The following is a 144,179-nucleotide window of genomic DNA, read 5'->3' on the forward strand; positions in this document are numbered from 1 at the left end:
GGATGTGCCTAAACTTCCTTCAGTTAATCAAAGACAAAACTGAAGTCATTGCGATTGGAAACAAAGATGAAGTTCTCAAAGTGAACACGTACCTTCACTCTAGGGGTCAAACAACTAAAAATCAAGTCAGGAATCTTGGTGCGATTTTAGAGTCAGACCTGAGTTTCAGTAGCCATGTAAAGACAATAACTAAATCAGCATATTATCATCTCAAAAATATTGCAAGAATTAGATGCTTTGTCTCCAGTCAAGACTTAGAGAAACTTGTTCATGCTTTCATCACCAGCAGGGTGGATTATTGTAATGGACTCTTCCCTGGTCTTCCCAAAAAGACCATAAGACAGCTGCAGCTCATACAGAATGCTGCTTCCAGGATTCTGAGCAGAACCAGAAAACATGAACACATCACACCAGTCCTCAGGTCCTTGCACTGGCTTCCAGTTACATTTAGAATTGATTTTAAAGTACTGTTACTTGCTTATAGATCACTCAATGGCCTAGGACCTCAATACATTGCAGATATACTCATAGAATATAAACCTAACAGGTCACTCAGATCATCAGGATCAAGTCACTTAGAAATACCAAGGGTTCACTCAAAGCAAGGAGAGTCTGCTTTTAGCTGTTATGCCATCCGCTGCTGGAACCAGCTTCCAGAAGAGATCGTGTGTGCTCCAACAGTAGCCACATTCAAATCTTTTTATCTATGCATTTGCAGATTGAGCACTGTGTTATGTCCAAACTGTTTGCATTTTATTTTATATGTATTATCTTTTTATTCTTTGAATCACTTTTCCTGTTTTTATTTCATTTTTAATGTATTTTATATCTTTTATGTATCATCTTGTTATTTCTGAATTTGTGATTAGGTTAAAATTTGGTAAATTTGGATAAGGGGACAAACCATGGGGAAATTTGAGCTGTGGTGGATGGTTAAGATATCTCTGGATTACAGTCAGGACACTTTCCAGAGGGGAAATTTCCAAAGGGGAAATTTGAACTGTGTTGCATAGATAAGATATCTCCGGAAGGGGGATTAGGGCTGTGTGACGCAGTTTAAGGTGTCTTGGCAAAAGGGGAGATTGAAACTTTGTTTATCAGTTTGAAGTGCCTTCACAGGTTGCTAGACAGCAGTCCTGTCATGTGAGGTTTAGATCCACTCTGACGGACAACAACAACAACAACAAAAAAAAATCTCCCTAAGACTTCCTAGCTCTACTATAAAAATAGCAAAATTATCTGTTTTTACTGTTATTTCTATTCCTTATGTTTTATTTTTATTATTCTTCTTTATGTAAAGCACTTTGAATTACCATTGTGTATGAAATGTGCTATACAAATAAAATTACCTTGCCTTGCCTTGCATCCACAATAAGCAGGAAATAGTAAAGGGTTCCTTAGAGTTAAAGCTGACCATGACATTGCCTGAATTATTCATAATAATAACAATAATAATAAAAACCTGACACAACCTTGACACAACTGAGGGCACAACTTTTTTTTTTTATGGAAAATATAATTCAAGATTTACTTTTTATATGGATTGATATCTTACAGATCTCTGTCTTTCAACTGAAATGTACATTTTTAAACACTTTATTTCTGCAGTTTTACATTGTGAACTCATGTTGAGGACAGGTTAAATTATATGTATTTTGCACATATAGAACATGTATATAAAACAATACTAAAGAAATTAATTAAAAAATGTAAGCAATGAATGCCCTGAGTATACAGATTTCCTTTAGATATAACTTTGTATTTTATTTTGATGAAACAGGGCTTTTGTTTGTAGGACATGTTTTGTCCCTTATCTCAAGAATCAGTAAGGGACTGGTGATCCAGCGGTCGATGAAACTCACACTATCTCCTTCTCAGCACCAAGCTGGGTAAAAGTTACTGCACATCTTTTATTGATCCTCTAACTGCTACTGGGCAAATTTGTGATTGTGAACTTGACAGAAAGTGTCTTGGAGAAAAAAGACTTTTTAATCAGGTCTCTTTGGATCAAGCAAGATCTAATCAGACTTTATTATGTTGCATCGCACTGCTTGGGTAAAACTTACTTTTTTTTTATTTTTTTATTTTTTTTTATTCCTGTCACTTTTTTCAGTGGGTTTCGTGATCTTGTCTTGGGTCTCAAAACCCTGCCTGGGTGAATTTAATGATTACAGTGCAATGGGATTGTGGTACAGCAGGTTGAGATGTAACTATGACATGACACGGCAGTTTTAAGGATAACCCACACTTAAGGATGAATTAAATATATTTTAAACAACACACACAATAGTGAGTATCATCAACAGTTTAATGGAAATGTAATGGAAAAGTTTAACTGAAGTTGATATCTTTATCACCAGGTTTGGAGATAAGATGAGTCTAATAAGTATAGGTGTATTCACACCATGTCAGAATTACCATAATTATGAGATTTCAACTTGTAAAAAACATTGTCTCATAAGCCTCCAGTCTCATAAGTGCCTTTTTAATCAGTGTTCCTGTTGTTCCTTTAACTCCAAATGCAACAAATAATCTTCTACTTTTGGAATGTGTCTCATTACAAATGATCCTTAGTGTAATCATCAGCAGGGGTCTGCACCATTTTTTCTGACCCCCATTTGCAATGGGATTCACATCTGTGTCGACAGTCCCATATATCAGCCTGCACTCATCTATCTCTGTGGACTCTTGACTCTTATGGCCACACCCAAAATCTTAGAACTCAAATCTCAAAGATGGACTGTTACCATGGATCACTAGTAAGAACATTTTTAGTCATGAAGATTCATTAGGGCTGGACGATTATGGCCTAAAATCAAAACATTGATTAATTGAAGATTTTATCTTAATTACGATTAATTATTTTGTTTCTGTTTTTTTTTTTTTGTTTGTTTGTTTGTTTGTTTTGTTTTTTTTTTGTTTTTTTTTTGTTGTTTGTTTTTTGCCCTGATAGTTTACTGACAAGGTTTGTACTGTAAATAAGGTTGAATATTAAAGGTGGGATATTTTTTCCTATTAAAATAGTTATCTGACATAACAGCTCACTTTCAGCAGTTATTTTATCTATGGTTTGTAACATTTCTTACAGATTTCTGCTCGTTGTAAATCAGATAAAGATAAATTAGCACAGTAGCAGTATGTAATGAGAGCGATTTCATGTGTGAATTAGTCATACCGTCTCTCTATTAATTGTGAAGCTGTGGGTCGTAAATAGTTCCTTCAAAAGTAGAAAAATACATGTTATAATAAGTTTTGAGTTTCTAAGCAACTTTAGTGATAAATCACAGGACAGCGCTGACAGCTAGTTTCTGCGTTCCTCTCTGAGTGTGCAGTCTTCACATTTTGTGCAGCTATTGTTTTTATGAGTGTTTGTCAAGTCAAGTCACCTTTATTTATATAGCACTTTTTACAATGCATATTCTATCAAAGCAGCTTTACATTGATAACTGGTACATCATTTTTGCTGCACAGCAGCTCTTCAAGAATAGTGTCAATGCAGGCAGATCAAAGCACTGTTGAATAAATGTCAAGAATACTGTTGAATATCAAATGTCAAGTGTCCCCAACTAAGCAAGCCAAAGGCGACAGCGGCAAGGAACCCAAACTCCCCCAAACCTTGGGAGAAACCAGGCTTAGTCGGGGGGCCAGTTCTACTCTGGCGAACAGTGCTTTGTTACGAATCAGGTTGCTATCATAAATCTGATAGGATCACAACATTCAAAGTATTTATTTCAGTTCCATCCAGTTGAGGATTGTATTCATCACGCCGGTATGGACGGTTTGTTGAGGAACTGTGCTACTGGCTGTCGTGTTGATGATGTCTTCACAATGGATGATCTAGTCAATTCAATCTCTGCTGATACTTCTTTTTTGTGCCACAATGCAGCTGCGCGAGCACGGTAGCTCGATATAATAATACACATCCGACTGTCTAAAATCGCTTGAATGTCCAAACGGGCAAACCTTAAAACAAATACAACTGACAAAGTTAGTTAAGATGCAAGGCTCACCGCTTGCGCACCACCTCTGTGTGTTGAACCGGCGTTCACCTCCGTGTTGCTTTTATGCCACTGACTGGACGGGGCAGAGTCAGGTGGCTACACACGTGGTAGTATGTTTTTAAGGGAGAAGTATTAACAGTATTAAAAAACTGAAATAACCGACATGGGAAAACTACGGCAGTTAGAGTTTCTGAATTTCGGTTTTGATTACTTTTCGATTAATCATCCAGCCCTAGGATTCATATCTTCTAAAAGATTGATAGAAGTATTTATATTTCTTGTAGTAAAGAGCTAGAACTATTTTGTACAGAAATGTTTCTTTATTTTTAATTGAATAAAAATATATTACTGTAGTAACTTTACCTAAAATTATCTAGAAGCTGTCAGAGCTTGAGCCCTCCACAGACCCCATGCTAGAGCCTTCTCCAGCCACTGAGCCAGAGCCAGCCATAACATCTCTCTAGGAGCCAGAGCCAGTCACCATAACTATGCCAAAACTAGCATGATGCCAGGTCCATTCTGGATCACAAACCCAAACTCGACCAATCAGCTGTGAGTAAAGTGACATGCAAGTGCAAACTATGCATCTCTCGCTCCAAATTAAATCAGTTTATAGTGAAAACATTTTAGAGACAAAATTGCTCAACATTTGCTGTTAATTATTCATTATATTTATATTAAATAAATAAAAATTACGAATAATTCATGACATATTCATATCATTAGGCCTATTATGTTATATTATTAAATTAAACTTTGCTTTTAAATTAAAATAAATATAATACATGCATAATATATAAAGCTTTTAAACAGATTAAGCTTACGTGTATTCTTTGAGCTCTTTGTGAAACTGTATTAATTATTTGGCCTTCGATTTTCATGCATTGATATAGTCAGATATTTTCTTTCAGCTGCCTTCTCAAACTTTCACTGCATCAGTGTTTATTCCTGCTTTGGAAATGTGTTTAATTTCATATTTTTCATAACAATCTCTTAATCTTTGGAAGAGACATGAATTGCATGGCTCTCTCGCTAGAAGTGAATCAAACTGACGTTCTTCTTGTTCCTTGTGATTGACTGTTTTTCGCACATCGAGTTGACAGAGAAAGTTTATACCGAGCGTTGTGCAACAGTTGATCCTGATCTAACCCAGGTTGGATTTATCTGGATTTGTAAACTCCAAACCTACTCTGAAACTCAGAGTTTGTTCAACTAGCTTCATGCAACAGGTCACTGGCTGCCTGACAAAGTAGTGGCAGCTAATGAGACTGGTAGCATGTTCTGATAAAAGATAAAATAGGGGATAGTGAGGTGTTGGTTTGGCTAGAAAAAAAACAAGAAAACAAACAAACAAAAAAAAAAAAAACACACACATTTGGTAACTGGAGAAATAAAGAAGATTAAGTTCTTTATTTGTGTTTGTGCATGCGTCCTTGTGTGTGCTGAAGAGATTTATGTTGAGTTTAAGTAAACCTGTGACCTTCTGTTTTGATTATTAAACAACACCCACTTGCTGATGAGACTATTAAAGCTGGGTTTTTGGCTGAACAAGTTAATGATCATCAACCTCTCATGCTGTCACAATGAATATATACTGTACATACTGTCACAGAATAGAGAATAGCAGGGGTGCTGCTAGCAATTTTGGGCCCTATGAAAGAATATGAGGTTGGGCCCCCTACCGCACCCATTCCGCACCAAACATACAAACCAACAGCTATCCAAAATCTTTTGTCTGCAATTTAAAAATACTGACCTATTACTTTAGCTATTGCTTTTGATCACTAGGTATCAGTATTCAGTTGGAGACCTATGTCTGTAGCTAACAGATGATTTATTATGCAAATGTAATAGGAAAGTACAGCTATCAAATATTCAATAAAAGCAACATTCTTAAAACCAATTGTTTAGTCAAAAATTCAATAAGATCCATATTTTAAAGCTCTTTCTAACTTGTACTCGACCTCAAAGTAACATACAGTTCTACCAGAAAGACTCGGGGAGGTAAGATGAAGGCAGGGGCATAGCCGACCCCCGGAAGGTATGGACAGGGACTATCCTGGTGGTGGTGGGGAGGATGGAGGTGAAGGTTTTCATCAGCATCTGCAGACTCAAACATGTGTCAGAAATCTTATTGTAACAAGGTTAGTAGATATGGGAAGAAGGAGGCGGGAACCGGCGAACATTCAACGAAACTTTAATATAAAATAAACAAAGAACAAAACGAAAGTAATGCCGGCAGACCCTCGCAGGACGTCTGCCGGCCACACAAACATAATAAACCATAAAATAAAGTCCAGGCCTGGTCCTCTCTCGTCTTTCATTGTAGTCGCTCTTCCTTTTATGCCTCCGGAGCTCCTCCGTGAGAGACTCGAGGCCGGCACGCCTCGCAGGTGACGCTCATTATCACTCGCGTCACCGGCCTCGCGCCGTTCCCTCACGGCTCTCGCCCGCCCTGCTCGTCACATACCCCCAACGCCCCTCGCAGGCCGGGGGGTACCTCAGAGACTGCGCTCTACTCCCCCCCGGGGCCTGTCTCGGCGGCCGCAGCACCTGGGGGTAAGGACAGACGAGACGAGAGAAAGGAGACGGAAGCAAGGGGAGCGACAGGACGAGAGAGGGGAGAGAGGAAAAAGAAAAAAAAAAATTCTTGGTCCGGTTCCCCGACACACTGCCGCTTGGTCCTCAGCCTGCCGAGAGGCTCTTCTTCGCGGTGCCATGCGGTGGCACTGGACGCTCGGTGGACAGCCCGATCCTCGACCGCCTCCTGGCGGCCGGCGATGGCTCCTCCGACTGAGGGCAGCCGGCAGCGAGTCCCCCGTTCCCTGCTCCTCCCCTTTATGGCGGACGGCAGCAGGCTCCGGCCCACGGCGAACGGCGGCGACTCCTCCGCTCCCTCTTGGACGGCAGCCACCCCACCTCGTCCCAGGGGCACGGCCTCGAGCTCTCCGTCCCACCTTTCACAAGGCTCCAGCACCACCGCTTCGGGCAGCCTCTCGCGGTCTTCACTCCCGCGCTGCCCGAACTCCGCAGCACCGCGATCCCCCTCAGCAGCGAGGGCTCTCCGACAGCATGTCCCTCCTTCCTCCCGGGTTTCGGCACCAATGTAACGAGGTTAGTAGATATGGGAAGAAGGAGGCGGGAACCGGCGAACATTGAACGTAACTTATAATGTAAAATAAACAAAGAACAAAACGAAAGTAATGCCGGCAGACCCTCGCGGACGTCTGCCGGCCACACAAACATAACAAAACATAAAATAAAGTCCAGGCCTGGTCCTCTCTCGTCCTTCACTGATGTCGCTCCTCCTTTTATGCCTCCGGAGCTCCTCCGTGAGAGACTCGAGGCCGGCACGCCTCGCAGGTGACGCTCATTATCACTCGCGTCACCGGCCTCGCGCCGTTCCCTCACGGCTCTCGCCCGCCCTGCTCGTCACATACCCCCAACGCCCCTCGCAGGCCGGGGGGTACCTCCGAGACTGCACTTTACTCCCCCCGGGGCCTGTCTCGGCGGCCGCAGCACCTGGGGGTAAGGACAGACGAGACGAGAGAAAGGAGACGGAAGCAAGGGGAGCGACAGGACGAGAGAGGGGAGAGAGGAAAAAGAAAGAAAAAAAAATGCTGGGTCCGGCTCCCAGACACACTGCCGCTCGGTCCTCAGCCTGCCAAGAGGCTCTTCTTCGCGGTGCCATGCGGTGGCACTGGACGCTCGGTGGACGGCCCGATCCTCGACCGCCTCCTGGCGGCCGGCGATGGCTCCTCCGACTGAGGGCAGCCGGCAGCGAGTCCCCCGTCCCCTGCTCCTCCCCTTCATGGCGGACGGCAGCAGGCTCCGGCCCACGGCGAACGGCGGCGACTCCTCCGCTCCCTCTTGGACGGCAGCCACCCCACCTCGTCCCAGGAGCACGGCATCCGGGTCTCCGTCCCACCTTTCACAAGGCTCCAGCACCACCGCCTCGGGCAGCCTTTCGCGGTCTTCACTTCCGCGCTGCCCGAACTCCGCAGCACCGCGATCCCCCTCAGCAGCGAGGGCTCTCCGACAGCATGTCCCTCCTTCCTCCCGGGTTTCGGCACCAATGTAACAAGGTTAGTAGATATGGGAAGAAGGAGGCGGGAACCGGCGAACATTCAACGAAACTTTAATATAAAATAAACAAAGAACAAAACGAAAGTAATGCCGGCAGACCCTCGCAGGACGTCTGCCGGCCACACAAACATAATAAACCATAAAATAAAGTCCAGGCCTGGTCCTCTCTCGTCTTTCATTGTAGTCGCTCCTCCTTTTATGCCTCCGGAGCTCCTCCGTGAGAGACTCGAGGCCGGCACGCCTCGCAGGTGACGCTCATTATCACTCGCGTCACCGGCCTCGCGCCGTTCCCTCACGGCTCTCGCCCGCCCTGCTCGTCACACTTATATACTCCAAGAGCAAGATAATGATTGGTTAGCTATAAACTAATTGGTGACGTAACATTGAGTCTTCCTGGCATAACTTACGCTAGAGCTTTCATTTCTTGTAATTGTTTTAATTATAGCATTTGTTACAATAAGGATATAATTACAGGTAAGACCACTGATGGCTCCTCATTACCATTTTTTCTTTCTTTCTTTTTATCTATAACATTTGTTATGAAAAATAGCAGCACAGTTAGAAACTATAGCTACAACATGCCACAGTTGTAATATAAATCTTTAGTGAAAAATCTATTCCCTTAACAGGTTATCTATTATAAATTCTACAACTAGTCTAAATTTACCACAATAAATACAAAAGAATGTGATAAATTCTAGTAAATGTGGTCATCATGAGATTAAAAAGCTTGCAGGATGATATTCATCAGTCATTTAAGTGGCTGTTTTAGATCATGTTTGACTTTCTCTGTAGAGTTTTACTATATTCTCAATAGAAATTAAATGGGTTGCAGATTTTATCATCAGCATCACATAGGAACGGGCTTGTGCATCTTGACACATTTGAAAGCACGCTGGTGAACGTGCCTATGGTGATTCGCGTGCCACTCATGCAAAATTAAACAACTGGGCAGTCATATTGTGCAGACAATTGATGTGTCCAGTTCGTACAGCTTATAAAAGCTCAGAACCCGTGATGTATACAATCAGTTAATAGCCTGATTCTATGTTTCGGTGTGGGCACTCAAGAGTACCGTTAACATGAAGTGTCAGTACGCAAGAAAAAGTAAAGTATGTTACTGATTAAAATAGAGAAGTGCTGTTACTGCGTACCAGCCCACTTTGAGCACTGACTATTACTACTAATGAAACCGATCTCTGGGGGCCCCAAAAGTGTGTGGGCCCTTAGAATCGTCCTAACTAATGTTTCCCTAACCCATTTCCCCCAATAGCAAAAGAAAAACAGTGCTACCGCACTTGCAGACGGCATCCCTGACTCCAAATGGACCCTCCTGTAATGCATATTGCACTAACCAAATTAATAAGTAGTCAAAAAGAGATTTAGTCACACTTTATCTGAAGATTCTTGAAATACTATGCATTAACATTTAAATCAAACAGTACAATGCACTTATTGTGTGCATACATGTTTTTATATTGTGCTTATATTTAAAAAGTCCCTGCATGAAATTACAGCTGTAAATAATTTCTGTAATTGCATCTATAATTACACTGTTGAGCCTTACTTACAGCTTAACCCACCCTTAATACAAACAATACCATTACCTTACCTGTCCATGACCTTACATGTATCCCAACTCAATAGCAGCAAAACTGTTTTGTGATTCAACATGAACACAATTTTACCAATAAAGGGCAGGGAAAAGTAAGCATTTACTAAATAGTACACAAAAAAATAATAATAACCCAGCCTCACACTCTCACACATGGCAACATTCAGGGAGACAGACAGACGAATAAAGATAAAGGTGTCTGTGTACGTTATTTGGGTTGCCTCCCAATTTTGGAAGCAACTGCATCTATTTGCAACACTCTGGTCACCATGGAATGGAAAGAATTGAGAAACACAGGAGGCAATAAGTAATTTCACAGTCTTTGTTATGTTGCAGAGCTTGTTTGTCACAAACAATATGCTATTGCATATCACAGCAGACGTTCCTGACGTATGAGTGAGTAAGAGAATGCAAACAATAAGTAGAAAGACAGAGACTTGGCAGGGGGAGAGGAACACTTTGTGCCTTTAGTGCATCAGAATTCAAAGGAATTTAAATATATCACCTCTGTAATTCAAACTAGGTGAATGCAAAAAAAAAGTCGTTATAGCCTGTTTTTTTTTCATTGTTCTGCACCATGGACTCTTCAACAAGGATGAATTTCACCTGCTGATAGCATGCACTTTCTGCATTGATTTAGGATTCGATTAAGCAGTTATGCAAATCAGTTTGCATGTCGCAATTCCTCATTTTGCAGGTCACTTCAGAGTGCTAGTTTGCACTGGATGAAGCAGACTACTGAAATCTGACTTACTTTACTGGGACTGTACTGCATCACTTCACTGTAGTAAACTACAGTTTTGTGTTATATTGACTTAATTTGTGTGTCAAAATGAGTCGGAGTGAACACAAGCTAATTTCAAGCTACAGGCAAAACAAGTGAAAAATTTCATATTTTGGTCATATTTGAGGTTTTCACAAAAATTAGTAAATTAAGCCCTTGTCTAGCGATCCCAGTGCCCCAAATAGCAATTAAACATCTACAAGTATCTATATTTGTATGTTTTCTGAGAGGAGTAACTTTCCTTTGTCCATGAAAAATGGCGTTTTTCTGTGCTTGCTTCTAGACAAATGGCACTTTCTCTCAGCACAAGTTTGGTATGGTTGTAAACATGGGCGACATTTGACTCTCGAGTTAGGGGGGGCAAGAATTTTTTTTTTTTTTTTGCAGGTAAACATTGTAGCGTCTGGACCAATCAGCCACACAATTATTCATGGTATTTAATGAATTACCCATAAACTCACTCTCACTATCAAAGTTCTCTGAACTCATCCCCCTAAAACTGCAACCAACATCCCAAGTGTAGCTAGCACACAGGCACAACTAGGTGTCCTGTTACAGTTATATGGTACTTTTATGATCCATAAGAATGCTGTAGAGACTAGTGACTCATCCTTCCTGAGAAGGACAAATAAACTCTCTTAATCCTACGTATTCTCTATATAACCACTTGGGAAATGTATAAACATGTATCCAAGTTTCCCATCTCATGACTTTCCTTTTATAGGCTTTATTCTATGTATTAATTCTCTCTTTTGAACTATTTTGGTATTAATGTTCCATAGTTGCAAATGTATAGTTAACTGAGATCACATTGGCAGCATGCTTGGTATCTACGGACTCCAACTTTCATTTCCTATTTGGTAATTTATGTTACATGTTACTAACTCTGTGACACATTAGTATTATAAGAATCTAGAGGGTTCTTCTCTCAAACATCCAATCCAGTGTCTTATGCTAATATCTTGCTACAGAACAAAGACTCGTAAAACTTCCCTCCGAGGGGGCAACTCCTTATTGGCTCAGACACCTTAAGAGGGTGTGATGTCTCCACCCCTTATATTCATGGATCACAAGATAAAACCTCTTCTCTTCCTGCTCTTCCTCCTCTTCTTCTTTTTTTACTGATGAATGCTGATGTCAAGATGATGCTTTAAGAAGCTAGAAGCTTCTAAGGAACCCCAAGCTTGTGCCAGGCCTCGGCCTAGACCTTCCATTCACCAAAGATCCTCTGAATCCAGCCGGTTCTCTTTCGTCAAGAAAATATCAGCAAAGATTCAACAGGAGCCTCCACAAATTGCATCAGGACAGTTTTAATTCAACTTGGAGAGACATGCAAGTATCAAACTTAGTCTCATTATCGGATACATTGAGTATCCTTACCCCTTTTAAAGAAGGGCCTGTTAAAACTAAACTGATGGTTTGCTCAAGGCTGTTGATCTGCTGAATGTCCAACAATGCTGTAACTTCTTGCTTCCTGTACTCTGCTTTCTCTCTCTCTCTTGGTAAACTGTATGCATGTATGTGTGTGAATGTTAGAGTAGTTTAAGTGTTTAGTCTAGTTAATAAAGTCTTGTTCATGTCACACGTAAGGTTGTCCGTGTTTTGCGCTCATGTACGGGAGTCCCTATTCATGTCGGTCCTGACTACAGGCTTTTAGTAGAATAAGATTGTTATTTCCTATAACCTGGAAATGAACATTTCTTAGTTAATAAACAATTAACACTGTGTGTTCATTGAACAACAGGTTAATTGATTGTAATATTAATTTTATTACATTAAGTTAATTTTATTGACTGATTAAAATATTAATAATTAATTATAACTAGTTATGATTAATTATTCATATTTATTTTGAGCTAATTTGCTACAAATGGTGGAGAATGCGGGCATGAATAAACAAAGATTATGAGCTTAAACCACTGTCAATTTTAAAAGTGTGCATTTGATAATTCCAGTCAGAATATGTCAGACGATGCGCATTTTGGTCACTAATTGCTGGCTCGTTAGATGCTGATAAAGTGATGGCTTGAATTGACATCTCTACTGTAACTGAAAGAGTCTACTCTTGACACATTTTAGCATATGTTCAAATGGTATCAGTGTAAAGTTAATCTGATTTTAGCGAAGAAATCCTAATCTCAGTATTAGAGCGTAAGCCTGTGTTGACGAAGGAATCTCAGCTCAGCGGCATGTAAACTGTACCAGAATTGATTATTCTGCTTTGGTTGGAGAAATACCAATTGCAGTATTGCTTAACCTGTTTCTGATGAATGAATCTCAGTACAGTGTTATATAAATGTAGATTTGGGTAATGCTCCCCTGTTATAGTTAAGATTGATGTCATTCATCTAAACTTTGCCTGCACCTACAAGCATAGCTATCTTTTGACCAAAACTGTGTTTCACTCGCTGAAAGGAATATCAGTATTCATGCACAAGACGGACTTAACTATATATGCTTAAACAAGCTTTGACTTACAGCAAACTGTGTAATTACCCTTTAAACAAGTACAAGACGTTGTTTAAAGTAGAGAGAAGAGTTTACATGAGTAAAATTTGCAAATGCCAAAACATATTTGCATTTTACTGAATGTAATATCAAGTTTTTGAAAATCTGAAAGTATAAGCGTCACATTTTAACTCTATACGTAACTTGTTTGAAATGAGCAGACAGTCTCAATAAACTGTTTGAATTGCCCAAATGTGCATTGGTTCCCATGACAACGACTTGTCACAGGAAGTGCTAACTCATCACCCTGTGATGCCATATTGTAAACAAACCAGGCTAGGTGGCTAAGCTAACCTCACCTAGCAGCCCTGCACCTCAGGCTAAGCTAACTAATAGCTTCTACAGTTAGTGGTTAGCATCATTTACGTGAAGCCTTTAACTATAGCTTGTGTGTATGCAGTGTGAACTGATCTAAACCAATTTCCCTTAACCACATTCCTGGTTTTCTGATTTCTTTCTTTCCTTACCTTTAATTCTTCTCAGCTAATTTCACCTGCACTTAGGTGCATTTCTCCCTGAACACTGTTCAGCTAAATCTGCAGTTACTAGGGTGATTAAATCTAAATTTAATTACATGTAAAGTGTTTAACTAAAGAAGAATTCTAGGATTTATTGAGATATTTCAATAACACGTTGACTAAACTTCTGGGAGGGACACACACATGGTGTGGTCCTGAACACGCTGCAGCTGTGACCAACTATAGAGTGATTTCCAAAGCTAATCTAATTGTTAATCACTAGTGCTATTGACTATTCCCAATACCAGGTCATTCTGCTGTTTTAATCACTTCTTTAAATATTTTATTGATTTTAATTATAATAGCAGTCAGCTATTTGTTTTTACTAGTATTTCTTTCATCTATGTGATTTATTTACATTTTCCTGTTTAGTCTTGTGTGGTTTAATTTCCCAATATAACCACAAGCAACTAGACATACTCTTCTTCTTGATTTTGTTTATTTACAACAGTTGCTTCAATTTTATGAGCCAGTTACAAAGGAATCCGAATGATTGCTATGGCATAATTTTGAGCACCACTAATAAGCACAATCTAATAGGAAAGCTCTCCTCTTCCTCTCTCTTTCTCTTTTCCATTTGTTCGGAGGTCAAGCCTGTTGTGAGCCATCAGTAAGAAATACTAAGAAATAATCTGACCACAAGAACCATCTTAAGTCATTTATTAAAGCTAGCTGTATTTTATACACCTGGCTGCTCACTGTGCCTTTAGCCCTAAATTCTGTTTGATCTTGCAGTAGTCTCTTGCCCTTACTCTCACCACAAGCGTGCCTAAATGTTGCAGATGCTCAGCCTAACTGCCCAGATGGCAGACCAAAAGGACTGGCTATGTGTCGTGAGGAACACCCTCCTAACCAGTGCTGCTGAGCAATTACGGCACCAGAGCCAAAAGCAACTGGACAAAGATGGAAGAGAAGTAAAGGCAGACGACTCAAACCAGAGGTGTGATCACAATGATCTGACTGAAGTCAACTTCTTCCTGGCCCACATCCTCGCTGTTTTGAAACAGGAGGTGAACAACCTCAAACTCCAGATCACAGAGACTCACAAGGAGCTGATGCATGCTAAAAGCCACATAGACCAGCTAGAGATGGAGGCTTGGGACAGACGCAAGGACCCTGACAAAATAGAGACACAGAAGAAAAGAGAACTGAGACTCTCTTACCTGCAGCAAACAGAACCATTGCAGGAGAAACGTCTCACTTCACCGCATGGAGTCAGCAGAAGAACCTCCCCCAGCCAAGCACAGAGGTACAGAGGGGGAGGCCAAAGCCTTCTGCTTGACACCTTATCAGCCATTTTCCTGAAATCCTCTGCAGCTGCAGAAGGAGAAGGATTAATTCAGACAGACCCAGGTACCAGACCTACCACAGGGAGAAGCCAGGGATGGGAGCATCCTCTCCCTGCAGACACAGCAGGATCTCCAACAGCAGGCAGCCCAAGGACGACTGGACACGCCTGCATCGGACCTGCAGGAGCTTCTAACGCTAGTAAGATAGCTCCTTGAACAGTTCTTACCTGAGGAGTACTCAGCAGTACAAGCTTCTGACCACTCACACAACACCAGCTCAGAGACCTGAGCTTGTCTACTGTCTACATCAACCGCAATGGAACGACCACCACTCCAGGAGACACATACAACCAGAGCCCATCACAGCCTTCCAGCCTTGTGTGCCAGTGGTGTGTCTGATCTCTCTACACCTTCAACGTCGTTCGCTGTTGTCCATAGAAAGAACAACAACGATCGAAAGGGGGGGATGTAGCGTCTGGACCAATCAGCCACACAATTATTCATGGTATTTAATGAATTACCCATAAACTCACTCTCACTATCAAAGTTCTCTGAACTCATCCCCCTAAAACTGCAACCAACATCCCAAGTGTAGCTAGCACACAGGCACAACTAGGTGTCCTGTTACAGTTATATGGTACTTTTATGATCAATAAGAACGCTGTAGAGACTAGTGACTCATCCTTCCTGAGAAGGACAAATAAACTCTCTTAATCCTACGTATTCTCTATATAACCACTTGAGAAATGTATAAACATGTATCCAAGTTTCCCATCTCATGACTTTCCTTTTATAGGCTTTATTCTATGTATTAATTCTCTCTTTTGAACTATTTTGGTATTAATGTTCCATAGTTGCAAATGTATAGTTAACTGAGATCACATTGGCAGCATGCTTGGTATCTACGGACTCCAACTTTCATTTCCTATTTGGTAATTTATGTTACATGTTACTAACTCTGTGACACATTAGTATTATAAGAATCTAGAGGGTTCTTCTCTCAAACATCCAATCCAGTGTCTTATGCTAATATCTTGCTACAGAACAAAGACTCGTAAAACTTCCCTCCGAGGGGGCAACTCCTTATTGGCTCAGACACCTTAAGAGGGTGTGATGTCTCCACCCCTTATATTCATGGATCACAAGATAAAACCTCTTCTCTTCCTGCTCTTCCTCCTCTTCTTCTTTTTTTACTGATGAATGCTGATGTCAAGATGATGCTTTAAGAAGCTAGAAGCTTCTAAGGAACCCCAAGCTTGTGCCAGGCCTCGGCCTAGACCTTCCATTCACCAAAGATCCTCTGAATCCAGCCGGTTCTCTTTCGTCAAGAAAATATCAGCAAAGATTCAACAGGAGCCTCCACAAATTGCATCAGGACAGTTTTAATTCAACTTGGAGAGACATGCAAGTATCAAACTTAGTCTCATTATCGGATACATTGAGTATCCTTACCCCTTTTAAAGAAGGGCCTGTTAAAACTAAACTGATGGTTTGCTCAAGGCTGTTGATCTGCTGAATGTCCAACAATGCTGTAACTTCTTGCTTCCTGTACTCTGCTTTCTCTCTCTCTCTTGGTAAACTGTATGCATGTATGTGTGTGAATGTTAGAGTAGTTTAAGTGTTTAGTCTAGTTAATAAAGTCTTGTTCATGTCACACGTAAGGTTGTCCGTGTTTTGCGCTCATGTACGGGAGTCCCTATTCATGTCGGTCCTGACTACAGGCTTTTAGTAGAATAAGATTGTTATTTCCTATAACCTGGAAATGAACATTTCTTAGTTAATAAACAATTAACACTGTGTGTTCATTGAACAACAGGTTAATTGATTGTAATATTAATTTTATTACATTAAGTTAATTGTATTGACTGATTAAAATATTAATAATTAATTATAACTAGTTATGATTAATTATTCATATTTATTTTGAGCTAATTTGCTACAACATCTTTTTGTACCTGCATCAGCAAATTATTCGCGGAAGTTTTAAGCAAACAAGTTTAAGTTTGCTTGTTCTTTTTTTTTACATATTTATTTAATAATTCACTTAATTGTATTATCACGGGAAATGACGAGGACGATATCTGGAATCAGAGTTCATCATTTTGCGAGCAACTGATGATAAAGAAAAATGTCACGTCGCAATATTGATAATAGGTATTACGATTTTAAACCATGAAGCCGAGCCAGTTGATATCACACAAACAATGAGCAAACTTTGCGTGAGAGTTATGCGGATGAAGTCTCACTAGAGAACAGTAGCGGCTCCTTGCCATAAATATAGGTAGGGCAGATTCTGGGTGTTAACGCTAGTTTATTATAAACATTTTGCAAGCTTTATATTCTAATCGCTGAACACATCAGACACACTTTTGGCAGAATTCGAATGTCCTTGCGTTATTCAGCCTGAGGGTGGCACTCTAATGATGATTGACAGACTTTAGTACACACAACACACAAAATCTTAGAATTGTATTTATTGCTTTTGTTTTTAGAATATTGTTTTAGAATAGTTATGTAGGAATTCGAGAAATGAGCACGTTTAAATTAAAGGGTTATACGCTACTCCACATAGGACAGACATGCCAAACAGTTACTGACCTGATGCAGACACATATCTGAAGCGGACTGATATCGTCTTGGTCTGGAGCGAGGTGTACGTGAGGTGTGTTTAACGTGGAAATAAGCGGGGCAGCCAGAAATCTGCCACTATGGCTCTCTATGAGAGGGGGCTGCAATTCCATTTTTCACCACAGATTTACATAGGAAATTTGTGTGGCGCTGTAGAGCTGGGATGGGGCTTCCCCGCTTGAATACATGCCTGTCGAATCCATGCGCTACAATTTAATATATCCAGCTCACTTTACGACTTAAAGTAGTCTAGAAAATCTGAAAATTATTTGTTGCAGAATGCTGAACACATTTATAATGTATTATTAATTCAGTGTACATAGGGGTAGGCCTATATTTTAGGATTAATATTTTGGTAAGGCTCTGCCCCACCTGCCCATACAGAGCCGCGGCTGGTACAGAAACTGAAAGTAAAAACCATAGACTGTGGTAAAAACGTCTCGGGTTACGAGTGTAACCCCTGTTCCCTGAGTAAGGGAACGTGACGCTACGTCGAATGACGTGATGGGAACCCTCTGTATTTTGTGTTCGTGAAGCACCTCTGTATCCAACTAATGAAGAGACGTGACGTCAGAGGCGGGTGACGTCACGGATCAGGAAGCTATAAAGCACACCTGAACACAAAGCACACCAGCTTCTGTAAAATGTCTGAAGCAAGCGCACCAGGTATGCAGGAGATACGGCCACGTGACGTAGCGTCTCGTTCCCTTACTCAGGGAACAGGGGTTACACTCGTAACCCGAGACGTTCCCTTTCGTGGGAACTATCGACGCTACGTCGAATGACGTGATGGGAACGCAATCCCAACTACGCCGTGTCTCCGAGTGCCTGGCTGCTATCTTGTAGGACCCTGGCCCCCGGAGTGATATTAAGATTAAGATTATAAAATCTGATGAAGGTGTGCTGGGATGACCATCCAGCCGCACCACAAATGTCGTCCATGGAGACTCCAGATAAGAGAGCTCTGGACGCGGCCATACCTCTCGTGGAATGAGCGCGCACCACTAAGGGACACGGACATCCCACTGTCTCATATGCAAGTGAGATGGCCTCGACCACCCACTTGCTTATCCACTTTCTTTCCTGATCCGAACTCGTAAAAGGAGGCGGGCAGAAAGCCTCGAGTACAATGGGACCTGGGACCCTCGTCGGAACCTTCGGAACATAGCCCGGCCTGGTATGCAGAAAGGCTTTCACCATACCAGGCGCAAACTCAAGACAAGATGGAGCGACTGACAGCGCTTGTAAATCACCAATTCTCTTCAAAGAAGAGACGGCAAGAGAAAGATAGTTTTAAGTGTCAAGAACTTGTCTGACACCTCCTCTATTGGCTCGAAGGGAGCCTCAGCCAGCCCTTGGAGCACAATAGTGAGGTCCCAGGTCGGGGTCTTTGTGCGCACCACAGGTCTCAACCTGAGTGCACCACGGAGGAAGCGTACTACTAGGGGGTCTCGACCCAGCGAGGAGCCCCCTACAGGGATATGATGAGCCGAAATAGCGGCCACATATGCTTTCAGCGTGGAAGGGGTTAAACCTTCCGAAAACTTTTCCTGAAGGAACTGAAGCACGTCAAAGACAGAAGAATGGACCGGGTCCAAATTATGCTGTTCACACCACACAGAGAACAATTTCCATTTACATAAGTACAACTTCCTCGTGGAGGGAGCTCTGGAGTGAAGGATGGTCTCTACAACCTCGGTTGAGAGACCAGTTCCTATGAGCCTTGCCCCCTCAGGGGCCAGGCCCACAGTTTCCACATTTCTGGGCGGGGATAGAGAATCGTGCCGCCCGCTTGAGACAGGAGATCCTGCCTGAGAGGAAGCTCTAAGGGAGAGCCTTGAAGTTGAGACATTATGTCCGAAAAACCATATTCTGGTCGGCCAGTAAGGGGCCACCAATATTAGGTCGACCTTCTCCTGGCGAACCTTCTCCAGAACTCCCAGGAGCATTGAGACTGGGGGGAACACATACAGACGTAGCCTCGGCCACGTCTGTAGCATGGCATCCAGCCCTAGAGGTGCTGGGTGCTGAAGTGAGTACCACAGAGGGCACTGAGCTGACTCCTCTGTGGCAAATAGATCGACTTGAGCTCGACCGAAAGTTTTCCATATCAACTCCACCACCTCAGTGTGGAGTTTCCATTCCCCCGGTCTCGCGCCCTGCCTCGACAGGGCGTCCGCTCCCACATTCAACCGCCCGGGGATGTAAGCTGCTCTCAGCGAGAGGAGCTTTCCCTGGGACCAGAGGAGGATGCGACTGGCCAGCCTGAATAACAGGCGAGACCGCAAGCCCCCCTGATGGTTGATGTATGAGACCACCGCAGTGTTGTCCGTGCGGCCCAACCCATGGTGATCTCTCAGGTCTGGGAGGAAGTGTTTTAATGCAAGAAACACCGCCATCATCTCCAGCCGATTTATGTGCCAGGAGCACTGATGGTCCTCCCAGAGACCCTGAGCCGAGCGACCACTCATGATCGCCCCCCAGCCAGTGAGGGAAGCATCCGTCGTAAGCATTACGCGACGACGAGAAGTCCCCAACATGGGTTCTGGGACAGGAACCAAGGCTTTTTCCACATGACCAGAGCACGAAGGCAGCGCCGCTTGACTTTGATCATGCAAAAAAGATTTCCCCTCGGGGAAAACCCCTTGGTCCTGAGCCACCACTGTAGGGGTCTCATGTGCAGAAGGCCAAAAGTAATAACGTTGGACGCAGCTGCCATCAGACCCACCAGTCTCTGAAACTGTTTTACAGTGAGTGACTGGCCTAACTTCACCCCTTTCACGGCCCCGAGAATGGAACTCAAACGAGCAGGGGACAACTGCGCCTGCATCGTGGTGGAATCTCAGATTACACCTAAGTAGTTTGCAACCTGACTCGGGACCAGCACACTCTTTTTGGCGTTGAGCCTCAGCCCAAGCCACGGACGCAACCCTCCATCCTTCTTCGGAACAATGAAGTAGCGGCTGTAAAAGCCCGACATTTTGCTGGGAGGGGAAACCCTTTCTATAGCCCCTTTTTTGCAAAAGCGTCGTTACTTCTTGCTCCATCATCAGAGACTGCTCTGGGGTTACCACCGTAGGAAGCACCCCATTGAACTTGGGCGGTCGTGAACCAAACTGAATTCTGTAGCCCTGTTCTATCATGAGCAGCACCCACTTCGAAACATTCGGGATTTTTCCACTCTTCCAAATATTCTACTAAGGGAACCAGTCTCTCGAGACTGGTCTCTGGTGTTTTTTTGAGCACTTGGCTCGTCTATCTGACGCGGCGCACCGGCAGACAGACGAATCACGTGCTGGCCGACTCTCCTCGGAGGATCGGTGGAAACTGCTGTGCCCTGACTCACGCTTGGTGGCAGGGTTGACAGAACGGTCCCCTGAGGGCACCGAGGAGGACCCGATATCCGAACCCCCCCGGAGGGGGCTGCCCACGAGAGATCCTGCACTATGTCAGGACCTCTTCTTTGAAGCCTTCCGAGAGATAATGATGGTCCTCAGATCCATCCTAGTCCGGAGGCTTTTAAATTCCTCAGAATTTAATGTATTCAATATTTCATTTAATCCTCAAATTAAATGCAGCCAGTTCTTATATTTTTGAACAGACTGAATATATTTAGAATACAAAAAAGAATTATAGCTCGTAATAATTCGCAAGGTATTTTAGGGAAAGAGAGAAAGGGAACTCCCGTCTACTCAGATCCCTTAATATATACATACACATACACACACATGAATAATTACGGACACGTGATATATGCGCAGCCTCGGCAAACGCAAGACCCGAGCCGTATTTTCATTCTTGCAGACTTAATCTACGCGCTGCCTCGGCAACGCGAGATCCGAGCCATATATTCTTTAATGAAAACTCAATCCACGCGCTGCCTCGGCAAGCGCGAGATTCGAGCTTTGCAATAGACTTTTATTCCCTCGAGAATAAAGCCAACAGGAGTGGAGCTACAAAACTCCCGCTAGTGCATACTTTTCTTCGGGACATTTTTATGAATGAACACTGTCACTGTCAGTTGTGAGCTGACGTGCACGCTCCACTCCCAGCAAACAACACATAAATCGTGTGTATCCCAACTCGCTTTGTAGTGTAGCACAGGGGGAAAAATCAAACTGCTGTTCACGATTGATTTGTTATAAACGTGTGATTTTGAAACACGATATGTGTGTGTGACTGTGAGGTGGCGATCCTCAGATCGATATCACAATATCCACCTCCTCAGAGCTGGACATGTGAGTATCGGTGCCTCAACCCGGGGGAAGAAACCGCAGAGCGTGCTTCCACCTGGGAGACGGCGCTGAACCTGGCTGGTGAGGGCAGAGAAAAGGCGCGCCCGTCTCTAATCCCTCTGTCAGATCCATTTGTGAACCCCATGAACGGAGCCTCCGCCCTGCCTCAGCAGAAGCAGGACCCGATCCGCGGGGAACACTGCAGCAGTGTCCTGAGAGCGAGTTTTTACAGTGCACACAGACGCTCCCTCGAGAGCTGCCTGGGCTCACTCCCATTTCACTGCTGTTTCTCGCCATAATACGTGTCTTTTTTATATATAAATATATGGATTGGTGTGAGATACTCTTGTCCTCAGACGAAGAGATCTTGACTTGTTTATATGTAATAAGACAAACAACACCAAATAAGACACACAAGATACAGAGAGCGCTTGCTGAAGACAACAGAAGCTGGTGTGCTTTGTGTTCAGGTGTGCTTTATAGCTTCCTGATCCGTGACGTCACCCGCCTCTGACGTCACGTCTCTTCATTGGTTGGATACAGAGGTGCTTCACGAACACAAAATACAGAGGGTTCCCATCACGTCATTCGACGTAGCGTCGATAGTTCCCACGAAAGGGAACTGAGCTTTTGGCATCTGTCGGCGCATATCCTCTTAGAGACTATTAATTTATTTTCTTAATATTTCTCTTTTGGTCCATAGTGAGGAAAAAAATTTAAAATTTTACGAAAATAAACTCAACTGTGTGCGTGAAGGAGCGATGGAGCTGTAGCCTACCCGAGAAATTTTATATATATATATTAACCGCTCCAAATTGTAGTCGGGAAAAATTATGGGGGGGCAACTCCCCCGTCCAACCCCCCCCCCATGCCGCCCATGTTTGTAAAGCACAGCTAATTCTCGATGGCATGAGCCAGACACAATGAAATGTGATTTTCAAACACATGCTGATGTAAGCAAAACAATCTTGACTTACAGCACTGACTTACAGATCCGAGATCTTGGCGAGTATTCAAGCAAACATTATATGTTATGTCTTGTGGCAGAACGGAAAAGTCCGGATGCCACTTGTCTGCTTTCACTTTCATTGCACGAAAGGTAAAACGGAGGTATGCATATCAATTAATGAGGGAAGCGAATATAAGGGCGAAGCTCACACACCGGAAAGGGAGAGATGTCACAACTGAACACAGTTGAGAGTGGTGGAAGAAAAGTCGAGTGCGTTACCGTGTGGAGTGTGGCTCGTGTTCCTGTCGGCAGTGGCGGAGGATTTTTTCATAGGGGTGGCCAGGCAGGGGAGGTTTACCGAAGAAAACCTGCTCCCGCCCAGGTTAGGTTCACAGAGTAAGTTACCATGGTAACTGACTCAAAACCCAGAGTTTCCCTCATTTCAAGGTTAACATACTCAGAGTTTTTTAGTGTCTGAAATCAGTTCTCCTCAATTTCACACAGGTGTGCTATAGCAGAGAAACAATGGTTATAAAAATGGTGACAAATTCCCCTTTTTTTTTATCCAACTTAAAAATATTATTTACCATAACTGAATAAACCTAAATGCATTAATGTATACCAACAAAACTAAATTAAATAAGCTAGAAATAGCTCTTTAAGGTAACAACAACATATTACCAATGTAAGTATAGCTGAAGTATCCAAATAGCTATATCTTGAGGCAACTGTAAAACTTGTGAAAAAACAAACAAACAGACAAACAAACAAAACATTTAATCATTTACTACAACACTAAATCAAAAGAAGATATTGAATTATTTAAGGACAAAAAGGCCTAAAATGTATTCATTTAATGAGGAAAACATTCTGGTCAAGCAAAAATCCTGAACCCTGCATTTTACCTTGAATAAAGCAATGACAGATGCAAACCAAAAACAGAAACACTGAGCCAGAGGAAGACTGTATGAGGGATCGGAATGGAAAAAAGCGTAAAAAACCTTGTTAACCTTCACCAGACCTCCGGCACACTGTGATAAGATGCTTCTTGACACCTTTAAAGAGACAGGATTTTTCATACCGTCATTGAGATAAAACATTTTTAAGGTAAGAGGGAAGGTTTACATATTGTTGCTATTTTGTGCAATTCATTATATGCAATTCAATAATTGTTTCATTGAAACATTTGTTTTGGCTAAAGTGTGGGGTTCTCAATTGATGGAAGCCTGTCTGATTCATCTTTATTCTCTGGGGGATTCAGTGGAGGCCACAGCGTTGACTCATCAGACCTTGCCTGCAGCAGTATCTCTCAGTGACTCTTGTGTTACCAGGGTTTATATTTCAAAGATTTCTATGTTGCATGCAGTTTTCTGTGGGTAAGATGCCTAATGTGATTTGAAGCATACAGTTGCCAAAAGAATATACACAATACCAAATCTACTCTATTCGTTAATGTTTTTGCCCACATTTTAGAATTATAAACTCTGATATAACCCTTTACAATGGGAATATGACAATAGGTTTCATTTGTTGACATTAACTATGTTAACATGAACTATATTAACAATTAACAATCCTTCTGCATAATGTAATAATCTTAGTTATGTTAATCTCAACATTTACATGCACTGTAAACTTACATGAACATTTTTATTTACTAACATTAACAAAGATTAATAAGTGCTGAAAAAAAATATATTGCTCATTGTTAGTTAATGTAAGTTAAGACATTCACTATGTTAACAAATGATACCTTATTGTAAGTGTTACCAAAACACAAATGGAAGTAGGGGAATTGTGCATGAGATGCTAAACAGTATTGAGTTCTGATGTATGCTGCACAATTGATGGCTTCTTTTCCTTCAATATCTGGTCCCACTTAACATCTAAATAGACGAATAATTTGTCCTTCCCCCTAGGATTTAATGTGATGGATTAATTCTTGCAGAAAGTGAGAGAGTGACATTTTAAATACAAGGTATAGTTTATTTCTATGTGGACTTAGCATTTAAATACACCATACATTTTTTTTTTTTTTTTTTTTCCTGGGTCAAACAGCTTAAAATGTTACTGTAGTTATGAGTGACAGCAAAACTTCCTTGAGCAAGCCAAATGCCTTGTTAACTTAGGGTTTAGCTTGTCAGGGATCAGTGTTTCTGACAGACCCTGCCTCCTCTCAGACAAATTATCAATCAAGAAGGTCCACTAGAAGGTCAACTGTGTCAGGATCAATTAGAGTGCACCTTCATGACTTCATAGCCCCATCAAAGAAACAAAAATAAAATAGGACATGGCATGCAAAAACTTTGCTGGTGTGGTTTAAATCTAAACTTAAACTATTATTGAACTTATTTGCATAATTACATTGAGAATATTTAGCATTTCAGTAAGTTTGTAATGCTGTGGGGTCACATTTCACCCCAAAAAACTGAATGAATGAAAGAATGAATTGCAATTCTTACTATATTTATAATGATGATATCTAGATTCTCATTACTCTAATGGAAGACAAAAATAAAAATCATATTAAAATCAATTTTATATCGTTAAAAGCACCACAGATTTCCACAGTTTTCCAATTTCTATAACGGTTCCAAAAGGGGATTTTCACACTGATGCCATAGAAGAATGATTTTTTGGTTCTCAAAAGAACCTTACATTTAACAGTTCTTAAAAGAACCTTTTTTTTTTTTTTTTTTTCTTTTTTTTCCCTCATTTTCTCAGTATTCCTTGGACTATTTTAATAATCCAAGGAATCTTTATTTTATTTTATTTTATTTTATTTTATTTTATTTTATTTTATTTTATTTTATTTTATTTTATTTTATTTTATTTGTTTATTTATTTTTTTGCTTAATAGAACCAATGCAGTGCATGCAATGTAAATATTCCATGGATGCTTCATGGCATGACAATAATCAACCTTTATTTGCAAGAGTGTACATTCAATCTTATTTATAGGATTATTTTTGATTACATTTCATGTATCTCTTTTTGCTATGCATAACCTCTAAAATAATAAGCAATTACATGCATTAACAAGCATAGATAAATTGCAAATATGGAAATTGGGCTGCTAGTGATTTAAGCAGAGGTGTGTTTAAAGCCCTGAATGAAAGTTGAATGATTTTTTATACACAATTTCAGAATATCTTAAAGATTATAGAGCCCATACTGAGAAAGGGAAAGAAGAAACTATGTGGTTGTGCAAAAAGGTTGCTGTAATGCAATTTACAGTTGTGTGTTCATGAATCATGTTAACTTGAAATTTTGCTTTTCCACTAGCTTTACCATCACATTCCAAACATCAAATAATTTGTATTTTGAATGTAGCTATCTGCCCTTGGAGATAAAGAAATCTGCTGTGCAGACAGACAAAGAAAAACAAAAAAAAGAAAGGGAAAAAGAAAAGAAAAAGGGGACATATGGATAGGAAAGGCAGTTAGTGTAGCACACAAGCAATTTCATACCCTTATGAATGTGTGTTTTTCATTTGTATCAATCCACAGTCTTGTCAGTGTCTGATGAACACACAAGTGAGGTGAGGTGTGTAAAAAATCAGGAGCGTATCTGGAAAGCACAAAATATATATTGTCTTTTTTTACCAATATAATTACAATTCTTAAAGTCTGCATGAAATTGAAGTTGGGATCATCTGTTCTTCCCTATTGTTCTGAGTAAAACTGCTCCTGGAACAAGAAAAAATGTAGGACGGGATTTAATTTTGTTCAACAGGAACTGATTGGATGGTGGTCACCATGAGGAGATGGTGAAGGAGGCTGGCGAAGAGAAACTTTTGCAAACTCGTCCTAGGTTTTTGGCCCAATCAAAACCAAACCAGCGCAGCAAGATTCTCTGGAGTCTGATTGTCATTGATTATTAAATAAAAAGCTGAAATTTTGATTCACAGGCTGTAAGGGCCACCAAAACTAAGTTGCACATGTATGTAAGAGTTGCTTGAGAAAGAAAGTGGTGACTGGCCACTTGGTGGTACTATAACATGGAAATATATGTAAAAAAAAAAAAAAATTGCTGTAACTATGCAACCCTAAGTCTGATTAAAGGAATAGTTCACTTTCGAATGAAAATTACCCCAAGCTTTACTCACTAATTCAAATTATGGAAAAAAAAAAGGAACTCGTTGTGTCAGTTCCGTAAGTTGAATACGAAAGGACATACAGTATAAGCTTTTTGAAGAATACAGAAGGCGGTCTAGCGGAAGCTGGATATTTTATTCCATAACTTGTTAAATATGCATTTTTAGCTGTGTGGAATATGTTTATGATGGATGGATGTGGATGGAGAGACTTTCTTCAGCTCAGACTCATTTGGTAATGCATACTGCCATTATAAATCTTGGATGCGTCAGGATATTTATTAATATTTCTACGATTGTGTTTGTCAGAAACAAGAAAGTCATATACAGCTAGGATTGCTTGAGGGTGAGTAAAGCTTGGGCTAATTTTCATTTGAAAGTAAACTAATCCATTAACTTGAAAATGGTCATGCTGTGTCTTTGCCCAAAGCCTTTGAGGACATTCGCAAATCTAAAAAAAAAAAAATAATGAAATTTAAGCAGCTATCGGATAAGGTTAACAGAGGCCGTTCGGAACGAAACTCGCTGGGCCTGTTTGAATCATGGCTCTAGAGACCTGTGAAAAATTTTGAAAGAAATTGGCCGGCCGGAGTGCATTCACATTTTTCATGTGCGTAAAGATTGTATATCACTCAATTTTTCAACCACAGCCATGACATTCATACCACATGGTAGAACTCCGCATTCTGAGCAACTTTACATCAAGGACCGCCGTTGTCAATCGAATTGTTCATTAAATATTGGAGATTATTTCAAAAACCTACTGGATCACAAACTTATGTGGTTGGAACAACAGCTCTCGAGCTGTGGTTAGAAGCATAGTTTCTTGTTTTTATGACATGTGGACTTATTAAATTGTTAATCTTAAGCAAAATATGCAAATTCTTGTCACGGTTTTCAGATGCATTGTTTCCTTCTTGTCACGTGTTCTTTGTTTTGACAGTTGTGCGCGTGTTGAGTGTGTGCGAGTGTGTTTGTGGGTATGTCCAGGCCACGACAATCATCATTGGATCCAGCTGCCACTCATCACCTTCCCCACCTGATGCTCATTCAGTCACCCTTCAAATACTCACCTCATTCTCCCATTCATTGTCAGATCGTTGTTTGGTGTCCTGTGTTCGGCGTTCCAGTTCCTGTTCTCGTCTTCGTGTCTTCGTTCACCGTCTGGATTGGATTATCACCGTCACCACGCTTCATCACACCAGCACCATCCACGCAGCGATCACCTCAGTTCCTGTTATCTGCCACGCCTGCCTGTCTCTGACCTTTTATGTCTATCTCCTTCTGTATTATAATAAACGGAGTTAACTTGCACTTGCTTCCTGTGATTCATCATGACAGTTCTATCAGTAAAGCTGAAATCACCCTTCAGCTACACCAAATCAGAAATATGTTCCTGTAACTCCTGTTTTACCACATTTCATTCAGCATTGTTGGTTTAAAGGCATAACATTATTAAAATAAAGCACTTTTAAACTAAAACCAGTAAATGTGTGTGAAGCACCTCCTTCTCCTTTCACTTTGAGACTCCCGAGCTTGTTTATTGAGATGTTTACAGAAATATCTCTATAGATATTGACATATTCTCTGTGAGTGTCATCCACACAAATTGACAATACTTACACAAGCAAGTCGTGTTTATAGGTTGATAAACAAAGCAAAATCGATATCTTGCCAAGTACCCCCTTGGGTACACCTACCCCTGCTTGAGAATCATTGCACTATAACTCTAATTTCTAGAAATCATATTTAACTACTACTATGGTTTAAATCCTTTAATAAATGCATTTGTTGTGGACTCCATGTTGAAAGCTTTTGCAAGAATCTGAGTTCTAATAAATCATGGAAGAAGGTTTTCAGAAAAGAAAAAAAAAAAAGAAAGAAAGAAAAAGCAGGAGACAAGCAGAGAGGTTTCCCAGCTTTTGAAATCCGAATGACTTTTACATAACAGTAATTACTGAGTTCCTTTCTTTCACTTTTGTATGACACCTTTAACAGTTTTTCTTTAGAAAATGACACACCTGTGCTTTATAAGGTTAAAAGACTAGAGAACATGTTGTCTTGTTATAATAAAATTTGCATACATATAATGAATAATCATTCCTCAGATGCCCTCATTACCAGTTTTAAAATGAATAAATACTAGTCTATATAGCTATTAGCAAAGAAATTAAGTCACAGATGTTTTCTTCTTTGATAATATCTGGCCTTTCAATTTAGAGTGCTGCCCAACTCAATAAATTTAGCCAGGTAATCCATCAGTACTCTGATAATGATAGATAGCCAAGGACAAGTGTAAATGGGTCATGATTAATAACTATTAATGCAGTGAAATGACTAAACATATTTTTGCATGCTGAACATATTAAAGAGTATGCTATTAACAAACCACTAACATCAAGCAGGCTAATCATATATACAACAGCAAAAAATATATTTTTTTTTAATTCAGAGACATGACAAATATCTTATACTTTCAGCTCTAGTTCCTCTAAGAAATCACAAAAGGCTTTGATACAGATAATGTAGTAGGTTTTAAGAAAAGAAAAGGATCTTTAAATTGCCATAGCTGCTCTGTATATTCACCGGCCAACACAATGTCTAATTTTCAGCTGTGAGATTGATAACAACATAAGAATTACCGCATTAAATATTTATTTGTGACTTGTGCATAACCCCAAGCAAGTTGCACAGAGTGGATTTCCCCTTTTTAAAGGTAATTATGGCTCCATAAAAAAAATAAAAAAAAACATTATACAGGCAGTAGTACTGGTTTCCAAAATTTCCATTTCATTTCAATGGACACTGAAAATGAGCTTTGAGAAAGGTACCATTTTCATCAGTTCCCTATTGGGAAAAGGCTTCTAAAGCAAGTGAACCACATTTTGATTAATAATAGCAGTCTTTGCCTGAACAATAAGCTTTAATTATTAATTACTACATCAGCCATCAACCAACCTAATTGATTTTAGCAAGCCTGGTATGCCAAGACAAAATCACTTTGTCATTTGAACTATGTAGCCTATACTGAGGGAGGCTTGAGATTAAAATAGCACTCTGCTGGCCTCTGGCTCACCTGTCAGTGTGGTTATCTCCTGCTGTGACATCATTTAGTTTTCACTGGGACTAAAATAATAATCTGTCAAACAAAGGACATTGCTTTGCTGTAGATGGGGTAATTTCCCCATGTCTAGGTGTTTCAGCTAATCTGTAAATTGTAAGCTTTGCTGTCTAAACATGTCATCCTTTGTCAAGATAATCTACACGAATGTATTTTATACTGGCTGTGCATTCTTTAGGTGTTGTGGGTGGGTGGTTGCTACATGCAGTTTTGTCATGGATGCTAGGGCATTTTGGATGGTTGCAGTGTTGTTGCTAGGGTATTGGTTGGTTGCTAGGTTTTTTTTAAAGCAAAATTGATAGCTTAATTTAACATCTAACATTTGAATTGTTTTATTAATCTATAACTCTAAAAATATGCTAAATTAACATTGACCCTTGCTTCAGTGAATATCACTAATAAGACCTTCAACTTAGTTTTTCAGTAGTGATTTTGTGAGGTACACTGAAAAGAACATTGTAGGTTCCCTTTCGAGGGACCTCGCGCTGCGTTGCCACATCATGGGATGACGTTGCACCAATCATGATTGGACTAGTTCTACTCGTCTTCAGGAGCTCTTACGCTGAAGGGATTCCCCAAAGCGTTGCCATGCATCTTGTATCTTGTATCTTGTATCTTATCCAGCATCTTGTTCCCCTCTCAGGGAACCACGGTTACATCCGTAACCTGAGACATTCATCATGTGTCTTGAATGCTAATGCTGAGAACAGAGATGAGGAAAACATTATATTTGTATTTCTCAGCTAACAAAAAAAATATGATAATATCATCTACATCAACACTGGATATTCATGTAAGGTTATTATCAGTATTATAATGTAAGAAGTAAAAGGGTAATTTATTCTTAACTTATATGGAACTTTGACAAGCTTTTACCGAATTATCTCTGTCACACAGACTGTTCTTTAAAGTAAGTGTGATGCAAATATAAAGAATTCATCTTTGCAATCTTCTTTGCACACTGCATAATTAGGTCCAGTTTCTCTCTTATTCTTGAGAAAACCTTAAAAAGGGTGCAAAGACAATCAATATTGTATATTCACGACTGAAAGTTATTTGCATGCAATGTTTAGTCCTGAAAACTCAAATTGGTAGCAAATGTTTCAAATTAGAAAGATTAAGATTAAGAAAACAATAGTTTATTTATGGCTCTGTGCAATGTGTGAATAGGCTTATTTATTAATAAACCTAAAGAAAACAGGAATTGTGAAGGTTTGTGTCTGCTGTGGCAGATCATGTCATTCCAAACCTCTGTCCTTGACACTGTTCTTTTCCAAAAGCTGGTCACCATGGGCTGTCAAACTCCTAAAAAGAACCACAAATGTAGTCAATATGATTCATGCTTTATATTTCAAGTCATATTATAGCTTTGTTTGAGAAACAGATTGCAATTTAAGTCTTGATGTTAACCCCATTGTTCCTTGCACAAAGCTATTCTGAAGACTTAGAATCAAGATAGCAAGTCAGATAGACTTCTTTTGTTATACTTACAGTATTCTTATTTTTTGTCTGTTTTAGAGCTTGATCATTTTTGATGAGTAAACACCTATGGTGTTTGGAAAAGAACTGTGTAAACATTAGGGGTGTAACGATACACAAAATTAATGGTTCAGTACTTCTGTTTTGAAGTCAAGGTTCAGTAAGGGTTCGGTACAGCAGGGAGAGAAAACTAAACATTTTGTTTTTATTTTTGTATTAATCAGTGGTTTACTGAACAAACTGTCTCTGCCTTTAAATTCATTCATTTATAATTAAAAATGTATTTTTAAACATACATTAAATAATTAAGACCACGCGGTTGAAACACTGATTGAGCGATTGCACAAGATATGGTACGTTTCAGTAAGTTGAAGGTATGTCACTTGCAACATACCTTCAGATGTTCATTCATGTTTATTCTGTAACTAGTAGTGAAGAGGAAGAGATGATTGCGTTCACTCCCGCTTCACACTGCCCCTTGAACTGAGGCGCCACAGCATCTGTTGCGCCACATCAAAAAGCATCAAAATGGCATTTATTGTTTGAATTTCATGATAAAATCAACAGAATTTGAAAGATCACACTCTTTTTCTTATTGAAAGTAACAAAACACAGAGCTTATTGCGATTATTGGTGGTCAGTGCTGGTTAAAAGTTGTTAGGCTACAATGCATTACCCGAACTCCCCTTCTGGATTGGAGTGTGAATCGGCTGTGACTAATTGTATTTGTTGTCTAACTGCATGAACCCGTGAGGTCCGTACTGTACGGTTCGGGGTGAATTCATGTACCGTTACACCCCAGTAAACATTCTTCAAAACATCTTCAAGAAAAAATGTTTGGTAACACTTTACAATAAAAATCTATTTGTTAACATTAGTTGACATGAACTAACAATGAAAAACACTTATAAAGCATTTACTAATCTTAGTTGTTGATGTTAATTTCAACATTTACTAAAATATTATTAAAATCAAAACATTAAAAGTTGTAAGTTTATTTAATGGAACTGAGCCAACATAAGCTTTCAGCGAACAACTGCATTTTCTGAGCAATTTTGCTCATTGTTAGTTAATGTTAATGCAAGTGTTGCATCATTTTTTAAGGGATAGGAACATTTTTGACATATTAGATTCAGTCTCAGTATATTCTGAAAATGTGATCTCTAATAAATCAACCACCAAAGCACGGAAAATGATGAAATTGGTTGACTACAGTATCATTAGAGGCTTCTGGAAATATTGATTATCTTCATTCTTTTAAGTTCAGTTCTTTCAAGTTCCTTGTTCAGTATAGCTAAGTAAAACTCATGACCAGGGGACAAAGTATTAAATCATAAATGACATTTATGGAATGTCGCAGAGAGTGACTACATATTATATTAGATGTGACATGCCTCAAAAAGTCTTTACTTGAACATAATATACAGTAGGCACTGGAGAAATTAGTCCTGGAGAAGGGTTATGAACTTCTGTAGGGATGATGTCATCATCCACATAGGTAACATATACCTTTATGGGAGCCTGTATAATTCAGTAATCTATCTAAAGACAGCAAGTAAGGTCAACCCCCTAGGGTCATTGTTTATTTATTGCCAGATGCCTTACAGCATAACTGATGCTGGAAGTTCCTGTAGCTGGTAACACGCTGGCACCAACAAAACCCAGGGTCATGTATTTGATACGCCGAGAGGTTGGGGAATAAATGCCTTCCTCTGGCAATATGGCATATATGGGTACAAATGCTATGGAATTCTAGATGGAATTCATACTCACTTAATTGACTACTGCTTCTAATTGCTGCTCCAGTCAAACATGGTCTGTAACTACCCATCCAGCATCAGTTTCCCGTTCCTAAGATCAAGTTTACCTAAACATTACTAATGTGAAGGGGAAATTAACCCGAGACCAGTTGCTGTGAGCAACTTATATATTATATAAGGCTATTATATAAGGCTATTGGCTATTATAGGCTATTAATCAAATCCTTTAGCAAAAAGAATGTGAATATAAATTGTGTTTATGAGTGTTAGAAATAAAACAGTTAGAAATTTGACATGCATACTGTAATTGATTGACTTGTATGACTTGTACACTTGTATAGTTAAAAATGTTATATTCACTAGACCAGGGGTCCTCAACTCTGGAGTTTAGCTCCAACACTGTTAAAACTCACTCGCTTGCAACTTTCTAGTAAGGACCTTGATTATCTGGTTCAGGTGTGTTTGATTATGGTTGAAGCTAAACTATGCGGGAAAGTGGACCTTGAGGGCCAGAGCTGAGAACCCCTGCACTAGTCATGTGCCTTGAATTTGTAAAGAAATCACTCTTTACTGGATTGTGACATTGCTTTTTGTGACCTAATTTGATGCCATACAATGCAGGTTCAGGCACTGCTATATTAAGTGGTTCACACATCTTGCAGTCCATGTACTGTAAATGTATGTAATTGTAATGAAGAGTCTGGAGATAGCGGATCCATTTGCAGCTTTATTGTAAAAGACAGGTAAACACAAACTTGGGCAAGGCAGTACCGTAAACGGGGACAGGCAGAAGTTCAGGGCTGGCAGCGGTAAACAAGGTCGGGTCACGGGCAAGGATCGAGACAGGCAGCAAGAGTTCAGAATCGTTAGTCAGGCAAGGTTTGGGGTAGGCAGCAAGGTTCAGCAGAGTAAAACAGTCCAGATCGTAACGATAAATCAGTCCACAAATAAACGCTCAGAAATGATCACTAGTAGCAAATCAAGACTTTGCGACTAGGTGTGTGTGTGTGCGTCTTAAATAGTGTGGTGTGATATGGTGCAGGTGAGAGGTGATAAGTCCCAGGAATGCGGGCCTCTGGGAAATGGAGTCCAGATGGGTGCGAATCAGTATTCCGGTGAGGGTTCCCTCCGGTTGTCCGGAGGATGCACCGGAGGAGCTGTATTCGTGACAGAGCCCCCACCCTGAGAGCGGCTCCAGACGCGAGGAGGCTGCCGCCGGGGTCTACCACGAGGTCGTGGGGCCGGTCTCTCTGGATGCGTCTGGTGGAACTCTTCCACGAGGTTGGGGTCTAGAACATCATTTGCATTGACCCAGGATCGCTCCTCTGGACCGTACCCCTCCCAGTCTACCAGGTATTGAAGCCTCTGGCCCTGGCGCCTTGAGTCGAACAGTTCTCAGACACGATAGGCCTCCTCGCTCTCTATCAACAGCGATGAGGGTTGCGGCTCCTCAGCCTCCTCCGGATCCCCTCTCAGGCCCCCGGAGGGTTTCAGCAGCGAGACATGAAAGGTGGGAGAAAGACGGTAATTAGCGGGTAATTCTAAACAAAATGATACTGGAGTGATTTGTTTAGTAATTTGAAAGGGCCCGACATACCTGGGACTGAGTTTCTTGCATGGAAGTCTCAATCGGAGATCCCGGGTGGAGAGCCATACCCATTGTCCCACAGCATACTGAGGTGGAGGTCGTCGTCGTCGATTCGCCTGAGTCTCTTGCCTCCTGACAGTGCGTTGGAGGTGTTGATGAGCAGCATCCCACGTCTCCTTACTTCTCTGCATCCAAGTGCTGATTGCGGGTAACTCAGAGGGTTCGCCAGACCATGGAAACAAGGGCGGTTGATACCCCAGCACACACTGAAATGGAGTCAAGCCAGTGGAGGGTTTTTGTAGAGAATTCTGAGCATATTCTGCCCACATGAGGTAATGGCTCCATTCTGTTTGTTGGTGATGACAATAAGTGCGGAGGAAGCGAGTAAGTTCCTGATTCATACGTTCAGTTTGACCATTGGATTCTGGGTGGTAGCCTGACGTGAGACTGATGTCGCCACCCAGACTCGGGAGGTGAATTGGGGTCCCCTATCGGATACGATATCCTCAGGTAAGCCATAGAGTCTGAATACATAATTGCATAATGCTTCTGCCGTTTCGAAAGCTGTGAGTAGCTTAGGGAGTGGTATCAGTCGACATGCCTTGGAAAACTGATCTATTACTGTCAGGATAGTGGTGTTACCTTGAGAGGAGGGCAGATCCGTGATGAAATCTATTGCAACATGTGACCAAGGCCAGTGAGGGATGGGTAATGGTTGAAGTAATCCAGCGGGCAACTGATGATTAGTTTTGGAGACCTGGCAAGCAGTGCATTGATGGATGAATCAAATAACGTCTTGTGACATAGTTTCCCACCAGAAGCGATTCTGCAGCAGGTTGAGAGTGGGGGTGATTCCAGGATGACCAGAACTGGGCGTGTCATGTACCTGATGCAACACTTTGTCTCGGAGGTGTGCAGGTACAAAGGTGCGATTGGGTGGACAAGTATTTGGTGGGGCTACCTGTTCATTGGCTTGAGTCAATTCTTTCATAATGCCCCACTGGACTGGAGCAAGAAAGAGACTCTGGGATGATGTGTCCTTCGGTGTTCTGCTCGATGCATTCAGCTTGACGAGACAAAGCATCTGCTTTGGTATTCTTGGACCTGGGTCTGTAGGTGACTTTGAAATTGAATCGAGTGAAGAACATCGCCCATCGAGCTTGACGTCTTTTTGCTGAATGTAAGTATTCCAGGTTCTTGTGGTCGGTAAACACGGTGAATGGGTGTTGTGCTCCATCCAGCCAATGCCGCCATTCCTCGAGGGCGGCCTTCATAGCTAACAGTTCTCGGTCTCCTACGTCGTAATTCCGTTCTGCCGCTGATAACTTTCGTGAGTAAAAGGCACATGGGTACATTTTCTCGGCCTCGCCCTGGCGTTGAGAGAGAATAGCGCCAATACCAGTGCTAGACGCATCCACTTCCACGATGAATGGCCGTTCTGGGTCAGGGTGATGAAGGATGGGAGCTGAGGTGAATCGTTTTTTTAATTCTTGAAATGCCAGATGTGCCTCGGAGGACCAGTGAAGACGAGAGGATGAGCACTTTGTCATGGATGTCAGAGGTGCAGCTACACTGCTGAAGTTTCGGATGAATCGTCTGTAAAAGTTGGCGAAGCCCAGGAATCGTTGCGTTTTTTTGGGGGGGTTTGTGGTTTTGGCCATTCCAATACCGCTCTTACTTTGTTGTCATCCATAGCTACCCTATCTCTGCTGATGATGTATCCCAGGAAGGCTGTGGAGGTTTGATGAAATTCACATTTTTCAGCTTTGGCATACAGTCAGTGTTCAAGCAGTCTTTGGAGTTCCATTCGTACATGTTGCACATGTTCTTCGTAGGATGTAGAGTATATCAGTATGTCGTCTATGTAGACGACAACCCACCGATCTAGCATGTCTCGGAATACATCATTGATGTAAGACTGGAACACGGCTGGACTGTTGGACAGCCCGAACGGCATAACAAGGGTCTCGTAGTGGCCAGTGGTTGTAGAGAAAGCGGTTTTCTACTCGTCCCCTTCCCGGATGCGAATGAGGTTATATGCACATCGAAGATCCAATTTGGTGAAGTATTTGGCTTGTCTTAGTTGTTCGAGTGCTGCTGGTACCAGAGGAAGTGGGTAGCGGAATTTTACGGTGATGTCATTCAAGCCCCTGTAGTCAATGCAGGGTCGGAGACCCCCGTCCTTATTCTTGACAAAGAAGAAACCGGTGGATGCTGGTGATGTGGACGGCTGGATAAATCCTTTCACTAATTCTTCTTCAATATACTTTTGCATGGCTACAGTTTCAGGTTGAGATAGGGGGAAGATTCGACCTTTGGGAGGTGTTGTGCCCGGTATCAGGTCGATAGCACAGTCCCCGGGTCTGTGAGGAGGGAGTTCAGTAGATTTTTCTTTGCTGAAGGCCATGACCAGATCAGAGTATTCAGTGGGTATCTCTGGTTTCTCAGCAGTCTCATTACGTACCTCCACAGCTCGAAGAGGCAATGGGTGAATTTGTTGAAGACAGTGCTCGTGACAACGTTCATCCCAGTGAAGTATCTCTCCCTCCCTCCATGACACATGTGGGTTATGCGAACGGAGCTAGGGTAAACCAAGAACAATGGAACTCTGTGGAGCATGAATTATGTAGAAGCAGATGGGTTCTTGATGTAGGAAGCCGATTTGTAGTTTGACTTTGGTGGTGAGATGTGTAATTCTCCCTTCTCCAATGGGTCTCCCGTCTAGCGCCTCCTCTGTCAGGGGAAAATGACATTGAGTTAACGGAATGCTGTGTTCCTTGGCAAAAGTGTCTGACATGAAGTTCCCTGCTGCCCCAGAAACCAGAAGAGCGTGTGTGGCAATACGCTGATCATTAACCAGAATCTGAGCAGTTATATTTAAGCAGTTGGAGGAATATTTGTGGAGTGAGAGGGGACTCACCATTGTGGACCTAGTAGCGGGAGGACGGATCGGACAGTTATTCTTGATATGACCGGCTTGGCCACAGTAGAAACATAAATGGAGTTGGCGTCTCCTCTCTCTCTCATCGGGATGCGCGGGGGTGTAACCGAGTTGCATGGGTTCCGGAGTTGCGTTGCTGGTCGGGAGAGCTGGACTCGAGCGCCGAGTGCGTAGCAGATTATCAATGTGTATTGCTAGGTCAATGAAAGAGTCCAGAGAACTGCCCTCATCTCTGCAGGCCAATTCAGCTTGTAAATCCATTGTTAAGCCCCGGCGAAATAACAATTTCAGTGTATCTTCAACCCAATTAGTCTGTGCTGCCAGCATGCGGAACTGTAGTGCGTACTCAGCGGCGGTGGTTTTTCCCTGGGTCAGTGAAAGTAGTTGGTCACCTGGACTCCGACCACCTTCTGCATGTTCAAACACGTCTCTGAAGCGTTGCAAGAAAGTCGTGAAAGAGGGGAATGCTGAACCGTCGTCATGCCAAATGGCGGTAGCCCAATCCAGAGCTCTCCCCGTTAGTAGTGAACAAACAAAGGAGATTCGGCTTGTGTCGGTGGGATACATAGACGGTTGTTGGTTCACATACAAAGAGCATTGCAATAAAAATCCCTTACATTTGCTGGGGGTTCCGTCGAACCTTTCGGGGAGTGCCAGGCGAGGATTTGAAACGGCTGGTGGAGTAGGAGGTGGGACAACGGGTGTGGAGGCCTGTGCACCAGCAGACTCAGGCGGATTGAGGCGGAGACTCTGGAGGGTCTTCACCAACTCTTCGGTGAGTGAAATGAGGCGTGAGAGTTGGTGATGATGCATGGTGAGCTGGCTGGCTTGAGCAGTTAGATCCGTAGAGATCTGGGCCAAAGCTGCTGGATCGGTTGGCGGCGAAGTCTTCCGTAATGAAGAGATAGCGGATCCATTTGCAGCTTTATTGTAAAAGACAGGTAAATACAAACTTGGGCAAGGCAGTACCGTAAACGGGGACAGGCAGAAGTTCAGAGCTGGCAGCGGTAAACAAGGTCGGGTCACGGGCAAGGATCGAGACAGGCAGCAAGAGTTCAGAATCGATAGTCAGGCAAGGTTCGGGGTAGGCAGCAAGGTTCAGCAGAGTAAAACAGTCCAGATCGTAACGATAAATCAGTCCACAAATAAACACTCAGAAATGATCACTAGTAGCAAATCAAGACTTTGCTACTAGGTGTGTGTGTGTGTGTGTGTGCGTGTGTGTGTGTGCGTCTTAAATATTGTGGAGTGATATGGTGCATGTAAGAGGTGATCAGTCCCAGGAAAGCGGGCCTCTGGGAAATGGAGTCCAGATGTGTGCGAATCAGTATTCCGGCGAGGGTTCCCTCCGGTGGTCCGGAGGATGCACCGGAGGAGCTGTATTCGTGACAGTAATACATGTACAGTAACTTGATCATTTGCATAGATGGTATGTATCCAAATGGAAAGTATTGTACCCAGTTATTTTACACTCCACCTACAGTATATGAATACCTTGAGTGCACTATATACTATACTAGAGTGCCTTTCAAAAGCTTAATTCTTACATTTCTTATACTGAACAATGTACTGATCCAACTGCAGAAAGAAAAAATGATCTATAGTATGCAATTTATCAAATAACTGTATGAAATAATGTTTTGAATTGCATGGATAGGAGAAACTTATGCAACAAATTAAAGATTAACACAGTATCTGAATACAGTAACAGAGAAAGTGACACAAGGTCTTACTAAACAGGCCATTGCTTTCATGGGACATGGGAGGTCAGGGTAATTAAACTCCTGTTTAAAGAACCATATAACCACATTAGAAATGCAGGGATGAAACAGTCTGGTAATTATCATCTCTAGTGTTAAAAGAGCCATATTGCTCCAACAGTGAGCCTAGGGTCACTATAATGGAACATTTAGTGAGTGATTCATCTTTGAGGCAGGTGCGCTAATGACTTTAATTTAGCAGTAAGCAGGTATGGTGACTGCATTGAGCTAACAACTCGGGTGGATGTGACTGACCAGACTTTCCGTTGGTGTAAACTACTTATTTAGTGCAGTTTATTGCAGGATACCAGGCTCTTTTTCATAATGCACACATTTGTTGAATTCTTGCAGAAGTGTGTCCATTAGACAATGCAATTGACATGTGTTTCAGTGAAGATGGTTCTTTATATTGCATTTTCCTGGTTTCTTTAACCTCAGATTTCTGTTTTTTGTTTGTTTGTTTGTTTGTTTGTTTGTTTGTTTGTTTGTTGGTTTTTTGTCCTTGAAGCATATGCAAGGAAATGGAATTGAGAACTCCGTTAAAATGACTTACCTGATAGTGCCATAATGATCTGTTTGACATACATGGGACTGTGTAATCCTGTAATAATTACAAAAATAATATACCTTTTTTTTTTTAATTGAACTTTCTTTTACTAACTTAAACACAGTCTAAGAGAAGGGGTTCATATTATTATTGTAGCAAATTAGCTCAAAATAAATATGAATAATTAATCATAACTAGTTATAATTAATTATTAATATTTTAATCAGTCAATAAAATTAACTTAATGTAATAAAATTAATATTACAATCAATTAACCTGTTGTTCAATGAACACACAGTGTTAATTGTTTATTAACTAAGAAATGTTCATTTCCAGGTTATAGGAAATAACAATCTTATTCTACTAAAAGCCTGTAGTCAGGACCGACATGAATAGGGACTCCCGTACATGAGCGCAAAACACGGACAACCTTACGTGTGACATGAACAAGACTTTATTAACTAGACTAAACACTTAAACTACTCTAACATTCACACACATACATGCATACAGTTTACCAAGAGAGAGAAAGAGTTTTGAAAGGGAGAGAGAGAGAGAGAGAGTGATCTGATTAACCGAATTCCTATCAATGCATTTCAAGGACCAGAACGAACCATGAATCATTCATTTATGCACCAGTTCAGTTTTGGTCTGGAGGTACTTGCTTGCGTTGACTTAAAGGTGAATTTCCCTCGTCGTGCAGAGAGGGGTTTCCCAAGTCGATGATTGGTCCAGATCAGGTCCGTGTGGAACAATGAAGGAAGTCTCTTTGTCGCTGGAGTTGAAGCGGCAAAAGTCGTTGGTTGAACTTTGCGGCGAAACGTAGGACACGAGACTTTCAGCGGTAAAGGAAAATTAAGTAAAGAAAAGAAAAGTGAGTGAAGGTTGGATGGCTTGAATGAGCGGCTGGTCTGTTCTTCTTGTTACTCCATTGTTCTTGGTACTCTGGTCATGGTTTCTCTTACCAGAACTAACCAACTCCAGTTCGTTTACTAACCAACTTCTCTCCATTCACTATCTTGCAATATGATCATTTAAACTTAGTTGTTTGTCACACCTCTGAGGAGTCTTGGCCAATCAGACATTGTCCTGTTTCAAGAGGGCCTTCCTCTGCCCCCAATAAAACATAAGTGTCACATCCCGGTCTGTCTCTGCTTAAGCAGAGTGCCATTTTAACATAATTGCTATTAAATGGAATACAATACATTTTAAACAGATTTCATTCCAGTCAGAATATAGGAAAGGGAGAAAGAATCAAATTAAGTCCAAATAAGGCATACTTCCAGTCATTCAGTCAAGAGTTAATGCATTTACACGAATTATGAGTGTTCTAAAGCCTAACTGTTTACAGGTAGTACTTGTGGACACATAATGCAAAATGTATGTAGTTAAAAGATGTTTGATAAGTCCGTTAAAATTGTTGGAACAATTTTGAAGCAGATTTATTTGTTCAACAGTCTCTTTGGCTCTCCTGTGAAGTAAGGAAACAAAAGGGTCTGGATTGTCTCTCTGTCTTCTTGGGTGACCCTTTGGTATGTCGCTTCTGCTATCAGGAAGCATGTGTCGTAAAAGTAATCAGCCTGGCTTTATCTGCAGACGGTCCGGAGCCGGAACCTCAATTCTGAATTAGAATTATGTTTTGAAAGAATCATCTAAATGATTCATTTGTCTGGTTCGTCCACAGTTCTTACATTATTATTATTATTTTTATTTTTTTTATTCTCCACTCCTTCGATATGTTATTCTTTGTACTTTCTTATATGTTCTCCATGATGGTAGGGGTCAGGTTAGAAACTCCTGTTAAAGACTGCAAATCCCTATTGCATTGGATATTGTGATGTTCCCAGAGCCCCTCTTCACAGCTTCACACATTCCATCTACACTATATTGCCAAAAGTATTGGGACACACCTCCAAATGATTGAATTCAGGTGTTCCAATCACTTCCATGGCCACAGGTATATAAAATCAAGCACCTAGGCATGCAGACTGCTTCTACAAACATTTGTGAAAGAATAAGTCGCTCTCAGGAGCTCAGTGAATTCAAGCGTGGTACTGTTAGGTTGCCACCTGTGCAGTCCATTTGTGAAATTTCCTCACTACTAAATATTCCACGGTCAACTGTTAGAGGTATCATGACAAAGTGGAAGCAATTGGGAACAACAGCAACTCAGCCACGAAGTGGTTGGCCACGCAAAATCACAGAGCGGGGTCAGCATATGCTGAGGTGCACAGTGCGCAGAAGTCGCCAACTTTCTGTGGAGTCAGTAGCTACAGACCTCCAAACTTTGTGTGGCCTTCAGATTAGCTCAAGAACACTGTGTAGAGAGCTTCATAGAATGGGTTTCCATGGCTGAGCAGCTGCATCTTACATCACCAAGTGCAAACATCAGATGCAGTGGTGTAAAGCACGCCACCACTGCACTCGAGCAGTCGAGATGTGTTCTCTGAAGTGACAAATCACGCTTCTCTGTCTGGCAATCCGATAGACGAGTCTGGGTTTGGTGGTTGCCAGGAGAACGGTACTTGACTGACTGCATTGTGCCAAGTATAAATTTTGGTGGAGTGGGGATTATGGTGTGGAGTTGTTTTTCAGGGGTTGGGCTTGGCCCCTTAGTTCCAGTGAAAGGAACTCTTAATGCTTCAGATATTTTGGACAATTTCATGCTCCCAACTTTGTGGGAACAGTTTGGGGATGGCCAACTTCCTGTTCCAACATAACTGCACACCAGTGCACAAAGCAAGGTCCATAAAGACATGGATGAGCTAGTTTGGTGTGGAGGAACTTGACTGGCCTGCACAGAGTCCTGACCTCAACCCGATTAAACACCTTTGGGATAAATTAGAGAGGAGACTGTGAGCCAGGCCTTCTCGCCAACATCAGTGCTTGACCTCACAAATGAGCTTGTAGAAGAATTATCAAGAATTCCCATTAACACACTACTAAACCTTGTGGAAAGAATTCCCAGAAGAGTTGAAGCTATAATAGCTCCAAAGGGTTGGTCAACTCCATATTAAATCCTATGGATTAAGAATGGGATGCATTAAAGTTCATATGCACGTAAAGGCAGGCATCCCAAAAAAAATGGCAATATAGTGTATATTCTGCTATATAAAACTTTGACCTCTGTAGTCCATCACATAAATAATATTCTTATTTACACCTATTGCAGTACTTGATTGATTAGTGTGCATTGTAATGTTAAAAAAAAAATCATTTTTGATAAAGCTTCCACTGGGGCTAGTTGAACTTAATGCCAAATCAAATGAATACACACTGCCACAATGTATGTTGTTGTGGGTGGTGGCCAGTGCATTGCAATAAATTTGCAAAAGTATTGTGAGTGGTTCCTAGCATGTTGTTATGTGGTTGTTAGGATGTTCTGGGTCTATGGCATTGTTAGGTTACTGGTGCATTTTGTGTGGTTATGGCATGGTTGCCAACCAGCAAAAGTCAAAGGAGTCTACCCTCAAGTCTGGTTATGCTAATTCTGGTCTCTTGAAATGGCTTGTATCCATCATTCAGTTTTTTTGTTTTGTTTTGTTTTGTTTTTTTTCCAATCCAAAAATGACTCCCTAACACTTTCATTCCCCAACATGTCTGAAAGGCCTTTGATTGAAAAAGATCTGAAATTTGCAAAAAAAAAAAAAAAAGAAAAAAAAAAAAAGAAATCTATCCTCACCCTGTTATTCATTGTCAAGTAGGGTTGTCATCTTTGATTTTTGCCTTTGATACGTAACTGCATTCAAGGTTTGAGTTTTGCATTTAATTTCTCTATTAACAGCATTGTTACACTCTTAATCATTTCAGTCTGGTGATAAATGTCATTTCTTTTATCGTTATTGGCTTGAATGAACAGTAACAGCATCATTGTCATTTCAGCCATGACAATGATTAGTTTGGTCAATCTGGGAGATTAGTCTTACATTTTCACATAATGATCAAAGATTATCTCCAGTCTGAGTGACTGTACAAACACATATTTACACAGAAGGCTTTGGACCAGACTTATAAGAGCTTGAACGTTTAAAGTGGCAGATGACAAAACTGTATAACATAACATAACATAACATAACATAACATAACATAACATAATAAAAATAACAATATTAAATTAACAATATAATAAATGTTATAATTATATTGTTATATTTATTATTATATTGTTATAATTATATATCATGGGTTAGTGTGGATGCTAATATAGTTACCTTTATAGTTATCTTACCTTTAAGTCAGTAATATGGTTAGACACTTACAAACCAATATATTTATCATTACTAGCTTAACCATTATTAAGAACCCAAACAAATGTGACCTAATCTCTTATAATATTCTCAGACCATTGAAACATCATCTGGTTGGGGCGATTCTGAAGCCTTGGGTTGCTACGGTTACAGAGGAGAGTTCGGGGTAATGACTGAATTAAAGTGTTTCTCCCATCGCCTCACACTGTCAGATGAAAGGGACTCGCACTGCTTTATACAGCACTGAATATGAAAAATTCCTCTCTTAAATGCAACAATTACTAATTTTTTTCAAGAACCAAAAAGTGCCTCACGTGTAACCATTGCAGCAGCAAAAAAAAAAAAAAATAAATAAAAAAAAAAGTCAAACACACCTAATGATTTTAACTAACCCCTAACACTATTAAACATCAGCATGTCCTATGGGTATACACTGTCACTTTCCCACCAGAACACATCCCCTCAGCCAGAATGAGTGGCAAAAAAAGGCCTGCTGCATGACTGGATTTAATAGGGGAAACTGTGAAAACGTGAGTAAAACACAATAAAACAAACAATTAAACTAAAGGATGGATTCAATAGTGTTCCTGTTACAACTTACTAACGATCTAGTAATCCATGGATATTGACATGAAGCCAGGAATCGTGTTTGCAGACATGTATATGTGCCTGATTTTGACACCAGGGAAATACATAAAAGCAAATTTGCCTATGAATGCTTTATATAAATACAATATAGATAGGTCTAAATTCAGATGATCACTTATATCAATGTTATTGTAACTCTCAAGTTCAAAAGTAGATGAAGACGAAGATAAAGATAACAATGTTTAATAGAATAATCCAAATAACCATAAGCCAACATGCGAGACAGCATGCATACACGTGCAATACCGGACACTGAACTGAAAACAAGCAGGAACTTAAATACAAATATGATTAACTTAAACAATGAAAAGCTGTGATGATTGGAGTTAGTGTCCATGGTGACAGATTGTGGTGGGAAAATAGAACAAAGGAACACATGTGGCAAGTGAAAACCAAAACAAACAGAACATGACTGTGACATAGCTCCCCCTGTCTGACGACATCTGGAGGACAACCAATGGAGACAGAGCCGGTGGATCCAATGCCTCAGACCGAGGGTCGAGGGAGCTTAGCGGCATTGCTGGTGCAGGAGAACCAGGCGATGTCATGGCGATGAGTGTCGTAGGTGGAGCCAGAGTGCCCGAGGGGTGGGGTGACAACGGTGTGAGCCAGGACAGAGGCAATGTCGACGGGAAGGAGGAACCTGCTGCAGCTGAAAGGGTGGAGGGATGGAGCGCAACGGATGGCCCGTAAGTCCGTGGCAGAAGTGGTGTGATGACTGACCATGGGGGAGCCGGTTGGACGAGGGAACCCAGAAGAGCCACTAGACTAAGGGTCTCTGGTGGAGCTGAAGATGGGAGGAGCCAAGACAGAGCCGACAGGCCGAGATGGACCAAAGGGATCTGAGGCTGCAGGAGGAGATGAAGGATCCTCCTGAATAGGCACTGCTGGAAGTTGCTTGACCTGTGGCTTGATATCATTGCAGGGATTCCCCAGAGACAACACAGGGCTATAAGCATCTGGCAGCGATGGGATTGGAGAACTGGCTGAGCTCTGTGGTGGTGGCGATGAAACAAGACTTGAGAGGAAAACAGTAATCATGAGTCCACACGGTTTAGGGCAAAAACTAATTTCCAGTTCTCAAAGTTCTCTTTAGATAATACAGATGATTTAAATACAGAGTGGGATAGGGTGGGAGTTGACAAGTTCCCATAGAAGTCTATCACTTCTAGGCTATCACTAGAAGGCTCACACCCTGAGACACCAGAGAATAAATATTTATTCAAATATTTATTTGAATAATGAAACTGTCACAATTCCTGCCAGTTCCTGGACTTCAATTCCCATAATCCTCCCTGCCAGTCACATGTACACATTCCACACCAATCATCAATTGCCGCATACAGCTGAAGCACATTATCTGGACTATTTAAGACTTACTCACACACCACCTCATTGTGAAGTCTTGTTAACCTGTGTTGCAATTCTGAGCGTTACTCTATTGTCTGCCTGCCTGTCTGCCAGTTACCGATCCTGTCTGTTTACCGTTTACGATTCTCTGCCGCCTGCCTTTGGACTGTTTACTGTATCCTGACCTGTGAGTGATATCTGCCTGTCCTGACCATTGCCTGTATTCTGACCACGATTCTGCATGTCCCTTGCTGTTCCTGTTTGTCCCTGCCTGTACAACCATGCTCTTATTTAATAAAGCACTGCAAATGGATCCTTGCCTGAGTCCCGTTCCGTTACAGAAGACTTTGCCACAACAACGATCCAGCAGCTTTTAGGGTGAACATTGGTCTGGTAGAAACATTGCATTATTGTTATTAGGGCTCAAGCAGGGCTCACGATCGCTGGAGGAATATGTTGCTGAATATTTGGACATTGCATATTATTTAGACTGGCCTGACTGTATACTGATAGACTTTTTCTGTGATGCCGTTAACCAACCTCTCCAGAACAAACTAAGACAAGAGGGACCGCGTTCATCACTTAGTAGCTTTATGGATTATGCTTTGTTGTCTGTTGGCTCTCTATTTACTGTGGGTGTCGCAGAGAAATGCGACACCTCGCTGAATCACGTAATGGCCGCCGCACCAAAAGATACTCACAAGATGGCAGCCACCATTACAACAACACCAAGTAAAGTCTCCGCTGATCTTCCAGAGCCAAGTCACGTCTCAGTTGATCTTCCGGAGCCAAGTCAAGTCTCCGCTGATCTTCCAGAGCCAAGTCACATCTCCGGTGATCTTCCAGAGCCAAGTCACGTCTCCGTTGATCTTCCAGAGCCAAGTCAAGTCTCCGCTGATCTTCCAGAGCCAAGTCAAGTCTCCGCTGATCTTCCAGAGCCAAGTCAAGTCTCCGCTGATCTTCCAGAGCCAAGTCACGTCTCCGTTGATCTTCCAAAGCCAAATCAAGTCTCCGCTGATCTTCCAGAACCCCGCTACATCTCCGCTAACCTTCTAGAGTCACGTCACGTTTCTGAACCTGTCCGAGAGCGGAGAGGGTTGCTGTCCAGTGTAGACCATCCACATCTTAACTTCAGTACGAGCAGCTGGCATTCCGAAACCCCCAGCCGCTTCGCACTGAAGCCTGCCGGCCGCTTCGCACTCAAGCCCGCCGGTTGCAACGCACTCAAGTCCGCCAGTTGCAACGCACTTAATTCTGCCGGTTGCAACACACTCAAGTCCGCTGGTGTTTACGGACAAGATAGCCGCTCCACCAGGGTCTACGGACGAAATAGCCGCTCCACCAGGGTCTACGGACGAAATGGCCGCTCCGCCAGTGTCTACGGACGAGATGGCCGCTCCGCTAGTGTCTACGGATGAGATGGCCGCTCCAGTCTTCACGAGCCCGCTCCAGACTCCGCACCTCAGCTCCTTGCCCTGTCGGCGCCATCCAAGCATCTTGCCCTGCCGGCGCCACCCGAGCGCCCAGCCCTGCCGGCACCACCCAAGCTCCTTGCCCACGAACCCGCCACCGCCTCCATTGATTTCCCCAAGAACTTTTTTTGGGGGGGCCATATACCTGAGGGTGGGGAACTTGTGGGTGGCGTCCTTGCACCATCACGGCCATCAACGGCCTCTGAACTGTTATGGCCGCCTATGGACTCTGAGCTGCCACGGTCGCCAATGGTTCCTGAATCACCGTGGCTGCCCGAGCCTCCTGACCTGCCGTGGCTGCCTCGGCCACCTGACCTGTCGTGGCTGCCCAGGCCACCTGACCTGCTGTGGCTGCCCTGGCCACCTGACCTGCCGTGGCTGCCCGAGCCACCTGACCTGCCATGGCTGCCCAAGCCACCTAACCTGCCATGGCTGCCCGAGCCACCTGACCTGCCGTGGCTGCCCGACTCTGCTGACCCGCCTTGGCGTCCCAAGGCTCCCGAACTGCTATGGCTGCCCACGGCCTCTGACCTGCCGTGGCTGCCTGACACTCCTGACTCTTAGATCTTTTTGATGATGTATAGTTTGTCAACTGCACATTAACATTTAGGCTATATAATATAACAAATACAGTAGCCTATATGAAATGCCATAGAGGTAACATAATTGTTCAGACACTTTGCATCACAGAAATACATTATATTTTAAAGTATATAATAGAATAGCATTATTTTAAATTGTAATAATATTTCACAGTTTTGTTGTTTTTTCTGTATGTTTGATATACACCATGATGAGCTTGAGACATGATCACAGAGGGGTTTTTTTTTCACATAGCCTGCCTGACTGAAAGGCCTCATTATGCAGGTCATTACAGTTCATTATGCAAATCTTTTGTCTTCTCAGGTGTGAATCACAGCATTATTCATGATGATTCACACCTCCATGCATACTGTTTCTTGACAAAAAGTGTCTTACAAAATTTAAATATCTATATTGTTTTATATGAACAAGTAGGCATTGTAATTGAAGCAAAAATTCTAGTCTACAATCTCCAATACCCAGAAGTCTTGTGAACACATATAAAACATTATTGTTTTGGCATTATTCCAGTGACTTAATTTTTTTGTTTTTTTCAATAACCACGCATAAACGTTATTCCTTAAACACAAACATGTACATACATGTTCCTCACATATTATGGTAGCCTAGTTTTTGCTGAATACAGTGTAATGACACTTTTGCCATTAATGTTTATGAACAACTGAAAAATGCACAAATGTCAAGGCATGCCAAAACTTATCCTGGACCCCAAATCAGCCTCAGACTCCAGAGAGTTAAATGATGAACAATTGTTATGATTGGGGTTAGTGTCCATGGTGACAGATTGTGGCAGGAAAATAGAACAAAGGAACACATGTGGCGAGTGAAACCCAAAATAAACAGAACATAACTGTTATATCATTTAGTAAAACTGTCCTCCTCCAAAAGCACCTTATTACAACCTATATTTACATTTTAATAGATTGCGCCCTCTAGTTGACATAAAAATAATGACAGTCTGTCATCATGAAATGACATATGAGCGTTGTTACCAATCAAAATGCGTGTTCATTTAAATTCCATGTGTGGACTATTTACACGGTCCCTTTCCCACCATTTGTTCCATTTCCATTTAGCAAAACTTTTTTTTTTTTTTTTTATTAATGACTACACCTACCCCAACCCTAAACCTACCCTTAGTGATTTATAGTACATATACACTTGAAGAGTTTATTTGCAAAAACAGTTAACTCCATATTTATTAATTATCACAAATGATGTTTTTTTTATTGTGCATTCCAAGTAATATCAATCAAACTGCAGTTGGGTTGCTTTGATTAAGTAATAATAACTATAAAAAATACAGGTACATGAAAAAATGAAAGTTAATTGAAAGTATGTTTTTTTTATATATATAAAAAGTTTGTTTTTAGAAAAAGCAGATAACTCCAACAGTCGTTTTTTTGGCAAAAGCAGATAACTCCACATTTCATATTTCAGAGTTAAACAAAACCCAAGTAATTGCTTTGGAATTGCATTTAAAACACTCAACCACACATGTGCACATAAACGCACACACACTCACCCATCCACTCACTGTGCACACGTGTGCACACACACACACATAGATCTGCAAACACATACACTCACACACACGCACGCAAAAGGACAACCAAGGTTTCAGCATGTAAGTTGTGTATGAAGTACAAGAACTTACAGGAGTCGAAATTATAAATCTTCAATCACTTTTAGTCAGCTTTGACAAAACTTCCATCAGCTAGTGCATCGTTTTGAAGTGACTAGAAGGCTTGTCACCTGACCTGAATACTGTGCGCTGATTTGCTAAAACAGACTTATCGGTTATCTTGGGAAAGGGGGAAGGGAAATCCATGATGGAAAAGGATTCGTGGGCTGGAACGTCTTGGTGGGCTGGAGGTGGCTTGTGACCGGCTGGAGCGGGCTCGTGGAAGGCTGGAGCAGGCTCGCGGAGAACTGTAGCAGGCTCGCGGAGAACTGGAGCTGGCTCACAGAGAGCTGGAGCTTGCTCGCGGAGAGCTGGAGCGGGGTTTGGAGTTGGACTCCAGGACATCCCCTTATATTCAATCAATAGTCCTAGTGGCACCAGTGTGGGAGCTGATAGGAGCAAGGGCTCAGGCGTGGCAGTGGCCATCTTCTTAGGCCATCTGGGCTTCGCGGTGGCCCTCCTTTTGGGAGGTTTGGGCTTTGGGTCAGGCAGGACAAAATGGGAGACCCACTGGGGAGATACGTGGAGGAAACAAGTGGCTGGTGAAGCGACCAGGCAGCATGTGTTTCTGAGGGGACTGGACGAGGAAGATATGATTTTTCTTGAACCTCTTCAATTTCGAAATCAGAACCATTTAAAATGAGAATTAAGTATAGCATCTAGCCAGTTCACCTTGCAAGAAAGCTCAGCAAATTCCTCCATGTACCTCTCCAGCGGGCGACCGTCCTGCCTGAGATTCCAAATACAGTCCTCCGCTGTGGGTTTGTGTCTGCAGCTCTTTGGGGGAATCGGGATTAGGAAAATACCCATTCTCCTCAGGCCAACGGTGATGTCACATGCATACCCTCTCTACTGTTTATGCATCATGCAGCCCATGAATAACATTTCAAACTGTGCTGTGAAAAGATGAGCTATTTTATACGCAATCAAACTTTTCATTATAAAGAAACCAAAATATCAGAGAATTGGGGGTGAATGTCTTTGACTTGAACCAGCAAGCAACCTCCCAGAAAATCCCCTAGCAACCACTTGCACCTTTGCAACATAGCAATGCTATATGACCACCACTTAATTTTCATATCTTTTTTTGCAAATGTAAGAATTTTATTTTTTGCTAAGTGACTGCATCAAGGTTGGCTCTAATGTTGCAGGCTTAATTTTAACAATCTAAAGCATGTCAGTTTGTTTTATACAAAAAGCAATGGTCTCTGCATTGAGCTTTGGTCTTGAGCTTTCTCAGAATAAATCAATAAATGTAATCTGGAGAGCAATATAAGTGCTAATGGCTACAAACTAAAAGATAAATACACCCACAAATGGCAGAAAAAACACCCACAAATACTTTAAATGGCAGTAATTGCTTCTATCTATCTATCTATCTATCTATCTATCTATCTATCTATCTATCTATCTATCTATCTATCTATCTATCTATCTATCTATCTATCTATCTATCTATCTAAATAATGAAGAACACACTTACTCAGCAGATTACAGGAAATGAGCCAAGGAAAGGAGTTACAGTAAATATAAACAAAATATGTCTAACTTGTAAAAATAGGATGGTTTCATCAATGTTTTTCATATGAGCCTCAGCCACATATTCACTCACACTGACCTGCTGTGATATCTGTAGCCAGAATGTGTGAGAAGTCAAGAGTCTGGCAAATCTGTTTTGACGTCTTGCTCATCTCAAATCCATCTGTTTTGTTGTGTACTATGTGTGTCTGCTGGCATAATGGGTGGACCTGGAGAGCACTCTCTCTCTCTCTTTCTCTCTCTCTCTGTCACTTACACACACACACACACACACATGAGCGCATGCGCACACATGCACACAAACACATGCCTAAACAAACAACACTTTCCACAACTTCTCTAAGTAAACTTAAATGTTTGTTTTTATTCAAGGGGTTTTAGTAGACTGTGTGTACTGATGTCTTTACAAGTAGAAAATGATATGAACGGCTGTAATGTTTCTACATCAAAGGGTGAATGCAAAGCAGATTGCCAATAACAAGATAAAATGAGGGTTAAGAGAAACGTTTACATTAGCAAACAGATTTTATTTATTTATTAATTTATGGTTTTCACCCACCCTAGCTCATTTCCTCCTGCACAATTATTCAATCAAAACAAGCCCAGATGAGTGGAAACTCATCCAATATTGCAACACTGACTTGGATATAAGAACATAATTTAACATTGAAAAAGCAATCTTTTTAAAATTTGAATAGGTGGAGAATGGGAAAGATTAAGATATTTTACATTTTAATTTAAAGTGTTCTTGACATTATTTCATCATCCTAAAAAAATTAACCATCATTCAACCACCCCCCTTATGGCGTGTTAAAGCACTGGGCATGTGGCTCTGTCGCAGATGAGAGATGATCCTACTGATGGTGTCCTGCACCTCTGCCAGGCTTTATTGCCAGTTTCACGCAGACATACACCTCTTGAGTGAGCCACCATCTGGAGTCCACATAGAGACAATCCAGAATGCAATCTGTAGAGGAAAAGAGAAATAATGGAAAATAAAGAGATATTGAATAAAACTGTACGTCATGCATTAAGATCTCTCAACTGATTATGACAACAGTTGCCAAGATACTCAGTAATGCTTCATCGCTCCTTTACTCTGCATGCTCTATTTGCTAAAAAGTTGAGAAGAGAGAAAAGATTTGAATGAAAAATGTGATGTTAAATAAAATGAATGAGGAATACATTTTGACTGTCCACATGAGGAAAAGGCACTTCCACAGTAAGTGCCTTACTGAATCTGGATGACGTTATTACAAATCTCTCTCTCTCTCTCTCTCTCTCTCTCTCTCTCTCTCTCTCTCTCTCTCTCTCTCTCTCTCTCTCTCTCTCTGTGTGTGTGTGTGTGTTTGTGTGTGTTTGTACCTGATGTTCCCTGTGTTATGGGCACCAAATGTCCCCACAAGGAAATAATAGCAGTAAATTTTGACCTATGGTCAAAATTTTTGGTCCACATGAGGAAAACAGCTTATTAATCAGACTATATACTATATGTGCCATTCTACAGAATTGGTTCAAAGTCAGATTTGGAAATGTCTTGAGAAAAAAAAAAAAAAAAAAAAAAAAAAATTTCCACAGATTGTGTATGTATGCAAATTGTATAATATCCAACGAACATATTTCTAGTAATTGTACAGTTTATTTCTCATATTGTATTTTCAGTAAAAGTTTTGGAATATTTTTCCTCTCCCCAAAATTGTCACTACTGAAACACAATGATAAATTATTTAATAAGAAAGGTTATATTGACCTATTAAGATTTTGTTTACATCTACCTTGTAAATGTATTTTGAAAAAGGTTTCACAGGTAAATCCATAACAATTAAATTTTTAACAATATTTCAAGTGTAATTTATGAGATTTGTTGTATTTTGAATCCAATCTTTCTTTGTAAAAGGCATAAAGGCATTTATCATACTGATTTCAAAGTTAAGGATTCATTAGTTTGTATATACAATCAACCAAACACTATAATAACATCGTAGATGATAATTCAGTACTTTTTTTTTTTGACAAAACATATCCACATACATTTCAGTAGTGACAGTTTTGATAGCGACCACATCACATTGCAGAATTTTAGCTCACATACTAAAAAAACTTAAATAATAAAACATACTAAAATTCTAATGATTTGCATAAATGTACTAACATTTTGTTTATTTTGCCCAAATAAATGATTGTGTTCCCTTTTTTCACTACAAAACAATATCTATCTATCTATCTATTTATATGTATATATATATATATATATATATATATATATTTTTTTTTTTTTTTTTTTTTTTTTACACTACAAAACAAAACAATTGTTTTGGTTGTGACAATTTTAGATACTTTTGAGCCTAGCTCAAAGATGACAATCATGGTTAGCTAGCACAGTTCTGAACAGTTAATATATATAGTTATTGAATAACCCCAAAAAACTATGTTGTTTCGGTTGTGACTGTGACAATTTTAGATACTTTTGAGCCTATAGCTCAATGATGATAATCAGTACATGGTTACCTAGAACAATTGTTGTGCATACATAAAAACTACATTTCATGGAATAACACACACAAAAAAAGTTTGCTTAGTTGCAGAAAAAAGGTGTTTGTGACGTTCCTTAAAGTTATATTTTCAGACTTTTTAACATATTTATCTCAAAATGATGGTACCTATCTACAATGAAAGAAAGGCTATGAGAGGGAGGGACACATGAATATTTCCTGATCATGTAGAAAATGTAGAAGTGTGGTTAATTAATAGGTTAAGTCAGAAAATGATCAAAAAGTTCCAAATTAAGTACGTAAGTAAGTGTGTTAGATGGACCCTGTGCTGATACTGGTGAAATATTAGCACTCCAGAAGGCCTCTCAGTCAATCAGATTAGAAACTTACTGTTGTAACCTATAAATACTGTAGGCCTATATCCTCATTAAGAAAGAAAATTGTAATAAATAAATAAATGCTGCCATCAGCTATAGGTTGTTAATGTTAATATTTCACATATGTAAAAAGATGACACCTGTTTAGAAGGATTCCCAACAGGGAAATATTCTCAGAACAGGCTCATTCTGCCAATGTTCTTAAAGTTTTAAACAAATATGTTTTATGCCTCGTTTTACTGTGTGCAATTTCACCCTCTAGTTCTCCGCTTATTCAGTCTTGCTGTCAAATATCTGGGGTTATTATATAAGTAGTCAAATTTATGTCGGGAATCCGAATACGGCACAGCAGGTTGACGTAGAAGGCTAAAGCGCTCCCTGCGTCTCGCTCACTCCCCTCACATAAAAAGCACACGTTTGAGCCTTCTAGCAGATCCGTTCAGAGAGCAGAGCATCTCACACCTGTAGACGAAAGCTGAACAGAGGGAAGCTTTCGTTTTTACTGTCATTCACCCTTGATGGACTTTAGTTTATAACAAACGCGTGACGATCCCTGCACAAAAGCTTATATTATAGTTCTACATTTTTTTCCTGCTCTGAGATCGAGAAGTTCAAATCGTCGGACGCAACTTTCCAGCCCCTCAGTGAGCGGGCAGCGACACTGAAGCGATGGAGCCGTCTGTCATCCCCGGTGCAGACATGTCAGACCTTTACTCCATTAACCCATTTAATGTTACTTTTCCTGACGATGTTATGGGGTTCGTTCCCGACGGGAGGAACTACACCGAGCCGAACCCGGTAAAGAGCCCCGCGGGAATCATCATCGCCATTTCCATTACTGCTCTTTACTCCGTTATCTGCGTGGTGGGACTTCTGGGAAACATCCTAGTGATGTACGGGGTGGTCAGGTAAGCAAGACAAAACAAAAGATGTTTCGAATATCTATCTATCTATCTATCTATCTATCTATCTATCTATCTATCTATCTATCTATCTATCTATCTATCTATCTATCTATCTATCTATCTATCTATCTATCTATCTATCTATCTATCTATCATCTAATTTGTTTAGATTAGGCTATCATGTTTTGTCTACAAAATAAACCAACTGAACCATATGCCTCAAGGGAAAAAAAAAAAAAAAAAAAAAAAATGATAGCCTAAACTTTTTAAACCTTTTGTGACATTGACCCATTAGTGACATATGTTGCTACACTATAGATTAGTTGTCAAACATTAAAACAATTACAAAGCACAGAGATATTTATGAAACAGATAATTGCACCACAAAAAATATCACACTGTTGTTATAGTCTGCTTGCATACAATTTTAACATAAAAACCATGTATCAACCTGCCTCGACCTGACATTTAGGAAAAATTAGAACAGTTTAACCTTTCTTTTAAACCATTTATTAGTTTACTCTTGTCTGGTCATTTTGGTTTATTATGTTCACTTGTGTACATAACAGCTATTATAAAAATATACTATTACAATTAAAAAACAAACAAACAAAAAAACAAACAAAAAAAAACAATAATAAAATTACACTGCTAATAAAATAATAATAATAATAAAAAAACACTGCTAGGGAAAACAAGCAAAACATTGTAAACATGAGATAAAACCACTGTGACAGCTTGTCCCTGGTCTCTATTTTACATTGTGTGCTGATTTGGGCATATTACATTAATGTGTGAATCAGATATTCTAGGTAAATAAGCAAATGCACATTGTAAAAATAAATAATTAGAGCCATTTCCTGACATTTTTCAAAAGCACAGCGTGAAAGCACTGGATGCAGGTCATGCATTACTTTACTTATTTGGTTCATGTCTTAGACCAGGGGATTAGCAATATTAGATATTTTCCATACGCTTTTTTTGTGAACAAATTGTAATGAGTGGGGAGGACGAACTTAGCAGGTGTTGATTGGTAGTTCTGTCCCCGATTGTAATCAATATGCATTAATTGGTTGTCTGCAGCTTTCTGCTCATGGGTGATTATGCTACGGTCTTCTTATTTATGAGGTTTCAAGTCTTGAAAGAGAATATGCTCAGTGCTGTGGTACTGTTGAAGTCATCAGTAAGAGAGAGCTAGGACAGGAAATGACCTCATTTTGGGATCATCTGATGGAAATAGCATTATGGGGCACAACCACCGTGGATATCTCAAGAGACGGCTCATCTCATATTTTGTGAACCCTTTTCCATTTCATTCCAGAGTGTGCTATTTAAATGTGATAAATATCTCTCTGTGAGGTAATATATGCTCTCTGTGAGTGGAGGCGAAGAGGTGGTGCTCAAATGACATTTCTAACTGCACCCTTTTAAAATAAAATCTATCAAACATCGCTGTGGGCCATGATTCACAATTTTAATTGTTTCTCATTCCATTACATAAAGCACAGTTTTTTTTTTGTTTTTTGTTTTTTTGTGCAAGGCAGAATATCTTTTTAATGTATCAGCTTTTAGCTGACAACCACAGCGAGAGTCTTCAAGTCGCTGGGTTGTCTGGAAAATGACATTGTGTAAAAAGGAACTGCACCAGCTGTGCGTTTTCAAAATGACATTAATTGGTATTCTCCTGATACTGGTGCTTCTACACAGACAGCTTTAATCAATGTACTAATTGAGCGCTCATTTTTCTTTGCGTCAAAGTAAAGTAGAGCTTAGCTTTAACACAAGGTGCTTTCACTTTGAATAATTCCAAAATTATAATACACTGAGAAAGATATATTAGGAGTGCAATGAGAACACAAGCAACAATCATTAATTTATGTTGTTTACAAAGATTAATTCTGTAACCTACATCTAAATTGTTATGAAGATTAAAGATATTAAGAAAAAACATGTCAAGCAAGTCAAATCATTGTTTGATTTCATCAAGACAAATGAATGTGCAAACCTGAATTAAAAAATTGAGAATGCCTTTTAACAAAATTTGTAGCAAACAAAATGCACAATTGTAATTCGAATGTGAATTTAAGTAGTGAATTGAATTGTATATATATATTTGTTTTATGGTGCATAATTTGACATCTTTACCTTATTTTTTTATTATTCTCAGTTTAGGTAAGAGAGTCAAATCTGACCTAAATTATGTTCACTTTAATTTACACACAGTCAGACCAAAAAAAAAAAAAAATCTCTGGCCTGTTCTGGCTCAACATCATAAATCAGTGCCTTGGGAGGCTTTATTAAAAAAAAAAATAGAAGTCAGTTTATTGATTACAATTAGGTTAGTCAGTTTATTGATTGCAAATTATGGTGCTGGTACCGGTGACGCTCTTCAGGTGGTCACGAAGCAGCATCTGATGTTAGTGCCCTCCCCAGTTGAGGTCATCCAGACTGGGAATGTCCCCTTGTTTATGTTGCATGATGTTCTCCTCTGCATATAGTGAGCTCTTCTCCTCTTGTCTGCATCACTTTTCATCTAGAGCAACATACTTAACACATAACATTTAAAATTTCTCTAATACATGTTTTCTTCTCTACTTTGTGCATAAATAAGTCATCTGGTGATATGTAGAGCAGTCTCATCCTTATCTTTTTGACCTCAAATTTAACTCTGTACAGCAGGTTCTGCACACACGTATAACTCTGCAACGTTCTTCAGACTAACACTCACAGTACTGCTGGGTGAACACTATAATACATCATACAAATGTTATAGTTTTTTGTATTATAAATAAAATACCTATGTAACAGTTAAATCATTGCCCATATAAGGTTTTTACAGTAAATAATCAATAAAGCATTATAGAAAATATATTAATTAAATACAGTACGTCAACCATGAGTCAGAGTAATTGTATCCTTATGCATATAATATGGGGGGGGGGGGGGGGGGACAAACAAACAAACAAACAAAAACACTAATGGATCATCCAGGCACAGTATTAAGAATCAAGTGTATGTAAACTTTTGTATGGGGGTCATTTTTATAAATTCAGCTTTTGTCTTGTGGACTATATGTAAACATCTTTTATGTAATATATCTTATTCAAGACAGTACTAAATAAAACAAATATATATATAAAATGCATTTCTTAGATCTCTCTTATTTTGTTAAAATAATCAACATTTGCAGATTCTGCAAGGTGTATGTAAACTTTTGACCATGCCTATATATTTGTTTTTAGTGGGACTAGATTTTGTTTTTGTTTGTTTTTTTGTTTATTATTATTATTATTATTCCAATTCTGTAAATTCATCTTCCTCTAATTCCATTTCAACATCTTCTCACACAAGCAGTAGCTCACTGTAAAAAAAAAAAAAAAAAAAAAAAAAAGAGAGAGAGAGAGAGAGAGAGAGAGAGAGAGAGAGAGAGAGAGAGAGAGAGAGAGAGAGAGAGAGAGAGAGAGAGAGAGAGAGAGAGAGAGAGAGAGAGAGAGAGAGAGAGAGAGAGAGAGAGAGAAAGAAAGAAGAAGAAATAAACAAATAAATCATTTAGCAGAAGTGGTCACCAGCAACTTGGAGTGGTCGAAATGTGCTGAAATTGCTTCTGTAAAAATTCAATCTTCTAAGCATTATTTTATGAGCAAAGCTGAAAGCAGGAAATGATAGATTGTGGGAGTAGGAAGAGAGAAAAATAAAATGTGCTCATTTTGGAATGAACAGAAAAGAAAAATACATTGGAGTACAACCAGGTTATACCCTCATACAGTCTGTCATCAGAAGATGGTGGGCGTAAGTGCTTCAAGGCTGATAATGATGTTGGATCACACAATTGAATTGAAGCTCAAGGCACTTGTCAGTGGTCTGTCTGAGGGTCTTTTCATCACCTGTCACGAGACCTCTGCAAATGAGGAGTACTGCGTCTGATTATTGAGCTGAGGATGGACAAGCAAGCCTGTTTATAATTTTAACACCAACATTATTCTGTCCAGCAAGTGAGTTTGTCTGGTAAAAAACAGCATCATTGTTATATGTTTAAATATAAGGTGGAATGGGTGATGGAATGAGTCTGTAATTGCCTTGTGTTGTTGTTCCCCCCATATGGTGATGGACATTAACTACATCTACATCCACAGCATATTTATGCTATGGATTTTTAAAGCCAAATACCATTTTCTAAGAAGAGAAGAAACATTTACATTATTATTAGTAGTTTTTAATAATTTAACATATGTGTTTTTTTTTTTTAAGGAATAGGAATGAAAAGCCAACCTTGGCTCACTGAAAAACATGCTTGTGGTGAGGTTTATGCTCACCACAAGCAAGTGCAGTTCTGTAACATGTGAGCTTTCAAGCAAGTTTACTACATCAGAAAAGCTGTATAGAACTGGTTATGTGATTCAGACATTAAAAATTTGTTAGTTTACAAGTCATGCATTATAGTAAAGGTGTTTTGAGGTCATAATGTATTATGCAAGGAACAGCAATAAAATGAGTCTTCATTCATTTATAATATGCTCCTGTAATCAAAATGTTTATATCAGCATAGGTGCATTGGTTACACTTTACAATAAGGTTCATTAGTTAACATTAGTTAACTTCATTAATTAGCATGAACTAATAATGAACTGCACTTCTACAGCATTTATTAATCTTTGTTAATGTTAATTTCAACATTTACTAAAATTAAAACATTATTAAAATCTTGTTAGCATTAGTTTGAATTATTTCACTTTCAAATAAAATTTTCCTGATAAACTTACTCACCCCCATGTCATCTAAGATGTCCAATTCCTTCTTTCTTCAGTTGAAAAGAAATGAAGGTTTTTGATGAAAACATTCCAGGATTATTCCCCTTATAGTGGACTTACAGAATGAACGCAGCGCCAGTTAAATTTTTTTTCCGTAAGTAGAATAGGGAAGGCGTAGGACATGCAGCATAAGCTTTTTGAAGAATACGAAAGTGTGGCGGAACCAATCGGAAGGCGATCATTTGTTTATATAAAGCATATACATTTACATTTTTTCAAAAATGACCAATCGTTTCGCTAGATAAGACCCTTGTTCCTTGTCTGGTATCGTTTAAAGCTCTCTGAAGCTGCACTGAAACTGTAATTTTGACCTTCAACCGTTTGGAGGCCATTGAAGTTCACTATAACGAGAATAATCCTGGAATGTTTTCATCAAAAACCTTAATTTCTAAAAAAAAAAAAAAAAACATGGACATCTTGGATGACATGGGGTGAGTAAATTGTCAGGAAAATTTTATTTGAAAGTGAACTAGTCTTTTAATGCACCGTGAACTAACATGAACAAACAATGAACAACTGTATTTTCATCAACTATCATTAACGAAGATTAGTAAATGCAGTAACAAATGTATTGCTTATGGTTAGTTCATGTTGGTTAATACATTTACTTATGTTTAACTAATGAACCTTATTGTAAAATGTTATATTTTTGGAGATTTCCATGTAGCAGAGGAACATTTTTCAAAGGCTGTCCAAACCTGTATGCCGCTACATTTTTCAGTAGAACACAAAGTTTTTGAAGAATGTACACAATTCTCTTTACTATAATCTTACCTCCACTGAAGCACACAAATTCACTTTAAATATAGACCGATTTACTGTGCCTGGTTTCAAAAAAGAGGAGCAAGTGCATTTTTAAGAATTTGTTCCTCAAAAAAAATCAATCACTCAATCATTAAAAAAATGCACATTTGGAACAACCTGGACTGAGATGAGAAAATTAGTAAAATATATCAGAGTAATATATCTCTGTGAGAGCCAAAATATTGTACCTCTTTTAGAACAGATATTTCATTTTTGTTGGTTGGAAAGGTTGTAGAAATAATCAGAATGAGGCAAAGATAAATAATGCAAATGCAATCATGTGTTTACACGCAGTTGAGAGACAGATCATGTCTTCATTTCACGTTTTTGTGCTTGTGCGTGCTTTTGTCTGACTCACCGCAGCACTCTAGCAGCATGTTTCCCTCTCTAGCGCAGATTGTGTGAATTCCAGACCAGCCAACAGGCAGACGGTCCAAACTTAATATCCTGCTCATGACGTCAAAATCATCCACACTAGCAATGTATATTTGCCAGAAATATTGTTCTCTGTTGCTTACCATATTATTATTAAATAGAAACATTTATCCAACATATATGAATATGAAATGTTTAAATTTGTTAGTAGATTATAATGCAGCACAATCATGCTTCACTGGAGTTTCTGAACAGATTTAAAGAGATCAGCATATGGTGATGTGTCATTAACCACAAAATGGTTTTATGTGAGTCATAAGGGGTGTACGAGTTATACATCAGACTTCAAAAAACAAAAGCACTGAACACATACAGTACATGTCTCTTTAAAAAAAAATACCAGCAGATGCTGTCACTGTAGTGTCTCTTATAGTGATACACCATTGTACTAATTGTTGTTATCAATTTAAGACTTATCAAAGCTTTAAATGCTTTAAAGGGTTAGTTCACCCAAAAAGGAAATTTCTGTTATTAAGTACTCACCCACCCTCATGTCATCCCAAACCCGTATGTAACGTACCGGGAGTCATGGTAAGATCCAAATGCAAGCTTTATTAAGAATGTCGTACAGGCAGGGTCAATCAGGAGCAGACGAGAACAGCAAGGGACAGGCAGAATCGTAATCAGGAAACAGGCAATGGTCAGGACAGGCGGATATCATTCACAGAACAGTATAACAGGCAAGGGTCAGGACAGGCAGCAACGGGTCAAGAAACAGGAACAGGTAGTAACGGTAACAGACAGGCAGACAGGAATAGTAATGCTCGGAAATGACACACGGGGTAAAAACTCACTGGCTGAAGCGGGTTCTGGAGCGGACTCAATGGCTGGAACGCCCCCTACCTCCGTGAGCACCGAAGGGGCGGCCATCTTGCCCGTAGGCACTGGCAAAGCAGCCATCTTGTCCATCACGTCCAGGGCGCTTGAGTGCGTTGCAACAGGCGAGCTTGAGAGCGTTGAAACAGACTCACTTGAGAGCGTTGAAACAGACGCACTTGAGAGCGTTGAAACAGACGCACTTGAGAGCGTTGAAACAGACGCACTTGCGTGCAAAGTGTCCGACGAACTTGAGTGCGAAGCGGCCGGCTGGTTTGAGAGCGAGGCGGCCGGCGGGCTTGAGAGCGAGGCGGCCGGCGGGCTTGAGTGCGAAGCGGCCGACTGATGCTTGGGAATTCCAGCCGCTCGCGCCGACATCAGCGGTGAATCAGCCACACTGGAACGCAACCCTCTCCACTCCCAGACAGATCCAGAGATGTGACGTGATTCAGCGGCGATGTGACTTTGCTCTGGGCGATCAGTGGCGACGTGACATTGCTCTGGGTGATCAGCGAAGGCGTGACGTTGCTCTGGGCGATCTGCGAAGGCATGACGTTGCTCTGGGCGATCAGCGGCGACGTGACATTGCTCTGGGCGATCAGCGAAGGCGTGACGTTGCTCTGGGCGATCAGCGAAGGCATGACGTTGCTCTGGCCGATCAGCGGCGACGTGACATTGCTCTGGGCGATCAACGAAGGCGTGACGTTGCTCTGGGCGATCAGCGGCGACATGAACTTTTGCTGTTGTGATGATAGCCGCCATCTTGTGCGTGTAACCTGGCGGCCGGCGGGCTTGAGTGCGAAGCGGCCGACTGATGCTTGGGAATTCCAGCCGCTCGAACCGACATCAGCGGTGAATCAGCCACACTGGAACGCAACCCTCTCCACTCCCAGACAGATCCAGAGATGTGACGTGATTCAGCGGCGACGTGACTTTGCTCTGGGCGATCAGTGGCGACGTGACATTGCTCTAGGCGATCAGTGGCGACATGAACTTTTGCTGTTGTGATGATAGCCGCCATCTTGTGCGTGTAACCTGGCGCGGCGGCCATTACGGGACTCACCATGGTGTCGCATTCCTCCGCGACACCCACAGTAAACGGAGAGCAAACAGTCAACAATGCATAGTTCATAAAGCTGCTAAGTGATGAACACGGTCCCTCTCGTCTTAATTTATTCTGGAGAGGCTGGTTGACGCCATCACAAAAAAAGTCAATCAGTGCATAGTCCGGAAGATCAGAGAGGTAAGCAATGTTTAGATACTCCTGCACATATTCCTCCAACGATCGCGTGCCTTGCGAACTCCACAATAGCAATTGATTAATGTCCATACCGTAATGAGATCCTCCGGGAAAGCTGCTGGATCTTGGTGGCGGCAAAGTCTTCTGTAACGTACCAGGAGTCATGGTAAGATCCAAATGCAAGCTTTATTAAGAATGTCGTACAGGCAGGGTCAATCAGGAGCAGACGAGAACAGCAAGGGACAGGCAGAATCGTAATCAGGAAACAGGCAATGGTCAGGACAGGCGGATATCATTCACAGAACAGTATAACAGGCAAGGGTCAGGACAGGCAGCAACGGGTCAAGAACCAGGAACAGGTAGTAACGGTAGCAGACAGGCAGACAGGCAGACAGGCAGACAGGCAGACAGGCAGACAGGCAGACAGGCAGACAGGCAGGCAGACAGGCAGACAGGCAGACAGGCAGGCAGGCAGGCAGGCAGGCAGGCAGACAGGCAGACAGGCAGGCAGACAGGCAGACAGGCAGACAGACAGGCAGACAGGCAGACAGGCAGACAGGCAGACAGGCAGACAGGCAGACAGGCAGACAGGCAGACAGGCAGACAGGCAGACAGGCAGACAGGCAGACAGGCAGGAATAGTAATGCTCGGAAATGACACACGGTGTAATCAAGACTTTGCGGTGAGGTGGTGTGTGTATGAGTCCTTTATAGTCCAGGTAATGTGTGGCAGCTGGGTGTGGTGATTAGTGTGGAGTGATTGTGAAGTGAGTGCAGGTGATGAGCAATGGAGGATCATGGGAAATGTAGTCCGGAGTGAACAGGAACGGGCAATGATCGTGACACCGTAAGACCTTTGTTTGTCTTCATAACACAAATGAATATATTCTTAATGGAATTTGAGGGTATCTGATCCACACATATGCAGCAATGACATTGCACCTTTTGAGGTCCACAAAGGTACTAAAGATATTGTTACAACCGTCTACGTGACTACAGTGGTTCAAACTTAATATCATGAAGTGACAAGAATATTTTTTGTTATTTGTAGAGTTTTTTTATTTTTATGTTCAATTTGAAGAAAGGAGTTCAATAGGAGGTCACACAGCCTCAATCAGAAGTTCTGGAAGTTCTACATGAATCATAATTCATGTAATGTCTGAAGAAACTCATATGAAATCATACAGGAGAGAAGCCAGTCAGTTGAGTTTGTGGCAAAACCTTTTACAGTGCTTTTGAGGATTTCTTAAAAATACTGAGCAAAAATGTATTCCCAAAAATGGCCAAATGACTAAGGTGCTGGTTCTTCAAGTTCCCCAAAGGCATACAATAGCTTTGTATGAGGAAGAGTGAAATTTATTTTGTCAATTATCCCCTCTAAGCCTTTCCTTCATTCCTTCCATAAAAGCAATTATTGTCTTATTAAAAAAGATTATACTGTTTGATAATGCTTCTGTTGACAATTTTTGAATGTACAAACGGTGACAATTTAGTGTTATGGTGCTGATTATCAGTGCATAAGTTTGAATTGCATTATTTTCCTCACAGAGCTGTCATATGGCTTCTGAATACCTGGAATATAGTGCACAAATAGAATGGGTTACTATTATGAACATTTTATGGTACTTTTGTCACACAGATATATGTAAATAAAATGTGTGTGTGTGTGTGTGTGTGTGTGTGTGTGTGTGTGTGTGTGTGTGTGTGTGTGTGTGTGTGTGTGTGTGTGTGTGCGCTGCTCCGATATTCAGGAAAGTCCTCTATTATTCCCTGGCCAACACATTAAAAATTAAATAATTACTCTAAGTGATTATTTATTAATGACAATATTTTGCACTTTAGCCTTGGGCAAAGCGAAGAAATCATCCAAAACCAGATTGACATTTGTTATAAAAGTGATTTTTTTGTTCTGTGGTGTATGAGAAAAGTCACTGGAGTGAAGTTTCCTTGTGTTGATTTTGTTGCTCATCTACATCTTCTTGTTTGTCCCCTCTGGTGATAGACCTACTTTTAAACATAACCCCTTCAGACCCTGCACCCATTGGAATGGACATCACATGGTTTTTGGTTTAAACAAATAAGATTTTATGTTTTTATAATATGAGTACTGCCTGGACACTGACTGGTACCTGATCAACCAATCACAAAGTATGACCCATAACTTAATCTGATTGAGCTTCAGGCATGGCAGGCATGACAGGCATGGCTAACCAAATAGACTGGAGAAAAGGGAGATAATCCAATATTTTTAGAGAGAGTAATTAGTACAGAAATCTAATTACACTGTTGTAATTAGTAACTAGTAATTAATTGCTTTTTAAAAGCAACCCAACCCTATATAGGGGCCAAGCATACACTCAAATATACACTCAAAAATATTTCAGGCTAAACATAAGTTTTATGTAATTGAATCACATACAAAATTTCCATCCATTTGGATTACATAGTTTTTACATAAACAAACTAATAAACTTAAAGTGATTCATATTTGTAAGTCATATGTAAATAGGTAAGATTTATCTAATAGTAGGCTATGCCCAGGCCATATAACACTGCTTAGGCCATGTCCACACTAATACATTTTCGTTTGAAAACGTATATTTTTCTCTCCGTTTTGGCCTTCCATCCACACTGAGACGGCGTTTTAAGTCAACGAAAATGTAGCTTTTGGAAAATGCTCTCCAAAGCGGATACATTTGAAAACGGCGTCTTTGCGTCGTAGTGTGGACTGTGAAAACGGAGGCTTTTGAATACGATGACGCATTTTTAGTCATATGATGCAGTCATATGATCAATTCAGCCAAGATGCTGAACGACATTGTACAGCAGTTGTTTTGGATGCTCTCCGTTTTGAAAGCCTTGTTAAAAATGTATGTCAGTTTGTACATACTGCAGGTTGTGTTTCTTCAAAGAAGCCAGAATGTTTCCTTGCAGTTGCTGTTTAGTGGCGGAAAGTAAATAAACGCCTAGCAGAAATGACGCAGTTCAAAGCTTTACTCATGCGCAGTAGGGGGATGTAAGCGTTTTCATACGTTTCAGTGTGGATGAGCAACTTTTGGAAAACGTTTGAAAATGAAAGTGTGGACGCGGAGCGTTTTTAGACAAAAACTCAGTTTTCAAATATATCCGGATTAGTGTAGACGTAGCCTTAGTGTTCATGTGTTTGCGCACTACTGAGTTAAAGTACCATTGAAGCAGTGTCAGAGTTAATGAGATAATTAAGTGATTAATTGAGTGATGATTGACCATTATTGAAGACACCTAATGATAACAAGCAGAATCACCAAAGGAGAAAATCACAATTTTTAAGCCACCATCATGGAGATGAGGGTTTGCTTTAGTTGAGCTCTTGACCCTTGACCAGGGATGGACAACTCCGGTCCTGGAGGGCCAGTGTCCTGCAGAGTTTATCTCCATCCCTGATAAAAACTCACTTGCCTATAACTTTCTACTAATCCTAAAGACCTTGATTAGCTGGTTCAGGTGTGTTTGATTAGGGTTGGAGCTAAACTCTGCTGGACACTGGCCCTCCAGGACCGGAGTTGTCCATCCCTGCCCTTGACTATTTAATGTTAGATTTTGTTTGGGCTGTTATAACAGTAAGTCAAACAAACAGAAAAGATGATCAGGTGGTGTTGGTTATGTTTCACATAATCATTATTTGATCTGAATCACTGAACTCATTTAGAGCCCAATCTTTGATCAGCATCCTGGTTCAGTCGGAACTGGGGACTGTCTTGCTATGACACAGTTCTACTTCTAAACTGTGTTAAGCAATGCACATATACAGATTAATATTTAACTAAACAAAAACATATTTCCTATTCTCTCAGGCTTTGTTATAGTCCTCTGTGATAATAAGACAGGAGTCTATGTTTCTGCAGTAATTAACTCTATATGCTGACGGATATGTTCACAGGAGAGTCAATCCGAACAAACCTCATGTTGAGCTAATTCTGAACAAAACAAAACAACTTTATGTCATTCATCTTCACAAACTCAGCATGAACACAGACATCAGGAGGCATTTTCATCTGATGCTGCCTGGTTGGGGGTAAAATACAAGCTGAATTATTTGCCAAAGGATGCTAATCCAAAAAGTCCATATTAATCTACATTATTATTTATAAACAAAGCACTGATGCACAATTATAAGCCAGTTTATTTGAGCTTGAGTATAGCCATAATATGCAACCAATACAAGAAATCACAGAAACCAAGGAAACGGATGGGTAATTCACAGAGAATTATTTTTGCGCTCTATTCAAGTAATTAATTTGGATGCACACTTAGCGTTTATTTACCACCTGATTCACAAAAATAAATTATGCAAATGAGCATATCTGCGCAGACAAGCACTGAACACATGTGCAGTTCTCCATCTTGCAGGTTGTAGAATGTCAGGTTGTGGAATATGTACAGTAGCAGACTACATGGCATTCTTAAATGTACAATATTGTTGTACCGTTGGTATTGTATTCACTTTCATCTTTAATGTTTTTATTTATTTATTTTATTATTATTATTTTTTTTTTCATTTTGTAATTCTCATAGTCTTCTTTCAGTTTCTGGTCATGTGATTTCTCCCCTTGTGTATGTGTCATGTTCTCATTGGTTGATCTAGTCATGTGTACATCAGTTCTATTTTCTCATTTGTCCATTGTCATCTCATGTGGTTATGAGTTACTGGTTGTAACAATTATAACTTCACCACCATATGAAAATTAATTACTGCTGCCATTATCACTACAAAATATACACAAACATTTATTTAAAATAACATTTAAATTACAACATGCAATAATAAATTCACTTAAAGCCTTTGTGTATAATGCATTATAAAGGTATACATATGCAATATAATGCATTTTATCTTTCATAAATAGGTGTAACCAAAGTTTACATGCATTACAATATTTGCAGGTTCATTGTTGCATCTGAAATTGGTTGTGTTTTAATGCATTATACTTCCTAAAGGAATAACAAGTATTATAATGTATTATAACGATGGTTACAATTATTTATAATGCAATGCATTATAACGTGCATTACACAGCATAATTAATTAATTTGAAATACTTTTATAATGCATTATATAAGTAAAATGTTACCCAACATGGGCTGAAATAGAGCAACATTTATTGTGCCAGGAAAATAAAAATGAATAAGGTGATTCCACACATATACATAGAGCCAGGACTATGTTAACTCAGATGGTACCTTTTTATACTTGATTTTTGTTTAGTGAATAGTGGTGTGGTCAATTTTGTGAAATTTTGGTGAAATTTTGAGGACAAAATAGGTCCATTGTCTATAGCAGGGTTGCCCAATCCTGTTCCTGGAGATCTACCCCACATGGAAAGAACCTATATGTGGATATATGCGCATATATGAAACATATATGCAGTGTATATGCACATATATGCTGCATATATGCACATATATGATAATATATATGCTGCATATATGCGTATATATGCCACATATAGGCAAAATTGAGGTGTATATATGTGCATATACAGGAAATATAGGTCTCCTATATTGCTTCTTCATATCCACATATAAGCCCTATACATACAAGATATGTCTTCTATATAGCTAATGGCAGGATCTGGTCATTTTGTAGCTCATATCTCATTTTTGACTGTCATACATGATGCCTAGCTTATATTTTCTATTATTAAGGCAAAAACTAAGAGTTAACGGAAAAAAATTATGCAAGAACTTATGTATGTGCGAACACTTGAAATTGGTATAACATGTAATTGGCATGTTATTGAATTTAACTATGGCAATTAACATGATATATTAACTATGATATCTACACGTTTTCCAGAAACATTTACAAGGTCAATTCTTTCTTGTACGAAGATAGTGGAAAAGAAGGAAATAACAAAATATATGTAACATATAACATATAATATGTACATATAATATAATATGTACATATACATATAATATGTACATATAATATAGGAAAACGGCCAATTTTATATGTCACATATATTAAAAACCTATATCAAAACCTATATTGAAACATATATGTTTATATAAGTTTTTTCCATGTGGGACCTTCCTGCAAAGTTCAGCTCCAACCCTGATCAAACACAAATGAACCAGCTAATTAAGATCTTCAGGAGTACTTGATGACAGATCAGAGTTGGATCTGAACTCTGCAGATAGGTAGATCTGCAAGTACAGGATTGAGCACATGTGGTCTATAGTATAGTGATGTACAGTATGAAGCACAACTCACCATGCAGCTTTCTGTTGGTCAACTTGAACACGTTGCAATCTGTGTGGGGAAACTTTTCACCTTGACACAAAATTCCCAATTGCATGGATTCCTATTGAAATGACTATGGTAAATGTGACCACACCTTAAAACAGCCTTTTTTTTTTGAGGTGACACATTGCAAGATAAAGTTCTGCAGCTTTTCAGTGAATCCTTCCCAGACTGTGTCCTCAGAACACAGGTCATCCAAATCTCATCATCCCACGGGTCTTTGGAGGAACTGCCCAACTAAATCTCAGCTGAATGTCTGAGACGTCAAGAGATGAATGCTTTCTTGACAGTGGCTTAACATGCTTGACTGCTGGGTTGCCACAGAATGAGGACAATTTCAACTGTTGTTAGGGATTCAAAGTGATGGTTAACAAGAGAAAACAGAATAGAGCACATGCAGTTCAGTTGTATTGACTTTGAAAAGATACAGTTTTACGTTTTAAAAAAATATTTCTACGTAAATTTTACGCAAGGTAAAATCTGATATGATGTTATTTCAGGTATTAAAGAATCTTAGTGACTATGGAAAATAACAGGATATCATCATTTGAAGAATAAAGAATACAAATAAAATGTGAGGTGAGCTGAGGGAACCTGGAAAAGGAGGAACTAAATTTAAGGGTATACATTTAATGACAATACTAATAAAACAACAAAGGAACATAAAAACACAAGAAATTAAGGAAACTAAGGAACATGGGGGAAAACCAGAACAGAACTGCTTATCAATTCCGATTCTTATCTATTCCTAGTTTTGATTCCAATATATATATATATATATATATATATACAAAACTTTTTGCAAAACATTTTGAATACCATGAACAAAAATCAACAGGCTAAAGAACACTTACACAAAGAACATTTGTCTTTCTTTTTAACAAAAATACCTCAGCAAAAACAACTAGACTAACTAATATAAATTTCAAGCATTCTTAAAGACAAGTAAACACTCAGTAATTAAATAAGAACAAATCAGCAATAGCACAAATACAACTGGAGAAGGAACTTTTGCCTTTAGTTTAACAAAAAATACCAAAGCAAAAATAACGTCTAGGTTACTGATGTAACCCCTGTTCCCTGAAGGAGGAAAGGAGATGTTACGTTGGACTGACGTCACGGGGTCTTGCCTGGGAGCCCAATCATCTACAAGTGGTAACAAAACGAGCCAATGAACATTGGCCAGTGAGATTTGCATGCCAAGTCACACCTACCCGGACATATAGGTATATATAGGACGGGGTTTATCTCTCTTCATTCATGCTTTGCTGAGAAGCCAAAACAGAATCCTGGCCATTCAACCATGACTAAAACACTGGGGAAGCATGCAGAGGAATGCTACAGAGACCACATCCTGCCCAACGGGAGGTAACATGTGGAGGTAAACATATGGATTGACCCGAGGGGCAGTACTACATATGGCAGAAATCTCTGGTAGGTCCTACCTAGCCAGGCAGGAGCACCAATGCAGAGACAGGGCAGAGCAGAGCCACCCAGGGAAAGACACAGGTTTACTGTCAGAGAAAGTCTCCTTCAGGTTTCACATTACTCATAATGTGGCACAATTATCAATACTAATACTTAAATAGAAATTAAGTCATGAATTTTGACAAAATATGATCATAAATGTTAGAATAGTGATTTTATAAAGTGTAAATGTGGATTATAGAACAATATTAGTGAGTAGTATGACAAAATGACTACTTCAATCAGCAGATGGCAGCAAAAGACCAGTCATTGGCTCACTTTCATTTTAAAAGTGTCTGTTTTTTAGTTTAAAGTACATTTTCCATGTTAACTCAATTAACCCTGGAGAACCCACGGGGTCAAATTTGGCCGCTGTTAATTGCTGCTACCAAAAATGAACAAACAAAAAAAAAATTGTCAAATTTAACTTCAAAAGCCCAGAGTGCCACTTCTGGCCCCTGCATAGAGACACCTAGTGGATGAATATCGAACTCACAATTGCCAGAGTGGTAGTAACAAGATGGCTGACCATATGCTGTTTTGTTGAGCTGGAAACCTACCCAAACAAAATCGTCTTCTCAGCAAACCAGCGGTTGGTAAAATTGTGTATTTTTTGTTAATCTATTTAGTATTAGCTTGCAGAATGCCAAGAAGTACGTTTTATATTATTTTTGGATAAATTAGCGACTCTGAGCTAGTTCAAAAAACGATGGGCCAAAAATGACCCTCTGGGTGTATGGGTTAAAAAAATGCTGGGTCAAAAATGACCCTTTGGTTCTCTGAGTGACTTTGTAGATGGAGAATGGTGACAGTCCTGTATTTGGCTAAAGCCTTGAAATAAATTCATTTGTATAATATATTTTACTAAGTTACCTCAGTAGTACAGGGCCAGAGACTAATAAAGTAAATACCTATATCAAACACACTTTGGCCAATGGAAACAAGAACACAAGGCCAAAATCACGACTGAAAAAAACTAACACCACGGGTCTTTGCTTATCCAAAAATCTGTTCTGCTACATAGAGGAACTCACACTAGACATTGTGGTAGTCTTTGAAACAATTTATTTTTTTGTTGATGCAGAGAGGAACTGTACGTTTTTCACAGTGCATTTCAGTTTTGAGGTCCTTGCACACAGCACATCGACGGCAATTTTCCTCCTTGACAGGCCAATGGGCGATTTGGTCGAAACGAACATCTGCACTCTGATAAACTTGAACAAATTTTGGTGGTGGCGGGGAGGAGGGGCCAGGAGTTGGTGGCCTACCCCGCCTTCTTGCTATTCCAACTTCAACCAAGCCACTTCGCAAGTTTCAGGGTTTGGTTGCTCAAGGCTTGGTTGAAGTTGGAACAGCAAGAAGGCGGGAAAGGCCACCAACTCCTGGCCCTTCCTCCCAGCCACCACCAAGATTTGTTCGAGTTTATCAGAGTGCAGATGCTCGTTTCAACCAAATCGCCCACTGGCCTGTCAAGGCCATGGTGTTAGTTTTTTCAGTTGTAATTTTGGCCTTGTGTTCTTGTTTCCATTGGCCAAAGTGTGTTTGTACATTTGAAATCCAGCTCTAACATGCAACAAATAAAGCAAAAAAATAAAACATTGTTAAATATAGCTGTGTGGTTGACATATTATTTTCCTAAATTTAAAATAGTTTGCATTGACAGCGTTTGTTATTGTGATTCTTTGATACGCCTAAAGCCCAATGGGTCAAATTTGGCCCTAATCCTAAATTAGGGAATAAAGGGTTAAAATTGAAAAAGTGGATATTTTGGTGTTCAGTGAACTTATAGCAGTAATTTAATGCATAGTTCATAATTTTCCAAAGAAGAAAAGGGTTCTTGGGTTCTCCAGGGTTAAACATGCTCATGGCTCCTTGGACAGTCAGTTGGACTAACGGTTGTATAGTTATAGCTATTTTCAAGTTTTTTTTTTTTGTTTTTTTTTTCACCACCAAGTGTCCAATCGCAGCATTTTTTTTTTTTTTTTTTTACTGTGACCAAAGATTGAGGTCATACATAGGTGTACCGAGTTTGGTGAAAATATCTCATTATGTTCAAGAGTTATAGCCATGTAGTAAAAGTGGGTCTGCCCACTTAGAACATTTTGGCTTTTTTTTGATCACTTTTGATATTCAGTTTGCAGAGAACTTTTTCTGCACTGGTTCTGATCGGGTGAAAAACCTAGGACTAGTTCACAAATTCTTTTTGGACAGAATTCAAAATGGAGGAAATTTGTTCCTGGTGGAAATAAAATTGGAGATATTTTGTTCGTCTTTAGCCAAGGATTCCACGGCACTTGAGTCTATGACTAACGTTCCAGGAGTTATGAGCAGTTTCACATTTTTGATTGCTGTAGTGCCACATTTAGATCTATAATCTTGCCAAGTTTCAAGTCTCTAGGCCTTACAGTTTGGTCTGCACGATCAGTTTTACAGCAGAAGAAAAATAAAAATCCTCAGATTGTACAGACATCTTTAAAAAAAAACACAAAAAACAACAACAACAACAACAACAACAACAAAACAGTTGAGATGCATTATTTCTTGTAAAAATTGAGTAATAGCTCAACTCCACTTCATGTGTCTGAGACACATATAACTAGAATTTACTTAAACATGCACATTAATGCAAGCATGCTTAAATTTTAGCAGTCAAATTATTATTATTATTATTATTATTATTATTATTATATCAACATTTGAAACCCTACATTGTAATTGGGGCATATCAGAATGGCATTACATTTTGTATGCTGGGTTCTCTAAACAATCATACTTTTTTAACAAGAACTTTTGAGCTGAACTTTAGCATTCACCAAAGACAATTTTTGTCCTTTACCAGTATAATAAATATAATAAATGTATAAACAGTATAATAAATGCAAAAATAAATTAAGATGCATGTCACCATCAACACAAATGAAGTAATGTTTTCTTTTTCTTTCTCTCTTTCTTTCTTTCTCTTTCTTTCTTTCTTTCTTTCTTTCTTTCTTTCTTTCTTTCTTTCTTTCTTTCTTTCTTTCTTTCTTTCTTTTCTCAAGCAAAGCCATCTCATGTCTTTTTCTCAAATACACTCTTCTCCTTCCAGACACCCTCAGTACTGCAATTGCTTTAGATCTCAATGAGCAGTGAGCAGGCTTGTGTTTATAGCTACAGATGAATATAGAAAAGGAAAAAAAAAAAAAGGGAGAATGCAAGAGCCTATATTGCACTGCCAATTGTTCTGGACAATTGCTCTGGGAATAGGCATGAGATGAAATAGTTTTTCTCTACAGCTCTCTTTGGACTAAATGTGATTCATAGACATTTACATAGCTGCCAATTACCTGGGAAAAATGAAGATCAAATTGTCTGCCTTGGGGATGACATACATTTATTTTAAATGAGGTTTTCTTTCTTACTTTTTCTTTCTGAAGCACATTTTCAAAGTAATCTTTTGTTCTTGGGCAAAAGGAAGAATGTAATTCAATCTTGATACTGAACTTGTGTGGCCTTGTCAATTAACACACACACACACACACACACACACACACACACACACACACACACACACACACACACACACACACACACACGTTTGTTTTGCTATCTTAGTGAGGACATTTCACAGGCGTAATGGTTTTTATGTTGTACAAACTGTCCCCCTACACTACCCCTACCCCTAAACCTACCCATCACAGAAAACATTCTGCATTTTTACATTTTTAATAAAACATTGTTTAGTATGTTTTTAAAGCTATTTTAAATATGATGACTCATGAAATGAAATCATATTTCATGTTTAAGTGGTAATACCAGTGTAATACCCATGTCATTATACAAATTTATGTCCTCATAATTTGTGTCCACAAAAACGCATGCACACACAAGCTCTGCAATTACATCCTTAAATATTATGTATGATAAAAATCTTTTCCTGGGGGCCTTCCCCAGCGGTTTTGAGATTCATGTCAACCAGATGTATGACTGGGAGAAATAAATAGGGCTGTTATAAGTGTAGTCCATGAAAATGCTCCTCTCCTTTGGGAAATCACATTGCTCCTGCATTCCACAAAAACACCCCCACCCACAACCTGTGGTCTGTATACTGCAATTCACTTTATGATCTGCAAGATATGAGCTTCTCACTTCCATAACTATTATATAATACCAGCTGTGTTCATAATAATAAATATAGCGGTTATGTTATGCCTCATTGATCTGTACCAGACAAGATGAAGTTTCAACACAAGATAAAACATCTCATTTACTGTGTTTTGAGTTACATGCACTGTTTTTTTTTCTTTTTTCTTCCTGTTTTATAGAAAAACATAATTTGCATTTAAAAAAAACAAAAAAAAAAAACAATATACTGTATCTACACATGTGGTGCTTTCTTTTCCATTGTATAGTTTTATTTATTTTCTTCTATCACTTGATATATGCAACATGCACAGTATGCAGATGGTGATGATTGATGGTGGTCCAAAAAGCATGAACAATTTACATTTACAGTTAGGCTTTTAGCAGAGCATTCTAATTAATTGTATTAATCAAGACCAATTTATTCTGCTACCTTGAATACATATATACATGTTTGAGCGATTGTTAATAAGATTCATTTTAGGAGACATTTACATAAATTTGCTCATTTAGAAGATGCTTTTACTTGTTTAAAAGTTAATGTTAAGAATAAGTGCTGTGATGGATAGATGAATGGAAAACATCCAACAGACAGTTTGCAACACAACAAACTGTACAACTATTGACATATGTACAATATATGAGCAATATCACACAAGCAGGCGTGCAGTATATGGCTCTATGTAACAGCCATTCTGATATAGAGCCAAATCACTCACTATTGCTGCACCACTGAAGACATTAAATTCTGTGTCTTTTTTAAATTCAATACAATACTATATCTGCGGTACATAGAGTATAAATTATATTCATCTAACTAAGGGACCGTTTACATGACACCATTTTCAACTCAAAAACTTTTTATGTGGCCATTCATTTACACGACAACAGCGTTTTGGGGGCCTGCAAATGCAAACTTTTGAAAACGGGTTTTAAAGTGCAAGTTTTTTGAAAACAATACCATTATCATCTCTGTGCAAACAACAAAAATGCGGATCTGTGAAAATGGTGACGGCATGCTCATGCGTATTGAGCGTTTACAGGTTTTTTTTAATTGTAACAAGCATGAGTCAATACTGAAGCCACATTTTCAAAACTCTTCAGTCTTAACACATTCAGCAAAACAGAAGTCTATGCGGACCAAACTGAATGATTTTTCATTGCTTACACACATAATGCATTCAGTTACCACATTTTCCAAAATCCATGCACACTTTTGTCATTCATACTTCACCATCTCAAAAACACTATATATTTGCAGAGAAGGTGCTCACAGCAGAGCAAATGGGTGGAACTTATGTTAGCTCCCCCTCACTAGACGTCCAGTGAGGAGGAGCGAATGTACAACCACACCCTAATCCTACCATAACCCTACCCACAACTCTATCTCTTCACCCCATTCGACATCCAGACAGGTGGAGAGTTCTAGCCCTCCACCCCACTGGATGTCCAGAGAGGAGGAGCTGGCCAACATAGACTCTGCAGTGAGTACCACTTGAAACTCTGTGCATTTCTTCAGGAATTATATTACAGTTTTATCATCGCTTTGGCACATTTCTCAAAACAGTTTTACAGTTTTTTTTTATCTGCTTATACACAAAATCCTTACTTGTCACAATTTCTGAAACCTGACACTCGAACACCAGAACCGCACACACCAAATCTGCAAAACCATACACTGATTCAATTTCATAAAACACTTTTTGAAAAACACAACACACAATTCTCTATGTAACACACAAAAGTCTAACAAGAAGTATCTTGATTTCCTTTTTCAAACACAACCATAGTTTCTGTTCAACTAAACATGGTTAAAGTATTTCTTTTCTTTCGTTCTGTGTAATACTGTATTCACAACCACAATTGCTTACAGTATAGTTTGGTTTTAATCTTGCTTTTGTGTTTACTGTGAATTTTTCAGTATCTCTCTGCCAATTACACTGAACAAAATTATAAACACAACACTTTTGTTCTTGCCCCCATTTTCCATGAGCTGAACTCAAAGATCTAAGACTTTTTCTATGTACACAAAAGGCCTGTTTCTCTCAAATATTGTTCACAAATCTGTTTAAATCTGTGTTAGTGAGCACTTCTCCTTTGCCGAGATAATCAATCCACCTCACAGGTGTGGCATATCTAGATGCTGATTAGACAGCATGATTATTGCACAGGTGTGCCTTAGGCTGGCCACAATAAAAGGCCACTCTAAAATGTGCAGTTTTATCACACAGCACAATGTCACAGATGTCGCAAGTTTTGAAGTAGCGTGCAATTGGCATGCTGATTGCAGGAATGTCCACCAGAGCTGTTGCTCGTGAATTAAATGTTCATTTCTCTACCATAAGCCGTCTCCAAAGGCGTACATCCAACCGGCCTCACAACCGCAGACCAAATGTAACCACACCAGCCCAGGAACTCCACATCCAGCATCTTCACCTCCAAGATCATTTGGACAGCTGCTGCAACAATCATTTTGCATAACCAAAGAATTTCTGCACAAACTGTCAGAAACTGTCTCAGGGAAGCGCATCTGCATGCTCGTTGTCCTCATCGGGGTCTCGACCTGACTGCAGTTCGTCGTCGTAACCGACTTGTGTGGGCAAATGCTCACATTTGATGGCATCTGGCACTTTGAAGAGGTGTTCTCTTCACGGATGAATCCCAATTTTCACTGTACTGGGCAGATGGCAGACAGCGTGTATGGCGTCATGCGGGTGAGTGGTTTGCTGGTGTCAACGTTGTGGATGGAGTGGCCCATGGTGGCGGTGGCGTTACGGTATGGGCAGGCATATGTTATGGACAACGAACACAGGCACATTTTATTGATTGCATTTTGAATGCATAGAGATACCGTGACGAGATCCTGAGGCCCATTGTTGTGCCATTCATCCACGATCATCACCTCATGTCGCAGCATGATAATGCACGACCCCATGTTGCAAGGATCTGTACACAATTCCTGTAAGCTGAAAACATCCCAGTTCTTGCATGGCCAGCATACTCACCGGACATGTCACCCATTGAGCATGTTTGGGATGCTCTGGATCGGCATATAAGACAGCGTGTTCCTGTTCCTGCCAATATCCAGCAATTTTGCACAGTCATTGAAGGACCAACATTCCACATGCCACAATCAACAGCCTAAGGCACACCTGTGCAATGATCATGCTGTCTAATCAGCATCTAGATATGCCACACCTGTGAGGTGGATGGATTATCTTGGCAAAGGAGAATTGCTCACTAACACAGATTTAGACAGATTTGTGAACAATATTTGAGAGAAATAGGCTTTTTGTGTACATAGAAAAAGTCTTAGATCTTTGAGTTCAGCTCATGAAAAATGGGGGCAAAAACAAAAGTGTTGCGTTTATAATTTTGTTCAGTGTACTTTCAGTCTTGTACAGAAATGTACATAGGAGCTCATGAAAGCAGAGCTTTAAACTGCTTTAAAACTGTGTGTATATGATATAACCAAAAATAGAATATAATGGCAAAGGTGTTTGCAACGTAAGACAAATGTTTGCTTTTGAGATGTGTTACATTTTGTGTGTGCAATTCTTGGATTTGTGTGTAAAGTTAAAAAAAAAAAGGGGGCAAAGTTTTGAAAATGTGTGTAAGCAGCTGGGAAAAAAAAAAACCTGTAATTCATCCTTCAAAACCTAGTTTTTGTGTTAATAAATCGGCCAGTGTTGTTCATCACAGCACCAAATACTTAAAGACTTTTTCAAACTTAAACTTTTTTATATTTTAATCTGGACTACAACATGCCCTAATGATTAGAAATGTTCTGATTATTTGTTATTGTTCAGTAAAACATTGAGGCATACGGCTTCATTAGTTAACATGTTAATTCATTATTACCAAACTGACAAAGAAAAATACTTATAAAACATTCATTATTCTTAGTTAATGTTAATTTCTTAGTTACTGTTTAATAACATTGCTAAAATCAAAATAACTTATTTAATGGACCTGAGATAAAACTAACAATGATCAGTTGTATTTCTTAACTAACATTAACAAAAAATAATGCCTTCTGTAACAAATGTAAGTATTGCTCAATCTTAGTTAATGCATTAAATAATGATTGTAAAGTGTAACCTGTTCTTTATAGCCTAATTCTATTGCACTTTAATCTGTTTGAAAATTTTACTTTATATATTTTTTGTGTATTGTATTATTGTATTTAAGCATTCAGAGTTCTTTTTGTTATAACAAAAACATTTCTAAAACCTGTTATACTATTACAACACTATTTTTATATGCAACTTATTTCAATATTTTGATAATACCATACACCATGATAAAAGCTTCAGCAATTAATTGCAACATGAAAATTTGATACCGTCACATGCCTAGAGGTAATGTTAGCATTTTGAACCTGAATCTCCTCAGAGAATGGTTGAGCTGATGGAGATATATGATGGGACATAACCTCCATCCTTTTTGGGAATTATAAAATACCAGCTGTAGAACCCGGTGTTTCTCTCTGGGGGAGGAATAATGTCTATGGCCCCCTTCACCAGAAAGAGACTGAACTTCCTGCTCCATAACCTACGCCTGCTTGGGGCCCACCACTGTATTTAGGATTCCATTGAATTTCGGTGGGCGAGACCTGAACTGAAGTTTGTACCCTCTGTGTATTGTACGCACTACCCATTGAGATATATTGGGTAGCTGTTGCCAGGTGTGCAGGTAATTCTCTAGGGGATCAGCCTTTCGACACTGACCGCTAAAATAGGAGGAGCAGATTCGGTGCCCTGAAGCATGTTCATGGCAGGGGTTAACCGAGTAGATTCTTCTACAGGCCTCTCTAGAGAGAGCGAACCCACCACAAGCACATTGCTGCGTGGGTATAGAGGTTTGGGTTTGCTGGAAATTGTTGTGCCCTGGAGCGCCATAGGCGGCAGGGTTAACAAATCGATTTCCTGAGGGCTCCATGGGGAAGCAGGACTGTCAGGACCTCTTCCCCAAAGCCCGCTTAGATAGAATGACTGTCCTCAGATCAACTTTCTCCTTAGCGGGCTTGGGTTGGGAGTGTTGCTTCGGCCCCTCAGATTTTGGAGGGGGGGCTCGAGAGGCAACACTCTCCTCCTGTGTCTGCTTGTATGAGGAGGTAGACGCATATGAATGGGGCTGGCCCTTGGTAGTAGCCCAATGGGATTAAGAGCGACGTGGTATGAACCTATAAAATGCTGCCGCCTGTTTTTTAGCCTCCTGGAATCTCTCGACGACCGTCGCAACAGCATCACAGGAAAAACAGAGGGTGACAGCAGGGCATCAAGGAAGCTTTATACTTCTCCATGATGCCCGAGAGGTTCAACCAGAGGTGCCTCTACACTAATGCTGCCATGGAGCGGCCGATGGTGCGAACCGTCTCCTTTGTGGCGCAGAGAGAGAGATCTGAGGCCCAACATAGCTCTTTAATATCGTCGGGCCGCACCCCCTCACCCTCATCTAAATCCTTCAGCAGGTCAGCTTGATACGCTTGAAGGATGGCCATGGTATGTAAACAGGCGCCAGCCTGACTTTCTGCCACATACGCCTTGCCCACCAGCGAAGATGTAACACGGCACGGCTTGGTGCATGAGCAATGTCAGGGCCTTTAGGGATGACACAGCATCACAGCATGATAAAATACGCTGCCAAGGTCTCTTCAACCTTGGGCATCATTCCATAGACATTCTCTTTGAGACATATATGTGCTTTCCTACAGGACAAACAACACCAAATAGGATGTACACACAGAGAGCGCTTGCTGAAGATCAGAAAGCTAAAACAACCTTTATAGCTTGCGCATTCTGCCGGCACACGTCACGGGATGGCATTGCACCAATCAGAATTGGACTAGTTGCACATACCTTCAAGAAAGCTTACGCTGAAGGGATTCCCAAAGTGTTGCCTTGGCGATGCAGCACGAGTTCCCTCAAAAGGAAACATACAAACTCCACAAAGAAAAGCCTCCGGTCACAGCTGGGACTCCAATATATACACAGTTATACATGTTTTTGATGTTTTGTTTGTTTGTTTTTTTTGTTTTTTGTGATTATTACTTTAGGATTTTTTTTGTTTTTGTTTTTGTTTTTTTTTGCAAGTAAATTTCTATATGTAAAGATACAGAGAAAAAAAAAATGCTGCATTTCTCATTCATTCTTTGTGCAGTAATACAGTCAGTAAAATGAAAAGATCTGTTTTTCTCAAGCACGTTGGGTTACTGATTTATGTGAAAAATCATTCAAACTTAAAAAATAAAAGTTAATCATAGAACAAAATTGCATGTTATGTGACTTAACCAAAGCACATTATTGGCTAAACTAAGGTCTTCTCTTACCAACAAAAAAATAAATAAAAAATGAGAATGTTCGCTTCAAGAGACAGTGGCAAGGAAATTAACACAGAGTATGTTGCCATATGGCCACACCATGCGGTAGACGGCTATATATATATATATATATATATATATATATATATATATATATACTGATATATATATACTGATATGGACTGGGTAATGTGTTAGGATTCCCAGTAGTCTTCATCTTTGTCAGCATGGGCCCTGGCAAACTCTAGGCGGGCTTTTTTGTGCCTGGGCTTTAATAGAGGCTTCTTTTGTGGATGGCACCCATGCATGCCATTCCTCTGCAGTGTACGCCATATTGTGTCACGGGAAATAGTCACCCCAGTTTGGCTTTCTACTTCTACTGCAGTAAACTTGCATGCCGATTTTAATCAACACTTCTCATCAGAAGACACTCCTGTCGAGGTGTTAACTTCCGTGGATGACCTGGAATCTCTGTGAGATGGTTGCAGTTCCATCTTTTTAAATACCTTTTTATAGTCAACTGTCTGCTGGACACCTGTGGTTGAATTCTTGTTAAATTAGACATTTGTAGTCTAAAATTTAGCTTTGCTCCAGAAACTTTCAGTGGGGTGCACTCATATTTGCATCACCCTAATTTGAGTAAAACTGAAAATGTTGTTCTCTAAGTTATATTATTAACTTTACTTTCATGTTATACGTTAAATAGATGTTATATAAACTTAGTCTTGTCAACATTTTTGTGTTCATTAAGATATTGTTTAAAATGTTCCTTTTCAAAGGGCGTGTACTCTTTACCCTGAGCACTGTACATAGACAAAAAGCATAGGACAACATTAGTCAACCCATACGTGTGTTTTAACAAACTGCTCTGTCAATTCTGTCTCTGCAGATACACCAAGCTAAAAACTGCCACCAACATCTACATCTTCAATTTGGCCCTGGCAGATGCACTGGCCACAAGTACACTTCCATTTCAGAGTGCTAAGTATCTGATGAACACCTGGCCCTTTGGTGAGCCTCTATGTAAAGTGGTCATAGCCATTGACTACTATAACATGTTTACCAGTATCTTCACCCTTACTATGATGAGCGTGGACCGTTACATTGCTGTGTGCCATCCTGTGAAAGCACTGGAGTTTCGTACTCCGGTCAAGGCCAAAATCATCAATGTGTGCATCTGGATTCTCTCCTCTGCTGTTGGAGTGCCAATCATGATCATGGCAGTTACCAAAGTGACAAACCAGGGTGAGTATGTATTTATAAAACGTTGTATTAGTTGGATAATGTGTCTTGATATAACCATGAAAATCAAAGTTCACTTTCCTTTAGACCTAATAAGAACTGTCTAAATTTATTCCATGGCAGGTGCAACTGTTTGCATGCTGAAGTTCCCTGATCCAGACTGGTACTGGGACACAGTAACAAAGATTTGTGTGTTTATCTTCGCATTTGTGGTACCAGTGCTAGTCATCACAATCTGCTATGGTCTGATGATCCTACGTTTGAGAAGTGTCCGTCTTCTCTCAGGCTCAAAGGAGAAGGACAGAAACATGCGTCGCATCACTCGAATGGTTTTGGTAGTGGTGGCCGCCTTCATTATCTGCTGGACACCCATCCACATCTTCATCATAGTCAAAACACTTGTAGACATCAACCAAAAGAACCCATTTGTGATTGCCAGCTGGCACCTGTGTATCGCACTTGGCTATACCAACAGCAGCCTTAATCCTGTCCTCTACGCTTTCTTGGATGAGAATTTCAAGAGATGTTTTCGAGATTTCTGTCTACCCTTCCGAACCAGAGCTGCCCAGAATAATCTTAACCGAGCAAGAAATGCCACAAGGGAGCCAGTGTCAGTTTGTGCACCTTCGGAGACAGGAAAGAAGCCAGTATGACTAGGCCTGGAAAGGATCCCACGGGGATCCCAGTCCAGAAGAGTTCAGCAGGACCTTCAATCTGAGATCACCCAAATCTCCACTACTGAATTCTAGGAACAGAAAGGAAGAGTCATTTCCTACACTTCATCTCAAGTTGTGTGTATTCAGATTGTAACCAGAGAGACTGAGTTAAGCAGCTCTTCTCCCACACCAGTAAATAAATACATACACAATGCTGAGCCTCTTCTGAGCCCAAATGTTATTAGACAAGCCATGTCAAAAACAGGGTAATTTACAGTATTATCAGACTTTCAGGTTCTGGTGGACCTCCAGGGTCTGAAATCATACTGGTACTGAGAACATAACCCAAATATGAATGAATGACTTTGCATTGAAATGGAGTCTGTTAGCAACGGACGAATAAATTCTCTACGAGTGAAAATAACTGCTGGCACATCAAGAAATAAAATCTCAAATCCACAGTCTACAAAAGCAAACTGTGGAGATGGGGTCCAATTGAAGGACACCGGCTGAAAAGGAAAAGTATTTTCAACAGTTGATTATATATTTAATTTCTTCTACCTATTGGACTTCCATGGGGAAATAGAAAAAAAAATAAAAAATATTGGACATAGATGTAAAAACTCTCCTCAAATGTCTGTTAACCCTTAGTGATTGAAACTCTGGGGGAATGATGGGAAAATGTGTCTTGCCTCAGAATACACTGCTGTCAGATTGGAGTAGAATGGAGAAAGTTTGTGTAATATGACATGCAGGCCAGAGTAAATGTTCTGAACCTGATCATAGCGATATGGACAAATACATTATGGAAATAATATTGATGGATTATTGATGGCCATTATTGCTGAAGACCAGCTTGTGATACCAAACTCTACATCAACTTCCCAACTCCTCCACTGTAGACCATAAACACATCTTCAGACAAACTTATTTTCAAAACTTCTCATTCCTCTTTCATGTACAGTGAAGGTGCATACATGGCAAATTTATTCAGTTTCTTGGACATTTCCAATAAGGTTTACTTAAAGGAATAATAAACCCAACTAAAGAAACACTCTAAATTATAATTTAGACTGTTGAAATAAATGATCCATTAAATGTCACATAAAAACTAAGCAAGTTTTGTTCACAAAGCAAGGTTACATTTACAAGTATTGTTTTTCACTGGAGTTCCCAATATACATTAAGTATATTACTGACTTATTTTAAATATCAGTGAAACATGATATAGCCCTTGGACTCTACAATCATTTTTAAATGTCTTGATTTTGACCTGTAATGAATGAAATGTGCAATTTGATCAGTGTTATAGCTTATATTCCTTTAGAAGCTGAAAGTGCTTTTTTAATCACTGTGCTTTTACGGTCAAGTCAATAGTGTAGTAAAAGAGAATGTGCATAGATTAGTACATTATATTATTTGAGATATCTTATTGTGGTTTAGCAGTTCAATTTTGTTAAGTTCCATTCAAAATTTCAAGAGATGGTTCCACCATTTGAATTCAACATACCTCATAAATGCTTTGAGAATTTGCATTGCAACACATCCTAGTAATTTAGTCAACTAAACTAAATTTGATCTTAACCAAAAATACCACTAGATGACTCACAACTCAAGAGTAAGTGTTTTTGATGCCTTTCCTCTAGATATTTTCTAGTTGTACTAGCTCATTGAGTCACTTGTTTTACTGTTATAATACTGATAATTGTACTGAGCTGTAATTTCGTTGATGATAAGTGATTTTAGTGAAATTGTTTTAGTGTTTGTGTTGCATTTTTAAGAATATGGAGTTTTTTGTTAGAAAATGTACAAGACTAAACATCTGTAGAATAGTCTGTTTTTAACATGATGTTAAATTTCATACATGGTCTTAAACTGCCAATTTGTTTTACAGTCATATCTCTTAAAGCATGTGTGTGCATTAAAAACGCAAGTTGATATGAATGTATGTATCAAAATTCAATGCTAAATTTCTTCTTTTGGGCTACACACTGAACAGCTCTATACACTCACCATAAAACCACAAAGACAGCATAATTGTATTGGAAGAAATGATGATGTATTTGAAATCATGATACTTGACTCAATAGGCTTTTCACACTTAAAATAGCTAAACCCTGGGTCATTCTAAACCCCTTAAACTGAATCTTGAGTTATCTTGTTTCACATTTATCATAACTTACCCTGGGTTAACAATTAATCCTGGGTAATCTCACTCCAATTTCCATCACCACGACTTTTTTTCACATACAACCTGGCTAACAGGGCAAAAATGACGCTAATCCTGCTCAGGAGCAGGGTTTCACAACCCAGGGTGCTAACCCCGCTTCTAAATTACAAGTGTGATGCGTTACTATACCCAGGGTTAAAATCAGGGTTTAGAACAACGATAATCCAGGGTTAAGCGCAGTGTGAAAAGCCCTCATTTGTCTTTACATGATGCCAGTTAACAGAATATTCAGTCTTATTTCTGAGTTTGTTCAAGTTTTGATGAAGTGCTTTTAAGTTTTTGTAGAACAATCTGTAGTTATTTATTTTTTTTATTATTATTGTTTATTTTAATTCATAATTATTTATTATTGACCAAAAATAGCAAAGAGTCTGCTTCCTATTATCTTTGCTGGTTGTTTATATGTGGCAGAACAGAAGGTATATTATGTTTTTTGTATATCTCTAGACTGGTTGTGCTGCAGTGCTCAGTGTATAATTGTGTCAGTATGCGGGGGATAATTGTAGAATTTCTCATTAGCTTGCACAACTGCTTAAACTGTAAATCTTTGAAAATATAATATTCAATCAAATAAAAAGCATATGCTATTATGATTATCTTTTGAATAATAATTGATAATTGGTAACTCCTTCAACAAGGCTTTCTGTGTGAATGATTGACTACAGAAATATATGTATATATTTATAATATAACCCAAATATTGCTTACTTGCTCCTGCTTCAGAGTTATGACTAATTATATCCCAGCTAGCAAAAATATGTTCTAAGAATGTTTTATTAATGTTCCCATTAAGTTATGAATGTTCATATTTCTGAATGTTTTTTGTGATCTTACGCCCAGGTCAAATACCGCAGAGGTCAAATTTTGTGCTGTAATTTCCTTTTGGTTGTCTTTATGCTGTAAAAACAGAGAGAGGATTGTTCCTTTACACTAGCTGAAGTGCTTCTTTTTTTAATTGAGAGGGCCACTTTCTTGCATCACTTTAAAGTTCCTGCAATCTTATTAATTAGGCCTTTTCTCCATTTGGTGGAGGACACCCTAATGGAAATTAGGGTCTTTTACACAAAGGATTTAGCTGAATGAATTCAAGAAACACTAGAACATTCTCTTTAAACAACAAGTCTCTTGACAAAACAACCACAGATACAATAGCATCAGCATCATGTGTTGGAAAAATTAAGCAATCTGCACTCCACAACAAAGTGTAAGAGGTTATTAATTCTGGGAATAACAATAAATTACCTAATTCTGTTGAATGACAAGGCCGGTCTTACAGCAGAAATTGCAGTGTAGATAAATGAGCTCAACATCCCACCTAATGAACAGCATCATTAGCAACATGTAGCTATGTTCATAATCCTGAAACACTTCACAAAACATGTGTCACTGATCCAAGAGAGGACACATCATTAACAGAATGTAAATGAGACATCCTTATAATGAAATATAGATAATAAAATTCTCCTATTCTTTAAAGTCCATGAACAAAAGAAAGAACAGCTCAAGTAGGACTCAGTAGGATGGAAAGAAGCTGCGAAGGCTTGACAAAGACAGAAGAGAAAAAGGGAATATTTCATTAACGTGTGTGTGTAAGTGTTGAGGTGGGCTAGCAAAGCAATTCATTCTGGTGTAATCTTAATTTTAAGTACTTTGAGTATAAGATCAGTCTTCACCAAAGACGAGATCTTCGAGCAGCTGTCCAACGTCTCCTCTGTGCAGACATTGGTAACACTGTGGAAAACTGCACTAGGTAGGGTTGTGGAGTTACTGGTGCTGTGAGGTGTTAGTGCACCTGTCACTTATATCTTTATTTTTATTGCAGGACCTAAAATTACATACAAGATCAGGGAAAATACCATAGTTTTATCTTTAACAATGAACAATAATAATGACAAAAAACAAACAAATATGGGTTTGTATACATCATAGTTTGAGATTATATGCACACATAAAGCATGATGACAAGGTTAAATATTTTTAATACATCTTAATGCATAAAAGTATTTTATTTTCATGTATTTGTTATTTATAAGCCTGAGGGATGAAACTAGAGCTACAGTAATTCAACAAGAAAAAGAGGAAAACAAATGAGATTTATGCAACTTTTGTTTGTGGATAGACATTTTTGCATATAAAATAAAGAAATTAACAACATATTCACGCGAATTTGAGTTTTCGTAACAAAAAATTAACTCACATTAGTAGTTAAAAATATAAGAACTTTAAATTAACTCAAATATATATTAGTTGTACTACAATTACAAAATTACTGGCAGCTGTTTCTTCAACAAGACCACAAAAAAAGAAAGTTTGATCAATATCAAGATATTTACAGATAGATAAAATAAACTTGTCACTCATATCTTTTAAGTTGTTGCGCTTGTGATAACATCGTATGTCACATGATAACGTCAACATGGTGGATTATTCAATTCAATTCAATTCCTCTCATTCATACTCAACAAGAGATTTGGCTATTAATGGTGCGTTCCAGGCAGGTTTTTGAGCCCCTAAGTTGCGACTTTAAACCATGACTTTGTAGCGTTCCAGGAAAGTTATGCCAAACTGCGTAAAAGTGTAAACAAACCAACATGCTCATTAAGAATTATTTCTATCACCAAAGGTGCTTACTCCTTAAGTATTAGAGGGAAACAGAGGAGGAAAATGGCGCATAAGGTAAGAGAAGCTGTTATACCATTTATTTTACCGTGCACATGCATAAACACCGCATCCGTAGGGGCTGCCATTGTTGTTTCGCGGGCTATGTGACGTCAGAACCCGTAACTGGGAGTACATCGATCTAGTACGAGTTCACGGGTGGGAAGTCATGGCTTTGACTGCTGTTCCAGTGCACTTTCACAGGTAGAAGGTTGGAAAAACACGGGTTACGGGTTGCCTGGAACGCTGTATTAGTCTTTTAGCGCTCGTTAAGTAAGTACTTATTGAAATTAATGGTGCGTTCCAGACGGGATATATCGCCCTCCGAAGGGCACTTCGGAGTGAAAATAATCACGGTCGCCAAGTGCTCAAAACTGGCCACTTCAAAGGGCCCTTCGGAATGAAGGATTTCGAAGGATACAACTTCGGGCCCCCATGATCCTTTGCACAGGGAAGTTGTTGCCCTCAAAGAATGGGTACAGGAGGTTAGGAGTTCGATTTTACCTATTTACAGCTCCTTTTATCAGTCCATTCAAATGTTTAAAATACACAATATACAATAAAATACAATATTCAATATGGTGCGATAAACCTAAAATAAATAAATAAATAAACTAACGTTAAACAAAGGGAGCAGCTTGCACAGTCTACTCCTCCTTGATTGTCTCGTTAAGATGATGCTGAAGAGCGTTCCAAAAGAAGAGTTTTTTTGACCCCTACACCCTTCATCCCTTCGAAGCTCTCACTCCGGAGGGTAAACCCTTTGAAGGGATTAGAGCATTGGGATGAGCCCTTCCGAATGGAATGCAGGATATGTACCTCCTCATTGAGTAGGCGGTTTCGGATGCAGCCAATGTGTTTTCCTGTGATGCAGCCGGAGCAGAGGTTTGTGTGCATGTGGATTGTTTTGCTGTAATCTAGCAGCACAAATGGAAAATATGTTTGCATGAGATCGCATTACAGCAGAGAATTCAAATGTCACAAAAGTGCGGCTCATTCTCCTCTGCCTGCTCTAGCTGCTTTCAAACATGCGAGCTGTAGGCTGTTTCCTTCAGCACAAGAGCATATGTGTTGTATTTTGCTCTCGATGCGGTCAGAACTTGAGTTTGAATACGAACACATGAAAAATATGACCGTTATGATATAGACGCGGAGCGCGCATATGATCGGTTTCGGCGCGGAGCTCCGCGATGAGTTTAATAACATCAGCCACGTGGCACATAGCTCATACAGAATAAAGTATCCGTGTTTAAAGTTTTTATTTCACACATTCTCCTGCACCAAACATTAACCAGCATGGTGTAGTTATGCACACATATTTCATAGAGTCTTCTTCAAATGAATTATATGTGCAAACTGGACACTGATACAGTGGTGGGGCCTATCTGAACGTGACGACACGATTATTCTAATAAACAAAAGACTGATTTTGAGACTGCAGTGCTCGTAAACCTAATCAAAGTAGCCTATTATTAGCCCTATTAAATATTCTTTCGCATTTCTCCCTTGTGCTTGGGAGTTTGTTGTCATTTTCTCCGTGCTCATATATTAATATTCATTATTCTGTATAATGAGTGTGTTCTATGTCTGTGCTTCATTGGTTTTTCTCTCCCCTCTTCCCCACTCTACACTACCACTTTTCCAGAGCTTTACATGCCCATTTTAACAGAGTTTTTGCAGTTCAGAGGTGTGAATAACCAGGGTAAAACAGGGGGGTTTCATGACCCTTCAAGTAAGTACTTATTGAAATGAAGTACCCACTCATTGAGTAGGCAGTTTCGGACGCAGCCAGAGTCTACATACTCAACTAGAGTTGATTGAACTAACTTAATTCAGCTGATCTCAAAACAAAAACTCAGAGTTTCCCATTTCAGGGTAAGTCAACTCAGAGTTCAAGTTTCAACTCGGAGTTGGTTGAACCTCCTTATTGAAACAGGCCCCTGGCAAACTACTCAACAAACCTGTCTGAGATTGATACCAGTTATCAAAAAAGATATGGAAAATAAAACAAACAAACACTTTCTTTAAAAAAGTAAAATCTGAATGTTTATTGCACTGAAATCCTAGGCAAGGCAAATTTATTTGTATAGCACATTCATCAAATTGACAATTGCAATCACTGAGAGAGCATATAGTGCTGCATTTCTCAATCGCTTTCGACTGTTTCGTCACAGTTATGAATATGTAGCTATTGACATGAACTCATTGTATTTTATTTTTTACAGTGAATAGTGGTTATCAAGCAGCCAGTATCAGAATGACAATTTGTCAATCAAGCCCAAAGTAAGACACAAACCCCACTATTAACTTTATGAATATTAAATGAAAAGTTACTACTTTGTACACATTGTCATATTATAATTCAAATGCATTTTGTTTTATTGGCCACATAATTGATATAATAAGATAAGTACTTTTGCACTTTTGATTCATTTTGAAAAAGGTCAGGTGCTTGAGCCCCCAAATCTACTAATGCATACAGAACTGAACAGCAAAATGACTTAGTTCATTCCTTTGACCTCAAGCCCTCTTAGTGATGCGGCTTCGTCCATTAAGTGTTTTTGCTCTCAAGGTTCACACAGTCCCTGCTGGTCTATTATGTGACAGCATTAGCTGCTATATTCAGAGATGCAGTACACAAACAACGAATAGCTGATTTGACATAATGTGCTGAATTTTTTTTTTTGATCTAGAAGCATTTGTAGTAAAGCACAAATATTACATTTGGTGTATAGAATGTTGTAAGATGCAATGGAGCTACAGTGAAAAAAAAAAAAATAGTTCTTTTAATTAAATATTGATATACACAAACAGTGTATTTTGGTGCTACAGTGTTAGATGTATATTCCACAAGCTCCTAAATGCTCTAACAAGAGAGCTTTTTACCTATATGCTGTCCTTTTATTATCAAATTTAACAATGTCCACTGGAGATCGCAAAGTGACGAAGAAATACAATGACCTGGTGGGGACATGTTCGGTTCACTTAGTTTTGTTGTGGCCATGAGATACACATATGTGGGAACGTCATATTAATTTGTGGGAAAGTGATAAGTTGTGGCCTCGAGATCCAATGTTGAGGGAATGACATCGTTTTTCTTGTGGCCACGACTTGTTTATGTTGAGGTAATTACATCTGTGTTTTCATGTTAAATGCGTAAAAAACCTGCTTGACCATAGTATATAAAAAATATGACATTTTTATTTTAAAATCTTTATTCTAATATGCCACCATATTCCTCATTTTACAATATTTCTATGATTAATCCTCACACACTTTTCGAAACCAAAAATCGAAAAGGAAACAAGAAACATGAAAGCTACTCCTCCTGACAACCATAGAGGTGTTTTTTTCTTTGCCATGTTCACACTCCTGGATCCACAACAGGTCCCTTATCAGAAGAAGGCAGTATGCATCATTCATGAGGGTTAAGCAGCTGCATAGGACACTAGGGAGCACAGGAGAATGAGAGGGAAGAAATGCTGAGCTGCTGTCTAACAGAAATAAGGATATGCTGTGAGTGAGACCAAAACATGCCACACTGCCAAATGGGCACAAACACATTCATATCAGACAAAATTTGAAAGTGAGCAAGAGTGGGGATCACATCCTCAAAGAGAGTCAGTGGGTAATTTGGCTCAAAAATAACTTATTTTTCGCAAGGAAAATGAGCGTTCTCATCAGTGAGCTATGATCGATGGATAGTTTTTGTGCTCATGCTGCCAAATTCTCTGAAGAACACCCTCTCATTTACATTAATCTGTATAATAAGATGTTATAAATATTTAGATTCATTCATAAAATTAAAAACACTATTATTTATGCCCTCTGACCCATAAGTAAATTCAAGGAATTTCCCATCTGAGTATTTTAAGCTTGAAACACCACCTTCATGTTTTGGCGAGCTCTAAGTCAACACAGCTCCATATCTAACTAAACTGCACTTACTGAAACCAGCAGCAGAAAAAAGGAGTAATCAGATGTTCTCACAGGAAACGTTGGATTCGAAAGCAGCTGGATACAGTGCAACTGTCAAACAGAATGCAAGAATCTCTTTAAGAACAAAGTTAATCAAAGAGATTCTAATTTGTTTTAAAATGTTTTTTCATTATTATTATTATATTTATCATCAGAAATCTCTTAAAGGGGACATGACATGGATTTTAAAATAATTTTAATATATTCCTTGGGGGTTCACTTATATTGTTAATAAAGTATTAACAGCATCATTTTTTTTTTTTTTTTTTTTTTCACACACAAACACAAAACACAAAAACATCTATTCACAAAAAAAAAAAAAAAAATCTCATTCTGACCTTTATAAAATGATCTGTTTTTAAAAGGTGACTCCTTGGCTTGTCACTAAAAGGCCACAGATATGATTGGCTAATGTCACTGCATGAGGAAAACGTATCAACACTACTGCATGTAAGTGTTTTGAAAACATTATCCATATAAAATGTCAGTTACAGACCAAGCATTTTTAAATTATTTTCTTTGCGATGTAGCAGCTGTCAGATCCAATATAGTGTGATACTTCATTTTTCAACAAAAGTTTTTGCAAACTCTCTATTACAACACTGTGCCTTGTGTGACCTGCAACAGGGGGGGATCATAAGGACAGGACTATTATCAAACAAGTGAAGTTTGGAGCAGATCACACATTGTATGCAGAGTTACAACAACTTCCTGTTTCATGGCGTTAATCGCAAACATTAGCACTTAGCCAAGTGTTGCATGATTTAATGCGTTTCTAGTATATTTGGTAATTCGTGGCATACTGAAATGTGTTTCTGGGAGTGAATTACAGTGTAAAGCATGTCATTTCCTGTTGGCAGCAGGTGGTGCTATGACTAACTGAATATTGGCATAGATTTCTTTAGGACAGGATTCTTATCACACATGTGAAGTTTTGGGGCAGATCGGATATTGTATGCCTGACTTACAACAGTTTCCTCTTTCATGGTGAAACATCAGATTTTTTTCAGGCTGCCAAGGACACACCTTTCAGCAAAAACTCAAGACCTTTGCAATTTAACATCACTAAGGCCTTAAGATTAGACTGACGACATATGGTGTTTATCTGGTTTAATCTCTATGCGGAGTTAATCACAGTGTAAAACATGACATTTCCTGTTACCCAAAGGTGGCGCTATGGACTAATTGTATGCCCGAGTTACAACAACTTCCTGATTCATGGTGAAACATTTATAATTTTTCAGGAACAATTACTGATTGAGCAATTACAATAGGGTCCTCACACCATCGGTGCTCGGGCGCTAATAGACAATCCACGTGTTCCTAATGTGGGTGTCCAAAAGTCTGTATAGAGACACAAACATGATACGTCAAATCTAAAGTCCTTTTAATCTTCCTTTTGTCCTGTTGTCAGCAACTCAAGCTTCAAAATGTCAGAAACAGAGGTAGAGCCAGGAGAGGGAGAGACCCAGACAGAGGTGAGGAGACTAGGGTAACACCAGTGGACTAGAGGGCCTAGGAGGAACCACAGGCTCACGGGATCGAGGTGTCGATGTGGGCTGGGCAGACCGAGGTGGAGCCAGTGGGAGTGAAAACAACAGTGGAGTCGGAGGAGCTCGGTGGAGCCAAAGGGGTGGAAGGACAAGGTGCAGCCAGAGGGCCAGAAGTCCATGGTACAAGCAGGGTGACACTTGACTAAGGCGGAACCAGAAGGATGAGGGGGCCAGTGGAGCCTGAGGGACTGAGTACTGGCATAGTCGATGCCATAAAATACTCCCATCAGTGTCTGGATCAGCGATAGGCTCTGGCTAATAGTCTGTGGTGGAAGTGACATGAGGCTGAATGGGCTCAGGGTCCAGGGTGAGCGGAATAGCAGATTGACTGATGAATTCCTCCCCCACAGTGAACGAGGAGCCACCTTTCACTAGAACCAGTTCTACAAAATCTTGAAAACTCCCTCAAGGACCATCAACAAGTTGTTTAAACCAGTCCGGTAAAAAGAAATACATGGACTGTCGGGGTAGAGTGTTTGATAAGCAAGGTCTAGGAACTAACTTGTGTGGTCCCCGAGGGAGTGATCATCTTGGGTGAGGTGGAGGCGGCAAACAGCAAGCAGGTCCATATTCATTCCTCCTTAATTCCTCGTTCTGTACAGTAGGTTGGATTTTCTGTAAGGTGGTGTGGTAGCCAAAGCACACAAATAAGACTCAGGAGTTGAAACACATAAACATTATTTATTTAAATAAACAAAACATGCAGGTGATCACTGGAGAATAAATATCAGAAACTTAGGAGATTGCATACCACACATGAACAAACGAGAACAGGAGTAAATGAAACACAGGACTTTAAATACACATGGAAAACAAAGGAAACTAGATGAGATACAGGTGAAAGTAATCAGTAACAATGGCAACTAAATAGGGAGTAATCAGGGACTAAACTGAAAGAAAATTCAAGAAACAGAAAAACAAGAACAAACTGATAACTTAACTGAACATAACTCTTACACTTGTCAAAGTAAAATTAGATTTTTCATGCCATGACCCTTTTAATAGATGTTGATTTACCTGCTAACCATCACTGGGGCATGAGCAGAACAAAACATAAGAATGACATCATATGAAGTCATTAAAATAGCCAACAATTCGCCCAAACCTAAAACATTCATGAACTGCCATGAGATTGTGTTGGTCCCGCTGCTGTGTTGCAGTACAAAAGTCAGCAGAGATGGACAGAGCACTGGGGTGAAAACATTTGAATTCAAATATCAAGGTAAATTGTACTTATTTTTTTTTTTTTTTTTTTAAACTTAAAAAAAATGCTAAAACAATTACAAGAATACAACGATTATTCAGTTTTAAAACAATTGTTCAGTTGTAAATTCCTTAAAAAATAGTGTAGAATTAGAGTCACTGATTACATATTAAAATGATTCAGTGACATTGTGCAGGGTTGTTAGAAAAGGAGATAGTGAAGAAAAAAAAAAGCATGCAAAAGACTAATTTGCATTTTTCAGAGGTACCATCACCCAGCTCTTCATTATCTTACACATTCATTGTGGATCTATCCTAACACAATTTATACATTCCTTTCGCTATTTTCTTCATCTTCTATTACACAACTAACAAGATCCATGTAAATTATTTGCTTCCCATTTTTGGATAGCTGTCCATTGGTAATTGGTGCTGTGTGCATCATCCACATTTAGCCATGAATGTGGAAACCTGGCCAAAGCATCTCAGAGAGGTCACTTTTTATGCAGGGACTTCATAGTGCAACATTTCATCTTTTCTTTATGTGAACACTCATGTCTGACACCATCTCATTAATCTCTAAAGGCTTCTCGTGTGGGAGGTTTTTGATTGACAGCTGCCATCAGCTGTAAAAAAAAAACAAAAAAACAAAAAACAAAGGCTTAATGGAGAATGTTTTCCAAGAACTGACAACTCTTAGAATGCATAGAAACCTTCAAACTAAAATCCTTTTATGGAAATGACCCAGTCTTCTGATCATGTGATTTAAAAATGGCATGATTGCATTTGTGCATGTTATTTTTTGACAGACATCAATGTTGTTATATTCAAATGATGTGGATTTGAAAACAGATTGATCGTATGGTAATCCTACTTATTTTATAGCCGGCAAGTATTCAGTGAAGTAATTGATGCCTTTGAGTGTGTTATGTTGAAGTTTTTAGTTCTAATATTCCAACTGGCAGCCATCCTAAGTTTATGACGGATGTGATAACGTGTGTAAGGGGTGAACTATATTTAAAATTTTCGGTCATTTTAAAATATGTTGGAGACATTCTAAATCCTTTTTGCCTATAGTTCATTATACTTATTTTACAGAATAAGTGGAGTATGGGTCCAACAGGATTGAGAAAAAGAGCAAAGAACCAAGGCAGAGCCGGCTGTTCAGAGAGCTAAAGTGGTGCCAGCAGATCAAGGAGCCAGGGCAGAGCTGGTAGAGCATGGAGCCAGGGTGGAGCTGCGGAACACCATGGCAGGGATGGACACCACCACGGTGGGGCTGGTGGTTTTGAGACAGGAACCTTAATGATTTTTCTGTTCAGAGACATTTTCTGTGGCTTTAACAGAGCCAATATGGGGCAGAGAGAGTTCAGGGACAGCCTTTGTGGCCATAACAGAGCAGATATGGGGCACAGAGAGTTAAGAGACGGTCTCTGTGGCTGTAACAGGGAGCACAGAGAGTTTAGAGATGGATTCCATGACTGTGACATGGGGCACAGAGAGTTCAGGGATAGCTTCCGTAGCCGTGACAGAGCTAACAAAGAGCACAAAGAATTCAGGGATGACCTCCTTGGCCATGACAGGGCAGAAAAATGGTTCAGAGACAGTCTCCTTGGCCATGACTGGAGGAGCTGCAGCAGATGCCACCAACTCGGGGGGAACTGCTGACATGTGTGCCGCCCAAACACAAGATGGCTGTAGACATAACAGGCAGTATAGATGACAGTGGAAGGACTTCTGGGCTTGGGACCACCGGACTTAGGACCACTGGATTTGTAACTACTAGACTTAGGACCACAAGGCTTGGAACCACCAGGCTTGGGAGCATAGAGACCACTAGACTTGGGAGTGCTGAGACCGGGATGACCATGGGTGGTGAGATCTATGAAAGCTCAAGCTCTGCAGCTGTCAGAGCTTTAGCCATAATGCCCTACCCCCCAAAAAATAATTGTTTAGGGGGGTAGGGCAAAGTGGTACCAATGGGATCCTCCTCAACCTCTCCCACAATGTAGGAGGCATGTTCCACACACTCGCAAAGTCCAGAGCAGTAAAAAGTAATGAGAGTATTGTAGGCAAAGTCTAGAAACTCTCAGGCGTGATCCTCGAGAGGACAATTACCCTGGCAGAGCAGGATGAGGTGCATACCTGCTAGATCCATAATGGTCAGTTGTTATGTAACGCAGGGAGTGAGGGAAGGCAGGTGGAAAACTACAAGTTCAGATAACAAAAACACAAGGAACACAAAACCGGGAATGTGTTACAACATCATTCAGTTTTATTTTTTTTAAATATAGATACTATTATTCAGCTAGGATATATTAAACTGATAAAAAAAAAGGCATTTTAATGTTACAAAAGAATAATAATAATAATAATAAAAATAAAAAAAACAGATAAAATAATTTCATCCTTTCCACACTTCATTAGGCAGCACAACCATTTTCAACTACTACTACTACCACCACTAATTAAAAAATGCTTTTTGAGTACCAAATCAATCAACATATTAGAATGATTTCTGAAGGGTCATGTGACACATGACAATAGATGTGTTACAATAGAATATTAGCCATTAATTGTTAAATATATTTTTCCTCAAAATTGTCAGTGGTCAATGAGGGACAGTGATATCAAGCTTCCGAATGCAAGAAAAACTAAGTACAAATGCTAATATAAAATGTTGAAAATTTTTCTAACTAACCATCGCTGGCTTGTTGATAATGCATAGTAACTCATAATAATATCAGACTCTAACCAGTAGAAATGTAAAAAGAGTACTTTGACTTATACTGAATTAATATCTCATTGGCTATCTATACTTTACTCTAGTACATGATTCATATTTGTCCACCGCTACATATATGGGCTGGTGTTTGCACATCCATGGCAAAAATATGTGGTGCACAGCAATTAGCAAATATGAACAAAGTGTTGGCTACAGCATTTCTAACATGTGCAGCAGATAATTGGGATTCATACATGAAGTTCTTTCCTCGACTCACACTTTGCCTTCTCTGTGTCTCTCATTATAACACAACTCTCGGAGTCTTCTTGCAGCATATGCAAAAGGCTATACTTCTGTTCAGTCTGAATCAATGCAGACCCGCTAATGAACTAGTGTTGATAGCTGTCTCTTCAAGGGTTATCGAAAACTTCTTAAAAGGGATATTGTTACACTTTACAAAACTTTGAGGAAAGAGAAATAAAGCTTTGATCAGACACTGCTTACTGTAGTTTGCAATGTTAATTTTCCCTTTGACATGGACTGATTAACATTATGTAGATTCTATGTATATATGACACAATTTAATGCGTCTGTTGTTTCACTTGTTAAATTAAACTGTTTCAAGGATAAAAAAAAAACTGAAAAAAAAATACTGAAAAGTAAATTATGTTTGGAAATATGAAACAAAATAAATGTGTTATTGCATATTATACATTAGATATTACACTGTAAACCCGGATAAGTAGAATCTACTTAAAAAAAACCGAGGTAACTCGTTGCCTTAAATTTTTTAAGTAATGTTAACTTAATAATTTGAGTTCATTTAACTTAAAATGTTTTGTAACATTAATTACTTTGTAGTTATTATACATAGTATATTTAAGTTCAATGTACTAAGCAAGTTAACTTGCCACCAATCAAAATGCATCCATGCCTCCCATCATGCATTGCTGCATGAATAAATTATGAGCTGAATTGTTTTAGTAATTTTCTTTATTCTCACTATTTAAGTTTTGCTGTTTTTCTGTGACTTTTTAGTAGCTTGTTTTCTAATGTTCAGAGTTGAACTGTTTATCAGAATATGTTGCTTATCAGAGATTGAGCTCTAAATGAGTTCAGTGATTCAGATCAAATAATGATTATGTGAAAACATAATCAACACCACCTGATCATCTTATAACTTTGCTTGTCTGGTTAATTTTAATGCAGTTAAAACTGCCCAAACAAAATTTAATATTAAAAAGTCAAGGGTCAAGAGCTCAACTAAAACAAACCCTGATCTCGATGGTGGTAACTTAAAAAAATGAGAGTTTCTCATTTGGTGAAAAACTACAGTATAAAAAGGTAAATGTTTGGGAAAAATGTCTGTAGAACAGCCAAAACAAATGTTCCAACTGTTCATCAACAGCTCCTTGAATTCACACACACCAGGACAAAATGGCGTCATTACCTGCCGCAAACCAGTGTGTAGGAGGCGTGGCCAGGAGAAAAACTTCATAATTTAAGTGCATTTAACTTACATTTATTAACACATTCAAATACACCCACAAATTAGTAGAATATACTCATATTTTATAAGTAAAGCAACCAAACTTAAATATTTTAAGTATATTGTAGTTATATTTTTAAGTTAATATAAAATCCGGGCTAAGAGTGTTAAAGCCATATATGTAATAATAATAATAATAATAATAATAATAATGTTGCTGTTGTTTGTTATTATTTCTTTTTATCCAATCCATCTTCTCTTTTTGAATGTGGTACTTTTTCATTATAACAGTCCAAACAATTAGACCCCTGTTGGACAAGCTGGAGTCAGTAATCCCCCTCAAAAGGGGATTTCAGTGGCTTAATATTGTACTGGGAGCAACTAATTCTGTTTTATGTTGTATGGTGTAATGATTCCTGCTGAATCCAGCACATTGCTATGGATGATAAATAGCTGTGGTGGATCAAATTTAATTAGTTTAAATCAGAAGATTAATATTCAGAGCCTCCCTGATAATAAACCCTGCCAAAGAGAAACATATGTGTTCATAAAGCTCAAGCAGGCAGTACCTTTGATAACAGATAGACTATGTTCACATGCTCCAGTAAATATCACATTAGCTGCACAGATCTTGATTGTTGCTAACCGTCTCGGCAAAGCAATTAAAAATGTTGCCATTGGTAACGGCTGCATCTAAGAGACCTGTGGGTGGGCAGAGGATGTTGATGGCATGAGCGATAGATCCCTGAGATGGTGCTAAGGTCTGTGCTCTTGATGGAGCGGTTTACTGTGCTGCCGCGTGTTGAGGCTGGAAGGGGTTTCTAATTAATCTACTTGTTACAGTGCCACTGGACAGCAAGTATTCGCTGTATAAACAGATGAAAGTCAAAACCCAGTAGCATTGTAATGATTAACAGTTTACCGGAGCATTCAGTTAAAGCTCTTTCAGTTAAAATCTATAGCTATCTTTTTAAAGGGTTAGTTCACCCAAAAATGTAAATTCTGTCATTTATTACTTACCCTCATGCTGTTCCACACCCGTAAGACCTTCGTTAATCTTCGGAACACAAATTAAGATATTATAGTTGAAATCCGATGGCTCCATGAGGCCTTCATAGGGAGCAATGACACTTCCTCTCTCAAGATCCATTAATGTACTAAAAACATATTTAAATCGGTTCATGTGAGCACAGTGGTTCAATATTAATATTATAAAGCGACGAGAATATTTTGGTGCGCCAAAAAAAAACAAAATAATGACTTATTTAGTGGTGGCCGATTTCAAAACACTGTTTCATGAAGCATTGGAGCATAAATGAATCAGTGTATTGAATCATGATTCAGATCGCGTGTCAAACTGCCAACAGCTGAAATCACGTGACTTTGGCGCTCACCAAATCGGTCTTAGAAACACTGATATTTAAAATCAACCTAAACCAACAAACCCCTTATTTCTTCACCCCCAAAATGCACATACACGCAATGTAAGAGTGGACTTTTTTAGCTGAACTGAAGCAAAACAATGCTTCCTGATAAATAAAGTGAAGATTACGAACGAAAAGGAAGAACAAAAAATTAACATACAGTACTGTCAAATAAATCTCACTTACAATGACTTTGTTGCTAAGAACTTATTTTATTGAACAGTTCGTAACAGACAGAGTCTCTCTCTCTCTGCCTCTAATCTTAAGTCACGCCCCCTCTTACTCTGCGCTATTTTTATTCACTGATTATGTTGTCAATCAACACGTGTAACTACTTCATCTCTATGACAAGTACACAAGAGTATATAGATACAAGAGTTCAGTGTTAGTTGCCAGCAACACACCAGCTCCAGACAAACAACGACAGTCAAAATTGTCCTGTTATTAGCTAACATTACAACAACAGCATATATTGATTCTGTAAAACATGGCAAAACCAATGTTACTCATGTATGAAACAAAAACAACGCAACCTCTGTTTTCAGGCCTTCCTGCTTAGGTCTCTCCAGCACTGGAAAGATAATCTAATATTCGTGTGGGTCCTAAAACTCTTGTTTGATCATATCCCTACTTTTTTCAGTGATATTACCCTGACCTTTTCTCTTTTGTAATGTCTCCCAGCCATCTCTCTTCTACGGAGCCCTGCTCATGACATGCTGGGGGAAAAAATAGGCTAAATCATGTGCAAGATTTACTAATTCATTCCCTCAATTTAAGTGATGTGTGATCAAAAAATCAACATCAGCAGTGACATGAGTATCAATCAATACATTACTTAGTGTCCTTAGATGGGCGAAAGTAAAATCACTACACTCGCCTCAGTGGACTGATCGTTAAATTGCCACTGGCAGCAATACTGACAGACTTTTTTATTTAAAGACAGACATAAATAAACAATGCATGTTTCAGGGTATATCAGGGTATATCTTCTGTGGAACTCTCAGGTCATTCAATCATTGAATTTGGTCCGAAGGCAATAATAGGATGTCTTACCTGCCTGTCAACGTTTATATTTCCATTACCTCTGCGCACCCTGCTCGCGCAGAAACCACAGGTCACACTGATTTATGCGATTCTATCTATAGCAACACTATCAATGCCGAAATAAATCTGCAGCAGTCAGGTGGTACAAGTCAGAGATCTTTAATTTGTTTATGTTCATTAATATTGTAATGTTATGTGCTTTGAGATATGAGGTAATTTTATGCCATCTCGTGAAGCTTTGCAGACTCAGCTCAGGCTGTGCGCGTTCATGTGTTTTGGAGAAGGCGTGGTTTTGGAGAGCGCTCTGAAGGGAGGGATGGATCTTATGCTTTCAAAGCTAGCTTGCTATTGTTAACCTCTCCGAAAATTGCCTACTCTACTTTTAAGAATAAAGTTAAGAATATTTTGTACCACCCCCCCACCCCAATTTAAGACTGTTCTAAAGACAAAACTTAAAGAATTTGAATCCCTACAAAGAACGTTCTTGATAATCATTGTAAATAACCTCTTTAAGATACAAACCCGATTCCAAAAAAGTTGGGACACTGTACAAATTGTGAATAAAAACAGAATGCAATGATGTGGAAGTTTCAAATTTCAATATTTTATACAGAATACAACATAGATGACATATCAAATATTTAAACTGAGAAAAATTATAATTTTAAGGGAAAAATAAGTTGATTTTAAATTTCATGGCATCAACACATCAAAATATTTGCGGTCCCTCCCAAAACTTTTGCATTCCCACGCAAAGATATTTGCGTTCCCTCGCAAAGTTATAATCATTCCCTTGCTGTGTGCTCGGACAAAAGCTTCCTTTTTTTATTGTCCCGCTGGCTGGCATTAGTGTTTCAATTAGTAACATACGTTAATAATGCACACAAATAATGCGCAGCTCTTAGAGTTTGAACTTGTTGGACTCAAATATAAAGAAATGCAGTCAAGTGCTTATGTCAAGCACTTCAGTTGGCAATATATTCACAGATTCGAGCACAAATGCAACTACTTCCAATCATAGTAAATGATTTCCTCAAATGCGCTTTATAATAAATTGGTCTATATGAGCAGGCGGCAGAGATACACGTCTGAAGGGATCGTCTGAAAAGTGCAAAACCCAAAACCCTTTTGCTCATTTTATATTATGAAAAATACTCAATAACTTCACTGTAACACATTGTACTGTCACCAGTGATGTTCATACATCACTGCTCTCCTGCTGGTTGTACTGTACTAAAAAAACTGAGATAGGCTCCCTATGACCCTAGAAGGTAATTTAAGGATAAATGAATGAAGAAAATTCTCATAAAATTTCTTAACTTTTTCAAAAGAACCTGTGAATATGGTCCCAGGGTGTTATTTTTAATCTCCTGAGCCATAAAAGAGCAACCTTCAAGCAATGCTTTCCTTTGGGAAGACAATTAAACCATTAAGCATCTATGTGAAAACACATATTTCCTGCAGATATTGGAAAATATATATATATATATATATATATATATATATATATATATATATATATATATATATATATATATATATATATATATATATATATATATATTTGTACGAGTATTAATCATGGTACAATGGCTGTTAAAGCTCATTTGAATTACAATGTTGACTCTGACTAGTAGATGTAACAGTCAAGTTGTCCAGTCACAAGTATTAAAAATATACACAATGTCCACTATTATTTCAAATGTCACTGCCTTTTTTGATGCTTCAGATGCATTCTATGTATGTACTAAACATGAATGCATTATGGTCACGGTGCACCTCTATCACAGTTTACAGAGTACACAGAATGCAGGGTTTACAGTGTACAGTCATTTGTGCTTTGCAGTAATAAGTAGTGTAAGCTAACAGATGGAACCTAAAAAGGGTCACTATTAACTTCCCATGTGAAGCCTCTCTGAAGAACACAGGACATTTTTAGTCTAAGGCACATCATTCAGTCACCCAGCATCCATTTGTGACCAGCAGCAACCTTATCCTTATTCCTGAAGCAACCATTCCCCATGCAGCTCCTGTTTCCATTTTCCATTCACTTGTTTTCCCTTCTTTGTTTTTCATTATGAACCCAGTTTATGCAGGAAGGCAAAGACTTAATAGATAGTGGGCTACTTCAAAGCACTCCACCTGAAAGGCCATCATTCACCGGCACTGAATTAGCATTAGCGAGAGAGCTTGTGTGATTATGCGACGCGCTCCGCCCCATGAAAACAGAGGAGGTAATGGAGCTCTTCAGTGCTGCACAAATCATTTTGCCAGAATGGAGTTGGACGCAAGAAAACATACTTAGCGTGTGATGGATTCATCGCTAGAAAATTTAATGCGGAAATAACTAATAGTGATGTCAACTTAGCCAGAAACATTTGCAAATGTGCTTGCATTCTGGGCAAGAAGAGATGCTTGTATTAAATGCATTGATCCACATGTTTTATTACTGTTCTACAAAATTTGATAAATAAGCTGGTTAGATATTTTTTAGCAATAAAGTAAAAACTAAAGCAATAACTAATCAGCCTATGATCATCTAAAGCCGGGGACAAACTTAACAACTAGCTAAACCATTCTAAAACTGAGCTCAACACACAAAGTCTGTTTCCTTTGACTGAAGCAGATTTAAATACTTACACATGGAATTTAAACATCAACTGTAAATACCGACTCAACACAACTGGCTCTGACTCTGCGTGTTTCCGATATCACACTGGCTTCCAATGTCATTTCTAATCAATTTGAAAGTACTTGTAATTGTATATGTAAAGCATAATCCCTGGCTAGTTGTACATCACATGATTTTAATGGGTAAAAACAGCGACATCACCACCACTATTTAAAATGTAGCAATTCACTAGTGAATCTTATTTATTAATTAAAATTATACACATCACTTTATATCAATAATTTGTACCCAATTCTGTGCTGTCTTTGTCTTGAAGATAGCGTGAGCCAATAACACAGCATATCATTGGTTTGACTCATTTAACGGGTATGCCATCACGAAACTAGTCTATGTATATTTTGTCTGTTCATGAATGAAATAAACGAATCGGCATCTCTTTTGTGAATGTGGATCTGCTGGGTGACCACATGAAAAGGAGCGTGAGGACAGAAAGGATTAATTATACATGTGAGCAGAGGTGTAAAAAGTACTCAAAAATATTACTCAAGTGAAAGTACAAGTACTGAGTGAAAATCTTAGGCCAAGAATCATACTTGAGTAAAAGTAAAAAAGTACCACATTAAAATTGTACTTGAGTATTAAAAAAGTAAAAGTAACAGCAAGAATGAAAACTAGAGATTCTTGTTTAAGCTTTTAATCTTTAAAAACATGAAGTGAATGAACCACATACAAGGTTTTATCCTGCTTTAGAACTGTTAATTATCAAACTATAAGACTACTACCTAATGCCAGTAAGCAACATGCTACTCAAAGTTGTAAAACCTTGGATTTAACTTAAGCAGAAGCTGATTTTCAAAATTGTGAGTGTCAAGCCAAGCTCTTTTGGGGCTAAAAAGAAATCCTGTAGTGCTGAAAAGCCTCTCACAGCTAGGCAGCCGATGCAGAAAGAGTCTTGATAGAGAGGCTGCAAATAGCAGGGAACGTGAGCAGAGACTCCCTGGTGTCTGAAACACAGGCCAGATATCCATCCAACTCTTTGCTGGCTTCATGTGTTGTCGGTTAACATATCTTCATCATCAGATTAACTGTTGGCCACGGGTGCTCTTGTTCCTGTGGCTGATTTTGGACTGTGTTCGCAGCTGAATCACGTTCTTCCTCCATTTTCTTCCACTGATTGACTGTTATAATTTCTCTAATTTCCAGGTCAATGAAGAGTATAGAACCCAAGAGGCGACACTCTGATACTTTTTGGGCAACAGTCACTAGGTGGCGCTCCGGCAGCGCAGCCGCCAATATGGGGTGAAAATACTAACTGGACCATAGAATCTTTCACATCTTACGCACCCAAAATCTGCGAATTTCACTGCCAAATCACAAGCGCAAATTTTTTTTTTTTCATCATCAGTAAATCATATGGCTCCTACAGTAAATGTAGTATACGTTTCATTTTACCAGTTGTGGAATCCAGCCATTCATCCATCTGAGGTAACGTAGTTAGCCTACTTTATTGAGTATTTCCATTTTGTGCAATTTTACACGTTTATTAATAGTAAATTAATAATTAATACATTTAAGATCATCATGTTTGCAGCAAACAATATATTTCAGACCTAGTGGAGTAATCGTAATAATAGTATCACTAGGTCTGAATTGAAATATGTATTGTATGTTTTAATGGATCACGCTACAAACATAATGATCGTCTAGGTTACTAGTGTAACCCCAGTTCCCAGAAGGAGGGAACGGAGACGTTATGTCGATACTGACGTAATGGGGTCTCGCTAGGGAGCCCAATCACCTCCAAGGATACAAAACAAGCCAATGGGAATTGGTCTGTGAGATTTACATGCTGGACCCCTCCCCCGGCATGCGGGTATAAATAGGGCCGTCATACTCACCTTCATTCATATTTTTGCTGAGGAGCCGAGATAGATATCTGGCCGCTCAGCGGTGACTCAAAGCTATGGCAGGGGAATGTAACGTCTCCGTTCCCTCCTTCTGGGAACGGGGGTTACACTAGTAACCTAGACGTTCCCATTCAGTCAGTCACGTTCGACGTTACGTCGATACTGACGTAATGGGGTCCCGTGGAAAGCGCCATAGCACCTGAACCACGTTACGAGTGTTAGAGAGGCAGATGCTGGCAAGCCGCGGCGTGCCAATGCAAGTGCAGCCCATACTCGCAACCCTCCAGCGCCCAGAGTAAGCCCAGGAATGTCTTCCATACCACTGGGATGGAGAGGACAGGACATTACCGTGGAGAGGTCGAAGCTGCTGTACCTACCCCACGGGGAAGAGTGCTTCGGAACTCAATCCCACGTTTTCAGCAACGACAAAAACACCAGGAAAGCGTTCCCCGAGGAGGGGAAAGCTACGGAGACCACACCCTGCCTGAAGGGAGGTAATGTGTGGAAAACACATATGGACTGGTCTGAGAACAGTAACGCATATGGAAGATCTCTGATGTAGGTCCTACCTTCCGGGAGGAATGACTAGCAGTCAGATACGGGGCAAAGCGAAGCCGCCCAGGGAAAGACATGGGTTTACCGTCAGGGAAACCTTACCGTGGACAAACACATATGGGATTACCCGAGGGGAATCACAGCATATGGGCATCTAGCCCAGTACAAGGGCAGACCAATTGGGCATACACACGAGTACTGGACCTAGCACCAGACGCCTCCGCCACATCTGGCCGCCGCAGGATGCAGGAGGAACTCCACAGGGTTTGCCGTTATGAGGAACTGAACTGAGGAGCGGAAAAAGTGCTCGCATTCCCTCTCCCGAGGGAAATGGCACAGCAAGCAAACACCCACGGCTAACTACGAGTAGAAAGCACACCGGTTCCACTCGGAGGTTATAATACCTCGCGAATGTGTTCGGTGTCGCCCAGCCTGCAGCTCTGCAAATGTCTGCAAGAGAGGCGCCGTGCGCCATTGCCCAGGAAGAAGCAACACCCCGAGTGGAGTGAGCTCGCAACCCGAGGGGGCACGGCTCGCCTTGGGACTGGTACGCCAAGGCGATGGCATCCACTATCCAGTGGGCCAACCTCTGTTTGGAGACAGCCTTTCCCTTCTGCTTACCTCCAAAACAGACAAAGAGCTGCTCAGAGCTTCTGAAGCTCTGCGTGCGGTCCACGTAAACGCGCAGAGCACGAACGGGACACAGCAACACAAGGGCTGGGTCTGCCTCCTCCGGGGGCACTGCTTGCAGGTTCACCACCTGGTCCCTGAAGGGAGTGGTGGGAACCTTGGGCACATATCCAGGCCGGGGTCTCAAGATCACGTGAGAGTAGTCCGGGCCAAATTCCAGGCACGAATCGCTGACCAAAAATGCTTGCAGGTCCCCAACCCTCTTGAAGGAGGCGAGCGCGGTCAGGAGCACTGTCTTAAGAGACAGATGTTTCAGCTCGGCTGACTCAAGGGGCTCGAAGGGAGCTCTCCGGAGGCCCGAGAGGGCAACAGAGAGGTCCCAGGAGGGAATGAGGCGAGGCCTAGGAGGATTTAACCTCCTGGCGCCTCTGAGGAACCTGATGATCTGGTCGTGATTTCCTAGTGGCTTGCCATCAAACACATCGTGATGTGCTGCAATGGCAGCCACATAGACCTTCAGGGTGGAAGGGGACAGCCTCCGTTCCAAACCCTCTTGAAGGAAGGAAAGCACAACACCGACCGGGCATTTCCGGGGTCACCACTCAACGAACAGACTTCACTTCATGGCATAGGCGCGCCTCGTAGAGGGGGCTCTGGCCGAAGTGATGGTGTCGACTACCACGGACGGTAGGCCACTCAAGTCTGCCGCGTCCCGTCCAGGAACCACACATGGAGGTTCCAGAGATCGGGCCGCGGGTGCCATATGGTGCCCTGCCCCTGAGAAAGGAGGTCCTTCCTCAGGGGGATGCGCCAGGGATGGGCTGTCGCGAGGAGCATAAGTTCCGGGAACCAGGTCCGGTTGGGCCAGTATGGCGCAACTAGCAAGACCTGCTCCTCGTCCTCCCTGACCTTGCACAGTGTCTGTGTAAGGAGGCTCACTGGGGGAAACGCATATTTGCGTAGGCCCCGGGGCCAGCTGTGTGCCAGTGCATCCGTGCCGAGGGTCCCCTCGGTCAGTGAATAAAACAACTGGCAATGGGCGGATTCCCGAGAAGCGAACAGGTCCACCTGTGCTTCCTCGAACTGACTCCATATCAGCTGGACCGCCTGGGGGTGGAGTCTCCATTCCCCCAGGAGCGTGAGCTGTCGTGAGAGCGCGTCGGCCGCGCTATTGAGCTCGCCCGGGATGTAGGAGGCACGCAGCGACCTGAGTCGGCGCTGACTCCACAGGAGGAGATGGCGGGCAAGTTGCGACATTCGACGGGAGCGTAGACCACCCTGGTGGTTGATGTACGCTACTGTTGATGTGTTGTTCGTCCGGACCAGTACATGCTTGCCCTGCAGCAGCGATCGAAACCGGCGCAGCGCAAGGATTACTGCCAGCAACTCGAGGCAGTTGATATGCCAATGGCGATGGGGTCCTGTCCAGGAGCCCGACGCCGACTGGCCACTGCATATGGCACCCCAGCCGGTGGTGGCGGCATCTGTTTTGACAACAACATGCCTGGACACTTGTACTAGGGGCACACCGGCCCGTAGAAAAGCAAGGTCCGACCACGGGCTGAAAGTGCAGCGACAACTCTGTGTGATGACCACGTGTGCCATGCCCACCTCGGGACTCGGTCGTGAAGCCAGTGCTGAAGCGGTCTCATATGAAGCAATCCGAGCGGCGTGACCGTGGCTGTGGATGCCATATGCCCCAGGAGCTTCTGAAATTGTTTCAGTGGGACCATTTTTTTTCCGCGAGAACGAGTTCAGGCAGTTCAGCACCGACTGTGCACGCTCGTTGGTGAGACGTGCTGTCATGTTGACCGAGTCCAGCTCCACACCGAGAAAAGAGATGCTCTGCACGGGGCAGAGCTTGCTCTTTTCCCAGTTGACCTGAAGCCCCAACTGGCTGAGGTGGCTGAGCACCAGGTCCCTGTGTTCGCACAACTGCTCTCGGGACTGGGCCAGAATGAGCCAGTCGTCGAGGTAGTTGAGGATGCGAACGCCCACTTCCCTGAGCGGGGCAAGGGCCCCCTCTGCGACTTTGGTAAAGACGCGAGGAGACAGGGACAGCCCGAAGGGTAGGACCCTGTACTGATATGCCCGCCCCTCGAACGCAAACCGTAGGAACGGTCTGTGTCGAAGAAGGATCGAGACATGAAAGTACGTGTCCTTCAGGTCTATTACTGCAAACCAATCCCGGGTGAGAATGCGTGAGAATGCGTTTCACCGTGAGCATCTTGAACGGGAGCTTGTGAAGGGCCCGATTCAAGACACGCAGATCCAGGATTGGTTGTAACCCCCCGCCTTTCTTGGGTACTATGAAGTAAGGGCTGTAAAACCCAGACTCCATCTCGCTTTGAGGGACAGGCTCTATTGCGTCCTTCGCCAAAAGAACCGCAATCTCCGCCCGCAGGACAGAGGCGTTGGGACCTGTCACCGAGGTGAACAGAACGCCGCTGAACCTGGGGGGACGCCTGGCGAACTGAATCGCGTAGCCGAGTCTGATTGTCCGAATGAGCCAACGGGACGGGTTGGGAAGGCGTAACCATGCCCCCAAGCTCCATACGAGTGGAACCATCCGGACAACAGAAGTACCCACAGGGGGGCAGCATGGAGCACTGTGGCCCAACTCGGGAGGCAGTGCGTCCCGAAGTCGAGGCTGTGAGTGGGGTCCACTCACATGGCTCCGAGTGGGCAGGGTGGCGTGGGAAGGCAGTGCGTTCCCGGGGCGCCAAGACCCTGCCCATGGCGAAGGAAGGAGTGGCTGAGAGAGAGGGAGCGAAGCCTTGCGGCCAGCAGCGGAACAGAAAGAAAAAACAACACAGGATTTTCCCCCGGGACCGTCTGCGGTCACCGTCTCCCAAGCAGCATCCGAAACCTCCAGGTCTCCCGTCTCAGGGCCGCTTCTTCGCCTTCTTCTTCTTTTTAGAAGGTGGTTTGGCAGTCTGGGCGGGGGGCGTGGCCTTCCTGCGGGTGGCTCGAGGAGGATGGGAGGGCTCCGGAGCCGCAGGAGGACGCCCTCGGCAAGGAGCAGACGAAGGCACGGCCCGTGGCGGATTGGTGGCGTCATCACGCTTGGGCAGGATGTGTTTAATGGCCTCCGTCTGCTTTTGCACTGCCGAGAACTGCTGGGCGAAGTCCTCGACAGTGTCGCCGAAGAGGCCGGCCTGGGAGATGGGGGCGTCAAGAAAGCAAGCTTTGTCGACCTCCCTCATCTCAGCCAGGTCCAACCAAAGATGCCGTTCCTGGACCACCAGGGTGGACATCGTTTGACCCAGGTCAGTCGCGGCGCGCAGCTCTTGCAGCAACCCTGGTTCAGCACTACCCTCGTGCAGGTCCTTCAGAGCTTTCGCCTGATGGACCTGCAGAATCGCCATGGCGTGCAGGGCAGAAGCCGCCTGTCCAGCAGCGAAGTAAGCCTTGGCCGCGAGAGCGGCCGTGGTCTTACCCGCTTTGGACGGGAGACGCGGACGATTCCGCCAGGTGGCCGCGGACTGGCACAAGTGCACCGCAATCGCACGTTCCACCTGCAGAATGTCCACGTACCCCTTGGCGGCTCCACCATCGAGGGTAGTGAGAGTGGAGGAGGCAGAAGACCGTAGTCTGGCAGTGTGAGGTGCCAACCAGGTCTTCTGGAGCTCCTCATGCACCTCCGGGAAGAAGGGCACTGGGGCGGGACGCGGCTGGGAGCTGCGCCCCGAACCCAGAAACCAATCATCCAGCCGCGAGCGCTCGGGACACGGTGGAGGGTTCCACTCGAGCCCGATGCCCGCGGTGGCCCGGGCAACCATGGCTGTTAGCTCAGAGTCCGCCTCCGACTGAGCAGCCACCCCAGAGGGCGGGAGCTCGGAGTCATCGTTGGGCTCTGAACCGTTCAACCCACTCCCCAATGCAGCAATCGACATCCGATCCTCCTCCGGAGCGCCGAAAGTGACGTGGGGCACCCCCGAAGAGGGCCCCGCGACAGCAGACGGCATCTCAACGGCACATGGTGTTGTAGAGGAGTGGGAGGTTCGTGGGGACGGACCCGATGAAGTGGCTCCCACTGTGATTCTCAGATCTCCCAGAGCACTAGCCTATGCTGGGGTAGTGACAGAGGGGCCTCTCACTTCCGTGTTAAAGAAGGAGAGACGCGATCTCAACACCAACATGGACATGCCCTCGCAGTGAGGGCATGTACCATCCACGAGCGCCGACTCAGCGTGTGGTCTACCCAGACACGTGAGACAGTTGTCGTAGTCGTCAGAAGAGGTCAGGAAACGACCGCATCCAGAAACACACGGACGAAAAGACATCTTGAAAAAGACGCTGATCGCCCATGCTTGCTCTTTCAGTAAACCTCACCAGCCGAAGCACCCAGGGATGGGCGTAGCACCGTCCTGTGGGCAGCGCGCCGTCACACCCACCGCTGAGCGTGCCTTTTCCCACAGCTGGAGAGACTCAAGCAGGCCACCGAATGAGCGAACGATAGCAATTAAAATTGCTGTAGACAGGAACCCTGTAGCAATTAAAATTGCTGTTTTCTCTCTTAGAGAAATTCACTCTTTTCCTTGAAGTGAAGGACGATCAATCTGATTGGCTCCAAAGCAAAAGTATGAATGAAGGTGAGTATGCTGGCCCTATTTATACCCTGATGCCAGGGGAGGGGCCCGGCATGTAAATCTCACAGGCCAATTCCCATTGGCTTGTTTTGTATCCTTGGAGGTGATTGGGCTCCCTAGCGAGACCCCATTACATCAGTATTGACGTAACGTCGAACGTGACTGACTGAATGGGAACTTATAATACATGATGCTGTTATATTCATATATTTATTGTCCAACATTCCCAATTTTTCTGATGCATATCCTTAATTTAAATTCATATGTTGGTATTAATTCAGTGTTTATAAGCCTAATACTTATACTAGATCTTTTAAAGGATTTTAACCCAAACTGACTGGGTTTCTAGAAAGCAAAAAAGGTTTTGTGAAAAAAGTGGAAGACTTAAACACAAAGTCTGTAAAATAAACTGTTAAAAGGATTTGATGATCACTAGTGACAGTATTTTATTCTGTGTTGTCATCATTCAGGTTGGATTTCAGCTTTAATGTATGTATTTTTTAAAACAAAGCAGCTGATATTGCCATAGAAACTAGTGGACTGGTGAGTCGCTTTCACCCCAAAATGGCGGAAACGCAGGGCTGCTGCTGGGCGTCGGTGTTACAATGGAACGTTCTATTGATTGTCGCTTCTTGTTAGTGTATATTTTTTGAGGTCAAGGTGCTGTGCATCGTGGTAATTGATGTGACATAACGTCACTTCCAAAGGACCAATGAACATGTCTGACCAATTTCATGGAATGTGAAAACAAATCTCATTGAATAAATAACATTTAAATTAAACTGGGCATCAGCGCAATTCAATTGGTTTGGTAATAGCAAGGGAAAATAGAATGAAGTGATCTCCAAAAAATTTCTTAAAAAATTTAATTAAGTAAAAGTATTGATTTTTAATTGTACTCAAGTAAAGTAAAAATCCCCAAAAATACAAAAGTACGGTAATCAATTAAAATTACTCAAGTACTTTACACCTCTGCATGTGAGTGATACACTTGATACTGACACATGTGACATTGACAATACATTTGAATAACAAGACAGAAATTTATTTCAGAAAACTCCTGCTCAGCTGTTCACTCATAGAGGAAAAATGGATCTATAATATTCCACATAGATCTTGCCATTTATGAAGAAAACACTTAATATATATAATTTGTAGACATGCAAATTGTAATAAAGGATAATAAGGCATCTTACAATGAATCTGTTATAAAAGACACCACCTTCGTCGCCACCTACTGATGTAAATTTGTAAAATATATCACTGCATATTACGCATAGTATTAGATGAATAGTGTTTTTTTTTAGAAAGTGACATCGCCAACTACTGGCCTGGCCTTGTTTTCGTGGATCTGTGTAAATGGGGATTGTTTTCACAAAGTTGTCATCTGTAAGCAAAAAAAAAAAAAAAAAAAAAGCAAAGTATGTAGTTCATCGTTGTTGTGTAAACATAACCTAAGTGTCCTAAGTTATTGGAACTGTAATTAATTAGAGACCTTTCCATGGGTGCATGTGCAATAATTGTTTATGGTTGATTGAACAATCATGAAAAACATTGTTTAAACCCTTTTCGATAAATATCTGTAAAGCTTATTTGGATTTCACAAAATTATCTTTAAAATACAGTATCCTGAAAAAGGGTTATATTTCGTTTGTTAAAGTTTAAATAATTCCATTCTAAAATTGTCTCACCAAAACAAAATATTCCTTTCAGTACACTTATATGAGGACCAAAAAAAAAAAATGTTTTCTTTCACTCTTCAAACAAAAAAAATCAAGGAAAAAAAATAATTAAATGTAGAATCGAGCAGTAAACAGTTTTTCACAGATAGATGGAGATCTTGATAATATATAGAACTCAAAATGCAAAAGTTTCATACTAATCTTATCATTTCCTGTCAGCACACTTGTTTACACTCAAATGTAACTATGACATGAAATTGAAAAGCTGTTATTCAAATCAGACAGAAGTCAGGCATGTATAATAATAACAGAATAGAAAATAAAAAATATGTGTTGGACACAGGAATACACAGTAAGATATAGGAAGCAATTTTAGTCCCAGCTATCAGTGATATACAAACTCTGTAGCAGATGGGAGGACGTGCAGGGCAAAGGCAAGCATGCATTTCTGTCACACCCCAGCATGTGCTGAAAAAACACACAAACAAAATTACACAGCAGGTCAAATCATTCCAGTCTGTTGTGTCTATTAAAACGAACAAATGCGCTTGTGTCAGTCTGTCCTTCCTGTCCCACTGATCTGGCTGTGCGCGCTTAGTACCGCTGTCCCTCTTCTGTCCTTTTTTCCATGCACAGCCCAGGTATCAGATGCTAGACTGCATATTTGTCCATGTGTTTAAAATGCACAGACCAATATTTAGAGTGACTTTTAAAAGAGTTTCAGCATCGAGCTGGTGGATGTGTACAGGGGGTCGCCTACCTTGCTGAAATACAAATCCACATGCTAACTGTCTGCAATAGATCTGCAATAGAAGTATCTGCTGGTACTGTCTGTACAGTTATGTACAGTTCATTCCTCTACCACCCCAACTCATTCTGGGCTGGTTTCTTTCTGGCCACATTCCAAGCCAAAAGCGCATACTCTTTTACTCTCTGTGATAATTTGTAAGTGAGATCTTATGAATTATTTTTTGGGACAAATCTGTTTTTATTTAACACTAGCACTACCGGAATTCTATAACTACTAGAACTGCCAATAGCGGTCATTTTGACTGTTCATACCAGACAGCAGTGAATGTCATTTTTGTCATGTTATATTTACTTCAAAGCTTCTTGGTCATGTTTTATGAAAAATGTGGGGTAATTTAAGCATACATAATATAATATGTTTGTGATATTATTGTGTAAGACCTACTAGACCTCCCACAAAAGTGCATGCCGCAATTTGCTTTCCGCAATTTGCATCCGGCAAGCTGGAGATCAAAGTTTTTCACCGCAGTTAAAATGTTGTTTTTGAAAGTCAAAATGTCAACAAATATAAAATGAAGCAGAATATTTTGTTTGATAAAAACATATTGTGAATTTTGGAAATGATTACATCTGTCTTTATTCAATACATTTTGACTTTTGGGGCCCTATAATACACCTGGCACAATGCGACGCAAGGCGCAGCGCAAGTGTGTTTGCTAGTTTGCGTCCGGCGCCGTTCGCGTTTTCCCGTTCAGCGGCACGTCCTTAAATTAGTAAATGCATTTGCGCCAGTTAGTGCGACCATGGGCGTGCTGGTCTAAAAAAGAGGTGTGTTCAGCCGCATTGCCGGCGCATTGCTAATTTAAGGAGCTGAAAATAGACTGTGCCATAGACCAACTCAAACCTGGTCTATATTTTCTTGTTAGAGCGCGTTGGTAGAAACTGCGCCTCTGGGCGCGTCGACTTTGCTTATTACACACAGGGATGCGCATCACACAAACATGCCAAATATTAAAAACAAAAGGATTACAGTGTAAAAGAATATTATTGTGTAGGCTACATAAATATAAAAATGTAACTTCGTTTATCTTCTAACTAAACGTTTAACTTCGCGCACAAGCAGATCGGTTTCTTCGCTTGAAAAGCGTTCAGCTTTTCCGCCAACAAATTCTACCATGTAAATAGCAATCCGCCATGGCGCGAGCGCATCTCGCTCTTAAAGGGAATGGGAGATGACACTCTGATTGGTTTATTGAATGTTACACCCATTACTCATTAAGAGAATAGGGACAACCCATTTCAAAAATGCGCCCCGGCGCACGGACCGTTTTTCCGTCGTTAAAATAGCAAAAGTGGATTTGGACACGCCCTGAGTGCACCTGCGCCGTGCGCTTTACACTTTGCGTTAGGATCGTTAAAATAGGGCCCTTGGAGTTTACAATGCTTTAGCATTATCGGAAATGTTTGGACCACACGAATCGGAAACAATTTTATGCAGAATCACTATTTATACTAATCACAATTATCTCTGAATCACTCTCAGAATCAGTGTCAGACGAACTGTCAAGAGACCAAGAGACATCGCTCTCTGCTCCTCCATCAGACTCTGCATCATCAATGTTCTCAAGCAAGGATAAAACCTCAGTGACAGTCATTTTCTTTCTTGTTGCCATTTTGACGGTAAAGCTAAGTTTTAGCTTAGCAAAAGCATACAAAACTGCCAGAGAAAGGTTGCTAGGCAACAGCTATGCACATCTTTAACAGCAGGAAAAAGCGCTGAGGAGATACAACGCCTGTAATATGTGCAGTCAAATTGACCGCTATGGCCATTCAAGGTAGAAATACTCAGAACTCTTTTGTGTTTTGTAATTTTAAAAAAATAACAATGTTAAAATAAAATTTACATTAATTTAAGAAAAGTCATGGAACTGTAGTTATATGGGTTTTATTTCAACAAAGTTATTACATTGCAAATCTTTAAAACGGTCAAAATGACTGCCTTTGTAGTTCTAGTGTTAAACTCCTTTTTTATAAGTTTTATAAGTCACTCCTTTTATAATTTCCTTAGATTTAATTTTTTTGCAACATTTTGAGCAATTTATGTTTTAACTTCCATCTTTTCAGAATAGTGCTCGTTTTAATGTTAAATCTGCAATATGGAAGATGTTGTGCTTGAATGAATGAAATTCTATTAAGCTACAGTATACCTAAAAAATGTTTAAACTTGTCTCATCCCACTTAACTATAGTAAGCTTGCTATGTTGACTTTTTTTTTTTAAACTAGTCAGCCACAGTAGCAGCCAGATATGATACTTACTTGCTGAAATTATATTTCTTTCTGATAAAGCCTATGCTTTGTTGACAATTGTTCTTACTATCAGTGGCTTGGCATGACTGATCTACTCCGATATGGCGTTCACGGGTAACCATAGGGATTCATGTGCACCGCAGCAGTGCCGAAGCTCAACTGGCATACAATTAAAGTCCCCCTATATTCAATAAATGTATCCCTTAAAACGTTCCGGTTATGTATATAACCTAAGTTCCCTGAATATGGAACGAGACACTGTGTAATCACTATGGGAACGCCTCTGCGTGATGTCGTCATGAAGCACGTATGAGATCTGTCCAATAGGGAGACGGATCATCATACGCGGGTGACGTCACTGACCAGGAACTACTAGCATCTCGTTCCCTATTCAGGGAACTAAAGTTATATACATAACCGAGATGTTTCCATTTCAAGGGAACTCACGCTGTGTAATCGCTATGGGAACGACAATCCCAACGTCGCCATATGAGCAAGTGACCCTTCGTGTGTAGCCTCGACCACCCACTTGCTCATTCTCTGCTTGGATGCGGGGAGACCCTTCCTAGGTGCTCCGAAACATACAAATAGCTGATCAGCTTTTCTCCACATGGCTGCTCTGTGGACATATGCATCCAGCGCCCTAAACGGGCACAGGAGATTTAGCTTTTCCTGGTCCGAGGACGTGAAAGGAGGAGGACAGAAGGCCTTCAGCACAATAGGTCTCAAAGGATTAGTGAGGACCTTAGTTAAGTATCCCGGTCTGGGATGAAAGAAAGCCTTAACATTGCCAGGCGCAAATTCGAGGAACGATGGAGATACCAACAGAGCCTGAATGTCTCCAATTCTCTTGAGAGATGTAATAGTGAGCAAAAACCCTGTCTTTAGTGTTAGAAATTTTTCTGACACCTCTTCGATGGGCTCGAAGGGGGCCATAGAAAGGCCTTGCAACACAATGGCCAAATCCCAAGCCGGTACTCTCGTGTGAACCCCAGGTCTAAGCCTCAAAGTACCACGGAGGAAACGAGTAATAAGTGGGTGTCTCCCCAAAGATACTTCACTCAAAGGAGCGTGGTAAGCAGCGTGGTAAGCAGCCATGTACACCATTAGTGTGGAGGGGGATAACCCTGTAGAAAAGCTTTCCTGCAGGAACTCCAGCACCGCGCTAACAGGGCAGTTAACTGGATCCCACTGGTGATTTTCACACCAAGAAGTGAATAATCTCCACTTCAAGGAGTAAAGTTTCCTCGTGGAGGGAGCTCTGGATTGGACAATGGTCTCAACAACCTCGGTTGAGAGACCGGAGCTTATGAGCTGTGCCCCCTCAGAGGCCACGCCCACAGCTTCCATAACTCCAGGCGGGGGTGAAGGATCGACCCGCTCGCCTGAGAGAGAAGGTCCCTCCTGATCGGAATCTCCATCAGAGACCCGTCCAGAAGGCATTCCAGGTCGGAGAACCATACTCGGGCCGGCCAGAACGTGCTACTAATAACAGACAGGCCACGTTCCGGCGTACTCTCTCCAGAACTCCCAGGAGCAGCGCAATCGGGAGAAATGTGTACAGCGGTAGCCTCCGCCACGGCTGTACCATAGCATCCAGCCCAAGAGGTGCTGGGTTTGACATTGAGAACCACAGTGGACAGTGAGTCATCTCTCGAGACGCAAACAGATCCACTTGGGCTTTGCCGTAGAATTAAACGCGGGCAGCGATGAACACACTTCCCTTCCTGAACTGTTGCTCGTCGCCATTTTATATATAATATATATATATATATAGATAATGGTTGGTAGACATACAGCAATTAATGAGACAGACAAGATCACACGTAGCACTTGCTGAAGACACAGAAGCTGAATGAGTGTTTTCGAGCCAGCTTTATAGTTCCTGGTCAGTGACGTCACCCACCTATGATGTACCGTCTCCCTATTGGACAGATTTCATACGTGTTTCACGACGACATTACGCAGAGGCATTCCCATACCGATTACACAGCACGAGTTCCCTTGAACGGGAACTTAACTTTGACACCACTTAACTTTGACATCACAGACACCAGCGATTTCAAACCACAGGTTTGAACCGCTTATATGACTCTGCACACTCAGACCCCACTTCCGGCTGCCACAGAGGATGCTCTTTGTCAATGATGACATTTTGGGTAACAATATGCCCACTACGCCATACTGACAAATGCCTGTCCTATTGTGAAACTGTACAGCCACAGCTCAGGACGAGAGCACTCAAGACCCCAGCATAGTCAGCAGGTCCAGGCTATAAAACCTTACAACAAACCCCCCACCACAGTATATGGTTTTGTTTTAGGGGTTATCTCTGCTTTGCCTGCTCTTATCCATGCTAGGTTTGCTAATATGCTAATTGTTAATCATCTTTGACAATAATGGTCCATAGCGTTAGTTCTGGCATATCATGTCAGTCAAGCTCACATCAGCTGACTCTCAGCTGATCCACATCTACCTATAGGAATATGAGGCCTATCACAGCATCCATATATAAGGTCATCAGTATTATCTGTATTATCAGTATTATAGCTTTATTGCATTGCTCAGGAGCTAATTACCCTCATCCCCAGCTCTTTATTTCATCGAGTCAGGACTTGACCTTATGATTCCCTTTTGAATTAGACTAATTCTTGAATTATGGTGTACATTAAATTATTGAACATTAAAGGTGCCCTAGAATCAAAAATTGAATTTATATTGGCATAGTTAAATAACAAGAGTTCAGTACATGGAAAAGACATACATTGAGTTTCAAACCCCATTGCTTCCTCCATCTTATATAAATCTCATTTGTTTAAAAGACTTCCGGAAAACACGCAGCTCTCAACATAACACCGACTGTTACGTAACAGTTGGGATCATTAATATGTATGACCCCAATATTTGCATATATGCCAGCCCATGTTCAAGGCATTAGACAAGGAAAGGCAGTATTAACGTATGGATCTGTGCACAGACAAGGTAAGCCAGCAAGAACAACAGCGAAAAATGGCAGATGGAGCAACAATAACTGACATGATCCATGATAGCATGATATTTTTAGTAATATTTGTAAATTGTCTTTCTAAATGTTTCATTAGCATGTTGCTAATGTACTGTTAAATGTGGTTAAAGTTACCATCGTTTCTTACTGTATTCACGGAGACAAGAGAGCCGTCGCTATTTTCATTTTTAAACATGTGCAGTATGTATAATGCATAAAAACAACTTAATTCTTTATAAATCTCTCCAACAGTGTAGAATTAGCCGTTAGCCACAGAGCATAGCCTCAAACTCATACAGAATCAAACGTAAACATCAAAATAAATACTTTACTCACATAATTCGAAGCATGCATACAGCATGTATGACGAACATCTTGTAAAGATTCAATCGAGTGTTATATTAGCTGTGTGAACTTTGTAAATGCACTGTAATATAGTCGAGAGCTCGTGTGGCAGGGAGCACGTGATTTAAAGGGGCGGCGCTGCCAAAATCAGTGTATAGTTAATGATGCCCCAAAATAGGCAGTTAAAAAAATTAATTAAAAAAAAATATATGGGGTATTTTGAGCTGAAACTTCACAGACACATTCAGGAGACACCATAGACTTATATTACATCTTGTGAAAAAGCATTCTTAGGCACCTTTAATGATATCTCCAATACATTTATGTCGGTTCTGTTCTGTTTACCCTTGGGGGGGAGGGGGGGGGGGGTTGCTGCTCTTATCCATGCTAGGCTACATGGATGCGCAGGAAGTTCTTGCCCAGAACGGAACCATACCAACAATCCAAACTGTATGCTAATGGTTAATCATCTTTGGTCCTGACAGAAATACAATAATGTAACAGAATTTTAGATTTATAATATTTTAGATTAATTTTAGATTTATAATATTTTAGATTAATTTTAGATTTATAATTTTAATTTTTCTGTATATGAATTGAGTGTATATAGATTTTAGTGTTGGGGTCCCTTACACAGGGATGATCATATTTGGGGGGGGGTCCATGGCATCTAAAAGATTGTAAACCCCTGCTGTAGACTGTCAATGGAAGGACAGAAATATCGCAGATTTAATTAAAATATCTTCATTTGTGTTTCAAAGATCTTATGGGTTTGAAATGACATATATATATATATATATGTGTGTGTGTGTATATATATATATATATATATATATATATATATATATATATCTATGTGTGTGTGTGTATATATATATTTGTGTGTGTGTATATATATATATATATATATATATATATATATATATATATATATATATATATATATATATATATATATATATATATATATATATATATATATATATATATATATATATATATATATATATATATATAGACATATATATATGTGTGTATATATATATATATATATATATATATATATATATATATATATATATATATATATATATATATATATATATTATTATTATTATTATTATTATTATTATTATTTTATTTTTATTTTTTTAATAAAGAAAATAAATACCAGTCAGACTATCTGTATGCATAATCACATTTTCCCATGAGACCAGGTAGAAAACATACACTTTGCCTTGTTAGATGGTGAATCAGCAAAGTGGATTATTGTTGTAAGTTTTAGATATAAGGTACCTAATTACATTTCAATTATTCATGCATTAATTTTCAGACATTCAATTCTCATGATTTAATTAGTTAAATTATTCACAGCTCAAAATAGTGAAAACTTTCATTATCATCATTTGTGCAGCACTGGCTTTTAAACTTTGACTTTAAACATGACTGTTAAAATGCAGTTTGAGTTGACACATGGAGAGATTACATTCTCAGATGTCCATTGTGATGGAGCTGAAGCCCAGAGACACGGTCAATCAGCAGCCAGTAACTCAGAGGTTTGTTGTGTGATCAGCATGTAATGAGTAGTGGTTCTCTCTTAGGTAAAGAAACACAGTCAGCCCCTCAGGCTCAGGTCAGCACATTTGCAAGTGTGTTTGGCATGTTCATTACTAACACTATCACGTTGTTTTTCCATCAGATATTTTTCACAGGAACTCTGTTTTTCAGAGAGTGCTGTCATGAAAAACACTGTATGTGCACCCCACAGTGACAGCAATTTAACAACTTTAATGCTGGTGTGTCGATTCGCATTATTTCGCTCTCTTCTTTAATTTTTTCAGTTTTGTTGGTTGCTCTTAATTTACTGACAGCCGGGGATGTCTGACTCTGGAGTGTTTTTTTACTTGGTCAGTCAATTGAGTGCACCTTTACCAGCTTACTGAAGCTACAGTCACGACCATTCTGTCTCAAGAAGTTGTCTGACACTCTGATGATGCCCAGGGGCTATAAAGGCTGTGCTACATAAACAGACACAAGAACAAAATCGTCCAGACAAGTGGTCCTCAAACTCTTCAGGCCTCTAAACAAATCAGACCATCCAAGTACCACCAAATCACAAGCCCAGAACTTTTTTTTTTTTTTAGAAGTGAACAGTTGAACTTTTTGAATGCAATCACACACACAAAATGAAAATTCTGTCATCATTTACTCACCTTCATGCCATTCCAAACCTATGACTTTAATTCATCTTCGGAGCACAAATGAGGATTTTTTATATTTTTATATATATATTCTTTCATTGTTTTTGTCCATCCATTGTTTTTGTCCACACAACCATCATTTCAATGCATAAAAAGTACAAAAAAAGATAGGCTATTATTAAAATAATACATATGAATTGAGCATATGAATTGTTTTCTAACAATGAACAGCTAGAACTAGAACAACTACATGAAGAATTGACATGTAGCATTTGTTATTAATGCTACATGTCGTGAACATTTTCACGCTATATGTCGTGAACATTTCAGTCACATTTCAGCCACGACTCAAAGTTTTGTTTTTAATTACAAAATGGGTCTTATTCACTAAGCATGTGTACACACAAATTTGTGCGCGATATCTGCGTACGAATGAGCAAATCATGATTCACCAGAAACTTTAGTACTAAAATGTATTCATTATTATTTATTCATTATTATTATTATTTCATCATATTTCATATTTCAAAGGGCTTTCACACTGGGCTTGTTTGCCGCAATCCGAGCCCGGGCGCAATTGTTCCCTGTGACCCCCGCAGCGTGGTTTCACACTCAAATTGATTCTATCGAACACTGGTGCGTTTGCGTTCATCTTACGTAATCGCAGACGTGTAAGGCGCATGACAGAAAACAGAACGCGGGTCAATAAATTGTGGTCTTTTTTTTAATTAATTTGGTGCTATTATGTGCAGCAGTAGGTCTACTTGTATGTGCACCAAATGTAGACAGTTTTCCGCTGTTTGCAAGCAGCCTAATTTGAGGAGACAGCTGACTGCCATTCTTATTGCACTCGCAAAGCGTGAATACACTGCAGGCTCACTCCTGCTCGAATCCAAGGTAATTCATCAACACTATCATCTCTTACACACAGGGGTTAAATTGGGCCAGGGCCGTCCGGGGCTTATCCGGGACTGTGGGACAAGTGGATTTTTTGAAGTGAAAGAGAATTTTACTTGCCTGATAAATAGCTTGATTAACATATCAATAACAACCAAAACGCGAGGATGATTAATTTAGCTTAGCCTAAGTGGCGATTGATAGTGGATAATGTACTACCGGGGATATTGCGCTGTTGAGGTGTAACGTTTGTAGTCTTACATCCCCGAAACCATCACAAACCCCGAATAGATAACACACAAGAATCTGAGAAACAATAAAGTGTATTTTATGGACAAATAAATACACTGCAGACATAAACCATAAACCGCTGCAGTATCAGCCATTTTCTGCTGAACTATTGTAAGCGCAGAAGAACAAAATAAAGACTGTCTGCTGTTTTTTATCCACTAGGGGGCACCAAAACACCATTTGATCGAACTTTCCCTCTAAATTCATGTAATTAAACAAAATGAATATTATTAAAATTAACATTCTTTTTAACTCCGTTACATTCACCCCCGCAGAATTACATGAAATTTAGGCATCACCAAAGGTATAAAAATAAAGTCACATAATGAGCATTTCACATCAAAGAAGAACCTCCCATAAAAGGATGGTCAATATGAAAATTATCCCATAAGAATGAATTGATAAGAGAGTAGCGCTACGCTCCCATATCAACAAACGACAGCAGAATGTCCACATACATTCTACAATATTCTTCAACAATTTTGTATTCTTAGAATACACTTCAATAAATGAGAAGAAAACAAAAATACATAATTGAGTAAATAAAGAGACCCCCTTAACGGTCAACTAAGGCACCCTACGTCCTCAGGTATATAATTAGAACATGAACCAAGAACTTTAAACCAGTCCAGACAAACTAGGAAAGAAAGAAGAAAAGGCTTTCTCAAATGTTACATAAAAGTAGATTAACTTTCCTAATTGACAAAGGCTCTAAACATGGACTTACAAACAGCCTCAACGTTACGCTTTGCATCTTGAATTACAGCCCGGACTGACATTGTTTGAATTAATCTGTCAACTGGCTTGATGACACGGCCAAAGCGTGATCTGATCTGTCTGGTGGAACTAGGGTTAACTGGCGTATGTGTGTTCAGAATCACACCGGAAGACTTGCAGATTCTATGTTTCCTGAATCTGAATGGTTTTCATCTTCAGTGACATTCACATCAGCTGTTACTTCATCTGACTTCACAGATGTACTTTCAAAAGGCGTCGCTGGAGCAGCTTGTGGTGTTGGATAAACTATAACATCACCTGAGACTACAGTCGTAGTTGGTTCTTGACTCACATCAGGTAAGTGAGTAACCCAACTCAGTGTTCTGTCAGTATCGTCATCCACATGACTGGTCAGAGGAACTGACTCGCAGGCAATGTCATCATCCATGTGTGTGGCTGAGGCTTCACTTAACACTGAGCAGTCTTTCTGGCTTGATGAACTTGAAGGCATGCTACTATGGGGTTCACTCACAAAGGAAACCGTAAAGTCCACAGATATTTCATCAGGCACAGGCAGGAAGTTGACCAGCAACAGGAGATTGCGATGAACCACCTTCTCCTGACCTGTGGCAGGGTGTCGAATTCTGTAAGTGTGAGTTTGAGGCTTGTGGTCCACTACAGTGTAGACAGTGGACTCCCACCGGTCAGCAGTTTTTATTTTGTCCCCTCTTATTCGCCAACAACACTTGGTCTCCCACGTCAATGGTGAGCCCCTTCACTCGGCAGCTATACAGAGCTGCATGTCTCTTCTGTTCTTTGGTGGCATGCTGTTGTGCAATCACCATGGCCTCTTTTAGATCTTTAACAAGTGTGTCAACAAACTTGTCGTAGCTGATTACATTCTGATCATTCAAGACTGAACGGAATAGAATGTCAACTGGAAGGCGTGGTACCCTCCCAAACATCAAATAGAAGGGTGCATAGCCTGTAGACTTGTGTGTTGTGCAATTGTACAGGAACGTCAATGTCTGCAAACGTCTCGGCCAATCCCTCTTGACATCCGGAGACAGAGCACGGATCATGTTGCCCAGTGTCCTGTTAAAACGTTCCACACTACCGTTGCCCATCGGGTGGTAAGGGGTGGTATGTGATTTCCTCACCCCTGAAAATCTGAGAAGTTCACCAATGAGCCGGCTCTCAAAACTTGCACCTTGGTCGCTGTGGATATGTTCCGGTAGGCCATAGATACAAAAATATTTGTCCCACAGGACCCTGGCAACTTGCTTGGCGGATTGATCTCGGCAAACAAAAGCCTGAGCTAGCCTTGTAAAATGGTCAGTCACAACTAAGACGTCAATGGATTTATTCTTAGCATCTTCTGCTGACCAAAAATCAATACAGACCAGCTCTAGTGGTCTTGTAGAACTTATGTTCTCCAGAGGAGCTCTGCCGGAAGGGTCGGGACTTTTGCTTATGATGCAGCGTTGACAGTGGTGCACATAATCACATACTCTGTGCTCCATGTTTAGCCAGAAAAAACGCTGCTTCGCCAAACTAACAGTCCTGAATTGACCTTGATGGCCACTGTCATCATGAACACTTCTCAGAATCACATCCACCAACGAGTCTGGAACAACATACTGGAAGTGTTTCGTCCTTAATGACTGGTTATGAGACACCCTGTAGAGAACACCATTCCTCACAATCAGTTTCTCCCAATGTTTGAGGAATCGAAGCACTGCAGCTGCCTCTCCTGCTCTTTCCCGCCTTGTGGGTCTCTGGCGACTCTCAACGTATGACATGACTCTCGATAACACTCTGTCATTCATCTGCTTGTCACGCAGGTCCTCCACAGAAAATGCTGGCACTGTGTCCTGCAGGAACCAGCTGAGGCAGGTGATCCACGACTGCCATAGCCCGTGTATCAGCACCAGATTCCCACTCCGTATGAGAAGTCAAGACAGCAGTGACATCCGAGCTTGCAACAGTAAGATGATCCACGCCAAAATCATTATTGACTGTGCATGACTGTCGTTGTTGGATAACACTTTCTTCCAGATTTTTACCACAGGACCATCTGAAAGCATCCTGCACAGAGTTAGATGATATCCCTCTCATGTCGGTCAACATGGAATCATAAGGCACTTGAAGCAGTCTTTGTTTCACCCCACTCTTGACAAAAGGAACTCTGCTGAGGGAGTCAGCGATGACATTCTGAGGGCCAGGTACATACTTGATATCAAAGTTGAAGCTGGCCAATTTGGCCACCCAGCGCTGTTCACAGCAGTCCAGCTTAGGCTTTGTGAGTATGTGAGCAAGCGAATTGTTGTAAGTTAAAACAGTTAAATTGTGTCCCTTTAGCCAGTGGCCAAACTTTTCACAAATGTACCATTTCAGGGCCAAAAATGCCAAGTGGTGCGCGGGATAGTTCAGCTGTGAACATGAAAGGTATTTGCTGGCGAAAGCAACTGGTCTTGCTCTAGTCTCCCCTTCCTGGACTTGTGACAACACAGCTCCAATACCATCCAGGGAAGCATCAGTCGCCAATATGAAGTGACGTGAGAAATCCAGGTGAGCTAGAACAACACTCCCGACCAGTTTTCAGCTGCTCAACTGCATCATGCTGCGCTTGAGACCAATCCTCAGGTCTTAACTTCCTGTTCTGACACAACACATTTTGAGTCTTTTTCTTCCATCCCCTGACTTTCTGACCTTGAAGAAGTTCAAAGAGAGGTTTTGCTTTAACAGAATAATTTGGAATGAAATGTTGATAATAATTCATCATCCCCAAAAAGGATCTGATTCTCTTCTGAGATGGTGTCTTCCCATCCGCTTCCATCAGGTCAGAACTGTTCAACTTGGAAATACACTCCACCTTATCAGGGTCCGTAGACACTCCGTCCTTGTTTATGACATGCCCCAGAAACTTTACTGATGCTCTCAAGAGGTGACATTTTTTTGGAGCAAGTTTCAGACCATGGGCCCGTAGCCTTCCAAACACCATCTCCAAACAATCAAGTGCAACTTTCTCATTCGGGCCAAAGACGATCAGATCATCTATATAACACAGAATACTGAGAAAGTTTTGATCGCCAAAAATACTGTTCATCATCCACATAAAGCTACCGGGACTATTGCAAAGGCCTTGTGGTAGCCTATTGTACTCAAACAGGCCCATTGGAGTGGTAAATGCAGTGAATTTTCGATCGTCCTCATGCAGCGGCATGTTGTAAAAACCTGACGTGAGGTCCATTGTACTGAACAGAGCATTACCACCAAGCGCTGCCAGGCCTGATGTACCTGATGTGGAAGAGGGTGGGCATCTTTTAAAGTTCTTCTGTTTAACCAACGTGTAACAGTTCTGTCACATTAGTCCCAGTAGATTACCTAATGTTATAGCTAACCCAATCAGTAGGGGGCGATCTGGAGTCTGAGTTGGCTGATTGCCTAAAATGGCTAGAGAAGAAGTATTGTGCAGGAAGTAGTGTGCTAAGCACATTGGATATCTTCTCACCTTTGTTTGCTGTCTTTTGTTGGTGCCCTGATTTGAGGAACAACTTGTTCCTATTCTCAAATGTAAGTAAGCATCTGTCTATGTATGTATGTATGTATGTATGTAGGGTCTGTAAATATGATTTTGTTGGGGCTTAGCATCAGACACATGTTTGTTTATTGTTTGTTTATATGCAGAGGGTTTCTTGTGTGCAAGGATCAGCTCAATTTCAAACAGGACCTAGACCAAAGGGACTAATTGTCTTCGTTCATCTAACAACCATCTGCTAACCATCTCATTGACTGTGGTCAACGACTGATGAATTTGCTGATATGGATTTATTTCACTTCACTTAAGGACTTTTGTCTCACACATTCACCTTTGAAGACTGATCTGTGGCTGGATACTACTTATTGCTGTACCTATGAACTGATGGACTTTCCAACTGATGGCGTTTCTTAGACTGTGGTGCTGGAATAAGACTTGTTGATGCTGATGTACTGCTCGCAATATGCATTGTATACACATGGGTGGTAGAAAGGTAGCAGTCTGTGTGGTCCCTCAGTTTATTTATGTAGCATCAAAAAGTTAGGTGTTACATAATATTTGGCACCCAAACAGGGACTTGAAAAGAATCCAGAACCAAATTGTAGAATTTCAATGAATTTGATTTGGTTGTACACAGACTAGTTTTGCTTTTCATGAGTCATTAATACATTAGGGCCTGAGATTGATACAAAATGGCTGATGTATATGATGAGATAGAGGGTGTGATTCTTGCAGAACCAGATTATTCCACTGCCCCTTTCACCACTAGAAGAGAACCTGTCCAAGACATTATTCATTCTCTCAGTAATTTATATCTGGAGGGTGATCAAGAGAATGTAGAGCAAGAATGTGATTATGATGACTCTCTGTTACCGCCACCTCCTCCAAATGAGGAAGACGAAAGCTTGTTGACAATGATAATGGCTTCAAGGATGCATAAAGTTGAGTGTAAAGTAGATGGGTTAGAAAACTCATCTGATGTCCGTTTTAAGGATATTCAACACCAGTTGAAGGAGCAAAGTAATAGGATGACTGCCATTGAATGTCAGCTGAAACACCTGGTAAGAAAGCATCAAGATCACCATACAGAGGTACAGCAGCTCGAGAACTCATTGTCCACCAAGCTGAAGGATGAGTGTAGCCAAGTAAAGGACACTTTGGAAGCTAAGGTCCAGGAGTTGGGACGAGCCATTATGGATTGCCTGAAACGGAGAGATGGTCAGCTGAGATCACTAATTCAGTCTTCTGGGGGAGCCACTTCTACTCCAAATTTCACTCACTCCATGGCTGCTCATAGTTCTTTTCGACCTGTACATTGCCAGACCCCCATTAAACTGGAGTTTCCAAAGTTTGGAAGTTTGGATGGAGAAGATCCCATTACGTATCTGGAGAGATGTGATGAGTATCTAGCTATGCAACCTTTGAATGATGCTGAAATCTTATCCATGCTTCCTTCTGTATTAACACACACTGCTAAAGACTGGTGGGTGGCAGAGAAGAAGAGAGTAAGAACATGGTCACAGTTTAAGTCTGCATTTCTCCAGTCCTTTTTGTCTGACGATCACGAAGTGGAAGTGGAGAGAAGAATCAGAGAAAGAAAGCAAAGAGTTGATGAAAGTATCAGGACGTTTGCATACCAATATAGAGCATTGTGCTTGAGATTGAAGCCGGCTATGACGGAACGTGAAATACTCCAAGCAACGCTTCGTAACTGCAATCCAAGAATAGCCAGTATTTTAAGAGGTACTGCAACTACTGTGGATGAGCTGGTACGTGTAGGAACACTCATAGAGAGAGACATCAGTGAGGAGAGAGCTTTCTGGAGGCAAAGACATCAAGAAACCACCCCTAAGCCTGCTGAAACTAATAAATTCACAAGAGGACGACAGTCTAATCCTCATATTGCCATTTTTTCAGAGAATGGGGAGAGGCCGCTAACAGCACTAACCTTGCCCATAACCATAAAAGGCCACCAATATCAGGCAATACTGGATACTGGGAGCACTTATTCATTAGTACAAGAGTCTTGCTGGCAACGATTGAAATCCAGTCATGAAGTTATGCAATCAAGCAGAGGTCAGTCATTTTCCCTTGCTAATGGATATGTACAGTCAGCCTTGGGTAAGATAGCATGGCAGAGTACAATCCATGGTCACAGCTATCCTCTAAGAGCCTATGTGATGAGAGACTGTGACTTGACTTTCTCGATTGTATTGGGGCTTGAGTTTCTGATGACCTCAGGATTTTGCATTGATTTTAAAAGCTCCACATATACACTGCCCGAAGAATTTGATGTAATTCATCCCTTCACAACTTCTTCTCCCTCACCAACAGTCAGCCTGCACCTTGCACTACCTTTAGTGCCAACGACTTCCACTACGCTAACCACAATAAAGGAGTTAGTGGATCGAGCTGATGCTTCTAAAGCACAAAGACGTCAACTGGAAGGTTTAATGCTTGATTGGCCAACAGTATGCACAGATAATTTAGGACAAACTACTTTAATTCGCCACAGAATCCATACCATTGATGAGATTCCTGTCCGTAAGAAAGTTTACCCCGTTTCTGTAACCAAGCAAAAGTTCATAGACGAGGAGGTAGCAAGTATGCTGAGTAAAGGCATTATAAGGCCTTCTGTTTCCCCTTGGGCGGCACCAGTAGTCCTAGTGCCTAAGAAGGATGGTAGTACTCGCTTCTGTGTTGACTACCGAGCGTTGAATTCCAAAACTCCGCTTGATGGGTTTCCAATGCCACAGATTCAGGATATCCTAGAGTCCTTGTATGGAGCGACCATATTCAGTACTGTAGCGTATGCACACGTATCAGGATAATCAATAAACTTTGGAATGTTCAGAACGCTTTTAGCATGCTGGACTGGGTTGTAAAACCCCCCCAGAGACTGACCAGATCCACATTCCAACACCCCACACACACAGGGACACACAAAAACACACACACAGACAGACACAGAAACACACAATCATACATTTTCAACTGTATTTGTAAACTACCACTATGCTGAAATATATATTTCATATATTTTTAGGGCCTATGCATGTTTCCTAGTGTTTAAATGAGTGTATTTGTGCTAGTGTGCATTTTAACGATATAATTTTGTCTGTAAACCATAACTTCTCTCCTATGCCTTTCTGACCTATCGAGTTTGGTCTCTCCGTAAAGCTCCGGACACGAGCTATTCACTGAGATATGTCACACCGCTGATAAATGCATTTTTCTATGTGTTTAATGATACTGTGAAGAACGCACTCCATTTGGAGATCTGATCTGAGAGTCATAAATCATGCAGATTAAGTCGTGAGGCCAAACAAAGGAAAAGCTTTCCCGCCAACTTTGCACCCATGTTATTGGCTACCCCACCTCAAGGAGGTGTGTCGGCTTATCTGTCATAAAAGCAAAGACGCACAATTTCTTGTGTGTTCTCGCCCGATTGTCTCACGAGCATCTCGTGCACGTTTTTCCCGGACCCCTCCGGTGACCACGCGCTGTCATCGCGCTCAGCTTCGGGATCGCCATCTTCCAGCGAAACTCACTCTCGTCCTCAGTTCAAACCTTCCCGCTGAACGGAGGAAGCCAACGAACTGCACCAGCGCTAACCTGAAATTCGACACACGCAACCAATGCAAGTATACTGCCGTTTCTCAATCTTAGATGATGAAACTGATTTCCATGCTGGCTTAGGACTGGTTGTGAGTTTGCTACTTGCCTTCTCTCTCTTTCCTTCTCTAATTCTATTCTTGTACATAGGTGTGTATTTTCTTGTATATATATTTAGATGTATAACCTCTGTATTCGTAGTTTGCATATATTAAAACGTTATTCATGCTCGATTGTTCTGTTTGTTCTTTCAGCGGAAAACCCAAGTCACTTTAACGTTTTTTCGATCGCTTTATGCTTTAGTTATTTTCATGGCCAGAGAATAACTCCGTTTATAATATTCTGTGAGGGACTTAGTTTGCTGGACAAACGAGCAGTTTCTCTAAATAATTATTAAACCAGAACTAATCATATATGTAATTGATTATAATTCGTTGTAATTGATTCACAATATATGTTTAATTCCCCATTGGGTCGATATATGAATCATAATTTATTCATAACCTTATGAATTATTATATTCATATTTCATCCATAAATTGATTAATAACCGCTACATTTCGTTACATATATATTTGGTGGAGAATGCGGGCAACGTTTTAAACTTGGTTTTCGGTAAAAGAGCAATGTAGAATAATTTTGTATGATTTAACTTACATGCGCGCTTTATTCAGTGAGAAGACGCACGGGTCCTCACTACGCACCGTTAACAAGCTGCTGTTTGTGTCTAGAAACACTGCAGGCATAGCCTTGGTTGACCGTGAAATACACTGCAGTCCATTGATATCTCAAGCTCGTATCTGTGAAGGACGACAATCTTTGCAGTAAGTTACAGTTTTGAATATTAATTTCCGCTTGAATAAACGAATTGAATCGTGTTCAGCGAGTTTAGAGGGTCGTGGCGAGATTCCTGCGATCACTCTTTCGAGGCCTCATTATATTTACCCGCTATTAAATCTGAATTTCTTGTGTCGTCCAAAAATTCACAATAGCCGGTTTGCTCCTGGGTTACGTCGTTTGGACTAGCTACCCAAAACCACGTGATCCCCGTTACAGATCTAATCGGAAAAGCAGTCCGTCTGATTTAACGATTGATGTGTGAGAGTTCGGAGCTATATCAGCATCCTGATCCAATGTTGATTTGTAACCCGCGGCGAAGGAATCCCGCAAGCGTTACATATTCGCGTGCATTAAAGTTTGCACCAAAGGGACTGATTCCCAGAGTTGTGTACCCGTGAGTAAAACGGTACACATATATTTATGAAAGAATCCGCTGAGGTTCTATAGTTGTAATCGTGACCGTGCAGTTAAAACAGCGTAAGGGTCAGAAACCCACAAGCGCGCTCGTTTTTGTATCACGAATTAAAGAAAGGGGATGCAGTAACTCTGACCAGACGCCAGAGGGCAGTCTGCTCAGGTGTGCCACCCCTCCCTACTTATTGGTTGTGTGGACTCAGTGACGCCACCGCGTGGACGTTCTGAGTTAAAGCCGCTCCATACTTTGAACTGAAATTATCTCCAAGTTATCTTTTGCTTCTCTATACTGCGGGGAGTTGTAAAAGTAATTTGCTTTTGGTGGTTATGCTTTCCAATCATTGTTGGAATGTGGTTTACTGATTTAAATTTAATTTAAACACGTTTAAATTTTTAATTTAAATTGTTTCCCTTCCAACAAGGGAATTCACTTTCTGAGAGTGCGCCCCCTGGTGGACACTGTCAGATAAGTCAATTCTCTTTTCCCTTGTATTCTTTTTCCTGTATTCACAGATCTACTTTATTTTATTTTATTTCAGTTTATTTATTTTATTTTTATTCCACTTTGTGTTATTTCATCCATTCCCTTTTTGTCTTTTCTCTCTCTCAAGTTATTTCTTTAGTTTACTTTGGAAATTCATTCCCTTTATTACTTAATGTTTTATTTTATTCACTCTTAGTTCTGGGTCCTGTGTGTTATTGGCTGGCAATAATATTCACGCACACCCAAGCCTCCCTTATTTCATACACTTATTTTTGAATTTAATTAAATAACATTTAATTGAATTTTAAAATTAAGTAGTGTCAATCAGTTGGCATTTTGCTCAGCAACAAGCAATTCTCTTTAGGGAACCTGCAAATAGGGAAGGCTTTCTCCTTTCTTTCTCCCATTCTGTTATTCTATGCACTCATTTAAATTTAATTGAACAGAGTTTAATTCAAATTTGAATCAAGTGCCTCTGAATTATCCTCTTTTCTCTTTTTCCCATTCTGTTATTCTGTGCACTCATTTAAATTTAATTGAACAGAGTTTAATTCAAATTTGAATCAAGTGCATCTGATTTGTTTTTGTTTTATGTTATTTTTACTTTTGTTCTGCTTCTAGCTAGTTCATTTTAGACCCCTACTCTTTTATCCTACACACTTAATTATTTAAATTCTATTTAAACAAGATTTAAATTGAGATTTAAATTTACAATTAAGTCGTGTTTACCTGACTGTTTGTGCACTTGCAGAGAAGGCCCTTCACCGCCGGGTGGTGAGTTGACAGTCGCCCCAGTGAGTTCCAGTGAGTGGAGCTGCCTGGCCTGGCGCTTCTTACACTAACCGTGTGTGAATCGTGGACATTCTGACCTCGTATCACGGGCAACACGCAAGGACATCAGCGAGTTGTGTATCAGGTACAGGGAGGCAACGAGACCCGGGGTGACAACAAGCGGCAATTTTGTTTAATTTCCCTGCTCAGGCTTCTGCACGACAGAACCGCCCGTTTGGAGTAACTGCCCGTAAAGGGGACAGACTCTGAGTTCAGGGAAAACTCAATCTTGACTGGTCACTCGGGCCGTTGGCGCAAATACCTTACCGAAGTGCGCAATTGTACTGGTGTTCCCTGTTTGAGAGGTTGCACCGTGTTACAAAGGGGACAGGTGGCCACGGACACCGCAGTAGAGTGTTTGAACGTCGAGGAAAGGTTGCCTGCCATTGAGTTCTTATCTGAGCACCCACAATTCACCCAGGCCTAAATTAGTGACATACAGTCATTTCACCTAATTGAAAGCCACAGAATATTACATATTCTTCAATTACTCAGGTGTGGGCCAACCCTTATGCTCTCGATCCATACCATCCCTCTAGGTTTTATGACGCAACAGTGCACTCGCCTGACACCGTCATAAACCCAGCTGGAATAGGAAGTTTAAGTTTCACTTCTCCCCTCTAGCCCTTCTGTTTTAGTTTATTGCTATTCTATTTTTATTCCTTTCTATGTGTTTACTGCTCTATTTCTCTTTTAATTGCAGCCACCCTGTTCTGTTTTGCTTCTCTACTGTGTTTGTTTCTTTCAATTCATCTAAAAGCAGAGCCTGTGAGAGCCATCACGGAAAACTGAGTAATAGATAGACGACCGAGCAGCGAGAGTCATCAAAGGACTCTTAGGGCTACCGCCTGTCAAAATCTTTATTCAAATCCGGCACTCACCCACACAAATTGACCCGCGTGGTCCTTTTTGCTATCGACAATTAAGTGTCTAGCCTACATTCCACTAACTGTCTGCACCAGTTAACTGGAACCAAACCAAAGAATTATATAATCATGCATTATTATAAGTCGTTAGCCCTGCGCGTGCTTGCATTGGTTCTGTTTGTGCTGTCTTTCTCTCGCCAACAGCAAGCTAACGTGTTCAGAGCAGCCAGCCCCAGCACCCATGGGGACGGACTCAAGACCGGGTTGGGCTCCCTGACCAGCACAATCCTGCCCAACGACGCTGTGGATCCCCAGCACCTAAGCAACGAGCAGCTGGACGACAACCTGAATCGACTAATGGCCCACGATCCAATGCCGAGCTACAAAGAGTGGGCGAGAGTCATCCGAGCCATCGCCCACAACCTCAAGCTCCAGGCGGAGGACGCCCGGAGGAATCAGGCCCAGATTCATCGTCACCACGATCAGCGACTTGTCGAGACCCAGAACCAGCGTTGGACAGCGGACGAATCCAAACCCGAGCTGCAGGAGGAGCTGCAAAGACTTCAAAAAGCCCTTGCAGAGCTCCACCTGGAGGTGGAGCGTAGAAAACTGACTGGAAAACTCCAACACAGCGAAGCTCCCCTAGCCAAAGCAGAGACTACGCTGAAAGACAGACACACTTTAGCCCTGACCTGTGAAAATCATCTCAAACAGGCCCAGAAAGGAGTTATGGCTCCGAAACAACAAAGAGACTATGTGAATGAACTTGACACTGGTTACAGAGTACTGAAAAGTGGCATGGGAGGGGAAACACACATCACCGAGTTTCCCCTAACCAGTCAAGAAGCCCTAATTCCAAATGGGGTTAAAAGTCCACTGCCCAAAACGTCCAACGGCCAAGAACCTTCGCCAGCAGCTGTCACATCCAACTGCCAGCACCTGCGACAGGTTCTGATCCAAAAGCTTTCTGACCCTGCATCAGATCAAGGGCTCCCTGCTGCCATGGACCTAAAACGGGGCAGACTGAATAACCCATACACTTTCTACAGCCGAATTCAAAGAGGGTACTACGGAGCACGTAACCAGCCAGCAACGGAGGAAGATTTCATCTTCAACCCTCTGCTTCTCCGAGAGCTGCACCCTGCGGTGAGTGATCATCTGGCAGCCTTGGCCTGCTCAAGCAGCATGTCTATTCAGCAGCCACGAGACTTGGTCGACGAAGCTCAAGCCAAGCAGAGAACTGCGTCTAAAAAGACTGTAGAAATTCCAACCAGTTACCCAGACTCCGATCACTGTCCAGAAACCTGTCCTTACCTTTTTGAAAGACTGAGAAATGAAGCTGAAAGACAAAATCAGACTCTCAAGTCACAAAGATGTGAGCTGAATGTGCAGTCGCACAGTCCAAATGAGGTCCACCTTGAACACACAGCTCCCACGCACCACACCATTGGTCGAGTGAGCCTGGTACCTCCTGTGTGCGTAGCGCAAATGGACACGTTTCTCTGTTCCACTCACAAAGACCTGCTAGACTGTTTTGAGCCCTTATTGAACGCCAGACCGCTGAAAATCTGGGCTCAAGTGTGTGAACTTCTGCCTTCCCAGTCACCCAGGCCACCTGAGCCAGACGGTCAGGTCACAGAGGTCGCGGGAAATCTCCCAGCTAACCGCGGGAACCCTGTCTCAGAGCACAGTTCAAGGTCGCCACCCGGCGTACTTCAACTCACCATAGACTGTAACTCTCTCTGCTCCAAGGTCACGACAGACTCACAGCTGAATGATGTAACTACAACAGACATTATTCTCACACTGGGGCTAGACAACTCAGCCTTCAGCCACACGCTGTTAAATGCTCTCAGTGAAGGAACACCGGACCTCCCATTTGTCAACAAGCAAACACACTTTCCACTAGACTTTCGTCTGCCAACCATGATGACTGTCAAGGACATCTGCGTTTTGAACTTCAAATGGAACAACCGGCATTTTACCCATCACTTCCTGGTCCTTCCAGACCTCCTGATGCACTCTAATGCTCATATGGACAGTGCAAGTGAGTTGTTGTGGGCCCCTATGACTGTACAGCTTCCTGTTGTTCCTGTCAACACTGCCAACTTCCTGTCAGGCCAGACTATCCAACAGGTCTGCATCCTGATCAACATACAGGAACCTGTAGTACCACCTTACACCAAAGGGGGTGCTGTTTGGATCAACATACAGGAAATTGTAGTACCACCTTACACCAAAGGGGGTGCTGTTTGGCTCAACAGGCAATGTGGTCAAACCCTAAGCCACATGCTGGGCTCCTTCACACTGTCACCTGAAGGCGTGGAACTTGGACTTGCTCTAAAAGCCACACCGCTAACTGAAGTGTCACCCTACGGAGTTCACAGCTGGCTCAACGAATGCATGGTCACAGACATCAGCATTCCCAAAGCCCACCATCTAGAATGGATAATGGACCACGGCCCCTATGACTTTGAACGCAAGTTAACAGTCATTAACTTAATACCAGCTGCCATGGTCCCAGAAGGAAGCTTAAGCAACACAAGTTTCACAGCATCCTTCAAGAGCATCTCCATCACTTCCATCAAACTGGTACCCACAGAACAGGTGCACAGAACGGAGCTGATGGAGGACAAACACCTTGCAGTACCCACAGTCGCTAACCAGCCTGCCTGTGAAACTCAGGAAAGCGCTGCACCTCGGACAGCCAACCTGACAGCTTACACCACAACAGAGGAGCCCTTCCCAAGGTTTGAGCCTAAAGGCCAACAGATCCAGAAAGATGCAAGTGCGCTAAAGAATGATGCAGACTGTCGAAGACTCAGAAACGTCTTGCACAAATTCAAAGTGACATTTGACAAAGACCTTTTATGCTGTGGTCTCACTAAACTTCACACAGTGCATAGTGCAACACACCCAAATGCTCCTCCCACCTTAATCAGGCAGTACGAAGGTCACATCGCCCCACATGAACCAGTACAGGAGGTTGTTCATTCAACAGAAGGAAAAGGTGTTATCTGCCCATGCAACAGCACCTATTCAGTCCCTACCTGGTCCATTGTCAAACCAGACAGCAAGTGGCGACCCACCAGCGACTTCAGGAGGCTGAACCAGCAGGTGCCACTGCCACAACGTGCCAGAAAGCACAAGTCTGCACGGAGCAGAGATTCAGCTGCCTGTCAAAACTGCTATAACAGCACACCAGCGTTGACACTTGAGATACTGGTACCCCAACAACAGCGACCAGCCTGTCACAGATACCTCAAAGAGAATGCGTGCCAAGGAATGCCCACGGCCTACGTCGATGGACGTTCCTACAACCATGAGGGCATCTTACAGGCAAGTGCAGGGGCACGATGGTTAAACAACCAACCCTGCCAACCACAGAACAGCAGGTGGGGTCCCCAGTCATGTCAGTATGGTGAAGCAGCAGCGACCCTCAAAACCTTTCAAGTCTCCTCTGTCCATAACATCAGAGAACTCATGTGCACAGACTCACACTTTGCCAGACCTTGTTTCACATGCCATCTTCTGGGCTGGAAACAAACTGGTTTCAAGACTGAATGCAACAAGCAGGTGAAACATCAACACATGTTCCAGACACATGATCACCTCACCCAAGCACACGACATGATCGTTTACTGGGAAAAGGTGAAAAGATGCTTAAAGCAACCAGGGCGTGACAAAGGCGTGAACGACCAAATTAATGCCCTTGCCAAGACTGGCACCCTGCATGACAAGCTATGGTCACACCCACCCCATTCACCCACCCTTAGTGTGGCAACAACAACCCGCAGCCAGCGGACTGTTCCTGCAACATTTCCCGCCTCACTGCCACTGCCACTGACAACCAAACTTGCCAACACTTCCATGCAAAAGGTTTTGTACCACCACTCATACCCCTCCAACCTCCCGTTCACGGCACCTGGTCCCATGACCGACCACATGCTGCGTGTGGGAGTGAACTTTCTAAAATATGTCCCTGATGTCTTCACAGCGCCAAAGCTTGTACTGCCACAGGGCCAAAAGGGGGGTGAACTGATATACACCCACGACACACCATGTGCCAAACACCATGGCACCAGAACTATTTATGAGACTTTGGAACAAGTGGCGTACTGGCCCAGCATGCAGAAAGATGTGGCAAAGTATGTCAGAGAATGTCAGGTTTGCTGTCAAGTCCAAACTGTAAACCCAAACTACAGAGCTCCACTGCAACACAGAGGAGTCACGTTTCCACGGTCAGTCGACCAGAAAGACTGGACTGTAAAACCTCATCTGATGCTCATGGCCATCACAGACACCATACAGGAGTCAACTCAGGTGTTCCCCACAGAACTACTGATGGCACGTCAGGTGCCACTGCCGTTGCATCTGTACCAACCAGCAGACTTGAGTCTCATCACAGCCTGCTCCCCTCATCAGCATCACAACAAGCTCCGCCTACAACTGAGAAAGCAACTCGCAACACAGAGCCAAACCCTGCAAACCACCTGCAAATCCTGGAAAGGTATTGCGGTGGTTCTCCGCACTCACAGTTTCCTGCTGATCCAAACTGCGAACTCAAGGAAGCAACTGTTTACAGTCCTCCAGAATGACTTTGCCCAAAATCAGCTGGTTATAGCTCTGTTGACAGACCTGCTGCGAGAAATTAGCTTCTCTATGGACAGAGTGGCTATGAATAGGATTCCTCAGTATCCTACACAAACTGTGCTGGACTTTGCTACTGGCAGACCCAAAGACACGGTCAATGTCAGGTGGCGGCAACGTAACACCCATGCCAAGAAACACACCTCAGTTGCGGTAGCCTACCACAACAGCAACCCACGGCTGTGCCCGGCTCCCCACTTTCGCAGGTGTAGTTTCACCAAAGACTTTCAGTACTTCTGCCCAAACCAGCTCTTCCTCAGAAACCACACTGAAGGAATGGGCCGGTTGCAGCCCATGACCAGCGACACACGCTGCCCGGCCAAGCCTCGCACCCCAGTTATCGGAACGCAAGCCGAGACTGTGGGTGATCGACTGCTCATCCACACCCCCACTCATGCTGCCATCCTAATCTACAATCAGCACAACACCGCCACTCGTGTCAGCCGGCCCAATCCAAGTAAGAGGATCCAGGTACCCCTGAGTTCCATCCTTTATCACAGCCATCTGGCAGTGCACTGTCTCTCAAGCAAAGAGGACCAGTCAGAACTGGAAATCCCATCTTCCCCCAGGGATCACCATCACACCTTAGATCCAGGAATGGAACCGAGGATTGACAAAGGGGGTCCCAGCTAAGTGACAGTACTCCCACTGATGCAGCCCTCCAAGCACTCTCACGACTGCCTGTCCTGACCAGCTCACCTAGAGCCCGAGCTTGGACTGCTGCCAACACAATCCGTTGCCTCTCCATGGCAATCAAGTACGCACTCGCCCTGGGCCTGGCCTTCATCCTATCCCAAGGGATCAAAGGGATGCAAGAATCCACGGACAGGTGCTTATCTGCTCTCCCTCAAGGACCAGTAGGAACCACCTGCTGCGTGACCATCCGGATCCATGTGCCATCGAACTTGGTTACCGTCCAACGAAGTCCGCACAGGAACTTCGTTGGCCGAAAGGGGGAATCTGTAGCGTATGCACACGTATCAGGATAATCAATAAACTTTGGAATGTTCAGAACGCTTTTAGCATGCTGGACTGGGTTGTAAAACCCCCCAGAGACTGACCAGATCCACATTCCAACACCCCACACACACAGGGACACACAAAAACACACACACAGACAGACACAGAAACACACAATCATACATTTTCAACTGTATTTGTAAACTACCACTATGCTGAAATATATATTTCATATATTTTTAGGGCCTATGCATGTTTCCTAGTGTTTAAATGAGTGTATTTGTGCTAGTGTGCATTTTAACGATATAATTTTGTCTGTAAACCATAACTTCTCTCCTATGCCTTTCTGACCTATCGAGTTTGGTCTCTCCGTAAAGCTCCGGACACGAGCTATTCACTGAGATATGTCACACCGCTGATAAATGCATTTTTCTATGTGTTTAATGATACTGTGAAGAACGCACTCCATTTGGAGATCTGATCTGAGAGTCATAAATCATGCAGATTAAGTCGTGAGGCCAAACAAAGGAAAAGCTTTCCCGCCAACTTTGCACCCATGTTATTGGCTACCCCACCTCAAGGAGGTGTGTCGGCTTATCTGTCATAAAAGCAAAGACGCACAATTTCTTGTGTGTTCTCGCCCGATTGTCTCACGAGCATCTCGTGCACGTTTTTCCCGGACCCCTCCGGTGACCACGCGCTGTCATCGCGCTCAGCTTCGGGATCGCCATCTTCCAGCGAAACTCACTCTCGTCCTCAGTTCAAACCTTCCCGCTGAACGGAGGAAGCCAACGAACTGCACCAGCGCTAACCTGAAATTCGACACACGCAACCAATGCAAGTATACTGCCGTTTCTCAATCTTAGATGATGAAACTGATTTCCGTGCTGGCTTAGGACTGGTTGTGAGTTTGCTACTTGCCTTCTCTCTCTTTCCTTCTCTAATTCTATTCTTGTACATAGGTGTGTATTTTCTTGTATATATATTTAGATGTATAACCTCTGTATTCGTAGTTTGCATATATTAAAACGTTATTCATGCTCGATTGTTCTGTTTGTTCTTTCAGCGGAAAACCCAAGTCACTTTAACGTTTTTTCGATCGCTTTATGCTTTAGTTATTTTCATGGCCAGAGAATAACTCCGTTTATAATATTCTGTGAGGGACTTAGTTTGCTGGACAAACGAGCAGTTTCTCTAAATAATTATTAAACCAGAACTAATCATATATGTAATTGATTATAATTCGTTGTAATTGATTCACAATATATGTTTAATTCCCCATTGGGTCGATATATGAATCATAATTTATTCATAACCTTATGAATTATTATATTCATATTTCATCCATAAATTGATTAATAACCGCTACATTTCGTTACAGTACGTTAGATCTTAAATCTGGTTATTGGCAGGTTGGAATGGATGAGGATAGTATCAAAAAGACTGCCTTTGTCACCAAGAACAATCAATTTGAATTTGTTTGTCTTCCTTTTGGCCTCAAAAACGCCGCTGCTACCTTTCAAAGGCTCATGAACAACATTCTGAGGGATTGTCTAGGGAAGTTCTGCTTTGTCTATCTTGATGACATAGTGGTCTATTCCATGTCCATTCAAGACCACTTCCAACATCTCAAGCAACTCTTCGCAAAACTGGAAGCCTCAGGTTTAACACTCAACCTCAAGAAATGTTCTATGCTGCAAAAGACCATCACATACCTAGGACATGTTGTTTCCGAAGAAGGGGTCCGTACAGAAGCCTCTAAGGTCAAGGCAGTTCAAGATTTCCCGGTACCCAAGAATCTCAAGGAGGTACAGAGGTTTTTAGGTCTTGCAAGTTGGTACCATCGATTTATTGTCCACTTTTCAGAGCGAGCCGCACCATTGTATGCCCTAAAGGCTAAAGATGCTGTTTGGGATTGGACAGATGAATGCCAAAATGCTTTTACTGATCTTAAAAGTGCCCTCCAACGAGCACCAGTTTTAATGCCACCTGACTTCACTAAGGATTTTAGAGTACAAACTGATGCTAGCGACGTAGGATTAGGAGCTGTGCTGACACAGGACTTTGATGGTTGCGAGCATGTCATTGCCTATGCTTCACGACTTCTACAGGGAGCAGAGAAATCGTACTCTACGGCAGAAAAAGAATGTCTAGCAGTAGTGTGGGCCGTAGAAAAGTGGAGGCAGTACTTGGAGGGATGGAATTTCGAAGTACTCACGGACCATTCTGCTCTGACTTGGGTATTCAATCACCCTAAACCCTCCTCACGCTTGACTAGGTGGGCTTTACGGCTGCAAGGTTTTAACTTCTCGGTAAAGTACCGCAAAGGTTCATGTAATGTCGTACCAGATGCCCTATCCAGAGGACTACCTGTGCAGGAGGTGGTAAGCCACATTGCCCTGTGTCAGCCCACAAAACCAGACCCTAACTTACCAGTCAGCTGGGATGAGATTGGTAGAGCTCAAAAGCTTGATTCTTCTTTACAGACCTTATGGGAGTCTGCCAGACAACCTACCACAGACCCTAATCGCATTGCTTACATTGTGCAGAATGATTACTTGTTTCGCAGCGTACCTGACAAGCAGCAAGGGTGTACTTATCAATTAATTATACCTGCACCATTGAAGGAGACGTTTCTGCATTTCGCCCATTCAAACCCATTAAGTGGACACTTGGGAAGAATGAAAACTTTGAGGAGGCTACTCGACAATGTCTATTGGCCCGAGATTCGCAAAGATGTTTGGAGCTTCTGCACCCAATGTAAGACCTGTCAAGCCTACAAACCAAGAATCTCCAAGCTATCGGGATTGTTGCAGTCCACCCCAGTAGTGGAGCCTGGCCATATGCTTGGAGTGGACCTAATGGGTCCTTTCCCAAAAAGCCCACGGTCCAACGAGTTCTTATTAGTCTTTGTGGACTATTGCAGCAAGTGGGTGGAACTCTTTGCTCTACGCTCTGCAAAAACTCACCTCATAACAAACATTCTGACGAGAGAAATGTTCACACGATGGGGAGCTCAGTTTACTGCCCAACTACTCAATGATGTTTGTAAACGATGGGGTGTAGTTCAAAAACTTACAACATCATATCATCCCCAGACCAACCTGACCGAGAGGGTCAACAAGACCTTAAAAACGATGATATCATCTTACGTCCGTGATAATCATCGCGACTGGGACAAGTGGATACCAGAATTTCGGTATGCCATAAATTCAGCCTGGCAAGAGAGTACGGGTCTCACTCCGGCGGATATTGCACTAGGACGTAAGTTAAAAGGTCCACTTGAGCGGTTAGTCCGCAAGCCACCTAATCCTGACCATGTAGCCTACAGCACTGTTGAGAGGCAGAAAGCTCTTCTTGACCAAGTGAGGGAGAAGACTAGCCGAGCCCAGGAGAGGCAAGGCAAGTACTACAACAAGCATAGAAGGCCTGAGTCCTTCGACGAAGGAGATCTGGTTTGGATCCTCACTCACCCTCTATCTCGGGCTGCAGACTCTTTCATGGCCAAGTTAGCTCCAAGATGGCAAGGTCCTGCAAAGATCTTGAAAAGGTTGAATAATGTCAATTATAAAGTGGTAATGCTTGACAACCCAAGTCAAAGTGATACTTACCATGTTGAAAAGCTAAAGAAGTTTTATGGGACCGTCTAACCCTTTTCTTTTGGGGGAGGGGTGTGTAACAGTTCTGTCACATTAGTCCCAGTAGATTACCTAATGTTATAGCTAACCCAATCAGTAGGGGGCGATC

General features: G+C 40.9%; 1 protein-coding gene across 1 annotated transcript; it reads left to right on the plus strand.

Moving 5' to 3' along the window:
- Window positions 1-54,986: 54,986 nt before the first annotated feature.
- On the plus strand, window positions 54,987-83,413 carry oprd1a (opioid receptor, delta 1a). The gene is made up of 3 exons (XM_067411617.1): window positions 54,987-55,225; window positions 82,408-82,763; window positions 82,884-83,413. Exons 1-3 carry the CDS (start codon window positions 54,987-54,989, stop codon window positions 83,411-83,413), a joined length of 1,125 nt encoding a protein of 374 aa, XP_067267718.1.
- The last annotated feature ends 60,766 nt before the right edge of the window (window positions 83,414-144,179 follow it).

Source organism: Chanodichthys erythropterus, chromosome 15 (assembly GCF_024489055.1).
Source record: "Chanodichthys erythropterus isolate Z2021 chromosome 15, ASM2448905v1, whole genome shotgun sequence".
Lineage (NCBI taxonomy): Eukaryota > Metazoa > Chordata > Actinopteri > Cypriniformes > Xenocyprididae > Chanodichthys > Chanodichthys erythropterus.

Excerpts from the sequence above, each read along its gene's own strand:
- oprd1a (XM_067411617.1), top strand. The coding sequence starts at position 54,987 with ATGGAGCCGTCTGTCATCCCCGGTGCAGACATGTCAGACCTTTACTCC. Across the intron at positions 55,226-82,407 it reads GTGATGTACGGGGTGGTCAG|ATACACCAAGCTAAAAACTG; the intron begins GTAAGCAAGACA and ends CTGTCTCTGCAG. Across the intron at positions 82,764-82,883 it reads TACCAAAGTGACAAACCAGG|GTGCAACTGTTTGCATGCTG; the intron begins GTGAGTATGTAT and ends ATTCCATGGCAG.